This window comes from Clarias gariepinus, chromosome 12, assembly GCF_024256425.1.
Source record: "Clarias gariepinus isolate MV-2021 ecotype Netherlands chromosome 12, CGAR_prim_01v2, whole genome shotgun sequence".
In the NCBI taxonomy this organism is placed as follows: domain Eukaryota; kingdom Metazoa; phylum Chordata; class Actinopteri; order Siluriformes; family Clariidae; genus Clarias; species Clarias gariepinus.
The window spans coordinates 21442946-21587124 of NC_071111.1; the positions used below are offsets into that span (position 1 = coordinate 21442946).

General features: G+C 39.4%; 2 protein-coding genes across 3 annotated transcripts; both read right to left on the reverse strand.

Moving 5' to 3' along the window:
- Positions 1-4945: 4945 nt before the first annotated feature.
- plxnb2a.1 (plexin b2a, tandem duplicate 1) lies at positions 4946-111181 on the reverse strand. Of its 2 annotated transcripts, XM_053508674.1 has the most exons (37): positions 110567-111181; positions 58698-58761; positions 29802-30913; positions 28479-28667; positions 28233-28358; positions 28040-28140; positions 27461-27587; positions 26791-26944; positions 26211-26322; positions 26008-26116; positions 25483-25584; positions 25299-25388; positions 24007-24094; positions 23396-23556; positions 23072-23220; positions 22815-22947; positions 21055-21191; positions 20379-20564; positions 19522-19633; positions 17872-18081; positions 16523-16702; positions 16288-16424; positions 16098-16198; positions 15684-15913; positions 14777-14958; positions 14622-14688; positions 14374-14520; positions 13436-13592; positions 13206-13306; positions 11547-11631; positions 10552-10703; positions 10127-10287; positions 7586-7733; positions 7389-7453; positions 7157-7232; positions 7003-7077; positions 4946-6868 (listed from the first exon to the last, which is right to left on the reverse strand). In XM_053508674.1, exons 3-37 carry the CDS (start codon positions 30909-30911, stop codon positions 6764-6766), a joined length of 5565 nt encoding a protein of 1854 aa, XP_053364649.1. In that variant the 5' UTR covers positions 30912-30913; positions 58698-58761; positions 110567-111181; the 3' UTR covers positions 4946-6763. The 2 variants fall into 2 exon arrangements, with proteins under 2 accessions (XP_053364649.1, XP_053364648.1); XM_053508673.1 differs by lacking the exon at positions 58698-58761 and having other exon boundaries at positions 110567-111171.
- Positions 111182-132720: 21539 nt separating this feature from the next.
- On the reverse strand, positions 132721-144021 carry LOC128534296 (plexin-B2-like). The gene is made up of 6 exons (XM_053508675.1): positions 143485-144021; positions 138626-139737; positions 136558-136746; positions 136312-136437; positions 136119-136219; positions 132721-134188 (listed from the first exon to the last, which is right to left on the reverse strand). Exons 2-6 carry the CDS (start codon positions 139733-139735, stop codon positions 134122-134124), a joined length of 1593 nt encoding a protein of 530 aa, XP_053364650.1. The 5' UTR covers positions 139736-139737; positions 143485-144021; the 3' UTR covers positions 132721-134121.
- Between the last annotated feature and the right edge of the window lie 158 nt (positions 144022-144179).

Sequence of the window (144179 nt, forward strand, 5' to 3'; positions counted from 1 at the left end):
TCCAGGTAGCCTCAGGACCAACTAAGCTGCTCAAATGGCTTTCTAGCGTGCTCTACTCTAAATTATTTCAGACGGAGAGATTTTTAATGCTGAGAGTGGTGAATGTCAGGAGTGCAAAAATGTTTTTTAAATAAACCCTGGCTCCAGTCTGGAACCATTTCGAGGTTTAGCGTATACTTACTCGCATTTGGCGGCTTCGGGTTGACCTGTGGAGAGAAACAAACACACTTTTATTCTTTTTTTCCTTTTTTTCTTTTGATCAGACCTAAAATCGATAAAGTTAAAAAAGGTGTCATGAAAGATTTAGCCAGACTAACGCATCATCTAGACCATGGACTCTCAACCCTGAACCTGATGTACCCCCTGGTTTCTCAGCTCTATCACACACACCTTATTTCGGAAAAGGCTGTTAATCATGTGTGTGCTGCGAGCTGAGAAACACCTTGATGCCTGGCAGGACCGATGCTCTAGAAACTAGTTCCGAAAAGCCTTAGAGGAGAACCTGATTGCAGATATTTTTGTATGGAAACAGCATGATGTAGTGTGCCATCATCACAGGAAGTACTCTGAGGAAGTACTCTGAGTACCATAAAGACAGTGCATACACTCCACCAGTATGTAGATGCTCAGCATGGGAGGTTGTGTGTGACTCTGCCTTCAGGGTGTGAAACCTTTATAATAATTTTAGAAATAAATCTTGCACATCAGGAATATACAGTATTTAAGTGCTTGTAGATCAGTGAAGTAGGTAGATAATAACGTTAGTAAACATAGTGACAAACCAGGGCAAAGTTTGAGTTTATAATAAGCCATACATATAAGGGGTGTTCAAGTCAAACCGGGACTTTTAATTATGCAGTATAATAGAACACAATTATGAGACTAAAAACACCCTCTATTTCTCTATATCTATAACCTCCTTCTACACTAATGCACTTATCTCAGCCTTTCACTAGTGCTTCGATACCATCAAGGTAGAAAATTCTCTCAGAAGCCAGAGCCATGATTCTGATTCAGTCATGATCTGAAACACTGGCCTCCCAGGAATTCCTTTAATGTCCTAAACATGTGGAAATGGCTTGGATCGAGGTCAAGGCTGTATGAGGGATGAAAAAACTCCCACCCGAGATCCTGTAATGCGTCTCTTCCGCAAGTTGGCGTCACGTTATCCATCGATTTTCAAGAAGCAGGTGTTCCACTTCCTAATCGTTCACTGGAATGACCGCAGTGGCGTCCGAGCCACCTGAGCCAGGATCGTCATTCACGGATGTGCGGCCTTCTTTAAAATGTCTGCACCATTCAAATGTTTTACTGAAGTTTTCTGTAACTGTCAATCGGTTTTATGCCTTTATTCACAAGAAACTTTATCACAAGTCCCAGTTTGACTTGAACACCCTTCGCGCAAATGATCAGATGAGTTTTTTTGGTGAGTTTTCGAAGAGTCAAAAGTCATGACCTTGGTATGATAAGGTTCTATCTGGGTTCAGATTAAACAGTAGAGAGAATTTTGTAATAAGATTGTTACATGAATAATAATAACAGAGCAAACATATTGTTCCTGAGCACAATGTACTGTATAATGCAGTCTGGATAACAGAGCTAGAGCATGCAGATTCAGGCTCATTCATACTTATAATGTTTAATGTTGTGTGCGTGTGTGCACGAGGTGGGATGAGTCATAGAACTAAATCTCTGCTCAAATTGCTGTCAAACTCTTCCTGTGTTACTCATGAGCAAGAAGTTAGGATTCACATACTGTACCTGTCTCCAATTCTTGAGCATATACAGTACTGTACACATGCGGACATGCAGTACACAAAGACAAATAAATGTTGCATCTCATTCAGTCTCCAAGCAATGACTTCTCTAGCCTCTTACAGACAAAGCTAAGTCTGGTGAAAATTAATCAGTTTAATGTAGCGTTCAGGTTTCATGCTTGGAATTTTTTTTTTTTTTTACCATGCACACCAACAGTCACATGCATGATATATATCCTCTAACACAGTGATGAGAGCTGCATGGGAATCCTCATTCATAAAAACACTCCCCCCTCTCTTTCACACACACAAACACAGTTAGAGAAACTTGTAGTCACTGACGTATGCTTACCTCCAGCTGTGCTGGCTGCTGAAGAATTTCCACATCCCATCTGTGCACGATCAAGTATGAATATTAAAGAGTGAAACAGGACCAAACCAAGAGGCTGTGAGAGCATAAAAGAAGAAGATCTGCTGGTAATGGTGGAAGGATGTGTGTGTGGATGTGAAGAGAGAAAATGAGGAAGGAGGAGGAGAGGAGAGAGAAAAGAGCCGAGAATGTCTCTGAGCTGCTGTGACCGTTATATTTCCCTCCAGTCTCAAATAGAGAGAGAAAGAGAGAGAGAGAGAGAGATGGGAAATGGAGATGTAAGTGGAAAAGGGGTATTTCTCCACCTTGTCTGCGTTGCCAGGTAACGGTACAAAATTCAGATTTGTTGCATGTGTCTTTGATTGTAGATCTTAATAAGCTAGAATTTTATTTTTAAAGTGTTACTGCATTAAAAAAGACTTACAGACAGCACATCATTATTACAAGATTTGAAAAAGTTCTCGACTACCATTAATGACAATGAAGTCAACAGCCTGACAAAAAAAAAAAAAAATTATGTTTTATACAAAAAAATAGGCTATGCTGATCTAATTCCCTGAAAGCCATCTACAATTTCCTAGTAAATCTTAAGAATAATATGTGTGTGACAAAAGACAGCTTGAAGTCAAATAACGACTCATTACACGTCTGCACAAGCTGTTATTCTGAACTCATTTACCTTCAAATTTTGAAATATATCCCAGGATTCAAATTTTAAAAGAGTGGTTCTGGGAGCATTATAAATAATTTTTACACATTGTTGTAATTAAAGCTGAAATTAAAGCTGAAGATGAATGAATAAAACCTTAGAATATGCAACATTATCACACACTTAAATACCATTTACAATATATTGACAAAAGTATTTAGACAAACCTACAATGACATTGTATGCAAATACATATAATATGGAGCTGATCCCCCCCTTTGCAGCTTCCACTCCTCTTGGAAGGCTGTCTGTAAGATTTTTAAGTGTTTCCATGGCAATTCGTGTCCATTCATTCTGTAGAGCCTTTATGAGGTCAGGCACTGATGTTGGACGAGAAGGTCTGGCTCGCAATCTCTGTTCCAGTTCATCCCAAAGTTGATGGGGTCGGTCGAGTTCTTCTACATTGAACTCATCAAACCATGACTTTACAATCTTTGCTTTGTTCACTGGGACACAGTCATGTTGGAATAGAAAAGGACCTTCCCCAAACTGTTGCCACAAAGTATGGTAGAGTGGCCAGAGAGTCTAATCAGACAGAGAATTTTGTTTCTCATGGTCTGAGAGTTTTCAGGTGCCTTTTGGCAAACTCCAGACAGGCTGCCATGTGTCTTTTACTAAGGAGTGGCTTCCGTCTGGCCACTCTACCATATGAGCCTGTTTGGTGGATTGCTGAAGAGATGGTTGTCCTTCTGGAAGGTTCTCCTCTCTCCACAGAGGACCTCTGGAGCTCTGACAGAGTGACCATCAGGTTCTTAGTCACCTCCCTGACTAAGGCCCTTCTCCTCCGATCGCTCAATTTAGATGGCCGGCCAACTCTAGAAAGAGTCCTGGTGGTTTCGAACCTTTTTCACTTACGGATGATAGAGGCCACTGTGCTCATTGGGACCTTCAAAGCAGCAGAAACTTTTCTGTAACCTTCCCCAGATTTGTGCCTCGAGACAATCCTGACTCGGAGGTCTACAGACAATTCCTTTAACTTCCTGCTTGGTTTGTGCTCTGACATGAACTGTCAACTGTGGGACCTTATATAGACAGGTCTGTGGCTTTTCAAATCATGTCCAATCAACTGAATTTACGACAGGTGGACTCCAATCAAGCTGCAGAAACATCTCAAGGATAATCAGGGGAAACAGGATGCGCCTGAGCGCAATTTTGAGCTTCATGGCAAACGCTGTGAATACTTATATACATGTGCTTTCTCAATTTTTTTTTTCATAAATTTGCAAAAATCTCAAGTAAACTTTTTTCATGTTGTCATTATGGGGTGTTGTGTGTAGGATTCTGAAGAAAAAAAATAATTTAATCCATTTTCGAATAAGGCTGTGACACAACAAAATGTGGAAAAAGTGATGCGGTGTGAATACTTTCTAGATGCACTGTAGGATGTCCATATAGGATATCTAGGTTTCCATGTGGCGCACCTGGACTCTAACCCATGTTATGCAAAGCACTTATGTCCATATATTATATGTCTTTTCTACATTTATTATTGGACAAGAGAGAAGAGCTATTTTATGTTGGTTACTGATCTGGTCAGGCCAACCTCCACTGAGTGAACATCGGTGGATGCTGCATCATGTGATTGGTTGTGATTGGATCTGTTCTGGATAATACATGTGCATGGGAGTTTCTATTGAAGTGACATGAGTACAAATCAATTACTTTTAATCAAACCTATAAAATGAGCTTTGACTCTAGTAGGAAGAGCTTGGCTTTAGTTTAAACTGAAGTCCTCTTCACAAAATGATCACCTTTTTGCACTTACAAAAGACAAGTTAAAAATGTGACTTCTTAAACACTTACTGTAGTGAAGCTGTGCTGAACACTGAATCCAACAAGAACAAAGTGGGCAAATGTGTTCATATGTGAGCGCAGAACTACAATGACTACAATTTTTCTTTTTTTCTTAATAACAGCATGCAAAAGGACGAACAAGAAATTTAAAATTATTGTTAGAGTTAAGGTCAGTGTTGGTTTAAATTTTAAAAGTGCACGTAGCCTATTTTTGGCCTTTTGCATATTTTCCCATGCGTCTTCCAACATTCTTTCCAAACCCCTAAAGGGATACGAATCTGTTCTGGATAATCCATTAAAAAAAAAAAAGACAAATTTAAGACCAAAAACATACTTTTAATACATTTTTTCTTCACCATCATAAACACATTTACCAGCATTAAGTAAACCATAGTGGCACATACAGTATGTTGTCAGAAATGACACCGAACATAAACGGGCTATTGAAAAAAAAAAATCATAAATAGTCACTATTGCAGTTTTGATTTCAGCTCGAATCACCACATGTATGATTATTATTATTACTCAGTTCTCATTAAGGCACATTCTGGTCTAAAAAAGGCAGAAAAGAAGCTTGACAACATGGCAACATACTCTAATTAGGAATGTAACAGGAACTGGGATGGGATGAAGCGAAATAGATTTATGGTGAAAAGCATGTCATCCTGTACTAAAAATACATTTACATTATCGACATGATTTGATATGTGTAGTGCTTGGCATGTTTTTTTTGTTTTTTTTAGTAAGGGCACATAATCACAAGAATATATAGTACCATATAGTACAAGAAAAAATAAAGCTCATTTATAATGAGTTTAATAAATCAACTACCTTTACTTAGTCCTTAAGAACCAAACACGAGTCCTGGCTTTCTTGAGTCCGGTGCATAAAATCACTTTAAAAGAAACTTCAAGAGAGTAAAGAGCACAAGACAGTTTTAAACTTTGGTCAATCTCTATTAAAAAAAAAAAATCCACCCTAATAAGCCACAATTACAGTTCTGAGAATTGCACAGTTTTCATGACGGTCAAAAAGGCCTTATTTAACTAAATTATTTATTTTATCTGTGAATCAATCATTCTTTACAAAAAAAAAAAGATATATGCAAGACAAACTGTATAACATTCAAATGTCTAGTCACAATGTTCAAAATGCATTCTTTAAATTTTAAAATGATTCATGTATCGAAAACAAACAGTGAGGGAAGCCATGTGGTGCATGACAGGAATAAAAAGTAAAGCTGATATAAAACAAATATTTTAAAAAATGGTTACTGAAAATTGGCACTTCAGACACTTAAACATAGGTGAGCAGCTGTAACAATAAAACTAAAAAACAGAATACTCTTTGAATGATTATGAAACATGAAACAAGTGAAAACTTGAGTCATCCCTCAATTCAGAAGAGACCATCATGTGCTAGCCATTTGCTCTACACGGGTAACGTGCGTTATAGCAAAAAACATAAAAAGACAACTAAGAGCTCCTCTTGGCGTATGAAACAACCCTCGTCTATGGTTTCTTAGCAACTGTACTAGTCTAACCCTGCATTCCCAAAAGCGAACATGATGGTGGAGAATCAACAACATGAAAAAAAAAACATGTAAGCAAGGCTTTACACTCTGAGCACACAGAAATGCTAAACCGTAAGACACTAGCGATGCGAATTCCACAGGAAGTGACCTTGATGACCTTAGCACAAGCTGGAAACGTAGTGGCTATGGAACCGAAATGACAATAATAAATCCATTTTGTGTAAAAATATATACATATAATACTATTACTTTACTTTTTATCTGCACATAATCTGATTATTATCGAAACTGCAAGAAAAAAAAACAAAAAACGGACACTAATTATCATAGTGGTCAGGGAAGAGCTGTGACGCATCCGTACCGTAAAGAGGCAGCCATACTCAGTCTTTTTTATTATTATTTTTTTAACAGCATCTCCCAGCTCACTCAGTGGACTGATCCTGACGCGTACAGAAGAAAAGAAACAAGCTAGTGAGGATAATGTGAAAGGCTGCCCAAGTCCTCTGTATCCTTTCTTTCAAACAGGTTCTTTTCATCCTGCAGACCCGGTGAGGTTTGTTGGCGAGGGTCTACTTTAGCCTGGCAGCAGAGACTCGCCACTAAAGATCAGTGACTTTGTTCTCCAGCGCGGCTGCAATCTGCTGAAGTCTAAGGGTCAGCTGCTTGCTCTGAGCTGCGGGGTCGTCCTCTAGTGATGAGATAATCTGGGGAACACAAAAACGTGTCAGGAATATCATGTGCTTTTTCTGGATTTTTGGTTGATATTCTGTCTCAATCATTCTTTAATCATTCTATAAAATAAATAAGCTGTTTTAAAGAGAACTGGAGTTGAACTTACTCCGTCGTAGTACTTGCTGGCGTACTGATACAGCTGGTGCAGGGCAACCTGGGTGTTCAGTTTGTCTGTGTGGGACTGGGCAAACAGATAAATGAGTAAATGACAACGTGCTTGCTTGAATGTCTGCATGCAAACTTACAGTACACACACTCACCCGTGAGATCTCAGCCAGGTGTGTGTTCATGTCTTGGTCGCTTACTGGCACCATCTGACGGATGCCTCGGTAATATCTACATATGCAAAGACAGAAAAACAGATGCATATTCATATGTTTGTAAACATAAACAGTTAGAGGTTTATAAAACATCAGATTTACTGTATTAGCAAGTTATTGTTATATTCTATAACATGTTTAAGAATAAAAACAGGATAATAATAAAACTCACTCTTCGACCATCTTCTTATATGTAGGAATCTCTTTTGCATAGAGAAGTTTATTGCTTGGAGATTCCTTTAAAAAAAAAAAAAAACAGTAAGACAAATAAATAAAAGCTCACACGAAATATATTGAAATATCCATGATGATAAGTTTGCACAGCAATGCTATTGTTCAGCTGGACATTTTCACGATGCCGACACTCACGGGGGTCAGCTTGTGCTCGGTCTTAGTGCAGGCATCCATGAAGGTCTGGGCGATAACGGACAGCGAGGCATCCACTACCTCGGTTACGTGCACGTCAAAGGTGAAGTGAGGGTTTTTCAGGATGTTAACCCAGAATCTCAGAGGCAAACTGCACACACACACACACACACACACACACACACACACACACACACACACAAACCATTACATACTGTACAGTGCATAACTTTTGTGCAGTGGCAGGACGTGGCTGTCCCGGAGTATCTTCGGTTTGCTTGTTATGGATTTTAATTTACAGCACATCTGGATTAGTGTAAAGCTGCTTTGTCACATACACACAAACTACATACTGGACTACCACAAGCATAAATAACAGCACTTCTTTTTTTTGGTCTCCATCAAAACTAAAGATAAGCCCCAAAACATAAAACTAAATCTGTCAATCTGTCTAACGCCATCTGTTGACGGAGAAACACTACTCCTTTGCCATGATTATCATGACTACTCCACAAATCTGCTCTACTTGACAAATCAGATCAAACACACCACAAGATAGTAAGACAGTACAGCACTAATAATAGTAATAGCACTGATATCAGTATGGTAAGAAATTTCACCCAGATAATTCATGAACCAAGAGTTGATACTTTGCTTTTAAGGTCAAAATGGATGTGTAAGATGGCAACAATCCATAGATCAAATTTAAAAAGTCAGAAAATCTTTCAAAAGGAAGGGCAAGGACTAGAGCAGCTGGGAATGAAAAGAACAGCGGAGAACAGGTAAGTAAGTGATTGCTTACACCTGTGTGTGGTTAAAACTAGAGTGTATTTATACAAGCATCTCTGGCATGCACAGTACGGTTATGAGACTCTTAGCCGCAGTAAAACATTTCAATAGTGCAAAGGTTTTAAAGAAGGATGTACTGTACATCTGTGAGTTAAATGGCTATGAGCCCACTATAGTCGTTCCCATGAACATTCAGCAAGTGATACACCTGATCCTTATAAATGGACAGATAACTTTACCAACGCCACTTGCACATTACAGGAACTCAGCTAGGAGTTATTTGTCACATCTTCTGTACAGTCCTGACCTCACGCCAAGCCACTTGCACATGTTTGGGCCATTTAAGGAGTTCCTGGTAGGCCGGCGTTTCATACATGAAGCAGGCAGTCCGATCATGGCTCTGGCGTACTGTGAAAACTTTCTACTCTGATGGTATCCAAGCACTAGTCAAACACTGGGATAAGTGCATAAGGGTGACAGGAGATATAAAGGGTGTTTATACTCTCATAATCAAAAGTCCCAGTTTAACGACCTTCCCTCGTGTTTTGGAAAATCTTGAGCAAAACCAATGTTTTTTTGCACAACCAGAGTATATTTTTTGCATGCTCAAACTGTCACATGCACATACTTGCTCTGTAGGTTGCCAGGTCACAATGTAAAAAAAAAAGAAAAGACTAGGTAGTGAAAACCTGCCCACTACGATTACGAAACAACCACCAGCCAAACAATATCAAAATAAATAATTAATCTTTCTTTAATTAACCTTCTTTTACAAAAATTAGAACACATTTTTTTCCCCAGGGAATGATTATAAAAAAGTATCTCAGGCATTGGAAAACTGCCCAATCTGGCAACACTCTTTACTCAAACTTTTCTGACAAGTTAATTCTGATTGGTTTGGCTTCTTTTCTAGAACCTTCCTCAATACCTTCTTCCTTTCGAACACAGAACTGCAACAGTGCCCTCTTGTGGAGCAGGAATTAATGGATTTGTGTGCTATGGAGAATTATTATCCAAAACAAACCATACTGGTTAATCATTTTTTAACAATTAAACGATTAAAATTGAGAGCAATTGATTTCATTGATTTAATAATAATAAAAATAATAATAATAGAAACCTGTCTGTGAACCCTTTTCTCATTCTTCATCACTGCATAACAGGATTTTCCAGTCATATCTAGGCATTTCTACAAAATGGAAATGTGAAAACCTTAAAACCTTTACATTGTCTTTCTTTCTGATTTAAATTTCCCCGTACCAATAGAATTCATACCTTTTAAACTAGTTTAATAAACTCATCCTACCACTTTCTACTCTATTTCACAGAAACTGCAATTAACTCATTTTGTTCCGACTCACGACTGAAGCAATCACCCACCCCTGCTTCCCCGTAAAGGCAGGAAAAATGAACATGAGAATGAGTTTGACACCAGTCTTCTGATGTCCATCTTAACGGGCTCACTGGCACAAACATATTTCGTCCTCGCACCATAAAGCCTGATGATTAATCTGAGCCTGGGTTCAGGCCAGGAATCTTCCAGAAATATTAGACTCAGAGAGACTGCATGAGGAGCAGATAATAATAAAAAAAAAAGTCACGAAATAAATGAGTTCTGGCTCTGCTAAGAAGCTTAAAGAGTGTGGGTAGGAGGGTGATGTTTTGAACAGCACTTGTTTCTTTAGAAGGAAGGAAAGCCAGATGTGTGAAGATGATTTAGGGTTGGTGTGACATGGTGAGTGCTTTTCTATGGACCTGTTGGTCTTCCATATGTGGATGGTTTCCTCGTCAACGTTGTCATGTTTGTGTGCTTGCTCATCTAGGAAGTCGAAGAAGTACTTGACAGCTGGAGGGACAGCGGCTCCTGAACACAACACGCTGCGGAAGAAATCATCGACAAACTGCTGCAACGTGCCCTGTAACACACACAAACAAAGACAAGCATACTTAAATGTTTAATCTTTGCATGCTTTGAGTGGTTTGATTCACCGCTGCACTTAATTTTTTTTTTTATTACTGTTTCTGCAAAAACAGAACACAAGAAAGGAAGATGCTGTTATTTCACCTCTAGGACCCTGCTCATTTACACTACTGTGTTAAATTTAAACAATTAAACATGTAGAATAGCTGTAAAGTATTTGCATGCATTAACCAACTAGTTGATCTCATTTGGTTTTTACCTTCATGGACAGCAGTCTGGTCAGGTAGATTTCAGTGATGGTTTTAATGGGGGCCTTGTCCTTCATGCTGCCTCTCTTGGACTTCACTTCATCCAGCTCATCTGCAGGCCGCACCAGGTGGAACACTTTGTCGTCTTCCAGGAGAGCACTTCCTAAAAGCCGAGCAGCACAAGCGTATTTTTGGTTTACAATTGTCGAATATCTACACTGTGTTGGCCTACACAATCTACGACATGCACTGAAATGCAAACGGAAAAAAAGCTGCCTGGACATCCGTATACACCTACACGGGTCTGCATCTCTTTTGCAGGAGTTCATAGTGTGTTACTGCTGTTTTTAACCTTTTAAAGGGATTCGATAATTCTTGAGCCTCAGCTCAGGTTACATTCTGATTTAAGAGTAAAGTTTCACGTTTCCTCCATGTTCTGTGGTTTCCTCTCATATTGCAAAAAACACATACTATAATAGGTTGTCTCGGCTTTTGTTGGGTGTGAAAGAGCATCTTATCTAAAACGTATTCTCACCTTGTGACTATGTCCTGGGGATAGATTCTGGTTCTGACACAACCCTGACCAGCAGTGTTTACAGAAGGTGGATAAATAAATGTTAGATCTGCTTTAGTGATTGAAGTCCGCTGTTCAATCATGTTTGTTGACAAAGTAAAAAAAAAAAAAAAAATGTTGCCCCTTTCACCATACAGTTATCATACTGGAATGTGGGAGTGTTAGTAATGTGTTATGCTTGGACATGAAACACAAACTCTGTTGAGTCTGCTCAACAACAGATGATCTGGTTTTGTTCCAAGTCGCATACGCCCAGGAGTGACTCTGTACAATAAATCCTTGTTTTCTTGGAACTCATGGTTTTCTTCCAACTCATTTTAGTGTGTGGAGTTTAATATTACACTTATTAACAGAGGTTTAGATTTAAACATTAGATTTAGAGCATTTACATGCTCATGACTGATAATGTTCTACCAAATAAGGAAAACCTACTTTCTTCATGGCTGTCCTGGTTCTGCTCGAAAGACTGCTGGGTGTGAAGAACTCTTGACAGGACGAGAGTGGCGTTGTCTCGCACCTAATGGAAAAAAAACACTCTTCTTTATCAACACTAAAGCTAAATTCCAATAATAATGAAAGCACTAAAATGATAATTTTTTCCTAAAATGTTCCATTTTTTAGATGTGACCTTATAAGCAGCAGATTATTTAAATATATATATTGCAGGTGCATATGAATTTTTATTTCATAGTACTAAGCAATTAGCTGCTGAAGAATTTGGGTATTTGAAGATACAGTGGAGCCTTGGATTATAAGCATAATTTGTTAAGAATCTTTAACCTCTCCAATCAGTGGCGGCCGGCCCATAGGGGGCGCTGGGGCACCGCCCTCCCTGATAAGAGGGGCTAAAAATGTAGAATATATTTTTTACAAATTAAGTTTTTAAATTCGGTTTACCCACCAGTATGTGCCTACATGCGATATGAATAACATATACAACATTTCCCACCTAGTGACATTCATTCACCAGTGAATTTCCACAGACAGACTTGTATCGTTTCTGTCATGGGGCGCTGAGAAAAAGCGCCCCTAAATGCAGCCAAATAGCCAGTCATGTAGCTGTTGCTAGGGTAAATTAATAAATATGCGGCCAATCGGGTTCTCAGAATTTTATGGTCTTGGGGCGCTGGAAATTCTGCCCCAAGCCGCAGAAAATACCGCGAGATTTAAGTTTTTTTTTTCTTTTGAGGCGCGGCCAATCAGAGAGAGGCGCGGTCAATCAGAGTAATGATGGCAAACTTAACGAGCGAAGAGCAGTTTCCACCAAATTCGGTGAGATCCTTATTAATATACCCGTTTTAGACTGTTGTGTTAAATTGCATTTTTAAAACGGTTTTTCTTTGTGTGAACCACTTTGAGATGCAACTTTGCTTAAAGGTGATCCAGCTGATCATACCCTTTGATGTTGATTATTGTATTTGATACTCTCTTAAGAATACATGGCGTATTATACAATGGAAATTTGTTCATTTACTTTATCTGTGAAACTGGTGATTTTGAGGAGGAGATTAAATCATTACTGTTAATTGTAATCATCGTCTGACTGTTGATTTTAATTCTTATATTGGACTAAGCAAAGAAATATTTTGTCACATCAGCCCCACCAGGAAAAATTTTCACCAGCCGCCACTGTCTCCAATGATACATTCTTTTACTTTACACGCGCATACACACGTGTGTTATAATAAACAGTACACGCGCGCTGTACACACACGCATACAAACACAAAATAAAATTTGTTTTATGTGCACACACATGGTCACAGTGTTATAGTAAACAGTCCACGGATGTTGATTATACCAGTGAGAGACGAGTACCCACAGCTCCGCAACTCAAAAGAGAAGAAACCGTTGGTTCAGTTGTGATCACGTGACGCTCGGCATCAAAACAAGAAGCGGATGCATGATACATGATACTCGGTACTCGTAAACCAAGACTTAATCTTTTTCCAAGTCAAAATTTATTAAAAATCTTTGCTCGTCTTGTGGAACACTCGCAAACCGCTCTACTCGCAATCCAAGGTTCCACTGTACATAATTCTAGTTGAACTAGTAGTTTGTGACTAAGTAGTAGTAGTAGTTTAGAGCTCACGTTGTAGTGTGCCAGAGTGTTGAGACGTTTCCACCTGCCCTCCTTCTGAGATGTTAAATCCATATCAGACAAAATCTGCCCTGTTGAGCCGGGACGCCATTCTGCAGAAAAGCAGCAATATAGATACATCACATCACACTTTCACATCCAAGTCTATACAGCTAATTTAACATACTTTTATTTTGAGTTTTATGTTGAACTGACTAAGTGTTAGCTGTGTGCAAACATACCCAGGGCAACACTCTCTACAGTCGGTCTCTGGGAATAGGGAAGGTTCCTGTAAACCTGCTCAATGATTTTTTCTTTCACCTGGGAGATCGTGTCACAGTTAAGCACTTTGACAGGGGTTACATCAGGACCCTCGCCGTGGACCAACACTTGCAGAGTCTGAAAAGATTGAACACAAGTCAAGACCTAATCAGACCTAAAAAAAAAAAAAAAAAAGAAACCCTGAAGACTTCCACGTGGCAAAAAAAAATATTAAGGAAAAGCTTCAACCTGTTACAAAGTACTGATAATGGAGACTCCTTCCATCAATGTTGAATAAACATCCTTACAGATAGCTTTACAATTTACCAAAGACGTCCATTAATATATATAAAAAATATTAATAATTATTTGTGTTAGATTAACACAAGTCTCTGTGAACAATAGAGCTGAGGGTCATGAGGGTAGACTCTTGCATTATTCGATCAGATTTTAGGAATTGCAATTTTCAAATTGATTTGATTCATTTGAACAGAACTTTTACATATTAAAATTTACCTAAATAGTCATTGACATTGAAAGGCTGTGTAACTTGTGTTGTGATTGTTTAAATGTTGTCTTATACAAAGCAGGGGGAAAAAAAAATCCTGCCAACCCTGGAGGTGGCAGTTTTGAACCAAAACCATCCATAAATTTGATGAGAGAGACACGATAAGCTTGCTAAACAGAAAATGCAACAATCAAATTACAACATCAATTACAGACCATTTAACATTTGTCAGTTTACATAAATAATAATTTACGTTCGATTCCGAATCAAATACTGACCCACCGACTCACGATTCCCTGAATCTACTTACAAAGATTGATTTGCAAAATGTCACCGCTGTTCATTTTTACTTGATTCATTCGCGTATATAGTTTAAGCATACACTGTCTAATGGGAATTCACTCAACTCACCAGGCCACAGTACTCCACGTCATCTCCCAGCAGCCCCGTGTCATTCAGAGTGTACTTGGCTCTCTTCAGCTTAGCGTCCACCGGCCCTTTTTCTACCTGGTGCTTTATAGCTTTAAAAAGCTTGTAGAGTGGCTCCCCAGCTGAGTCCTAACACCACAAACACAGAAGTGCACATAAGTAAGCTATTCTGGACTAAGCCTAATGACCAAGCCTTGAGAGACTAAGCTGGCCACCTAATTGCAGCTTACCTTAAGGAACTGGTAGAGACAAATGGACATCCAGTTAGCCAGCATCCTCTCAACTACAGTCTCTGATCTATAAACGGGATACAGAAAACATGGGTAAATTACATGAAGTGCTCCACGTCCCAACTCGGTCCTTGGTGAAGGAGGTGGCGTCTCACCTGCGGAGCATCAGTTTGGGGTTTTTGCTGTGCACGTGCTCCTCCATCAGCTCCAGCAGGAGGGTCCTCATGATGTCTGTGTAGTACTCCAGCTTCCCGTGCAGCGCCACAGTCAGCAACGAGGCGAAGTAGACCTTGTTTCTGGCGTTGAACTCTTGCCGCTTCTCCAGAGTACGGATGAACTGTCAGAGGAAGTAAAATCGTTACTGAAGTAAGAAAAAAAAAAAGTCTCTATTTTATTGAAATGCTATAAATAAATCACACGTACTGTAGAACAAGATTTTATATGACAGTTGAAGAATTTTTTTTTTCCCACACACAAAAAGTCAAATTATAGTTTCCCTCTTTGACATGTTCCATTCAGGAAGGTTTAAAACAAACTGTAGCCAAAATTAACCTGCATGAAGGTGCTAAAGAAGGCTAAGTTAGCTTTTAGCAGCTAGCCACTAGCATAACTTTGCTTAGTGTAACTCTTCAAGATGATGCTCTGAAAACAGCAGAGTTCAACCTGAGGAGGGTCTCTTGATATGTGAGGTCACAGTTAGAGGTCATCTGGTTTGCTTGTTAAAGCCCTGACCAACACGTAAAAGGAACAAGAAAAAAACAAAAGGGGATATTTTTTTTTCTCATGTTTCGTGTGTATTCCTGCTGAGTGGACACGCATCTCAAACTATAAACGTCAATTTTGCATAATCGGTCCGCTTTGATTTAACCTCTTCAGAGACTTCAAAATGCCTCTTTGTGTGTGTGGGAGTTCTATGTAATTAAGTCACTTATACTCCGGATGCTAAAAGGCTTTACATTACTTCTGTGGTCGTCATGGTTACGGTCGACAACCTAAAAAAAAAAAAAACTGGATTTGATCAGGAAACATGAGTGTACTTCATTCGATTACTCAAAGACATACGTTAATGAGGAAGGTCTTGCTGTTGAGCAGATTGGAGAACTGGTTGAGCGCCTGGTCCACGGTGGGCCTGCGGTTTTCCGGGATGTCCAGTTTGCCGGTGATCATGACATCGTTAGCGCCATCTTTAGAGGGAAGGAAAAAGACCCGGTCTGTGTAGTTCTTGTAGTCCAGGAAAGGAATTCGGGCCTCGCTTAGATCACTGGTGTGGTCTTCCATCTCAATCATCAGATCTGAAACAGTCAGAGAGAGAGAGAGAGAGGGAGAGAGAGAGAGAGAGAGAGAGAGAGAGAGAGAGAGAGAGAGAGAGAGAGAGGTTGTAATCAACTACTGCTTATCCATTTGGGGAAAAGTATGAGCTTAAGATCCATAGGTTCCTAATTACAGGTGCTACGAAAAACTGCTCTGAATACAGACCTGTAAACTCTTTTTTACATCGATCCCGCACGCTCTCCTCCAGACTCTCTAGCTGGTGCTTCACCTTTTCATACTCTCTCTCGGCTTGCTGGCTCTTTCTCCTACAAAATAAAACACACACGTCCACTGTAAGAAAACAAGAAAACTTTTTTTTTTTTTCTGACTGAACGGGACATGTAGTCTTGTTCACCTATAGCAGTACACTGAGATGGCAATGAACAGCAGCATGGGGAGAATCACTGCCGGGATTATGATGTATAGAGGAACCTCACTCTTCTTCTCATAGCGCACAGTGCCGACGTTCCACTCTCCATGGCCAAACTTAATCTGAGAAAAAAGCGAAGGGAGACGAGGAGCTGAGACCAAGAACGAATAATGAACAGATGTGTGAAGCCACCAACACCTGGATGAAATCCAGAGCTCACCACTAAGTCCATGGTCTCTGAACTGGTGTCCCTGCGCTGACGTCTGGACCGTGCTTTAGGAGGCGTGGACGGGGCCTCCAGGAAGAGCTTATCATCGTGCAGGACAGTCACTGCGCACTGAATGTCTCCAACGAATGCCTGCGCCTCTTGAGCGGTCATGGCCTTGGAGAGACCTTGACCCTATGTTACACACACACACAAAGTATTAACTCACTACCACAAGATTAATGGAAGTATTCTCTGAGTCAAAAGTCTTTAAAAATCTAAAATTAACAAAATATTGTGAAACAGAGAGGAGCACTTGCACACACTAACACTATTACTGCGATGGAGAAACATGCAAAAGCGAAAAATGGTAAAAGACTTCATCTTAGCAAGTAAAAGTTGTGTTTACTTCTATAAGATGAAAATTACAGAAATATAAGAGACCTGACAAGGCTGTTTTAAAACTTAAAATGTATCATATTTTGCTTATTGCAGTCTCATAATAGAATATAAATCAATTTGTCCCTTTCTGAAACCGGCAGTTCCACTTTGTAAAGTACTTTTTTTTTTTTTTTGCATTAACTCCATGAACTATAAAAAAACAAAAAAAAAAACAAGATATTGGTTGCTTTCTTAGTACTCCCTCTTCTTCTTTCAGTTGCTCTGTTAGGGGTCGCCACAGCGAACCATTTATCGCCATCCAACACTGTCTACCACATCTCCCCTTGTCAATCCAACTTTCTGCATGTCCTCCCTCACCATATACTCTTGGGCCTTCCACCCATTCCACCCAGTCTGCACTCTCTTCCCCACTTCTTTACCACACTCCTTATTGCTTTGGACATTTGACCCTAAATATTTAATCTCCTATACCTCTTCTTTACCTTTCCTGTCTTGCTGCTACTGATCTTTATGCCTCTTCTTCATTCCAGTGCATTTCTCCACCTCTATAGACTCTATAGACATCTCAACCTGCTCCATACTCTCACTGCTGATCGCGGTTGGTTTCTTTGTAATATAAATTAATAAAAGGTATTAAAAACTAAAAAGCTGGTGCACATTTATTCATCCATGGTTTAGGAGGTAATGCAAATAGCAAAATGGATCCTGTAAGCAAAAATCTGATATCAAAATCATTGATATGATGTAAATCATTTCCATTTTCTATTAAACTGTGACGCTGTGAAGAGACAGACAGGGAAAAAAGTCACCCCCCCCCCCCCCCCCCCCGCCGCAAAAAGTGCAAAATGCTGCGTATTTGAGACTTCTTATGGTTTACTGAAAGACAATACTAATAAGGCTCTTATTCCCATCATGGATTCTCGGTCAGCTTGTGCAGAGTCGTGTCGTGACGCGATGCTTACATTGACGATAATGATGCTTCCTGCACTGATGGGTTTGTCCGTCAGCTCTTCGAACGTGGGATTGGAGTGGTACTCGAAATCCGTCAGGTTCACCTGGATGTTGTCGAGCTCGAGGACTGTCCTGAAGGACATATCCTCGATGGAGCTGTTGACGGCTGGAGAGAAGAACTCCAGGACGGTGTCATTCTTACTAAAAACCTCCTGCACAAACTGTGATATATGGGGAACAAAAGAGAGCAAATTCTTAGCTACTGGTTAGGTTTTAGAAATACAGGCAATTCCAATGATTTGTTAAAATGCTTAAATGCATTAAATTTTAATATTACAATAAAATTAGGACGTGTCGACTGCCAACTAAAATTATGTAGATATATAGATAGATTTGATTAAAGTGCCCCTAATATGCCATTTTAAAGGTTGCTAATATTGCTTCATGAGTCTCTAAAAACAGGTTTACATGCATGCAAGGTCAAAAAAACACTTTAGTTTTCTCCAAAAATAGATCTAATTTCATCCCATTTCTAAATGATTCGTAAACGACTCGTGTGAACCAGTTTGAAGATTTAGTCTGTCCAACCCCTCCTTTTCATGAGCCCTCACTGCTGTGATTGGTCAGATGGCGCGGTCCTTTATGATTGGTCTACTGCTACAGCGTGTGTCGGAAAACGAAACGCCCATTACCATCACTGAATGACGGCTCTGGAGACCCGTCAATACATAGAAAAGATGGTGTCGGTTTTACTCTATCGATTGAAGTGCCACATCGACAAGAAACTGTTTCGCAAGCACGACTGGAGCAGGACGTTTCTCAGTGGTGTCATACAGTATGTTAACAAGAGTGTGGTAATGTTAATTGTAAGATGTGATAGCATTGTGATTGTAATATTTAGGTGCACATGTTTAGGTGCACATGTGGGAACTGCGTCAGAATACCAAGCGAATGTGAAAGCCTGTGCTGCTGCGAAGTAGGACAGGTAGTATAATACGTTTCTGCTATAGTTTAGATTTTAACGCCTCATATAGAGAAATGTGACCCACAATGAAATTGTACCGCTTGTGGGCGGGCAAGTTGTTCACGACGTAGAACGTGGGCGGACATTATGCAAATACGTTACGTAGTGACGTGAATCTGTAATAGAAAAAGATTTGAATTGCTAATGACTCGTTTAGGCGATTGTGAGCCGACTCTTTTTTTTTTTTGTAATGGACAAAAACTTCATTTATCGTCACTGTCAGCGTCACAACTTTGCAGACAGTTTATGTTCACATACAGCTACGTGACGCACTGCATGAAAGATCATATTCAAAAACGCATAATAGGGGCACTTTAAATCAAATCATGTATTAAATATAAATAAATAAAAGGTATTAAAAACTAAATAGCTGGTGCACATTTATGCATCCATGGTTTAGGAGAAGTTGCGAATAGCAGAATGGATCCTGCATATCATTGCATCCTAACAAAGTCTCTGTAAAGGTTCGCTTAAATTCCCACTGAGGATAGAAAGAAAGAGCGACACTGATACTGTAGATAGTGATCCTATGGTTCCATATACTTTGCAGACAGGAGACACAAATAACATTCAATATTATCAACAGCAATTAGATAAAGGAAAAAGTTTTTCAAAATTTTTGAGAAACGTAATTCACCTCAGCGTTGCTGGGGTGCAGGTTGAACTCGTCAGCAGAGGGCAGCACTCTCATAACAGCTCTCTGAACCAAATCGAATCTGGTTCCCACCACTGCGATTCTGCGGCCTCCGCTGAAATCAACACATGAACAATATCACAGCCAGACCAGCTATTCACTCCTCTGCATGTGTGTGTGTGTGTGTGTTTTTGTGTGCACGTGTATTTATTCATTGTGCTGCACTTGTCTTTCTACTGAACTGCCTCATCTTGTGAGTCCTGTCCTGCACAGCTGCTCTAGTCACAAATCCTATAGTTCTGCATACACAGGCCTGTATTGTCACACTTGTTTTTTTTTTTATTAAAAATTTATTTAGCACAATAACATTTAGTTTTAACTTACATGTGCAATCTTATGCAGTGTTGCATAAGGAGTTTTAAAAACAGTCACTCTAACTCTCTCTTTATAACAAACTGTATCTAATTTTGTACCACTTATGCTTACAAGAACATTTTTTCTAAAATAATCCTTTTAGAAAAATAAAGAATTACAGATTGAATTTATTATTCATTCTTGGAATTACTGTGTTGCATCAAATGTATTTAAACGAAATCAATAGTACTTTTAATTAAAAATACCCTAAGTATTAGGTACAAAATTAGATACCTTATTAACGACATGTTTCTGTAAGTATCGGTGACTCAGAGCGTTGATAATTAACAGCGATTGTATTCTTGTGCACAGTAAAGCCCTAGTGTTCATTTCCAGCTGCTCGCTTAATTACTTCTGATCATGGAAGGTATTCTTCAAGGACCAACAAACTCTATGAATAAACCCACTTTTAAATCGTTCTGCACGCTAGAGAGAGTCAGACTAACCATACGAAGCTTGCTTGAGGGGAGTAGCTGATGATCTTGGGGTTGGTGTCGTAGGTGAATCTGCTGTCGGTCACGGTGACTGAGGTGCTCTCTCCGTACTTCACTGTGACGCTGAGTGGCCCTGAAGGAACCTGAAGGCTTTTATATGGACCTGTCTTACATGTGATTTGGTCCCCGAAGTCGATGCTGTGGTGCATTCAAAGAGAAAGTGGAAAAAATGCATGTATTTATAGACTGTCCAGATTACCATACAACAGAGACATACATAAAGAGAACTACTGTACATTCCAGGACAGTAAGGCTACGTTCACATTACCAGCATGAAGTGACTCAAATCTAAATTTTTACCATCAGATTTTTTTTAGTGCTGCACAAAATGTTTTTCAAACTGGATCCGAGTTACTTTTGTACTTGTGCAGTCCTAAGATTGGATACATATCCAAGTATGGTCAGATCGGAATTCAGAGCAGTGGTAATATAATTAAAGTAACTGGCTTTCTTTGACTTGGAAGTGTCCAATCTGACTAAAAGAAGGAACTGAACGACGAGGCTTCTAATGTAAACATAGCCTTTTACTAATACACGTATTAAAAAGCGGGTGGAAACCATTTCTTAACCCAAACCACAAGTAAGTTGATAAGTTGCTGGTAAGCCCTTGAGTCAGTCGGTTACTCACACTTCACATGGCACACTTCCAATAGTCACGCTTATGTCGTCTTTAGTAGCTGTGAACAGGTGTTGACCTGAGATGGTAATAACTGTTCCACCGTCTTGTGGACCTTTTATGGGGTTCACCGTCTGAGGCACGGGGTCCTGAAAGAGAGAAGACGGGCAAGTTGTCTCAGTCAAAACATGGTATTGGTGCTAAAAAGTGTCTCAGATTGGTGAAAAAGTTAATTTTTAGATAGGATCATAAAACAATTTTTTTTTATAATACTTAACCATGCTTAACCTCTTAGTTATTTTGTAAATATGCATACACATTTATATTTTTATCAGATAAAAAGCAACATATTTGCTAAATACAATTTCATGCCCTTTTATATAGTGTCCATCACTTTTTTAAATTTCTAATTTTTAATGATCTTAACCGTCATTCAGATTTGACATAAAAAGACAAACGCGAACAAATGTATTTTTCAAGTTATTGTGAAGAAACTGTAACATGAATTTGACACGGTTACGGACACTACATATTTTAGTTGGGGAAAAAAATCCATAATTTTGCAGGTATTGCTTTAAATTAAGCAACACTTTTTACATTCAATATGCTGCTAGTAGTTTACACCAATTTTAGTATCAATACTCGAAGAAATATGAATACTTTTCAATTATTATTGTTTGAGTGAGACAGTATAATGCTGAAAAATTGCCAGTTTTAGGGCACGTGAAAAAATCATCCCTCCAAAACGGCTGAAGTTAGCAACTTAAAAATTTTAGGGAAGCAAAACTGGTCACTTCCAAATAAACCGAATACACTTCAGAATTAGTTTTTTTTACTATATACTGTGTTTTGGCAGTCTAAATTATGAGATGTTAACTGAGACAGATTCAGCAAAGTACTTCAGTTTACACTTAGCATGAACTAGTGCAGCTACTCTGTATTCAATCACATGCATTCATGAAACTTTTTTAGCTAAAGGCAGCTCACTGGACCAGAGACTAGCTACCGGGCTAAGGGCATTTGATCAGTAAGAGACAATTGTTAAAAGTGCTATATAAATAAAGTTGAATTGAATTGAATTAAATAAGAGAGAAGTTTTCACATAATTCATGACATAGCATGACAGTCAATCCACACTAATGACAAAGGGTTGCTGCTGTCACAACTCAGTCATGCGATTTTTCTTAGGAAGGACTTTTTGTGTAGCTGTACCTTTAAAACTTGTAGCTGATAAGTCTAAACCACCTCCTAATGAAACAGGCCAACATCTGGCAAGCCACCACACCATACAGATCTCTCCTAACACAATGGGCTTTACACCAAGAAAGTGGTCAAAAATCTATGATTAGTGTCTCACTTGTACCTTCCATGAATTCACTATTGATTCCAATCTAAATAAAGTTATTCTTTGTTTTTTTTTTGTGTGTTTTTTAATTGAGAGAAATCTGATTCTCTGTTAGACCTGTTTCCTACGGGCGGTTTTGCTTGGGTGGGAATGTACAGTATTTAAACAAGGTGAAGTTAGGAATGTGCCTAGGTCAGCAATTTCCTCCAACCCCACATAAAAAGTGAAACCTTTTTTCATGCGTGTGCATCATTTAATCTTTTTGAAAGATCTTAACAAAACTAAACATAAGAAAAAACTGTGCTCGACCTACAATTAAATATTCATGATTATTACCCGAGTGTTTAGGTGATAGAACGAGTGATCATGAGAAAGAGAATTCAAAATAAGTGTGTGCGTGTGTGAAAAAGAGAAAGCTGATTAGTACCCTGTATGTGAAGTGAACTGCGGATACACTGATGGCCTTTCCTTCTACCTCCACCTTTACTGGTCCATCTGGGCTCTTGGGGTTCGGCACATCCACTGGAGGTTCAGGCAGTGGTCCGATCTTACACACAATACTGACACACACACACATGGAAAGATGCAGAAATACATTCAGAAAAAGGAGTTTTTTTTTTCTTAGGAGCAGCTGCATCCAGTCATACTGATCGTGACTGCACATATTTTTATTCCCATCAGTACCTAGTGGAGACGGTGTATCTGTCTGCCTGGTGCTCACATGGCACTTCGGCCACAGTGATTCTCTTGATGTCTTCTTTTTTAATCCCCAGATTGGATCCCCTTATAGTAACTGAGATCTTCCCCTTCCTGGGTCCGAACCGTGGTGTGATCTGTAGAGAAAGAAATAGATAAATACATTTAATAGATGTGCTGTTAAAAAACTTTCTTTTTTTTTTTTTTTGCAATCATATGCTTCAATTCTAAATATTATATTGAAAAGTACGAAGAATGAGTGAGTAAGTGTGTGTGTGTGTGTGTGTGTGTGTGTGTGTGTGTGTATCTTACATCGTTGATGGTGGGAGCAGGGCACTCCTGGAGCTCGTTTCTACAAAGCTTAGAATAAATGCAGGAGTTTGTGGTGCCGCACCATACACACTCATATTTCGGGTCTGCGTTTTTACACAGACTGCAGTCCTCACGGCCCACTGAACAATTGTACAGCACCACTGAGAGAGAGAGAGAGAGAGAGAGAGAGAGAGAGAGAGGGTGTGAGAGATGAGTGAATGGAGAGCTCAGGGGAGTAGTACTCTTGGTATTCTGAGTAAATATGTGATTGGGGAGGAAAGTAAAAGCCAAGGTTACACATATTTCCAGGCTACAATAATTCCATGTTAGGACCAGAAATTGACTATTTACATGCTCAGGATCAGGGTTTTAATATACATCTATAGTTTGCAATACATACAGTACTTTTATTTAAAATGTAATAAAATACAGCAAACTACTTAGGGTTTAATTTAAAGTAATGTTCTTTAAAAAATAATAATGACGGCCCAGGCATCGGCTAAAACACATGGATGCTAGAAAGAGAGGTGTAGTTTTACAAACCTTCAAGATAATAGAGCCAATGACCATACTGATTAAGAGATTGGACATCACCGTCAGACCATACTTACCCTGAAGTGTGCTGTCAATCCTCTTCTCGGTCTCTTTATCCTTCACGTAGAATGACACGTTCACTTCCGGCGTTTTATCATAAGCAAACTGGACAAAGGAAAATATTCACATCAATTATTTCTTCCAAATAAACCTAAATATTTCAACAGCCTTTAACATCACTCATCCACACATCGTCTATACTGCTTTATGCTGTATACAGGGTCAGAGAGAGATCGAGTCTATCCCAGGAGACGTTTTATACAGCGTACAATGCTTTGTGTTAACTGAATAAATGTAAGTATTCTGAGCGGTTCAATATAGTCTAGGCTAAACCAGACGTTAGTTACGTACATCATTAAACACATTTTCAACTTACAAAAAAAATTGGGGGGGAATTTTTAGTATACTCAATAAACAAAATCTACTTTTCTGCTTTTAACATAACCTTTTAAAAAAGAATTAAAATAGATATGAACTTTCTTACAATTTTGTAAGTTCTTTGTAGAAAATAACAATAAGTCCTTATTTCAATTTTTTTTTAAATCCTTGCATCATCACAGGTTAAAACTTTGTATTAAAACAAAGTAATGACAAAGATTTCAGACATCAGGTATGTAAAGGGAGAAAGAGCACAGATGCTATTAATCAAGCAATCTTTTCTGTAAATATCCTTAAAGATTTGTTCCCAGTCCCACTCATCACTATGCTTTTTAAGGGTACTTTTACACATGCAGAGTGTTTCTATTCGAGAGCATCTGAGCACGTTGAACTGTTAAAGTGATTTGACTCTAAAATCGACTCAACTGCAGGAAGTAAACATAACGTCATACATAATGGGTTGTGTGCAGCTAAAGTCACCCGAGAGGCACGACCTGAGCGCACAGCTGTGGCACTGCAGAAATGCGGGTCATTCTCGAAAGATGGACAAATGACAAAAAACGATAAAACACGAAATGTTTAAATGTTTTTATAATTTAACTATTTACTACGTACCTGCTCCGTTTTTCTCTACTTTGTACGAATGCTAAAAGTTTTGTTAACCCTCAAACACACACACCCAAAATAAAATATTTGGCAATTTAATGACCCGTAAACATTTCTATAATTTTCAATATCTATCATTATATGCATATATAATAGTGCAATCCTAATGGTTTAAACATGTACAAAGTAACAAACGCTGCATGATCCTGTCCTAAAAATTTACTGCAGTTCTGTAACACTCATGCACATTTATCATTCCTTTCTGGGAGAAAGGATGACAAAAGCCTCAACATACAGTTCGAGGATATCTAATGCACATACTGACCTCATAACCATCAAAGCTGTACTTTGACTCTGTAGTAGTCACTTCACCCATGTTCTTCATGAGCTCGGTACCGATCTGGAACGTTTTCCCCTGGAGAAAGCACAAGACAAGAAACATTGATTAAATCCCTACCCGATGATGCTTACATTACAAATGAGTAACTACAATCGCTAAATATCTTTACCGTGTATTTCTCCAAATTTTTGCCTTCGAACGTGACTTGCTTTTTGTGGCCCACGGGAATGAGTTTGGGCTCCAGGTTCTCAAACTGAGGACACTTGTCACTCTGTAAGAATCAGGGAACAAGATCAAAATGTCAAATGTTAACTGCTGTCATATGTGTGTGTAAAAATGAACAATCTAGAGCCTTAGTCGCCTGAGCCACCACTCCGACAGCTTACACTTAATGTATTTTTGTAAAAATAGTTTCTAGCTCGAGCACACAACTTTGGTTTTATCCAAACTTGTATCTAGAAGCTTTTTATAATAAAACTTCTAATGACTTCACTTACTATGTAAAGACTTGTATATACAGATACTATGTAAGCCACTGGTTCTGTCATTTATGATGATAATATAAGGACGTGGTTGAGGCACAATGGTTAAAATTTCCGCACAGCAACAATTTTTGTGCTATGCCCTTAACTTCCGAGTCGCATCCTTTCTCAACAGTAAGTCGCTTGGGATAAACCTGTTTGTCTCATCATACCTGGTTTTGCTTAATGATGTTGTTCTCCTCAGAATTGTCCTTGTCACTGCACGTGTGATCCTGTGTGTTCCACTGGCAGCCCCACTGACTCGTCACACACGCTATGCAACTGCAATTCGACACGGTAGATGTATACTTGTACATGTTTTTTTTAGTTAATAGATTTAAGGAGTGAGGAGGGAAAATGCCCATTTATCACTTACGGTGTATTTACTGCGTTCTTCACAACAGCTGCACAGTTGTAGAACTGGTATTCACCGTGTGTAAGCTCAATGTTTTTATTTAATAGTATCTTCACAGGTACTGCGACGAAATCTATAAAGGCAGAAAAAAAAAACAGGCAGATGATACACAGCCTGAAATAAACGAGACACATTTTAATTGCTTTTTTTTCACATTTCATTGCCATTACTGAGAGCAGTGGCTTGTCCTGCATATATTCTTTAGCTTAACCAATGCTATGATATGTACTGTGACAGACTACAGTACAGTAGTGTTATTGCCTCTGATGCCTGGTCTTCCAGGAAGCAGCTGTTAAGACAGCATTTTAGGATATCACTTTTATGCTCCAGAGATGAACGATGTCTAATTAGGAAGACAGCATTAGGAAAGCACCGACCCCTCTCTGGGAAAACAATTCCAAACACAGGGTGCCTGGAGATGTGCTTAAATTAAACTAGATAACTGCCTCTCCGAAATCAGCTTTCTCATTAACGTAAGAATGTTAAACCTTCCTATAGTGGCATGGCGATGAGAGGTCTTGTCTGAAGAATAAAGTCTCACCTTGTGTCTCAGGTGTCTGTGGAATGATCTCCGGGTTCGGTAAAGCGCAGATAATCTGACGGTTGTTCATTTCAGCATTGCTTACAAAATTACCAAATTCACAGGTCAGCTGACCGTTTAAACTGCTGGGGAGCGGGGACGCATTAATCTTCACCTGTAAAGCCAGACAAAGATTTAATGACCGTCTCAACTTCTTAAGTGTCACAAAGGCAATTACAGTGGAATCACAGGCTCTTAAGAGGGAAAAATACAATACTATTCATGTTTATTAAAACCCCAAAAAAGGCAAAGTCAAATAATAAGTTCAATAGAGGTGTGAATAAAGTGTACCTCATATGTAAAAGCTCATGCATTAAGTTTATTCAAGGACATGGGCAGCTCTACCAAGACTAAACCAAACAAAATATAAACACTAAATACATGTTACGTTGTGCACGAAAGAAATTAAATCAAAAGTTCAGATGCCTTAAAAGACACTAAATTCAATTAATACACAAATTGACTTTTTTTCATTTGTAGAGATTCAGGACTAAAGTATAACAAAGCCCTGTAATGAGCTCAACAGAACTAACAATGGAATCAACATTAGCACTGTACCAGGAGAGGTTTGAGCTTCCCAGAAGTGCCTCATGAATACAAATTATTTAAAGATAGATTAATCGTATCTGACCTGGTTGGTCTTCTTGCAGCTGAGGTTGGGAGGATCGAAACTCTGAATGGCTACACACTTCTGGTTGGGGCTCCACAGCCATGCGTCCTTCTCCTCTCCTTGGCGGCATTCCTTTTTTCTGGTGCATCTGCAAGACAAAAAAATAATAATAATTGTGACCATCTCCTAGGGCAGACACAAGGCGGGGTAACACCTTGGACGGAGTGGCAGTGGATTGCTGGGCACAAACATACAGTACACGCTACCGGAAAAATGGCCTGATCTGCAGGTCTTTGGACTGTGGGAAGAACATCCATAATCACTCACTAAGTAGCTAACCCAAAGCAAACCTTTAATTTGGGATTTAAAGGCATCAGAGGCTTTTCTTCACTGCTTTATTCCGAGCACTTTATTTAACAGGAACTAAACCTGACAATTTCCATTTGAATCAAAACAACTTAATTTATCGCTTTCATAAACTTGTCATCAAGTAAAAAAAAATTAAGTGTACATGATGGGTTTCATTTTTCATCATCAATATGCAAAACTCATTGAACTTTATTGACATCAAGTGGTTCTGTGTTTAAGGTGCTCACTTACCGGCCCTCGAGGACACACCAGCCACAATATGGATCTCTCTGACTCACACACGAGTGACAGTCTTTCTTCTGTTCACACGCCTGCACGGGAACTTTCGTGATCTAAAAGTAAAACAGAAGTATGATGTATTCAAACAGTTCAAAATACACACATACTGAGAAATGATTTTACTCTGTAGGTATTGCTTAACCACCTTCTTCATAGTGGTGATGTACAGATGATCCATGGTGGAATCAAAGAACATGGATTTGTTTACGGGACCATCGCTACTATCTCCTGGAAATTTGCCGTACACGTCAGCATGATCGGTCAGATGAATCTGCAAAGCGAGGACAAAAATTAAATAACATTGGGCTTGACAGATCCACCGGAATTCACAACAGCCTGCAAGCTGTATAGTAATATTGTAATCTGTTTTACAAGAGGAATAAAACATCACCTTAAGCACTTCTCCTGTGTTGGTGCCCACGAAAGCCACAGTGTTGTTGTTTACCACAGACACAGCCACAGATGTCAGCAGGCTTTTCCTGTTGTAGATGGCGCTGGCACTCAAAGCGAATTCGGGTGTAGTGGCCAATGGAGACGGCAGGAACTCGGCTCCACACGTGTATTTGTTTAACAAGGACTCCTGGTGAACACACACATTCACACAATGTTTGGAGAATGGACCTTTTTCTTTTTTCTACTTTTACCAAATTTCCAACAAGCGGTGTTTTCCATTTCTTCATACATCTGAGACTCAGGACACCAGACAAAAGTATAAAACGTAAAAATATTGAGTTCTGGCCAATGTACAGTCAAAACCTCTCTTATATAGATATAATGTATATAGAAATTCTATACAACTATATAAATAAAAAGGGTTTTGACTGTACACTGGTCAGAACTCGCTCCTTCAAGGATAACTTTATGTTTCATACATTGGAGGACCAGAAACCAGTCTCTGTAAAACTGACTGGACAGGATTTAATGAAACTTTGCCAGTCCTTCGGTATTTGCCTGAAGTTAATATTAACCTGTGCCATAAATGAAATCAAAATGTTAAGTAGAAGGGTCATTATGGGCAGTTATGTGCCATCTTTTTTTCCTAATTTAACTCTTTTGCCCTTAAAGTAGGCGTGGCTACACGAGTCACTCAACAGAGCCATTCAACGCTATAGTTTACCGTGTTTACAGAGTATGCGGAAGACAAAGAAACGTCCGTAATGCACCCTCAAGGCCCACATATACCCTCAAAATATAAACGAAAGACACATTTAATACATTCCTCAGGTACTGAACATTTTTAAAAGCCATTCCATATCACCAATCCGCCATAAAAAAAATAAAACCACAAAATGGTCAAGTGAATAATACTGATTATCTCGTTGCAATGGCACCCGTCAAGAAGGGAGATATATTATGGGGGCAAGTCAGTAGTCAGTTCCCACAGCTGATGTGTGGAAGCAGGAAAAATGGACGTCTAAGAACCTGGGTGACTTTGACAAGGGCCAATTTTTGATGGCAGGACAACTGAGTCAGAGCATCTCCAAAACTGGTCTTGTGGGTGTTCCTTACCAAACGTGGTCCATAGAAAGAGGCATGAGACCTTGAGAATACATTTATCACACATCCGCATTTACATATTGATTTCCTTATTCTTGTGAACGGGTTAAACTGATTTTTACTATTAGACTATACAGTAGATAAATTTCAATCACAAATGTACATGCATTCTGTAAAATAATAAAAAAAAAAAAAAACGACATGGTCACACACTCACCTCTACCCTGGTCGAACAAAGCTCCTCCTTTTTGGTGGTGTAAGGAGACATGACAACTCTTGGCATATTTTCTCCTCTATAACATGACTCCATAGCCTCCTGCAGTCTGCGGTTGATGCTGCTCATAGGATACATGCAGAGTGCAGAGTCCTGGCCATCCGGTTTGCTGAACAGAGCAAACAGCACTTTATCATCTACTGGCAAGCCATTCAAGCTAAGATTTTGGGCGAGAATCGACCCTGGAGAGGTCAAGTATGCTGCTTGCACCTTGTTGTAGACATTGTCTTTGCCTTTGCTGCAGCTGAGCTGAAGCTCTATGTAGGAATAGTAATTCTGGTCGTTATCGCAGAGGCGAGCCAAAAAGCTGACCTTACGGTTATCGTTGGCGTCCATTGCTCGCGAGAACAGAAAGAAGACATGGGATTTGTGCTTGAAAGCGTAGCGAAAGTCATGCTGGTAGCGCTGCATGTATGGGCCTGCCTGCACAGTGGAGGTCTCCACGATGTTCTCAAATATGTCCATGTCATTGTACACTTGCAACAGACGGGTGCTGACCAGCTTCACACTATCTGCACTGCCATAGCCTTGACCTACTAGGAAAACACTCGAATTTATCAGTGGAGGTTTGTCCTTGATAAAGGTTGAGATCACTCCCACCACTGAGACTGACTTGTCTGGAGTGACCACATACGTCTTCTCTCCCTTGGTGTCACTGTAGTACACTTGCTGCTCAACGTTACTCAGATTGAGCAGGGAGCAGATGCCGCGAAAGACACTGCCACACGAAACCAGCGTGCCCTGAGCCGGATTCACCAGCAGAAGCTTGTTGACGTTGTGCGTTTCCACAGCCTCTACACACTGGGCAGTGATGGGGGGAGTGCAGTTCGGGCTGTCTTTTTTGGGTCCCGTCTGAGCTGTACTCTCCTTCTGTAGATTAGCGTCCAGCTGATGGATGGCGTCGATGGCGCCCAGGTAGATCCGGCCTGTCCGGGGGTCCTGGACTACTGTGCTGATCGTGGTTAGGGAGGAAAACTGGGCATGGGGCTGATCGCAGTCAGAGCGGCCAACACACAGCAGCACCAGGAGCGCTGCCACACGCCACCACTCCATTTCTAAAGGAAGGAGACAAGAAAGAGGAAAAATGTCTAAAAACATGAGACACACAGGGGTACAGAACTGAACACAAAACTGGGACTAAACAGCTGTGTAGCCATAAAAAAAAAAAAAAAAACACTTGTTAGTGAGACTAATAAAAAAAAATGGCTAGGGAGTTGGGTGTAAAGCGTTACTGTAATTGAATTGCTTTTCCTAATAACGCAGTAATGTAACACGTTACATTTTAAATGCATGTATTTCATTACAGTTGTCAATGTTACTAGCATTAAAAATGTGGTGTTTAAAATGTAATCAAAATAGATTTAAAAATCACGTTTTTGCGCGACAGCATCAGTTAACGCGCATGCGCTTTAATCAATCGTCGGAGAGCTTTGTAGTTTCACATTTGATGTTGTAACGGATTCACTCTTTTTGCACGGATGGCACCACAGACACACGGACATGAGGCGAGGTCTTGTGAGGGGTGATTTCATTTTTTTTTAAACAGAGAAAAAGAGGGTTAAATAAGGGAGAGGTGAAAAAAGGGAGGATTTTTTACGCAGAGTAAGCCCGAGATCCATTAACAAAAATTTTGGGGGGCGCCTACATAGGAAACCTATGAGGGAGCCTACGGAGGGAGCGAGGAGCAACAACAGGTTGAACAGCATCACAGGCGCACACTGTTTTTATTTTTAAAGTAGCTTGAAAGTAATGTAATTAGTAATCTGATTACTTTTGACATGTAATAACCAGTAATGTAGTCAAATTACAATTTTAAAGTAGTAATTAATAATTTGTAGTAGATTACTTGTTCTGAGTAACTTCCCCAACAATGTGAATGACCAGGTTATCACATCTAAGGAGTTTCTCTTCCCTGATGGCACAGGGATTTACCAGGACTCAAATTGTGAAAGAGTGGTTCTTGAAGCACGAGGAAACATTTTCACACATGAACTGGACACCACAGTGTGTGCTGTAACCAAAGCTGAATTAAATCATAACATTTTCCACCAACAGACAGTGTGGTATATATAATGGTAGAAGCGATGTGAGGAGAAGACCATAGAAAGAAACAAACCTCATGACTGGAGCAAAGTACGAGGAAATCATATCACAATTTTTTAATCAAATACTTGATGTTCAGAGACACACAATATAAGGATCCTTTATTTGAAACTGTGCCTTTAATGAAGGTGTGTCAGATGGTGCAAAGTACACCGGGTAAGATTAGAAGTTTTGTTTTTTCTCTCCGGCAGCGAGCAAAGCGCAAGGACACGTTCGTCATAATTAAAGATGTCATCAATGTCGCTTTTGTGGGTGTAACCAGGATACGGAAACTACGTTGACTATAGAGACTGGATAACGCAAACACCAATCATTTCTCATTATCACACACGCACTTTCTATTGATGATGAAGACAGGATCAAGACATCCCCTTAGTGAAGATTTTAAAAGCATGATCGCCCCCCTGCTAGGAGGAATTCTGCGAGTCGGTGTGAGGCTGATTGCCGCGCTGGAAGTGTTGATTACTTTCTGTCCCGTCGCTTGTTCTGGATTTATAATAATCACAGACGGGTTGCGGCAGCTCCTGTGTTTATTTGCGTTCTCATCCTTCATATTCAACCTCTAAACGATGAATAAAAAAGAAACGAAAACAAAGTCCCGGTGTTGCAAGTTATTCTTGGAAGCCTCTGTTAAAGGAAATGCTACGGTTATTCTTTTTAGGCATTTGGCAGATGCTCTTATCCAGAGCGACTTTATCTGATTATACATCTGAGCAGTTGTGGGTTAAGGGCCTCGATCAGGGGCCCAACAGAGACAACTTGGTGGTCGTGGGATTTAACCTGAGACCTTTTGAGCTGTAGTCCAATGCCTCAACCACTGAGCTACCCCTGTTATTCGTGCTGTCCAAAATGACCCAATGCTCCCAACGTCCCATTCACATCAGGACTGATGGTGGACGGTTTTGTTGTTGTGCTCCAGCCTTAAAAAGACAACATCAGGACCCTGGATATAATCTCGAGTTCAGGTCAACACACCCCAGACTACATGTGCAGACATTTGATCCATTCTTTCTCCTTTTTTTTGAATAGTTGAGGATTTGCTGCAGGTCTGGTTACAAACAGGTGATTGTGAGTGTCTTAAAGGAGTGTCCAGGTGAAGCGTTCTCCACACAGACGGTTTAAAAGGAACGCCCTCGATGCTCCTGGCCCGTTTTTGTGTGCGTGTATGGGCATGTTTTATGTTGCACCAGACGGCCTTTGAGAAAGAATGTGGTGGGTTTTTGTATGACAGCCAGTCACACCCTGCATGCCAAGGCCGGGTCAGCCAATACAATGACATGTGACAAATAATAATAATAATAATAATAATGATAATGCGTGTGGGTGTGTGGGATTCACTATTCCTCAGATTGTAGCAGGTTGACGTGTACGGCTACATTGTCCTGTTAATATACAGACATTTATTTGTTCAGCAGTCTGTTTCTCTCTCTCTCTCTCTGTCCATCTGTGTCCCCTCAATGTCTACGTCCATCTGTCTCACTTTTTGACTTTGTCTGTTTCTCTTCATCCATCATTCTCTCTGTCTCTATCTGACTGTCTCTCGATTTCGCTCACACACACATGTATATACACACAGATCACATGTACATACCTTACGTTCATACAAGCATACAAACTCACACACACATACACACACTCCCACATGGGATTTACACTGTACTGTAAGAAACTCTTGGTGCTGCAAAGAGACAGTGCTCATATTTCTGTCCTCTAATAATGTGCTTCCGTGGCCAGGAAAGTTAAAATGGAATCAGAGCGGCGAAAGCTTCGAACTCACCTAAACAAAAAGCACACACACACACACACACACACACTCCACCAGAAAGAGAGTGATAGAGAGTGAACTGAGAAGATCCAAACTAGACTTCCTGGCAGAGGCTAATGGCTCTAGTGCCTCTGCCCTCTGTGTGTGTACGTGCATGTGTCTATGTGTGTGTGTGTGTGTGTGTGTGTGTGTGTACATTCCAGCTGGCTGCAGTCACAGGGCGGTGAGGACAAAGGTTAAAGTAATTATTCTTTGCATACACAGGAAGTGCTCGTGAGAATCGACAAAGAAAACATTCTTAAAAAACACACACGTACATCTAAGGCGGTATAAATCGCCATGACGACGAGAGTCAGAGACGGGTCGTGAAGTTGGAGGGAAAATGTAGCTACGCAGAGATGCTAAACACACCGCGGTACTGTGCTAATACACCAAGCGTGTTTCTGTACCCTTAACGTTTTTTTTTTAAGTCATAAAAGCTGAAAATCTGCATCTATACAAAAGGCGCTCTTGTGTAACGCTAACACAATGCGTCCGTAACACAACATCTAGCACACACGCGCATTCAACGTTTTGAGATCATTACAAACGGAACGGCCCGCACTGGTTTAAAAGCTTCGTCATTACAACATGTTCTGCTTTTTTCCCCTCATTAAGGCAAGTTCATTAAGAGCCGAGTGTAATGCCTGCAGGCTGAGCATTCGTTTAGTCACCTCTCTCTCTCACACACACACACACACACACACACACACACACACACACAACTATTCAGGCAGTTTTTTCTGTACTGTGTTACGAAGTTTAATAATGAAATGTTAAACCCTAAGCTTTACCTAAATACATAACACACACATGTTCGCTCACTCACACATTAACACACAAGTTATATCTTTTAATCTCCAAGATACACTTCCCCAAACTTTTATACAGCAATAAACAAATATCGCTGCAGTTACACTGAACTCCAGGCTTTAAGAGTAAATATTGAGCTCCAGAATTTATTTGAAATAAAACACTTTTTTAGGGATAGAAAAGCAGCTTTTAAAATGCCACCACAATCTCCAATTATCATTACAGGCACATTTGGTTCTTACAAAGGGCAACACACACACACACACACACACACACACACACACACACACACACACACCTCTCAGTGGGATGTGGAACAGCAGGAATGCTTATTGAATCTGACCCGTATTGTGCTGAGCTCATAATTTGCTCACTGCTTCACTGCTTCACACAGAGCTGCTGGAATACACAGAACTTCTCCAGGTCCACTGACTGGAACACACACTAGGGCTGCACGATATTAGGAAAATATGCGATATGCAATATTGTTGTTGAATATTGCGATATTATTTCTTGCGATAAAACATTTCCCGAGAGAAATGCATTTTTTATTATTAGTATGGCCTATTTTTTTTTAATTATTTAAATGTAGATGTTTTGGAGATAAAGTCAGAGAGGCCAGATTGAGGTGGTTTGGACATGTTCAGAGGAGAGATGGTGAATATATCGGTAGGAGGATGCTGAGGTTGGAACTGCCAGGCAGGAGATCTAGAGGAAGACCAAAGAGGAGATTTATGGATGCAGTGAGAGAGGACGTGAAGTTAGTTGGTGTGAGAGAAGAGGATGCAGAGGATAGGGTTAGATGGAGGCAAATGATTCGACAAAGAAGATTTAAATGTAATGATCATACTAAAATAAACAGGTAATAGATATTCGTCTGATGTAATTAAATCTAATTCAGGCTAAAAAGAAATTATATGTCAAGGAAGTTGCAAATATTTAGACTTCAAAACACTATGAATGACTTAAAACCCTTAGCAGATATTCTGATTTCTGGTTTGCTGTTACCAAAGACCTGCCAACACAATATGAATTACTTTCAAAAATTACTTTTTATTTACGTGTAACCATACACTCAGAAAGAGTGTCTTAAAACAAGAGCATCTTTTAAACAAAATATTTCCTTTGGCTTGCCTGTTTTTTTTATTTTTTATTTTAAATAAAAATAAATATTATGAAACAAAAATTAAATATAAAAATATTATTAAGTATAAAGATATAAGTATAAAGATATAAGCGGGTATAAAGATAGTAAGTGCCCATCTGATTTAGTGCTCATCTGATCTGATTTCTGATTAAATTTGGACACAAATGCTTGGAAATTTCATTTATCGCAACTTATATACCAATATCGCGATAACGATAATTTATCGATATATCGTGCAGTCCTAACACACACACACAATCAATAAAGAACACACACACACACACAAACACACACCCAAACAAACACTCGCTCGCACACAAACACCCAAACAAACACTCGCGCGCACCCAAACACGCGCCCGCTCGCACCCAAACACCCAAACACGCGCCCGCTCGCACCCAAACACCCAAACAAACACTCGCTCGCACCCAAGCACCCAAACAAACACACGCTCGCACCCAAGCACCCAAACAAACACTCGCTCGCACCCAAACACTCGCTCGCACCCAAACACCCAAACAAACACTCGCTCGCACCCAAACACCCAAACAAACACTCGCTCGCACCCAAACACCCAAACAAACACTCGCTCGCACCCAAACACCCAAACAAACACTCGCTCCCACCCAAACACCCAAACAAACACTCGCTCCCACCCAAACACGCGCCCGCTCGCTCCCACCCAAACACGCGGCCGCTCGCTCCCACCCAAACACGCGGCCGCTCGCTCCCACCCAAACTCGCGGCCGCTCGCTTGCACCCAAATATGCGCTCGCTCTCTGTCTCTTTTTTACACACACAATTCCCTAATTACAGTCAGTCACAATAGTCTTAAATATACACAGAGAGAGATGGTGTGTTTGCGTGTGTGCGTGAGAGAGTAAGTGAGTGAGTATATATTTGCAATACTTGGAAGTTATTTATTGAGTAAGCACTTTCATACACCACCACACGCACTCTCACTCAGCAGTATTTGACGTTGTGGCGTCTGAGCTGTGGTCTCCAGACTTTGAGAGCTCACGTCCGACTGTAGCGCGGTTTAGCTCGCACCTTCAGCACTGAGCATCGACCAGGTTTCACTCAGAGAGAGTCCGCTGTTTCACACTTTGCTGTTAAATGAACATCCCGGATCAGCGCCAGTGTGTGAGCGATAAATCCTCAAGTCAGGACAGGTTTATAAGCGCAAAGACAAACACCGTTTCTCTGCCGTCACTTCCAGGGTGGAAATCCTAACGGGAGCAGTAAATCAGGAAGATCTCGTTTCTGAGAACAACAACCCGGGACAAGTAAAAACCTCACTGAAGCACCTCAGGGCTGAACCCTTGGACCATTTAAGAGCTGCAATACTGATGTCTAGTCAGATCAGGATCGAGTCAGGATTTTTGCCAGTTAAGTCTGACAAGTAAGTTGCTTAAACTTGCTTTGAACTTCCGTTTAGTGCCTCTCACATTCAGCCAAGAAATGATTGGGACATTTTGATTGAAAATAAAGCTGGAGGGTAAATAAGGAGGCCCCACGCACACGGGTATAATCCACAAGCTTAGTGCTCTGCTTAGACCAGAAGATCACAACCACCTTAGAGCACTACATGTGAAGATCAGTGCAGATCGATGCCACAAAGACTTCGCTTTAGTTACAGTAATGGCTGCACATTAACAGGTTGAAAGAAAAAAACTGAAAAAAAGGTCTCAATGGGACAGTATTGAACTATGGATCAGAAGGTTGCAGGTTTGAGCAAGACCCTTAACCCTCAACTGCTCAGATGTACAGTTTAATGAGATAAAGATGCAAGTCGCTCTGGATAAGGGCGTCTGCCAAATGTAGTAAATGTAAAAATAACGAAATAAATAAATGCTTTTGTTTTAGAATCAAATTACTAAATCGGATATCAGATTCGAAATTGCTTTTGTGAATGTCCTTCTTAAATCAAACAAATCAGTGCTCATGTGAAAACAAATTAAAGCATATCTGTTGTAGGAGAGAAAAAGGACATCTTCAAAGTAGAGTAATTAGTTTGCAAATATACTGCCTGGGTCAAAAAACAAAAACAAACAAAAAAGTCTTAAGAAGGGTCAAATTTTGGTAATGAGTTTTTACATTCCTAGAAAGAACTGTCCAGCACGGTATTAACACCTATTAGAATACTCCTGAGAGTTCAACTTCACTAAAGGAAATGTGTTCGGGAAAAAAATATCATGAATGCAGATCACTCAAACGCTTAGGAACGATGCATGATGATAAAAACTGACAGTAGAAATCACTGCTATGTTTAAAAGTGAAAGTTAGATAATTTCCTCATGATGAGGCTAAACTGGTCTGTGTCCGTGAGAGAAATCCACTTGTTAGCGAAACACACTTAAATACGCTGGGGAGTGTAAAGATTGGACTTTGGTGCAATGGAAAAAGGTCCTGTGGTCTAATGAGCTCAAATTGACTTTATTCCAGAGAGATGGGTGCATCAGGGTAGGAGGGGAAACGTGTAAAGCGATGCACACATCATGCATAATACAGGTCTCTGGAGACAGTGTTATGATCTGGGGTTGCTTCAGTTGCTCAGGTCCAGGCTCAGCAATGTTATGCGGCAACAATATGAAGTCAGCTGACGACCTGAATAACCGGATTATCACATCTGTGGAGTTTTTCTTCCCTGATGGCACGGGGTATATGCCAGGACTCATCTGGGAGCATGAGAAAACATTTTCACACATGAACTGGACACCACAGAGGCAGTAAACCCATAAGGAGAGGGGGGGGGGGATGCTAACTACTCGAATTTTCACATTCAGTGAGTCCAAAGAGAGTCGCTCAGGCAGCATGATGATTAAGCAAAAGACTAAATGAGCGAGTGGGCGTGTAAACCCAGAGTTAGTGGCAGAGAAGGACGGAAAAGAGAGAAAGAGGAAACGAATAATGAAGAAAGGGAGCCTGGTACGGCGCGGGAGAGCGCGGACAAGGCATCCTTTGTGCACGTGTAGTGAAGTGATTGTGCTCGGCGGCGAGGGCGAAGGACAACAAGCCCACTACTACAAGCCCACTTCCCTTTGTACAGTACTCAGTGAGCTGTTTTGTGGCAGAACAAGAACGCAGAGCATCGATGCAGCTCCGTGGTATTTTAGTCAGGGTGAAGCAAAAATCTGAAGTGAAGAATGAGAAGGTTCACATCTCAGGATGCTGCTGACGGAGCTACAGTAGTAGTAGTATATAAACCTCAGAGATGGGAGAAACATGTTACAGCTTATCTAATGTTTTTTTTTCTTTATTCATTCATTGATCCACTACAGCTACAGTAACTTGGATCAACAACCGAAAAAATCCATTTATTCACTGATGAGGATTGTTTCGCATGTACCGGTAACCTCGACAACCCAGGTGTAATGTCATGTTAGCTTAGTTGCCCTTACTAGCCAAGCTGCTAACATGCATGCTAATGGCATCTGCAAAATCGGGTCCGTCTGTGCGATTCCTTCCGTCATCGAGTGCTTTATGGCCACTTGCTCTTTCTCTATTTTTATTTGCTGTGTGCAAATGCTGTGTGTACTGCGTTACTGTGGTTAAGTACACGTTTCACGCATCCGCATTTTACTTGAGTAGTTTCATTAGAGGATACTTTTTATTTTTATTCTGCTCAAAAGTACAAAATTTTTCTGTACTTTTACTTAACTAGATTTTTGCATGCTGACCATTATAGTGTGTTTAGTTATCATTAAAAATAATTTATAAATTATTAATTGTTAACATGATCAACAGTCAGTTAAGGGAAAAAAAATGCAACAATGTTTCACCTTTGTGATGTAACTATAGGCTAAGTTATGCGTTTCGAAGTTGTCAGTAGACTGCGTTATTTCCTACAATGCAGATCAACCATCAAAATACTGGTGAATGTGATTCAGATTTAAGTACTACAAAAGTTGTCACCTTGTAGTTAAACATATCAGTATAAAATGAAGAAACTAGCCATATGATTCAAAGTGTCATGCTTTCTGAGATGATTTTTTTGGTCACCACGCTGTCACAAAGGTACTACTTATGTCTTCGCAGCCTTCCTGTCAGCTTGAACCCGTCTCACCATTCTTTTCTTACATCACCTAGGTGTTTCTGTCTAGAGAAATGCCACTCAGTGCAAGGCTTGTCTTTTTTTGCACCCTTTTGCATAAACCCTAGACACTATTGTGTGTGAAAATGTCAGGATATCAGCAGTTTCTGAAATATGCAAACTGACAAGTCAATACGTTCACATTTCCACTTTTTTTTTTTTCTGAGGTGTGTAGAATAACTGAAGCTCTTGACTTGACAGCATGATTTTACGCCACTGTTCTGCTTCCACATGACTGGCTGGCCACATAGCAGCATGCATGAGTAGGTAAAAGCGAGGTCCTTATAATTTACAAATAGCTATACTATAACTTTACTGTCCTCTTTATTACACCTCGAATACATTAAACGATAGAAGTCGATATCACCAGCACTCCTGAGACCTGAGACTGTAATACTGGCTTATGACATGAATCTTTTATATGCTTGCAGAACTATTTGACAACTTTTGGAAATCCTGGAGAGACTGAGCTTCGTTTAAAAAAAAAAATAAAAAAAAAAACACACACCACCACCACCAGTTCTCTGCATTATTCATTGCGAACATTGACGACTATAGATGTTGATCAAGACCTTGCGCGCACACACACACACACACACACACACACACACACACACACACACACACCTCAAAGCATGGCGATTTTACAGAAGATAAGAGAGAGAAACAACATTGGAAAGCTGTAAGCGAATTTTAAAATGACCCAAATGCACCCTTTTAGTGAGAAACAACATATGATCCATAATGTGCAGCATTATCTGCCAAATATTACATTTCCACTTAAGGAACAATGATGACTAAATGTGTTCGATGAATAAATCATGGATGGAAATCAGCACATGAATGAGAAGTTGGAAAATGATGGATTAAGAAGGTTAAACAAACACTTCCAGGATTAATTCTTACGCTACAACCTTACACCTGGATTTAATGAAAAGGAAATTAAACAGATGGATAAAATGCACTATTTGCTATTTTTAGGCATCAACTTAGAATAAATCTGCTATGGCCAGTGTGATCTAGTTAATTAGGAAAAGGCTTGAGGAAATAAATCCCCCTAATGTGCTACTGTTCACCTTCTCCCCGTCTCTGTAAGTGTGTGTGCTCTGTGCTCCTGCTAAGCCTGGATTACTGTAACCCACAACTGAACCCACAATCTGGAGTGAACAGACCACTCTTTAAGACGGAGCAGACAGACGGATCTCATGCGAAGGAACATTCTATGGCGGGGTGTTCGAGTCAACAGAACATGGTAACGAGAGCAAAACCTACCATTATTTTCGATATGATCCCCTGCTACAATAAGTATTCCTAAAAGACTATGCTCTTCACTTACTGAAGACAAAACAAAGTAAAAAGACTAACAAACAAGCAGCAGCTGAATGCAGTTACTGTAAAGACCTGGCGAAGCATCTCAAGAAAGGAAACTCAGCATTTGGTCACGTCCAAAAGTTCAAGACTCCAGGCAGGCGTTGACTGCAAGGGATTTTCATCCCAGTATTAAAAGCAATCCTTATATTTGTAATTATGTTGGTTCCATTATTTATAAACCCCTTCAAACAGGCTTGGGTATGAAAACGGCTGTAATGCTTGATGGCATGCTCCTCGAATTATAGCTGAAAGTTTCGACTTTGCATTATGAGTGGAGATCAAATGCCGAAAAACGTTTGCTCCAAAATTTATGGACCTGACAGTACATTTTACTTACATCTTTATATTATATATTTTTAGTGCCTAGTGTACATCTCAATTGCTTTTACAGTATACACTATATATTGCATTGATTAAGGGAAAGCTGCACATTGAATCACTGTAACTGAATTGAATAAAATTCTTTTAGTGCTATTGAACAATAGAGTTCAGTTTTATTTGATTTAGTAGGTTCTCATCTGACAAGACATTTATACAATATCAATAATTCTGTGAATAGCACAGATGTCACACTACTCTTCTTTTATAAAATGTAATTTTCTGACCCTGAATTGTGTTCGTTATCAAGGTTGCTGATATGCAGCGCTTTATTAGAAGCAGCTGTACACCTACTCATAGCAGAAGTGCAACGCATGAAACACTAGATACCGGCCGGCAGCTTCAGATAATGTTCATATCAACCATCAGAACGATGAGCCGTTGCTCTCCTGGGATGTTCACACAATATTCTCTAGTGTTTACTGCAATAAAAAAACATCTAGTGAACATGTGCAGTTGAGAGAGGTTAATAAAGAACAGACAAAGAGAGCTAAACCTGCACTTGGCACGGACTCGTCAAAAAGATTGAATGAGTGTAACCTGGTCTGACGAATCTTAGTTTCGGCTAAGGCACACAGATGGTAGGGTCAGAATCTGGCACCAGCAACATGAAACCATGGACCCAACCAGCCTTGCATGAACAGTCCTGGTGGAGGTGGTGTAATAGTGTGGGGAAGGTTTTCTTAGTTTTGTGGCTGTTAATATCGAGAAATCATTGCTTGAATGCCACAATCTACTCGAGTACCTTCTAATGGCTATATCCAGAATGATAATGAACCATGTCACAAATCAAAAAGTCATCTCAAACCGGTGTTAACAACATGAAGTTCAGTCACCTTTCCTGGCCTTCTCGCTCACAGGATCTGTATCCAGTAGAACGTGCTTGGGATGTGTTCGAACAGGAGATCTGAAGCCTGCAAGTGCGCCTGAAACTACGCAGGAACTGCATGACGCAATCGTGTCAAAACGAACCTGAATCTCAAAGGAATGTTTCCAGCATATTGTTGTATCCATGCCATGAGGAACGAGGTTGTTTCAAACGGCAATGGCAGTATTATCTAGTAGTGGTGGGGAGAAAATGATACAAGGAAAACTCTTGTAGTTGAAGTTAGTTTGTATTGCTTAAATGCTGCTTTTGGTTTGTAAGTGAGAAAAATACTGTCATAAGGAATAGGCTTCGTTTTAGTCCTCATGTTTAATTCAGTTGTGAAGCTGTTGAATACAGCCTAGGTATAAACCTTTGAGTTATAACAACGTTCATAAAAGTTTGAAAATTGTAACAAAAGCAGGAAAATAAAGAAATATTACATCAGGATATTTATTAAATTGTGTTACTTACAGAATCAGCGCCTACGCATCATGGTACAATATGTTTTTGGGTGAAGACCGGTGATTCCTATCCTATTGGTATGGTGTTCAGAAAGAAGCACTTTGTGAATGTGCTATTATAAGGTCATATATATGCTATTTCCTTTTTCTGTTAATTCTAGGTAGAACACCACCTGACATCTTGTTGAGTTTGAATATGAAGACACAGGAACAGAATATGACCAGACTTATAATTTAATACATAATTTATACAATTTTTCATGACTCCACTAGCGAAACATCAGCTGTAGCTGTTACAATAATGGCTTAATTTCCTTAGCCTTCAGGATCACACACTTTCCGTTTTTTTCTTAGGACACTCCTAGCAATCCAGGACACAGTGTAGGTGATTGAGAACATGGCAACTAAAATAAACATGAAGCATCGATCATGACGCGAGTGCTAGAATTGTGAATTTAAACAGTAGTCAAAGTGATAAACTTCAGTACATAAATCACTTGGGGTTTAATACAGATGAGCAAAAACTCTGAGACAGCTCTTTTTCACTTTCTTTATAAAACTGTCACACTGCCTGGTTGGGTCCGAGCACACAAATATGCTTGTTTTGAGCTTTATCAAACCTTAAATAATAATTTACAATCCTAATTATATCATTTTGTTATGTTAATATGATAAATAAATATATATATACATATATAATGAATAGGTGCGTTCAAGTGAATCTTGTGAAATTTCTTGTAAATGGCATAAAACCGATTAACATTTACAGAAGATTTCAAGCACAGGACGGCGATTAGCCGCAGAAAAACATTTGAATGGTGCAAACATTTTAAAGAAGGTCATACATCAGTGAATGCCTGATTCTTGAAAATAAACTGATAACTTGCATAAGTGACTAATCTGTCTGTGGGAACTGTACACACAAGCATGACCATTACAACACCACTTGACCATTACAGGGACTCGGTTGGGAAGTTATTGCCACATCCACCATACAGTCGTGACCTCGCTCCAAGACATTTCCACTTGTTGGAGCTATTAAAGGAGTTCCTAGGAGGCCAGTGTTTCAGAACTGAAGCAGGCAGCTTGACAATGGTTCCGGGCGTACTGAGAAAAACGTCTACCTAGATGGTATCCAAGCACTAGAATAAGTGCATTAGTGTGATTATACAAAGAAATAAAGGGAGCTTTTACTGTTCAGTTATTCTGCAAAACCAAAAGTTTGACTTGAATGTCCCTCATATAAGGGGTTATGAAGTTAAATGTGTTACACACTATCTACAGCAATGCTGTACAATAGAACAATATTATTGCTATTCATTTTGTCCTAATTAAAAAATGTGTGCGCGCACGAATCGAGTTCAACATCTTGAAAAATGAGTGTGTTCACCTCCGTCAGAATTATGGTAATTATCCACTCGGAGCCGCTGATTTGCTCGGACTTGGAGCTTTTGGTGGTTTCCATGGCGACGCTGTGACAGCTAGGCTTAAATTGTAGTCTATTTAAACCTTTCACGTTCTCACTCACATTTCACAGTGACAAATTATACCACTTGAGTGTGATTAACAGCGTGATGGAGTTTTAAACTTAAAACTTACTTCTAGATTTGATCCATTTGCATCGGAGAGGCTTGTTAAAAAACATAAAAAAATTTATCTCCTACTAAGGTTAGAAGCCACGTCTGTATAATGAAATGGTGTGTGCGTGTGGGGTCCGGTAGATAATCTCGGTATTATCTCCTTAGTGTACCTATTCCCAACTGCATGTAGGTTTTGTTTTTCCATCCTATAGCAGAATGACTCTAAGAGTCCTGTGTCTCACATACACACAACAACAACCAAAAAAAAAAGAAAAAAAGATACACACAGGATGACATGCTCATTTCATCATCCTGAGAGGAGTTACAGCCTCTTGCTCTTTCCCCTCTCGTCATTTGCTGTTTTTTTCCCCCATCTTATCTCTTAAATGCATTCCACAATCGCTTTTTCCCCTTCAAACATCCAAGCCATGAGACGGTGCGTGTGTGCGCGCACATCACATATTTACATTTTAGAGTGCAAGAACAGATTTTTATATGTTTGCATGATAAAATATGATATTCTTTTTTTTCTTTATGACTATGTATTACAGCCATTACTAACATGTAGTAACGCTTAGGGATACATTAGTGTCTGTACATCACAATTACACATACACTACAAAAAAGCCCAGAAAGCAACATCATTTGACAGGATGTGACCTGATGCAAATCTAGCGTACGCTGTAATGTTCCTGTGAATATATTTCAGGAATAATAAAATCAATCAAAGCAAAGCAGACTGCAAACTGAAGAAGAAACAATCTTCTTACAAGCTGAGTCTAACCTAATAAAACTTCTTCAGCATGGGCATCAGGACGTATTTGGTAACCTGAGCGCCTAAAGATGAATGTATGCATTTCATGGGCGCTGTGTAAACCAGGAAAACAAACAGAGCGAAACCAAATCATCTGTGATTGATCGTCCCTGACTGATCATTACCAAGTAGGCTGCTACTTCCGCACATATCTGTTTTGCCTAGCTTTATCTTATTCATAAAAATAAAAAATAGGACCATTAGATATTCAAGTGGTCAAGTACCAGCTTAATCATCAAGCCCTTCATACTTCTTACTCTAGTTTAGTCTGAAAGCTAAATTACTAACAGATTCACCTCTCCGTACTCCGGCTGCAGTATTTCCATCCTGTTTCTAGCGCTAAGGAGGCAGAGTAACACCATGCGACACTGTGCTTGCAATTGACTAGTCATCTTTCAAACTGCATACTTATGGACTCGCTGAGAACCAACACTAACCGGTTTTCTTTTTATGTTTGAGACGTGAGTCTTTAAAAAACCATCCAACCCTTTCTGCTGAATGTTTTTACTTATTTTTCCTTAAGCTAGTATGGAATTTACGATCTTAGACTCGGCTCAAGGCGACGGTCATGAAAACCGCTAGGAAGAGCCTGCGCATGAAATTGCTAAACATTTCATAGGACATTTACCATGAATGTTTTGGCTTTGATGTGCTATCCAGTGAGGATGCGAATCACGATGAACCGCTCGATCCGATATCAAGATACCCAGGTGCAATTCTATAAGTATCACGATTTTATATTTTTTTTCAGATTTTGTTATCATTCTACACAAACTTAGCAAATAATACACTCCTACACTAGAGGACGCTGGAGGCCTGCTCATGTGTGAACAGTTTGGAGTGCGCCACCTGTAGGATTATAGAGAAACGACAATGTTTTACCACCTCAAATACCACGTATATAAATTAATTTTTTTAAACAAATATTAGTCGGTAATACATGAATTGCCGCACAAAAATTGTGATATGTAACTAAAATCGATTTCCACGCCTGTCTCCATTATCTAGTAAAGGTTACTTAAAAAGATCCAGACGTACACGAGAAAAGCATGTGAACAATGCCGTTTACATCGCCGTTGCTTCTGCACACACACACACACGCAACGTTGTGCAGCTAGGAGTCAGACACACACCCCAGGCCCCACATATCAAGGCGCTATTTTTTTTTAAATCCCAAAGACTGCATCATCTCTTTTCTGTGTAGTTCGTTGTGGCAACATATGTTTAAAAAAATAAATAAGAAAGAAAGAAAAAATTATATACAATACCAAAGAAATGCACTGCCACTCCCTGTTTGTGTGTGAAAAAAAAAAACGAGACTGCAGGTGTGGATGAGGCTGCATTATTACTACCTTCATCATCATCATCATTATTATTATCATCACTATTATTGCTTCCTGTTTTTGAGCCACAAACTCCTATAACCTGATGCCTGCTCTGACACGGGCCACAGTGACAATGGCGTGACATTTTTGACATGCAGATTTTCAAAGAAAGAAATCTAATGTATGACTAAGGGCTAATCTCATGGTGGCACAAGTTTCATAGAAAACAAGATTCCAGGAGATTACACTCCCTTGAATAAGATTAGACAAGATTTCCTGTTAACATGCGCTATTGTAGCCTCGTTTTTTTTTTCTGTATTAGCTTCCGGCATACTTCATTCATGCGTGCTCTGGCTTACTGATCCATAGCCTTGGATTTAACTACATACTTCGAAGGAAAAAACAATTCTTACTCATCAACCCCACCTGTTATTATGTTGTTGGACATGTGATACAGAAGGCACACTTGAAACAGTGAAATAATGCACTGCCAAGTTGTGTACTGTGGCTATACAGAAGCATGTAATGTGTGTAAGGTCATAATATCCTACACACTTCCTCCAGGTTTACTGTACTTCTGGAAATTCAATGCAGCATGACGAATAATACACTCCGTCTTCAGTTCTATATCATATTCAAAGATAAACACTAAGACTGCTCAAGGACTATCATTTCCACCGGTCCACTTCTTCCTAACCTTTTACACACTCGTCACAAAACAACAGCTTGATCCGGTTTCCTGCAGTCACATGCGCTTGAGTCAACACCATGCGACTCCTGACACCAGTGTTTTCTATATAAATCCAAACCAGAAAAAGAAAACAGAACTAAATGGATGCAGTTCTCCCCCAAACAAGCAAGCCTTCTTCCAAAGTAGAAATGAGGAGTCATCATTTTTCTGTGTTTTCGTGCTGCTTAAGTCTGTTGTACCCAGTTAGAGTGTTGTATTGTTATATGAAAAAAATCTCCACCGATCATTGCGAAATGGAGGAAGAATAAAAAGAAAGACAATGACTTATGGAAAAACAAAAAAATAAATAAACCAGAGGCATTATTCATTCTCTCTCTCTCTCATTTTTTTTTTAAATAAAAAGATACTCACTCACTCACTCACTCATCCTCTATACTGGGTCACAGGAGGCCTGGAGCCTATTCCATGGCACAAGGAGGGGTACGCCCTGGATGAGATGCCAATCTATCGCAGGGCACACAAACACACAACTACACACACTATAAGCAATATGGAAAATACCAATGGGCTGCTCTGCATGTCTTTGGACTAAGGGAGGAAAAAGCATGGGGAGAACATGAAAATGCCACACACAGAAACAAGGCATGACTCAAACTCCCTAGAGGTGCCGCCATAACGATACTCAATATGCGTTAACTGTAGGTCAATTACTCAGTTGCAATACAGCACAGTTCCTTAAACTGCAACAGCCTCATTGCAAAACTGGTCAAAGGTCTTCACTGCCTATCAACTGTACAGGGCATTCCAAAATTCTACAAGGAAGTGATTGACATTAAAAAAAATGGTTATACTATATTTTGAACACAAATATTAACTCTCATTCAAACTATGCAAAAAAAAAAAAAAAAACAGATTTTTTTTTGCATTTTGTATGCAGGCTTGATGATAAGCTCCCCGGGCTTCCTGGAGGACCTTTTTTGGCAATTTTGGCAGCTTATTGTCTCTTATTTCCAGTCAAGTTCCTGTACCAGACAGCTTTCAGAGGAAAGTTAGTTTTTTTCTTTTTTGTTTAAGCTACACAGTGACCTATGAATCATTTAAGCTTAAAAAAAACATATAACTTAAGGCATGAACCAGTGAGAAACCATTGCAGACGATGACAGATGAACAGGTATATTAGTATATTACTATACTGTAGATTAGTATACTGGTGGTGCTAAATGCTGAGTGGTTCGACGAGAGGGGAAATGAGGTTGCTGCTGAGGTTGGTACATAAACAATAACTTGTAATAAATTTTATCTTTAGGCACTCTGCAGCTTTACCACCCCATTTCTTTACTTTAATCTACAACATTTCATTTAATAATAAGAAAAAAAATCAAGGTGGCAAAGCAAATACTTTTACTGCATACTGTATAAATCCTTGTTCAACTTAGACAGATAATTAATCTCCCTTAAGTATGGAGAAGTTTGAACCATGATGTAAATTAAGTCCTAAGCAGCTTCTTTACCGCATTAAACATCTTTAAATGTGCATTTTGTTTAAATGCAATTACCAGAAAAGCTGCAAGTGAGTAAATGATCAAATTAAAAATAAATCAGTTCACTGGTCACTGTTAATGCAGCTAAAAGAAAAATACTTGAACAATTGTTCTGTATTTTGTGACTTAAGTAATACTTTGCAAGACGCGCTATTCATCAGTATTACTGAAACTGAAACACTTGTACTCATCCTCAAGCAAATTTTCACACATCTTCCACCTTAGATTTGATTTTGACCTTCAAATTAGTGCCTGTGAATGTCAAAAGCCATCAGATTGTCCTTTTCGTTCCTTTTCTCTCTTGCCCAGTGCTGTTCCCTGGTTTCAGCCTTTCTTTCTTTTTCCTGTTCTAATTAGTTTTTTCGAGCAGCAATCAGCACCACCCATCAGCTGACGCAGCACACCCCACCTGCACCACCACATACAGTACTTTTACCTACATCTGGCACAGCCTGGAGTCACGCTCCAATCCAAGATGAGTGCTCTTGGATGTACCTTATTATAATGCTGTATTATGAGAGTCCTGTGACATTTTGCAGACATGAAACTGAAATGTGAGCAATCACAGGCAGCTCTAAAGAAACATGATGGTCTGATAGCTAGTTAAGTTTGGACTCATTACATAATTACTTTTACTAACCAGACAGCTAAATTCTAGATGTATTTTCTTAACGATGAAAACATGTTTAAGTGAGAATCATGATCATGCCTACATTTCCATATTAAATGCTGACGATCTCTACCAGGATATGTTCTGTTATTCCGGTTACTAAAACATGGAATGACCTTTAGACACCACAATTAATCATCACCCTCTGCAATATGTGCTAATTCACTTTCACTCTCACTCTAGAAGAATCCACCAGTTGTTTCTGTATGAGAAATGTGGAAGCAACTGACTCCAACCTGCTGAGCAGACTGAACAAAAAAAAAAAAAGGAAGTGCTCTTTTAGAGCATTTATAGGCATTTTCATTTCCTTAAAATATATATAAATTAATACAAATAAAGAATAATGCTTAAAACAATAAGTTGAGTAATTGAAACTCCTACTCAACATATGAGAATCATGGCTAAACTCCCGAATCAATTAATCTAGACTTTTGATCGAGTCTTCCGATTCGATTTAATAGCAGTTAATGTTTGGAATCAGATTTGAAACTAAAAGTATCTACTAAGCAATAACTGAAATGCTGTGTTTTGAAAGTTTTGTTATATTAATTAGTTTTAAAGTCAATTCCCATACAAAGCGTTAAGATTTCTTTCCCCCCTTACAATAGTCTGCTCCATACTCCAGTCCAGTAGGTGGGGGTATTGCACGAACCAACCATATACCCTAAACTTAAAAAAAAATATATGGATGATGTTGTGGAACATGGAAGTGACATTGCGATTTTCTGCAAAAGCTTCGTTATATTGTTGAGAAATTCATACATTTTTGTTAATTTAACATTTGTGGGTTTTAATTTTTTCGCAAAAAAGATTATTAATCAATTCAGTTCACTGACAAAATATGAATTAAATTGCATTAATCGATAAAAAAAAACACCCAGCTCCTACCCAAGTCCTACAATATCATAAATGCTCTTTTAGATTTAAAATAAATGTTTATTATTTGTGCATGTATTCCGCAGTATATTTTGTACGTATACTGTGAATAGATACACCACATTTATCACACTAAAATGACTAAAATCCCAGAAAAATATGAAGCCTGTATTTTGCTTAATAAAAAAATGTATAGCAAATAAGTCACATGACATATAACCCTAGAACAATTGACAGTTGTGCGCGTACTGGCGGTAACGCATCTTATTGTGATAAGAATATTTTAAAGTTAATAGCGAAACAGTATATTGAAATCTGTTGAGTTTAACTTGAGCTTTGGAAGCTCAAATGGTCACACCTCCTCAAAAATCCTGAGCACAGCTGAACGTTACCATGGCGATTACAGCTGGTTAAACCTCCTAGGTTCACACCAGTCAGTGTTCCCTTTCAGTCTAGCAATCATCATTATTATCAAAACGCCCGTGCTGCCTCGGTCTGCTCTCACCCACTTACATACTCTAGGTCCTTCATAAATGCATACTGTAGAAAGTTGCATTAACCTTATTTCGAAAGTGCACAGCATCCCTGATCCTGACCTTCTGTAACTTTTTAATTTAATATTACTGAAATAACATCTTGCATTTTAAATACCACAGGCAACAAATCTGGGGGAAATTAACCATGCTAAGCAGGGCCCGAGAGAAAAGAGCACATTTTCACAAAAATGTGTCACATGCCCAGACAACAGAGGCTGGATGGAAATAATGCCCAACAACCCCTTGGGTTTACTTTCTATTTTTAAATTTCAATTTAGTAAACTAGGACCAACCGTGTGGCTTTTATATCCACTGCTACCAATTTGCAGCTTTACTAGTTGAATGAGCGCATTTGCTGAAGCGTTATGTGTGTCCACACATGGACACACAATCATACACTCGCATGTTGATAGAACATCTGGAGAACTCTGATAAAAATAAAAAAATAAAAACATAAAAAAGGCATTTGTTTTCTCAGTTCATTTGAGTAAGATCCATCTCGATAACTAAACACAAAGCAAATCAAATTGTCAGATAGTCCAACTATGATATATCTTTATATTCTATATAAATCTATCGATATAACATCTATCTATTATTGATGACACGAACATTTTAATCAATGATCAATGATCAGTTGATTTCCTCTGCATAATAAATTGTTTCATCGTTACAAATTCCTAAAACACTATGTTCCTGGGCAACTGCTGTGAAGCAGAAACGTGCATGCTTTTATTGCAGATAACTGCGCATGCTCACAACACGCTGGTGTGCAGTTAACCAGACCTAGCCAGAGGGCTAACAGGAAAAGTACAAAATTAAATCTGTACTAAATACACCGTAGGTTTAAAAGACAGAAATGCGATTTAGCTCAGTGGGACAGCAGAAGCTTTATACAAGTCGAACATGGACTGCATTTTTGTATGGAACGAGGGTTGTGGAATTCGGCTAATATGAAAACGTATTTGATTTTAAAACAGCTTAAACTGCCAGAAAGCAAATATATATATGCAAATATGCAGATACACATATACACAGCTCAAGAAAGGAAAATTATTTTCATATTCTGTACATCATGTTTACATTTTACGTTTCATTTATACATTTCCTTTTTTTCCACTTTAATAATCGTTCTTTTAATTTCTTTCAGTGCAACTTTTACTTGTAGTAAAATTCATCTTTCTGTCTATTTACTTATCCCAACCTTTGTTTTTTATATTATGAACAGTCATAATATTTCACTTCATATCATATCATATCACTGTGTATGGTCACAAATGTGACAAAATTTTGCTTTATTGAGGTCTATGCAGCAGGATTCATTAATTCAGTAGTTATCACATATAAGACAAATATCTAAACCTAGTATTATTTAATTGTTAATAATAATAATAATAACAATAATAATAATTAACTTGACCTGTGAGGTGACTGAGGTTAGAACAGGAGAGTCCTGTGATTGACTTTATTTACAAATACCTCAGCTTGTGACAATAGAGATTTTGGTGAGGCATGTTTAACTTCAGCTACAGGCTACTGTCTTGTGGAATTTTTTTCTTTTTTTCGCATAACCTCATAACACGCTGTTGAGATTAAACAACATACCACAATCCAGAAAAAATGTATGGAGTTTAATTTATCTGCTTCATTTGCCCCTATGGGCGAGCCACCATTGACTGTGTTCCTGTTTCTGAAAAGGTTATCTATCCTCCACGCATGCTAATTAGAACACTTAATAATAATTATACAACAGACAGAAACCTCGTACCTCACTTGATACTGCTTGTGGAAAGCTAATAAGGTTTTTTGTAGTGTGAAAGCCAATACTTTTTTAATTATGGGTTCAAATCTATTTGTCTGCCAGGCAACAACAAAAAAAAAAAAAAAACAGCACAGACACCCTAACAAACTGGGAACAAAATATACTTTCCTGGTATGCAAGCTACTAATTGTCCACGCCTGACTTTAGAACTGACATAATAACATATGACAAGCAAAATTTAAAAAGGTAGATGCCAATGCAGAATGAGAAAACCCCTTGTCTTTGTACACATACAGTGTTTCTTAAGAGCCTTTCCATGAACGTGCGTGTGAAATTAATGGATATGGGTGACAAGAGGAGGAAGGCATGTGGAAAAAATCAATGGCCTGTCAGAGTCCAAATACATCTGCCTGCAGTCGCTGTGCCACAGGCTGACAGCTAATTGTTTCTCGAGCCCTTGGCAGAGACTGTCACAGTGTCGTATTATCAAAATGGCGAGTGACACGCCGAAAGGTCAGTGGAATTGTTGCGTCTCATACCTGTCCGTATCTGGAAAGGGTGTGACAAATAGTGAGTTTGTGGTGGAGGCAGAAATGTGACAAGGAGAAGATCCGGGAGAGAAAGAAAGAGAGAGAGAGAAGTAGAGGCAGAGAAGTGCATGTTAGAACACCGAGGCTTGAGGTGGCCAGAAAAATGGCTGTGAACAAGCGGTGGAGGAAGTTTACGAGTCAATTAAAGGCTGGTAGTAAGCGTGCTCTCTTTGTGCAAGTGCACCTCTAAAACTGAAACACATTCTCACAGAGGCCCACCCGCTGACCTCAGAGTAATTCTGAAAGAGGGGGACTTGCATTGCTGTGACCCCAGAAACTTGCAAATAGACTTCTTTACACTGGCAATTAACTCCTAACTGGTGTACCCAATTCAACAGATGTAGGAAGACTTCAAGGCACTTGTTCTAATGTTAGGATATGCTTTAAATGGTTAAAAGTAATGCAGGAAATTTTACCTGATTTGAATGTTTTAATGCGATGTACATGAACAATCACATAACCGACCTGACTGAAAATGCTACCTTCCACCTTTGGAAATTATACCAAGCACATTACTTTAAGAGTTTTATTAGTGAATAATTTGTACTTTGTACATTCTATAACCAATATCTGTACTTTCTATACCACTACATTACTGCACGGTGTTGCGTAACCAAAGTAACATAGCACTTGAAACGGAATTATCGACACCTGCTGACTTATATGTAACAGCTTGATTTGCCTTCCCTCTGTAAAACGACTAATCACGTAACAGGTGTATAAAATCAGACAGTGACGAAAGAGCATGCTCACAGTCTGGTAGCAGAAGAGAGAGAGAGAGACTCTTACTAGGACTTAAAGGCTACAGGGAGCTAATACAAGCTCAGTACTGTTGATACTCAAGGACATGTAATGGTTAGTACTTTTATACTTTTACTCGTATATAAATGTATACTTCGCCCACCACTGAATTTTATTAGATGCAAATAAAGAAGTCTACAGATTGATAGCTGTCCTATCTAGAGTGGATTCCCTCTGTAACCACTACAACCGTAATGGGGATAAAAAAAAAAAAAAGGAATAAAATCCTTAATGATTTAATCTCAGCTAGCTCGAAATGTACTGGGGCCAATATTAACCATCCTGACTAATGACTTCATGAAAAGTGACCGCAGATATAAGTCGAAGCTCGCTTAAACCTCTGGATGCTCAGAGAAGTAACCATGGAAACCAAAGTTAATAAGCAACAACTCTACCACCATGAAAGAACACACTGTTGCTTAATAATGAGGCTTTTTTTTCCCCTCCCAAATGTTTACGTGCACTACAAATGATTTTCCTTTTTAATCAATGCAAACACTGATCCTGGCCTCTAGTTACATCCTCTCTCATTATTAAAACCACACAACAGTGCTCGCAGTATCTTTTTATTCCCTACTGAGGCGACTGCAACACAGACTCAGGTTCATTCCGTTTCATTGTGCTTTGTTTTCCCTGTCACCTTTGTGTCTTTCTTCCTTCCAGATGTTCTCTGTCAGATGTTGATCTTGTACCGATTTGGGTTCATTTTGTCTCTAGCCTTTCTGCCCACTAGAGACAACGATCCCCAATCCAGCGCCCGAAACAGGAAACAGAACCAATAAATCATCTTGATAATGATGTGCAACACAGGATGCTATATTAAACCGGGGAACAGATTACAGCAGCGGGACAGCCATTACAGCCGAGAGAGCACACACATCCCTCACCCACCCACGGAGCAACAAGGGGAGCGGGACATGTCTCTTTTCTGACACTGGCCATTTCTTCTGGCTCTCCCACAGGCTTTGCAATTAGATTTGAAGCACCAAGGCTATCCTAAAGCAAAGCAGTTTCTCTATTCAGTCCCTCTACATGTTGCAAATTCTGGCTTGAATGGACAGGCAAAATGGCCCAATATTTCTGCCTTGGCGTTTTTTAAACTAAGTCTGATCTGGTTCTGTAACAGAAAGAGGTCATGCCGTAGAGGACAGCACAAATTACAGACAGCAGAACACCATTATCAACTTGAAGGACACACTGGAACACAAAGGTATTACACTTACATGCATGTGTTGTATGTGTGCATCTGTCCAGGGAGCAAGGGAGAGGCAGTCTCCTAAGCAGTGGGTTTAATTTCATGTAAATTGATCATTACTTGCCTCCAGGGTGCCACACACTCCAGAAACAGCGGGACATTATTTAAATGAGCTTCTCTATAGCTGTAAAGTGTCGAAAGCTGCTGCCTTCCTCTTCTTCCTCCCTTTACCCCTTCGTTAAATCCAAGTCAGCAGCCAGTCTGGACACCAGAATTCTTGGAGAATATAAGCACGGAGTTGCTTCCCAAATCACAAATCATATGCATGTCTGTTAAATCAACCAGGCAAACCTGTCCACATCCTTCCTGAAAGATGACCTATTGTAAGGTTTAAATCTGCCTTGAAAAAGAACTAGGATCTTGTAGACAATAAGAACAACAATTCAGTCTGCTGAAATATAATATCTAATATTTCTCATTATGAGATAAATACAAGACTATTAAACCCAAAAAATAAAACCATTTTATGCTCAAAGTAAGAAATGTCCTCTAAAATTATATTTTTGTAGCATGTAGGTACATGAGATGTTCTACTTCCTTACTTTTTCACATATATAATTACTTAACAGCACCTTAAGCCTGGTAAACTGTCACCTAAACCCTTTTACCTGAAAACATTTGACAATCATCACCTTCCGCAGAGACGTTAAACAAGCCAACATTCAGTGAATCATAAGCCGCAGCTTTTATTGCTGTTTTAACCTATACAACTGTGCCTTGTTTGGTTTTTATAGCCTGCTTTTCATGTTTAATCACTTTTTTTTTTTTTTTACACAAAAGGTACGAACAGCACACACATGGGAAACAGTCTGTTCTTGTCCTCGTGTCTGAACATAAATGCAAATGTCATAAGATGGGCGTTCAAGTCAAAACTGGGACTTTTGACCGCGCAGAATAATCGAGAACAGTTAGGGGAGTAAAAACTCCCTATATCTCTATATAACAGAATGCTACACTAATGCACTTATCTCAGCATTTCACTAGTGCTTGGATACCATCAAGGTAGAAAGTTTTCTTAGTACACCGGGGCAATTCTGTCACTACTGTAGTCTGTCACTAAGCTTGGACAGTTCCTAACCCAATTCCGGTCATTTAAAACCTGCTTAATTGTTTTCTTTGCTTGATGCAGACCAGTAATTTGACCCATCTGAAGTGGTGACTTTTAAAACTTTTTGGCCCGGCGGTGTGTATTTAGTTAGCTAATTTAGGTTTCCCTCTCTCTGCAGTGCTGACTCAAACCCCTGGTTGGGAAACCCCGCTCCACAGTCTACATATGAAGCATAAAAAATATGACGTGGCAGCTTTTTTTGTTTGTTTGTTTTAATGCATCAGATATCTAAAGCACATTATCATTAAATATTCATCAGGCTCTATCGAAGACGGGGTTTAAAATATACTTTAACAAACAGCTTTTCTTTTTATATATAGAAATTTAGATGCTTTTTTTGTGCTATGCTAATAGTTTTTTATGTATCCATTATTTTCGGACAACTTGTTTTATTACTTCACACTGTACAATATAAAATATATAAAATGTATATACAGTACTGTGCAAAAGCCTTAGGCACCGTATTATATGCTGTACCAATTTAGTTATATATGTTCATCTTCTCTGCATAATTATGTACAAAATCATTCAGTATTTCCATAAATAACAGAAATTAATTAATTAATTAATAACATAACAGGAGAATATATGCATGGCTGTAAGGAAAAAATATATAGTACAAGACAGACCAGTTTTCAGATGGAAACAAAAAACCCAATGTACGCTTTGCATAAAAATAGAAAGGAGCGAGTGTGACAAAGTTATCAGAAGAACTCCTATTCTCCAGCAAGCTCAGTAAAACCTAACAGCTGTTTTACTTATAGTACTGTGCAAAAGTCTCGGGCACATACACAAATATGGCATGAGCAAAAGATGCTTTTAAAAACATTTCTGCATAAAAGAAACTTCTATTAAGAGCAATAAAAAGTATTAAACAGTCAATATTTGGGGCGAAAACTCATTGCTTAAAATCAGGAATTTTAGACACAGATTTGTGCAGTTTTATAAGAAAACAGCCAATAGGTTTTACTGAGCATGCTAAGCATTATAAATTTTTAGGTTATATATGAAAATACTGAATGATTTCGCACATAATTATGCAGACATGATAAACATATATAACAAAATGGTACCACATATAATATGGTGCCTAAGACTTTTGCACAGTACTTGTACATATAAAATTGTTACAGACTAAAGATTTTTTAACCCTGTACCTTAATCTCTAATGTGTCTTTGTACAAATGGAAAAATATTCTCTTATTTTTATTAGAGAGAGAGAGAGAGAGACTGACAGACAGAGACTGATATTCTCATGACACAATCCAGGCCAGTATGAAGTGTCTTCCCTTATGTGGTGGTTATTTTGGCAGTTCGAGTACTCTGCCCTTACAGTTTAATAAATCCCGGAGTGGAAAGCAGCTGGGAAATGCACATCTGTGATTCACATAACCCTCAAAGGTCCACTGGAGCACTTTTTTCCAATATACCACACACACACACACACACACACACACACACACACACACACACTGCATGTTTTCTGACAGACAATCTCTACATGACAGTTAAAAGGAGGATGCGACTATTTGAAAAACAGTTTGATAATGCAAAATATTATTACTGCTCCAAGGTCTTTATCTCATTCCGTCAGCTCTGAAAGGAGAAGAAAAGTAAACATTTAAAATGTCACTCAGCTGTCAACTTCTGCTGCCGCCGAAATATAAAACAGAAAGTGCAAGTTTTGATCGCGGAGCAAAATTAGATCAGTCACCGAAACCCTGGGTGTTTTTTTTTTAACCTGCCTTTCAATCATGGTTTCCTTAACAGCTCACCTCCGCTGCTTTATGAAAAGCGATGTGGCAATGGCAGGCCGCCAACGTAAACACAGCACTGAGATAATGAAGGGAGGACGAGAAGGGGATGAGACAGAGACTGATTGTTGGTTTGTGCAAGAAAAGATTATGCATTTTTATGATTATTATTTTTTTACCCGAGAGGCACGGATCATATTTCATTGATGCGAAAGAAACAAAAGCATTCCTGCGACCCTGTTCGTGTGTGTGTGTGTGTGTGTGTGTGTGTGTGCAGACAACAGAAGCCCTGGCAGCCAACTGAGCACTTAATGAAAAGCACAAAAGCAAGGAGTGCTGGGAAAATAAAGAAAACCATTTAAGGGAATCCTGCGAGTAAATGCCTCCCTCGCCGCCTTTACCGGCCTTCCTTTCTCTCCAAACAGAAATCCATCTTTATTTACTTAGAGGATCTCAGAATAACCTTCCAAATCACCCCGAGCCATATTCTTCACTTACTTGTGCTCCTCCTCTTCCTCACTCCCTCCCTTTGATGGTGCTCTTCAACAGGACAGCAGAAGCACTGAGTAAAAGGAAAAGAAAGAGAAAGTCATGAATAAAAAAAAAAAAAGTTATTTGGAAAAGTATGCCATCTACATTTAGTGAATTTAATCATACTGTAACACTTTCTATAAATTATTCCTTCGACAAAGTGTAATAACCTCAGTCTTCCAGTGACTAGGTTTCAGGTTTGGACCATAAAAATTCTCTCTCTTGTTCATGAGGATTATTTGGGCCAAGACCTTCCCTTCTAGTGCAGTTCTTACAATCTTTCTAGACTCCCATGTTGAAGATTCTTGGAAAGTCAGCTTTCCAAACTTTGGAGCACGGGCTACGGCAGGAACATGGCACTTGACATGCACAACTAATCACATTCCTCTCTGTGAAATGTTTGACTGGATTAAAAATAATAATAAAATATGTTCCTTAGATAAACCTACTTTGGGGTCATTGCACAACGGAATAACAAAAGTCATGACTGAACATGTTTTCTGTAAAAGAAGGCATTCACGACTACAAGAAGTATGCAGCAGTTAGCGATTTAAATGAAACAAGATCATGCTAAATTAACTTTTTTGGTCATTTTTTAGACGTTCATATGGTGACAAATAAATACACAGTACCAGTTAAGTGTGGACTTAACTTCTAAATCAATGTTTTTTGTTAAGCAATTAATTCTAGAACAATACTGATGATTTCAAAACTATGAGATAACACATATGGCATTATGTAATTTAGCAAAAACAACAATAAACAGTTATTACAAAGGTCAGCTATTCTGGAATAGTTCTTGCAAGAACAGTATTGTCAAGTGTATTTGCAAAACCTGCTCTCATACAGACCATCCCAGGAAAGCAAGACTAAAGAAGAAGTTCATTTAGAGTTACCAGCCTTAGAAATCACCATCTAACAAATAGCACCTCAGATTAGAGCTATTATAAGGGCTTTACAGAGCATAAGTAGCGTACACATCTCAATATCAACTGTTCAAAAGAGATTATTGCACTTTTTGGATGCCTCATGTCTGCATTAATGAATCCAAGTCTTTCCACCGATATATCTATCTCCCACCCCTCCAAATGTACTGTATTAGGAGAAACTTTCCAAGAATCCATCCAAGTAGGGTTTCAATCTGGGCTGCATCTCTACACTTGACTGGAGCCCTGATTACGGCCTACTTCGGAAACTGACACGGATAAAAACAGTGAGAAGAGGAAACACAGCGTGCAGATGGAAGCCTGGCTGTGGGGTTCCTAATGAAGCCCAGGATGATCATGATTAGAAGTAGAAAATCATGATCATTTCAGGGACACCCCTCCACTCAGACGAAGCCGTGCTCACTGAAACGTATCTGGTGGTTCTACACATGGGAGGCTGAATAAGAGAATGCACATGTCACTTATAAGAGGATGGCCAGTTTCCTTTTACAGCATCTCTGACATGAATGGGTGTGTTTCAACATGTAGGATTTGTTTTTTGCTCACATACCCCTCCCTACTATGCAGGAAATCAGTGTCTCACCAGCATGTGTTATGTTTTACTGCATGAGTCTGTAGCTATAGTTGTCTCCGTATGCGATTTAATTGCACCGTGCCAGCATTCCAGGCTCAGTGTGTAGACATGATGCAAGCACGCGTCTAGTGTGATGTGTAATAGATGCATCAGAAATATAGCAGATGCACGGGATAACCGAGTGTGGAGGTGCTTTTGCTAGCATTTACATCACTCAACAAACACAGCGTCTCTCCACATAAGTGCTGTTTCCCACGAATATTATCTAAAACCCGGCTCCTGCTCTAACGCTGGCTCTTGCATTACAGCTTGTCAGACTCCAACTAATCATAGACGGATTTGACTGCGAAAAATCCATATATAATTGACATTAGAATAAGTCCAGTTCAGTCAATTTTACATTAAAACACTTAAATCAAACTGTTTAATTTTTTTTATTCTGTTTATTTTTAATCCAATAATCTTCCTTTCATACAGAAGACCCATCTCGCTCGTCAATACCTCTGCTTCTGGCTTAAGGCTGAGACCACCAACAACCCCGAGACTGCCTCCCTGCTTTTCACACAAGCTGCCAATGTGCAGTATTCCCTGCCTTGAATCGGCTGCGTGAAAACATCTTATAATGTGTTGCCAGATCCCAAAGCTTGGCCCCATTTTTCCTCGCCAATGATATCCAGATGTTTATAGCCATGTCCTGAATTTTGATCCTTCGCTTTTCCATTTTCTGCCATCTTCTCTAGTTTAATCATACGTCTTATGCATGCATTTCTATTTTCCCAACCCTGTATACCCTGTATATACAAGATTACACATTAGACTTGGGATAAGCACAAAGTCTTTTTTTTTTTTTACATGATATCCAGTGATGATTATCTTAGTTTATATTAAATTAGCAAACTTGCCAACTCTTAAATGTTTTGTGTAAGATCATCTTTTTTGGGGGGAAAATAAAGTAATGCATCACTGGCGATGAAATGTTTTACAAAAGAAAGCACATGGCTTCATTAAAGTGACTGAAACTGACATCGAGTACGGTTTGGCATCAGGAAAACTGGCAGGGACATCAAAACTAGGATTGCTACCCATGAACCACCCATATTACATATTACACATGACAGACTTTACTACTGTCTGCCAACTGAAAATGGATGCAGCTTGCGATACAGGACGTGTTCGGCATTTACAAAGCAAGACTTCTCCTCAATCACCAGCTTCCACCATCATCTTTTCAACCAACTGAAAGACCAAAATGGATTGTAGCTGCACCGCAAAAAAAGAAAAACCCAGTTGTGGGTGATGTGGTTGAGAGGGGATCCAAAATCTCCTCCCTAAGCCCTCAGCGTAATAGACTGGGAGACCACTGTGCTCTCCTGGAAACAGTGATCTCTCACTCACACGCACAGGAAGCCATCATAGAGCTACCACATGGTTTATGTCTTTCCCACACATGCACTAAGGGTCATGCGAGGTTAGCATGGGGGGCAAAGTGTAATGGGCTCATATTTCTGCTTACACCTCCAACATGATAGCTTTGAAACTCGACTATCAGTGAACTTCTAAAATCAAAATCCAGAAAATCTGGTAGCAAGTCAAGGGTAGACCCCCATGGTTGTCTTTCTGACCTTTTTTATTTCTTGTGTATGAGGTCCATATCAGAATGCCTTCTGCCTTCTCTGTGTGAAACCGTCATCCAGAGATCGATCCCTTTCTTTCTCCCTCTTTCGCTTGCTCTCTCTCCCTCCGAACAGAAGCTTTCATAATTGCATCCCCTCCGATCCTTCTATCTCGTGTGACCCCAGCTTCCTGCTCTCCCTTTCAGCTTAGCTGCAGGGCTTCCAGCTGGTCAAAGACAGCAACCCAGAGACAGCTTGAGACATTCACACCAAACAAAGTGTCCAACAGCATCAAGACCTTACGAAGCATGAAAGTCCTACACACCCTCGGACTATTGTTTTTACAGGTGGGTAGAGAAATACATGCAGAGGTGCCCCAAACACAGGAAAAAAGAAAAGGAGAGGGTGAGAGAGAGACAGAGAAAGAGAGAGAGAGGTGATTAATAAGATAAAAAGGAATTGTTTTATTCTGCTGTTTTCCTTTAATAAACATCACGTTTCCCCTGACTGGGCAAAATGGCTTAAGATAAGATTTCCTGCTTTCCAGTGCAGTGATCCATAATATTGCCAGAATTTTGTAACTTTTTGAACTTTTAAACTTTTAAAGAGCATAGCTAGTCATAAATCGTTGTCAGTTACAGCAAGCAAAGCAAGCAAGGACAAAAGAAAAAAAAATAGAAAGTCTCCAAGAAAGGTAACAAGAGGAAGAACTGTATACACACACATACATACATATATACAAACACACATTTTATATGTGTGTGTGTGTGTGTGTAAGAGAGAGAGAGAGGCAGTAGCCTACATGAGAGAGAGAGTCAAAGGCAGTTGCCTATATATGAGAGAGAGAGAGAGAGGGAGGGAGGGAGCGAGTAAGAGGCAGTAGTCTGTATGAGGGAGAGAGAGGGAGAGGCAGTAGTCTGTATGAGGGAGAGAAAGTAAGAGGCAGTTGCCTATATATATATATGAGAGAGAGAGAGGGAGAGGCAGTAGTCTGTATGAAGGAGAGAGAAGGAGAGGCAGTAATCTGTGTGAGGGAGAGAGAGTAAGAGGCAGTAGTCTGTATGAGGGAGAGCGAGTAAGAGGCAGTAGTCTGTATCAGGGAGAGCGAGTAAGAGGCAGTAGTCTGTATGAGGGAGAGAGAGTAAGAGGCAGTAGTCTGTATGAGGGAGAGAGAGTAAGAGGCAGTAGTCTGTATGAGGGAGAGCGAGTAAGAGGCAGTAGTCTGTATGAGGGAGAGCGAGTAAGAGGCAGTAGTCTGTATTAGGGAGAGCGAGTAAGAGGCAGTAGTCTGTATGAGGGAGAGAGACTAAGAGGCAGTAGTCTGTATTAGGGAGAGCGAGTAAGAGGCAGTAGTCTGTATGGAAGTGAGAGAGAGTGAGAGGCAGTAGTCTGTATGAGGGAGAGAGAGTAAGAGGCAGTAGTCTGTATGAGGGAGAGAGAGTAAGAGGCAGTAGTCTGTATGAGGGAGAGAGAGTAAGAGGCAGTAGTCTGTATGAGGGAGAGAGACTAAGAGGCAGTAGTCTGTATTAGGGAGAGCAAGTAAGAGGCAGTAGTCTGTATGGAAGTGAGAGAGAGTGAGAGGCAGTAGTCTGTATGTAGAGATAGTAGGAGGTAGTAAGAGGCAGAAGAAGGAACAGAAGAAGCCCTCAGCGACTAATCAGAAGTGGCGGTCAGCTACACTACCAATCACTGAAGGGTCCGGCGAGACAGTGAAGGAGCGAGTGTGTTTCTGAAACCTGTATAAAGAAGTTAAGTGGGATGAAAGAAATGCTTCAGAGAGAAAGCAATTTCACTTCTCATCATGAGCTGCTAGGGTTAGAGAGCGAGAAATGGGACAAGGCCTATAAGAGTGCAGACTCATAAAACCATTTCACTGCTCATTTCTCATAAAACACTCACACACACACACACAAAATGACAAGGGCCAAGAGACGTGCTGAAATGTCTGAGGTCTGTTTAACTCGCACATACTCAGCTTCGCTTCATTCTACACACCAACCCTTTGACGCAATACACACACACTGACTCTTGCACACAGACACACCTATTTTCACATGCGAAAACTGACAAAGACAAATGAGACACACATTTCTGGACTTTTTATAACAGATAAATATACCCGACATATATATAGTGTACATTTGGAGGCGTACTGGGCTGCAGGACATTTCAGCTTTTCCGAGTTTCAATAATGCAGAAAAATCACAATGCAGACACAATGTCAGGTGTTGTGATGGATTACTGGTCGCGCTCATTTTTCCCCCTCATTTTTGTCATGGCCCTATTTATAACAGGAGGTCTGGACCTACGCTGCACCTCCATTAGCAGCCTGGCTAAAGAGAGAGAAAACTGAACTTGTGTTGCATTTTTGGCTCGGATTTTGGATAGATGAGTAGAACTGCTTGTCTGTAAAGAGCAGGGTTATGTCAGGAGCGGTACTTTGGCCTAGTTGTGAATAGATCTGAAATAAAAATGTCTTTGTTTCTGAAATGGCCTGTGGCGTCTGATCCATGTTTCAAAAATCCCTACACCAGCAACAATCAACGACTTCTGGTACTATTATCTGAGTCACAAACACAGTTTAAAAGATACTCCAAACGGCCGCTACTGAAGAAAAATGATTAAAATATTTTGACCTTGCTGTGACCTTGACCCTGTTTGGATCAATTCCAAAAAAAACCCTAAAAATCCTACAAACAAATGTGCTAAAAGGAACTAATATTATATTAGTATTAAATATAACTTTAATATATAGTGTAGAGTGTATATACAGTAGATATAACTAATATTATGTTATATATAATAATAAATATTTAGTATTCAGGACACACACACAGACAGAGCTCCAAAAAAATTAATGGAACACTTTTTTTTTTAATCAGCGTATCGCATCAAGTCAATTAAACTTCTGGGATATTGATCTGGTCAGTTAGGTAGCTAAGAGGTTGTTAATCAGTTTCAGCTGCTTTAATGTTAATGAAATTAAGAACAGGTGCACTAGAGGGTCAACGACAAGACGACCTCCAAAAACGGAGGACGCCACTGACATTTTTTTTTCCTTCTCATCTTTTCTTACTGTCTTTCACTCGTTTTGCATTTGGCCAGGATCAGTGTCAGTACCAGTAGCATGAGGTGATACCTGGACCTTAAAGAGGTTCGGTACATGCTATTGCCAGAAGATGTGCTGATGTGAGCTGGTATGGAAATAGAAGTTCCTAAAGCCATCCACAGGACTGATATCTGCTCTTTTTCGCAAGGAGGAAGAGCAGTCCTACAAAATGACCTCCAGCAAGCCATCGGTGTGAACGTCTCTCACACCCCCCCCCCCACACACAACCCCTCCCCCCCAAAAAAAGGAAAATTTACGAGGGTGGAAAAACAGATGAGGATATTACCAATTTCCAACACTATAAACATATAATCATTTTACATAAACAAACAAACATTTAGAAAACAGTTATTTATAAAATAAATTATAAAATAAATAGACATTAAACCTCAGTTAACCTTAATTTAAAAAACGAAACTGAAAGCGGCTCCCTTATCTTCTTGCTAACATTCTTGGGACCCATGGTGCTACGTCTTCACTTCACTTATATATATATATATACACTGGACATTTTACAAAGTAGAATAAAATTTAAATCAAGAAAGACCATGGAATAATAAGGTGTGTCCAAACCTTTAACTGGTAGTGTACATTTCTCAGGAAAACGTATTACAAATTTTTTGCTGAATCATCCTGTACTAATTAATTGCTCTCAAGAACATAAAAGGTTTTTACCAACAGGGGGCGTTTAGCAGCAAACTTGGTTTAGCTGTGTACTTCCTTCACACTTCACTTTTCTAACGATCCCTTAGTAAAGAAAACAACTGATTATTGTTTATCCTTCACAGAACTTTTTTTCCCCCTCCAGATCTAACCAGTTTGCTAAGCTACTGTTAAGTTAATGCCAAAAACGTAGTAATAGAGAAACCACAATGCTTACTGAAACTGCGGGTCAGAAACAGTTTGGCGGTGTGTTTGTGTACTATATTGTGCACAGCTTTCTCACAGAAAGCAGCACAAATAAATAAAGTCTGGCACGTCTCTGGCAACCGAGATAGAGATTATATTGTTGTAGTGCAGCTACTCTGCTTTTCTTTGAATATACATATACACTACACGGTTTTAATTAGGATTCTGCTTACTTGTGAGAAGTTGAGAAAAAAAAAAAAAAAAAAAAAAAAACATAGCTTATGCAACATACAGTATTGATAATCAGTCTTTTGCATTTTAATAATACAAGGCTAATCATATAGATAATACAAGGATGCCCATGCAGGCCACAGAACATTTTAAATCATTAATAAAAATAAATCATAATTATTTATGGGTTTATCCATCAGCATTTGCAGCGAGTCTATATTCTACTAGTTGCATGTGGGCACTCTGGAGGAGAGACATCTTCACTTTCATTGCTGAGTGTACGTGTGTGGCAACTCCAGCTGAAGCACTTAATGTGCTCAATACCCTCCTGTAAGTACTGCTGCGGTTTTATTTACCAGAAATATCCCCAGCATTTCATAGTTTTATTGTATGGTGAGGATTAATCAGACACACACTCAGACACACAAAGGCTTGATGCGAGTGAGAGTGCTGTACCAGTCATCAGCTGGATATGAGAATTTCACACAAAGCAGAAATAAATGAAATCATTGCATATTGCGTATTTTATATATATTCAGTTTTTTTTTAGTTTTTTTTACTTTCTTACAGAAGAAAGTAAGAAGCAGTTTGGGCTTAAACCCTGACACAGAAATGGACATCATTAAGGGTAAAAAGAGAAGCCAGTAGACTTCGGCTTAGTATGATGGACTGATCCACTGCACATGTGTGTGTTTGTACACACACACACACACCACCTATTTTTTATAATCCAAAAGCCTCGAGCAGCCCTTACAGCAATCTCCTGAATCACCACACACACACACACACACGCATGCACACGATTCCTGCTTACAAAAGGTAGGCAGAAATGCTAATTAGTGCTCTGTGGGCAAGAAAGGCACAAAAAGAGACAGGTGAGCAAAAATAGCCATGGAGGATAGAAGCAGCTATGCCACTCGAATCATCAGCTTCACACGTGCAAGAATAATTAAGCTCACTGAGTGGAAAGAAGGAAAAAGGTGGAAAAGAAAGTGCGAACCAGCTTTTACCTCCAGTTACCTTGTTCTAGTCAACTTATGGGATTGAGGAAAGAGAAAGGCCAGTGGCACTGAAGCAGACATTAATGCTCACATCGCACTCGCTGGATATATAATGGATAAACTAAACTCTTGCGCACACAGTGTCTATACCCAATCTGATTAAAGATGAAAGGGTGTCATGGCCTTGTAGAACACACACGGCTGGCTTTGCTGTTTAAGCCAGCCCACATAATCTCCGTCCTACTTTTCTGTTCCAGACATGAAAGAACTTCAGAGCACCAGAGAAAAAAAAAAAAAAAAAAAGGAGTTAGACGCAGCGCACACAATTTATGTCTGGCCAACAATCTTTAACTTGTGTTCAACTTCACAACAGACAGCTACCTCCAAGCATCGCACAAGGAAATGAAAATAAACTTTATACCGAACTATTAAAAAAAAAGAGAGAGAAAAAGGAAGGAAAAAATAGACTGTTGACATTTAAGCACCATCATCTCAACTGACAGCTACTTCTAACATTACATGGTGGAGACATAACTATGGAAATATGCAACCTGTTTGAAAAGCCCATGTCCAAAAGAAAACTTTCCATAGTAATTGAGTAGCGCTGAAGTCTGGTTTTACTGCCTGCGCGAGCTACCTCCCGTGCCCCCTACCTCGAGAGCAAGATGGAGAATGTCTGATGGAAAAAGCCGACAGCACCTGCTCAGAGCCCAGGAGGCTTGGCGCAGACCGACTGATGCCACCATCGTATTCATCACATGGCTCTGATGAAGCCTGCACCACCTGGCCAGCTAAGCTCCCGCTGTTCCTGAAGGCTTACCTGTTCACTCATGAGCATAATATATTTATTGAACTTTTAAGCAAGAAATAAAGGAGTGCTGTTCTGTGTAGTAATTATTGCTATGATGGATTTAGTTTTTAAAATCTAGCACGTACATTCATTTATACAGTTTGACAACAATTTTACGATTACGATAGACAACGTGTTGACCAACTGACGTAAAATAACGGTTCTGGAGCATGAAGCTCAATTTGAATCCTAAAATACGGCGGTGCAACCAGGGAAGAAAAACTCCAATGATGTGATAATGTCAGTTCTTAACCCAGTTCTAGTTATTTCAAATCTCCTTAGTTTTTTTCTTTGCTTGATGCAGGACAATAATTTAACCCACCTAAAATGGTGATTTATTAAATGCTGCAACATTACAATTTGCCTCTATTGGAACAACCTGTTCCAGCATGATGATGCCCCTGTGCACAAAGCCAGTTCCATTAAGTGGCAGCTTAAAGATGCATCGGGGAAAAAGGTCCTTAAAGGTCCTGCAAAGAGCCCTCAACACTTTTGGGATGAACTGGAATTCCTATTGCACCCCAGACCTCGTCCATCCGTTCCTCTGCTCAATAATGCTACTGTAGCTGAATGATTTAAAAAAAAATCCCAAAACCCACACTCCAAAATCTAGAGGAAAACCTTGTGCCTGCAGTAGGATTTTGGGTAGATCACTTGTGGATTTAATGCATCTGATACAGTTGGCCATGTGGTACATTTTTTCCCCTTCATAGATGTGCATGCATGACGAATCATATAGTCTGAAGCTTTTCTCAGCTTGCTGAAAAGATCTTTGTGAGCATTCTTTCATATCTTATGCGCATCATTGACGTTAATCTTCGGGAGCTCTCGCGGACAAAATCTTAAACGCTATTGCGAATGTAGTAAATGAAGCAGAAATGCAGGCGCAACACTTAAAAGAGACGCCGACAAGTGTTTGTGCAATGAGCCCATTACAGCTCTTTCTACCACTCGGTCTGACAGCTTTTGTAAGACATGAGGTCATGGTTACCATCAAGGCTGAATAACTTTATTCCTCTGGGATATTAAAATCAACAAAAGCCTGAGTTCAATTTAAAATACCCTGCTTTTCCCAAAATTCTGTTCCTACTACAGCCCGGACCAATGGGAGAGCTTGAGACACAAACGCACACACATAGACACAAATAAAGTGCTTTATTTATAGTAATCATAATGTCAGAAGGGTTCACAGTGCGCTGGGATCAGGAGCTAACAAGAGGAAGCTTTTTACTTTCATTTGTGCATAAACGAGTGGTCAGATAAATGTGCGTGTATATATGCATGTGTATCTATACCTGCACATATATATGCATGTATGTATGAATGCGTGCGTGTGTCTGGGCGTCACAATCAAGCATTTGCGATAACTGGCAAATGAGAAAAATGAGTCTTTCCCATTGCTGTGTAGGAATTCTTTGCCGAACTGTTAAAATCAGCCACACTGGAGAGTTTAACCAGTCATGCCACAGAATGCCACAGATTTAAGTGCAGATTTTGACTAGGCATTCACTTCAATAACAAAACCGTAATTTTGGGGGGGTGGGTGGGTTTTGAGCCATTCAGAGGGGGACTTGCTGGTGTGTTTTGTATCATTGCCCTGCTGCATAACTCAAGTCACAAACTGATTACCGGACATTCTCCTTTAGGGTTTTCTGGTAGCGTGCAAAATTCATGATTTGATCGATTACGGCAAGATGATGTGACCTCAATCTCAAAGCAGCTCCAGGCCATCACACCACCACGTTGCACTGTTCTTTTTATCAGACGCCTTTTAAAGGAGTTTAACTTCTGTCCCATAAGTCCACAGAATATTTGCCTAAAATTCTTGGGGATAATCTAGATTTATTTTGGCAAATATGAGACAACCCTTTGTGTTCTTTTCTCTCTTTTTTTTTGGTCTGCAGCAGCTTTTCCCTCTGAACTCCTCCATGGATGCCATTTTCACCCAGTCTCATTCGTATTGTTGATTCATAAACACTGACCTTAACTGGGGCAAGTAAGGCCCGAAGTTCTTTAGATGATGTTATGGGCTCTCGTATGAGCTCGATGAGTCGTTGTTGTGCTCTTGGAGTAATTGTGGTACATGAATTCATAACAAAGTAAATAAATGCCTGGTCATGGTCATGATTATTTAAATAGCTTACTAGTTTATTAATTGGGCTGGAAAATGGAATTAGCATGTTCTCCCCGTGCTTGGTGGGTTTCCTCCGGGTTCTCCGGTTTCCTCCCACAGTCCAAAGACATGTAGGTAAGGTTGATTGGTGTTCCCAAATTGCCCATAGTGTGTAAATGAGTGTGTAAGTAAGTGTATGTGTGTGTGCCCTGCTATGGATTGGCACCCTGTCCATTGGCACCCCGCCTCGTGCACTATGTCTCCTGGAATAGGCTCCAGGTCCCCGCGACCCTGAATACAGGATAAAGCGGTATAGAAGATGAGTGAGTGAATGAGTTTGACAATACTGCAGGCAGATTAAATAAAAACACAATAATAATTGTGCAAACAAGATTAAAATCTCTAGCGGAGATGAATTATAAATTCGGATGATGTAGTTGAGCTGAAAAAAAAATTGGTGTACCTTTCTACAAGAGACAAATATGGAGCACAAATTGATATATATAAATGCACACATGCACAGACCGCTAGCCAGACATATACACACATCCAGAATTAGCTTTTTCAAGCGCTCACAGCTCATTAGTGTTAGGACTCCATCAAGGATGTTGACAAAGCAGCAGGTCGAGCGTCTGGTCATCTGTACGGTTTCAGCAGTAAGTGAAAACAAGGAACGTGCAGCCAGGCTTGGCTTGAAGAGAAGCTGTCACCAGGACACTTGGCCCGACTCCTTCAGCGTTTCTGTGATTAATGGTACACAGTGAGAGGAAAGAATCTGGCTAAACAAATGCCTGAATGTATGCCAGCATACAGATCACAGGAGGCAACTCTCAAAAGATATAAAGGCAAACATTCATCACATCTCATGTACTGAGCAGAAAGATAGAGTTAAGCCCAAGCGCAACTTCGATTTATAATACTTAGTCATTTTCTTGGAATAGCGCATGTAGTTAAAACAATGCTATGATTTAATTGTTTTATTTAAATCTAGCGGCATTGTGTCGCCGTGTTTGCGCATCTGTTTTTTATCTTTAATAGAGATAAAGCAGGCGATGATATTTCAAGGGAAATCATTATAAAAAGTTGACCTCAAGTTAGTGGTTAGGAATTAGGATTTTTTTTTCTTTCATATAACCAACAGTTTCCTAACATGGCCTATAGAATAAGTGGTGAAATCGTCTAACGTGAATGACTGATATTAAGCGGTATTCCTGCCGTGTTTACTTCCTCAACAGCTTCTGCCAGATAGAATTATACTGGGAGTGCATGACATCTGGAAATGTGTATGAATGCTAATTAAAAATTATGCTTACAAGAGCTACCCTATTCAAATCCACCCACTGAAACAGAAGATACTTATTTCCTGCTCACTCAGCCTGCTTGTGTCTTAAACAAGACTCGTACGTTGTGCACAATTTAAATGGCAAGCGGGAATTCACAGATCAGAACAGCATGATTTTTGATCATGGCGCATCTGACATACAGTAGCTCGTCAAGTTTTTGTGATGAGTGATGCGCCTTTTCTTCGACAAACAACAATCTGTATGGATAGTGTTAAAGGTATAGCGAGCAAATGTGTCTGTAGGTTGATCAATTTCAAGCAAATACTTGTATATACATAATACCTGTAGATAAATGATAAATGCTACTGATTCGACGTCACATTAAACCAACTACCCCAATGTTTACAAGTAAGAATTTAGACTTGAGGCACAGTTCTTTGGCTTTATCTTGTTGGACATTGGAAATTACAAGATGAAACCAACACGCTGAAAGTCAAATCCTGCAATATTACACTTTGCATACATATCACACTTTGCATACATTATTATTTCCATTATGTGGCTATGACACATCTGGAATATTTCCATTCCATCAAGAAAGAAAAACTCCACAGATGTCATAACCTGGTCATTCAGTATATTCAGGTCACCAACTGACCTCATTTTATTGCCAAATAACATTGCTGGAGATTATTTGCTGACCAACTGAAGCCACACCGGATTATAACCCTGCCTCCAGAGGCTTGTACAATAAGCACTTTGCATGATGGGTGCTTCTCTTCATATGCTTTCCTTCTTACCCTGATTCTCCCATCGCTTTGGAGGAAATCGGCTGCTGCGCTACTGAATACCACTAACCTCTGACAATCAAACACCAAAGAAAAACAAACATTGGTCATATTTGGATGATTAGAGAAAAACAGAGCAGGGGAAAGAGGGACGGAGTTATGTGATGGAGAGGAAAAACAGAAGAAAACAGATGAATGGTCTTCATGAAAAGGGAAAAGGGAGCAGGAAAAGAGCCAGAGGGGGCAGCGCAAACATTCCTGACATGAGGCCTGAGAGAAAGAGAGTGGAGAGCGAGGGAGTGAGTATAAGAGAAAGTGGGGGAAGGGAGGGTAAGATTTGAAGACTGTGGGAAAAGATGAATTGAAAAGCTATGAAATTCACAAAGCAGAACATTATATATAATTTGCACAATAAAACTAACAAACAGCTCTCATCTTTTTCGCATAAGCCGTCGAACAAATGATGTTGCATCGAAACAAGAAATAAAAGTTAACCACTTCCACAATAACGTCCCTAAACCCGACTACTTTTCTTTCACAACTGTTGGACCAGCAGTCAAGTTGCGTAATTTTACACAGAATCATTTAAATAAATGGTGACTCAAGAAGCGGCACTTAATACCACAAGCCAGGAAAGCTCTGGATTACCCAGAGAATGAAGAGTGAGACCACATTAGAGGACATATGGAGGAGGAGGAGACGGAGCGAGAGATGGAGGGGGTGGAGCACACACACAGGCCTCTAAGGCTGCACATCTGGTTGCGTTCAGGATGTTTGGGATTCCTCGTTTGGCTGTTCGGGGTCTTTGTGCCATGGCAAACAGAGCTGAATGTTCTGCGAGAGTGCGTATCACCTCATAAGCTAAGCAGTAGGAAAAATTTTAAACTCCACAAGTCTGAGTAAATTAGTTTCTTTTTATACGGAGTGCGTGTATTAGCAAGCCAACGACTTTTTCCCCAAAAAAAAGAAAACTCTGCAAAATTCTCTAAATGTCATCCGTGTTTAATAAAGAGGATAATTTCAGAAATGGATGGAAAGGTGGAAAAGCATAATTCAGATGCAATATAAATCGGATGCGCTAAACGGTAAAATGTCCATGCCACAAAACTGGGCTTTAATATTCTCATAGACCTCTTTCTGTACGGCTTTATGGACTCACTGATCATAAACTATGCAACTTCTAACTATTTTACGATCCCTAGCCATGTGCCCGGTGTGTCTAAAGTTCAGGTCTAACCACAGAGTCTAAACCGCAGGAGTCTAAACCGAATTTCAAGACCGAAGAGCAGAGGGGTCAACCTACTGAGTTCTCCTCCACAGGTGACCTCTGAACCCTTTAGAGACATAATAGTATACTTATAGGCTAATGGACCAACATGTATAAATCGACAGAAATGCATTGGGTCAAGGGGGGACTACTCCATATGAAAGAAATTATTAATGCAAACATTAGCCATTGGGCTACTAGCGCTTTCAGAGCCAATAACTCTGAAACAGGACAAGCCTCAAACTCAAATATTTCAGATGGTGCTTTAGACATTATTACTCAGTTGCAATTATTTCACGGCAACTCTTAGCATTTCTTTAGTGTAGGAACTTGTACATTAGTACCTTAAATAGTGATGTAAAATTACTTTCAGCATTAACGGGGTAAAAAAAAAAAAAAAAAAAAGTAGAGTAAATGCAATTCAGTCTGTGTAAATTCGGTTTAACACAATAAAAAAAATACAACTAATTCATTATCCTTTTCCAGTAAAATTAATATTTGGGCAACCGCAAGTTAAAAACCTTTTATTTTCAGAGACACAATGTTACAAGTAGAACTAAATGCGCAAATTTTTAATAAATATGAAAGAAGAGGTCTAAACACATGATCTGATCGCATCTCTCTTGTCAGGGTAAAGACAATCTTTTTGTGTACGTTTGCTTCCCATGGGGGTAACCTGAGGTGACCATTACAAGTTTCTGGGAAGAAAATCGAAGTTTCCATGAACTTCTAATGAACTCCATGAGTACTCTTTAGAACCAGATTTAAATCCACTGGGTCTCTGGATGAGGAAGGGGAAACTGATTATGTGTGAAAGCCAATTATAGAAGAGACTCCATTATTGTAACCAATCATAATGCAGAAGGCGGGATTCATGGGAAAAGATGGGAAGCCTGACCTAACCTTAAAGTTGTTGAAAAATACTTTGTGTTATATTTCCAATGGCTTAGACGTTTCACAGAAAAAACGCTTTAACGTCCGATAAAACTGATCAGAATTATTATAATCAGACTGAATAAATATGAACCAGGGAAAATGTAGCGACTGAGACTTTGGTTTATTCTTCCACACATTATTCAGCTACTTTACAGAACACTTCATGTCTGAGAGAAATGAGGTACAAAAGCTGGAGCTGGTTTACTGTACGAATTCCTGACTGGCAAGATATCGACAACTTACCAAGCAGCATGGAGTTAAATGCAAGACTCAGCGAATGCCTGTATAGCGGAGTCAGATTAATGAACCTGTCTGGGTTCTATCGACGGCGGACTAGACAGGTGTCAAACATCTTCCATAATGGAGGTTTTATTATGGCATAAATGAATACAAATAGCTTTATCTAATGCATCAACACTGGGAGATGGCTTACCTGTCAGCTAGGTGTATATGGAAACAGGGAACAATTTGTTCTTGTGTGTGTGTGTGCGCGCGCGTGTGTGTGTGTGGTCTAACCTAGTAGACCTTAAAGACAGTCACAGGAGGGAGTGGGAGAACCACATTAAGGTTGTCTGGTTTGTTGTTGCTTTGTTCCCAGCTTGCCTGGCTGTGTGTTTACACATGTGCGAGAGGCAGAGACGAGCAAACAGATTGTAGAAGCATGGAGAAGCGCTGTACTCATCTGGTGCCTCTTTTCTCCACGGATTTCCGACTGTGCTAGCTCACCGTTCAAGTGACCGGAGGTTTATTAGCTCGAGTCCAAGAGCTACCAGAAAGCTTTTAAGGAAAAAAGCCTGAACCCTGAACAGCTACTGGTCCAGATGATATAAATCCCTGCCACAAGATTTAATGTCTCTGCCATGGCATTATTCAAAGCACCCTAAAGTAAGGAGTGTGTGGAGTGGAAACAACATGCAGCAGCAAGACAAAATGTCTCCACCTGAGCCCGAGAGACTGACCGAGCCCCGCACTAGCAATTCATCCACAACCCCCTCCCACACACACACTATACCCATACAGACACAGACATATATGGTTCCTGGGAGAATGCTTTGCTATAACACACATGGCTACGACAAAACTAATTGGTCTTGCTGACTCCAAGTGCAACGTTACACCATAAAGCAAAGAAAAATTTATTGATTTCATTTAGCAGCACTACAGACATTTGAAACCTGAGCTAGATGAGGTCACACACTCGTGTGTGTGTGTGTGTGTATATACAAACACAAGTATGGAGTGCATAGCTGTTTAACATTCATCTTAATTATTTTCATTCAGCGCTAAATCACAAGACCCAGCTGATTTCTGTTTCAATAACAAACCACCGTCAAGCTATATACAAAAGTATTGGCACCTTTAAACAAAATTAAGCATGAAAATTGGTGATTCCTTTTTCATCTCAAACAGGCAGAGGATGTTTCACTTCAACGTCTAAGATTAGAATGTTTTCATTCATAAATGCATGGCACATCTATTGGACTGGATGACATGGACCAGCCTTTGCTCCCCATGTGCATCAGTGAGCCCTGGCCAGACATGACCCTGTTTCGGCTCTTGTTTGGCCCTTGTCAAAGTAGCTCAAATCCTTACGCTTGCCCATTTTTTCTGCTTCCAACACATCAAGTTCAGAAAAAAGGTTCACTTGCTAATATATCCCACCCACTTCCAGTTACGCCATTGTAACCTGATACTGAAAATGAAGCTCTTGTGAAATTGTAATGGCTGGAAAACTAATAGAATATTAAAAGTATAAAAATTCAATAAGTCTTGGCTCTTAAACCCAACAGCACACAAGCTTTATTCCCACATGTAGTTCTATTGTAACTGTCACGAAATGATCTAGCTAGACATGTTTGTAAAAGAAATACTCAAATATCAAATTGCAAACTCGTTAAAAATTATGAGGGCTGTTCGAGTCAAACAAGGACTTTTAATTGTGCAGAATATCAGAAAAGTTTTTTCTCTACATAAACCCTTACATACACTAATGCACTTATCCCAATGTTTTAATAGTGCTTGGATACCATTTAAAAGCGGAATGTTTTCGCAGTACGCCGAAGCCGTGATCAGACTGCCTGATTCACGTCTGAAACGCTGGCCTCCCGGGAACTTCTTTAATGCCCCAAACATGTGGAAATGGCTTGGAGGTCAGGACTGTATGAGAGATGTGGCAATAACCCGCAGCGGCGTTCCTTTAATGTGCAAGTGGTGTTTCTAAATGATTGCGTGTACAGTTCCCACAGACAGATGAATCTCTTCTGAAAGTTGGAGCCAAGTTATCTGTCGATTTCAAGGACAAGGATCAGATGTTAGACTCGCTGAATGTTCATGAGAATGACTTAAGTGGCCTGGGAGCCACTTCAGCCGGGATTGTTATTCACGGACGGACAGCTTGCTTTAAAACGTTTTTACACCATTCATATGTTTTACTACGGCTTGGAGTCTCATCACAGTACAGTGCTTGAAGTCTTCTGTAAATGGTATTCAGTCTTACCCCTTCATTCATGAGAAATTTCAGGAAAAGTCCTGGCTTGGCTTGAAAGGCAATACAAAAAAAAAAAAAGCAGAGGTCCAACTTTACAATGACTTAGACTTTTAAGCAGGGAAAGTTTATTTTCTTAAAATATGCCACTTGTGACCAAAGCAAATACAGCAGCATTCCTAGAACAATTGAAAGACCTTTATTAATTATGTGATGCCCCAGGAAAAGCTTCACATTGCTAGATTTGGACATTTTCCACTACATACTATAAAAAATATGTAGCTTTTGAAGTTCTCACCCCCATGGCCCAGAATTCATTCCCAGTCAAAGCCATTAGGGGTTTGTACAAGGCAAGCCAGTGCACTCTAGCAGCGGTCCCAAGCGCTGATAAGCAGGGAGGATTGCTTCAAGTTGAACATCCGGTGCTAAAACCTGTGCCAAATCAAACATGCAGCCCTGATGATCCAGTGCAGTGACCCCTAACAGGACGCAGTATATACTCTATAGGTTTTAACATCGACTAACTTGCGTAATATTTTAAACACTGGTTTGCAAAAGAGTAGAGAAAGTATTCCATTTCAAATGTTGTGCAGAAACATCACAGCCGGGATCTGAACACAAACAATAGATTTATCTCATCTCCATTTTGCTATGAAGCACAGCTGTTCGAAACTTAATAGAAGCCCAATATACACTGTGTGAAACAAAGGACAATTGGGAGTACTTCTCTCACCCCTTACTCCCCCACTGGTTCGCGAGTCTGCTAATAAACAAAGACAACAAGTCGACCTTCGCACCATGCCTACGTTGCCTGCTATATCAGAGGAGACGGGTGCTAGTGGTGACGGTGAATTCGGGAAAGCATTCCTCTTTTCGTGTTTTTGACACAGATCTGATTCAAACCGCAGTACACTGTACAGAGTGTTCACTTTTGCTGGCAAGCACCCTTAGGCTTTTCTCAGATTGAACTAAGGTGACAAATTATTTTACAAGGACAAAAAAAAAAACCCAATGACACCTAATGGTGTTTCACGGAACAATACACGTATTTCTTTGTACAAAGTCAACTGGATCAGGAGCAAACTTCTTATTTCTTCTCATGAATTCCATTCAAACTCTAACCAGGCCTAACTTGCTCCATTAGTTGCTCAACTCCTTTCGCAAATAACCTTCAAACATCATCAGGAGTTGCAGGTTTAATTACCTACCCAGGTATAATTACTGTGCATTTGCGAATTGAGTTTGGGGGGGGGGGGCAACAGAATAGCACTAAACAGTTGATTTTCATAAGTGCCCCCTTTTCCTTCGCACACTTCAGTCACATTTGCAATTAATACTGTCGCACTGCAGAAACCCTGCTGAGTTTCCATTATTATATCTACTCCCGTAAATGCTAGAGGCCTCACCTTTCAGTTCAGCTCCAGCCTGGTGATTAACTAGCGCTGTACTGAGAAGTGCTGGCGGCGTCAGATGTGTACCCTGTGTGTGTTTCCCAAAAACTGGTTCGGCTTCTTGTCAGTCAATCCTCTGCTTGTATGAGGAAAGTCCCGGCCGTCATCCAAGTACCTGCAACATGCATTCAAAAACGACTAATGGTTTTAAACACCGCAGTCGTATCCAAACATGCATTAAAAAAACCCATCTGGACTGGTCAGGGCAGTGACCCAGAACCAACACATTTATCTAATTACCAAAACACTGCCAGTCAGGTCCCTAAAACACCTGTCATGGTCTCCATACCACAGCAACACACCTGAATCAAAGCAATCAGTGCCTCTGTTCGCCCCCTGCCAGCGTTCACTTCACATTTCTCTGTGATTAATCATCCAAGCAGAGACAAAGAGGAACCAGGGAGGACCTTTACAGAGAGATATAGGGGTAAAAAAAAAAAAAAAAAAAAAGAGAGGAAAAAAAAAGAATGAGAGGCAGCGACATGATGAAATCAAATGAAAGGGGCTGCAATCACTCTGAAGGGTTTATCTGCATGGACGCCTAATCAAACCCTGGCACCAACGCCTGCGCGCGAGCACGCACTCACGCACACGCGAAGGGTAATCAAAGGCTCCATCATGGAGTTAAATAAGGAAATAAAACACACTTCAAACCACTTTCTATCTTGTTAGCTACTGAGTACCACCACAATTTTCCACATCTTCATTCTTTCCTCTTCAATGCAAGTGCTTTATTCTGGTCAGGAACACAAAGTGTCTGGAACACTAGTTGAAAGGCAGGAACGCATCCTGCGGTGATTGGCTGCGGCGGAAAAGCATCACCATCTAAAGATGCAACCGTGCTTTAATTTTGTAGTCTGTCCGGCTTTTCACTGTTGAGAAAAGAAGCTCTTGTTCTTTTGTTTTTTTACAAGCAAACTGTCTGTTATCGCTTACGGTATGTTTGGAATTTTTGACATTTCGTCTCATATGAAATGCCGTAGTAACCGCGCTAGCCGTGCCTCTGTGTGACTGCAACATGGCTGACAAAATTCTCAGAGTTGAGAATGGAGATGCACGAGGTCTCTCTGGTCTTGGGTGTCAATCAAATGCACAGTATTAGCTTTCTGTCTGACCAAAAGTACTCAGGAGGAATTTCGCCTGGGCTCCTCCATCATCACATGTATATCTCGCTCTGCCGCTCACGCACACACCTACACACCCTTTCCCTACTCTACCTTGCAGTCTTTTCCATTTTTCCTTTAATCCTCCATCCTCTCTTTCTCCTCTGCTGTCATGTGATGAGCTCCCAAATCCCAGGGGTCCAGTGATGAACTTTGAAATATGTTCCTGCTCAAAGGTCTGTCACTCAATCTCCTCTAAGGCTCCACTTGCTTCTAGGCAATTAGACTGGATGTGGCTTACGAGTAGCAATTATATCGGCGTTCGGGGTATAGCTGGTGGGGTGGAGGCACATGGAGGTTGAGAGAACATAATCCACTGGACTGGAACAAAAAGAAAGGTAGGTGGGAGTGTGTATGGACTATATTTAAAGAGGGGATTTTATTTTACTTTTTTTAAAATATTTTTTTAAAGACAGCACTTCTGAGTGCATTTCATACAGCTCACCAGCCACTTTATTAGGAACGTGTACTCATCCATGCAATTATCGTTAGAAATAGTTCTCCTGGCTTCCTCAAGAAATTTTCAGTCTAGTCGCTGTACCTGATCAGTTTCAGAGGAATGCTTTTGGCTTAAGCCACATAGTGACCTATGAATCATTCAAGCATAAAAAAGCAATTAACCAGCATAAACCAGTGAGAAACAGGTGCACATGCCGACAGATGTATATATAGTGACGAGACTGACTCCACCAGAGTACAGTGCATTTAGATAGATAGATAGATAGATAGATAGATAGATAGATAGATAGAGCATTATACATCAATGCTGAAGATTCAATAATCTCATTTGAACAGTTGATATTGCCTTCATAATGGCTCTAATCTAAGTTGCTGTTAATTGGTGATTTTTGAGGCTGGTGACTCTAAATGAACGACTTCTTTGCAGCAGAGCTAAGCTTTGGTCAATGATGTGCGGACAAGTTAATCAAATACAAAATGCAATAAAGACAATAAATTTCCTGTCCTTATAATCTATAAACTTTTTTTTAATTATAAAAATTAATAAGCACCCCTACACACTGTCCCACATTTTTCCCCTCGTCTATCTGCTTGCCAAAAGAAATAGTGCATCATCTGCAATTAAAAACCACACACACACACACACACACACACACACACACACACTCTATACAAGGGAAAATCTATGGTTCCCGGTCTTTCGCCTAATTTTCCATCTGACCGTGACTCCTCCTCGAGGGTGTTCCATAACCACCTGGTTTCAATTATTTAAAGGTCAAACTGAAATATTCTCTGCGCCATATTATAAATTCGAACCCCCAGACCCGAGTGCGACCTGGAACAAGATCCAATACGAACAGAAATAACGCAACAAAAACTCTCATTTAAATCCAAAACACACTCAAAACAGAAACCAAAAGCAATAAACCTTGACTGCCCCACCGGCTACGTGCGGGACTTCTTTCCCACATGCCGTATCAAATGACACGGACCTGGAATGACAGTGAGAGCTGGATTTACACTGCAGCCATCAGGAAAGTGCCATTTTTATCATCATTTATAGTGTAAAAGCAATCTGCCTGCTCACCACCACAAAGCTGGAACTTTTAGGGAATATGAGCAGGAGGGTTGTTTTTTTTTATTTTCCCTAGACATAAACATGTAGGAATGTTTACTGTACATGCAGTTTACTGTTGTCTGATAGTAGCTAAGAGATTAGATATAAAAAGAAACAAGCACTGGTACTAACAGCCCACACGAGCCTGGCATGATCAGTGTGGAATGAAGTCAGTCTCACATGCCTAAGGAATTGTAATGGGGGGGTGGGGGGGTGGGGAAATCTCACACTGATCTCACACGAGCTACTTCAAAACCTCCAAAACCAAGTCAGCCTGAGTTTTTGAACATGCCGTCCATAAGTTTCTCGTTTAATTCACCGTCAAAGTGAATTTGAGACGAGAGTTTTTCATTACGAGTGTAACGTGTGATTGCCAATCCTAGCTTCAGGAGATTTTTAAGTGTAATTGATGAACGCAGACGCTGCGATTATACCATCGCTGACCTTTTCCAGCTCCTTGATTGTGTATGAGCAGATATCTCGGTGTGCCTCAGTATTCAATAACCCATTGAGAGGTAAATGGAAAGAAAAAAAAAAAACGTCTGGGTGGAAAGTCTGTGCCGAGGACCTGATATGAGGAAAGCTTAAAGTCTGGCAGTGCTACAGCATACCAGGGATTTAGGTTTAGCAGCGAAAGACGGAGAGAAAAAGGCGAGAAAGAAGAATGCTAACGGGTTTCAGTTGGTTGTATGCCGAAATTATTCATTCATGTATGAATAGATCAGATTGTCTCACACGTACACACACGCGTGCGCTATATAAAGCTGAGTGGAATTGATGTTAGAATGCCTCGCGATACTGGAACCATAAGTGAGATTTTTCTTTATACTGCATATAAACTTTGCTTATTCACTATCAAATCCCAACAGAATTTGATCTCAGACTTCACTTACATAATTGTGTTGAATAAGCAGACACACACACACACGAGCAGGAGCGTTTCTAGCGTTCGCTTCTGAAATGCTATGCTTGAGTGCTTCTGCGTGCATACGCACACTTTCGCATGCAAATACACCCGCGAGCACAAAAACACATGAAAGTGCACAAAAACACGCATGCAAAAAACGAACGAGTGCAAAAACACGCATGCACATGTGAAAACAAACAAGCACGCAAAAACACACAAACAAAACCTCACACACCCAGACAAACACAGACCAACACTGAAAACTCCATGTAGATACAACTTACAGAAACATATCTCGTTTTTCCAGCTTTGAACCTGGACAGTTATTGCTCTTACTTCTTTTACATTTCTTTAACACACTGTGACGCTGCGTATAATAAACCTGCAACAAAAACCATTCCTGATAACCTGCCGATTTCATTTCGTTTGAGACATCATTATTAACGTTGTTCTGTCCCAATAAATATTTAATGTTGTGTACACAATTTTTCTACTCCAGTTCATACTTCTCAGAATTGTTCAATTGTACTTCGGCATCAACACACACACACACCAATAAAGAAAAAGAGGGTCATGCTGGTCAGCACTGGTCAGATCTGCTCTTACAACAGCTCATCACAGGGTCAGGGGCAGGTGAGGCAAGTTCAGATCGATTCCATTCGACACCGAGGGTCATTTGCACTTATTGCTTGTGACAGAAGTTAACATTTCTATACTGCTCTTTCGTGGGATATAAACACATGACCTACAACCTGCCACTTTGAGAGCTCGACTGGGATTTTTTCTTTTTAAATAAACACTTCTGCTGCTGATCAGAAGAGCTCAGAGTGTACGGGGCATGCAATTACAATGTTAAATGGTTATTAAGGCACTGTGAGCTGTTAAAGATTTTAAAGACTTTGAAGCATGTGTGTTTTTTTTTTTTTTTAAGAAAAGTGAGTGTGTGTGCGCATGAATGACAGTTTTGCCTCCCTCAGTAACAGCTTCACGATGGTGCATCAGCAATACAATGAACTCCCAGTGCCCTTGCAGCGATGGCCACGATGAAATTTGTGCAAAAGTGGTACTTTTAGCTCTGCCAATCCACGTCTGACATTAACCGTGCATGAGCCGGACATTTTACGAGAAATAAAAAACACAAGACAACCTCGTATACCAAACCCAGTACTTTATGCTCTGCTGGAGGCAAAGCGAACGCCGTGTTTGTGTGTGCGCTTCTAAATTCAAAACTGCTGAGCAAAAGGAGACCTTTGGGACATCTCGTATTCTATTCAGAAGTCCATACAACCATATAAGTTAGAAGAAAACATCAAATGTCTCATTAGCCACTGTTGCTAGCAACAGCAACTCCCTGGTCACATGATCAGGGATGCAATTTGCTGGTAAGTCGGTGCATCTCTATGGAGAGATTCACATCCTAGGGGAAAAGTGATGTACTGTGTTATGTGACACATATTAGAGTGTCTGAGCTATTGCTATTTCATTAAGGTAATCTAATACAGTACAAACATTTATTAAAAATTACAATGGTAATATCCTGATCAGGGACAGACAGCTAAGGATGTTATGATGACCATAATAACGAAACAAAACAAAGCCAGAGGCGATCATAAAAGTCTTCACAAATCTAAACACATTGAACAGTGAACTCACCAACCTGATTTTGGTTTCCTGTACATTTACATTAAGGCATTTGGCAGACACTCTTATACAGAGCAACTTACATTTTTATGTCATTATACATTTGAGCAGTTGAGGATTAAAAGCCTTAATCAAGGGCCAAAAAGGGACAACCTGGTGGTCGTGGGATTTGAACCTGGGACCTTCTGAACCATAGACCGATGCCTACCCCTGACCCCCTGACCCCCTGAAAGCAAAGAAGTTTGGGTGCATAATTAAGCAAGATCACATGAGCGCAAGCGCTGTTGTGTTTTAATATCAGCACGGCTAAAATACGGTCGTAGGCACGGGGATGCAGCCCGAGCACGCAAGAAATCACAACCGTGCTGATATTCAAACACAACAGCACTCAATCGTATGTGATTTAGCTTTCTGCAATCAACAGATTCTGATTTGTTTGATTATTTAACAAGGGATTGTGATCTGCCAACTCGTATCCTTCTGCGACTGGCAAAGCTGGTGACCTTAATTAAGTCTAAGAGTAATTAACAGAGCTTAGAGTCGTTTCATATTCTTACTGGTACTATGTAGCCACAAGGTGAGGAGAATAAACCATGAATAGTCCTATATGATATTTACTCAATACCAGCACGATATCAGCTAACTTCTGGGTTTCTGGGGTCGCATCCTAAATAGCTTTAAATAGAAAGCTAGTGCACTATGTAAAGTGTACAATCCTTCGATCCATACACCAAGTAGTGCCCTTGATCAGGGGTTCGAGACTGATTTGGAATTCAGTCTTGCATTATAAGATAGTTAAACAAAAATAGACAAACCAACATGGATGGTTCAGCGGCAATTTCAGAAAGACTAAGAAGCAATTATCAAGTAGACAAAGTGTTTAAGATGAAATAACATTATCACATGTATTTGCTGAAAGTACTACTGTGACTGGTTTGAATATGGATCTCGGCAGGAAGTACTGCGGACCATACAGACCTACTTTTATCCATGCGGCTGCCAACACAAGAACACCTGTGTCATGGAGCGATGCATATAGTTTAATATCCCAGTGATGTTACCGTGTATTATCACCACTCTTGGGAACCCTCTCACCCATTCAGATTACTAAATGTCCTATAATACTTTTTAATCTATATCACTATGAACTATGTAAAAAGTGCTTTTTTCCAATATTAGGCTTCATTCATGGTATTTAATTGGTTCGCTGTCTACTTCAGACTAAGACGATACAAATCATGTTCCTTTTGAACAACATTTGAAGTGACGATATAAAACAAGCTTTACTACGCTTTAAATCAGCCGTGCTGTAGTGTTTAAATTTATGACAAAAATAGCTTCACTTCAAGACACCTCTCTCTCGCTACCACTGCTTCCCTGCAACTCGTATTATAATGTCAGACAGTTCCCTCCAACCCATACATCTCTCTCTCACTCTCTTTCACACACACACACACACACACGTCACTGCTGTCAGCATTATGTTTAAAAAGGCAGATACCTATTAGCTAGATCAAAGAGGCATCGCACAGTGAAAGCATCAATTATTTCAATGTGCTGGGATGGTACCATTTTTCAAAACTCTATGCAGCATCTAAAAATTACCAAAGTAATTTCTTTAGTATATCGTGCAACACTAATAGAAAGCTGTCTATCGAAGTGCGAGATTTTGCCCGATGTGGTATCTCTTTAATTTACTTTAATTACAGGCAATTCAATACTTTGAACTTACTGATTCAGACTAATTTAGATGATCTGCCCTGTCCTTCTCCAGATAAATATTTGCAGATAAACTGTTGGCGGTTCTTCGGTAATTTATTTGAGCTTTAACAGCCAGTTACTATGGAAGCCATAATAATCACAGTGATGCATTCAAATCAAAACTCCACACTTCTGCACCCCTTTCAGTACCTAAAAAAAATGATCCTTGCTTTTTCCATGCATCAGGATCCAGACAATTGCATGTGTTTAATGAGCGTCAGATTTATATAGTTTGTGCTCCTTTGGTTAAAAATAACATGAACTTTAAAGCAATGCCTATGTGCTGAGTAATGGCTTCCAATCATGGCCCTATTTAAACCGCGCACACAGACCGTAGTTTAAAATGACTCACAAAACCATGTTTGAATGCATCAATCAAACATAATTATATGTATATCAGAGCACAGTGTAGCCTCTCACGCCACTCATGCGCTTTTAGAACTACGTGCTTTGCGCTGTGTCATTCACCCGGTCTGATGACGTAGATGTCGCCTTAAATACAGGCCGCAGGGTGCAGGACACATCAAATGTCATTTTAAACTATTTTATCGATGCTCGACTTTTCGCAGCCTTGAAACCACAGGAACATCAAAAAGATGGCGTGATGCATGACGTGTTCTGGAGTAAGCCGTATAAAGTCAAAATACTCATTTGTACTAATGTCCAAAAAATAAAACCTTTTCTGCTTTTTACCGATTTTTCTTCCGCAGAGACACTTTCTTACTTTGGATTATAACCTAAAAGATTGAACCAGAAACCATGAATCTAGTCACACCTTTGTTGTTTTTGCACATTAGGAGAAGATGGTTAGGTTTTTAAAGGTCCCCTATGTTACTTTTTTTTTAACAAGTTAACACGGGTGGCATGCATTTTTTTAACCTTAATGTCCCTTTAATTCTCTCCACCTTCAAATGCGCTGTTTCGGTGTCTCTACTGCTGAGCCATACCTTACCTCAGCAGAGGTGAGTAACAAGCCAGGGGAGGGGTTATTCTCCTTATATGAGGTCACAAAAGGGAGGACATCTCATTTGTTTTGTTAAGCCACAGACAAATAGCAGTGAACAGCTTTTGTTTCTACACAGAACATGTGGACCCTGAATGTCAAAAAATGACTCAAAGGTGATTTTTTAAAATAATAGAGCCACTTTAATTATGCTTAATGGGTTTATTTACCTGAATTTATCCTTTTTTAGAGAATAAGATTATTGTGAATCTTATGGTGTTTTATGGAACAATAGCTTAATTCTTGAGACTTTCCAATTATGAGGTACGCTGTAATGAGAACACGGACTAGAAATTAAACACAAAAAAAGTAAATTAGAGAAAATGAACCATTTCTATTACTCCCTGAATAATTTACTGAATCATTTATCCTTATAAACCCAAAGGGTTTTGCTCCAAATTAACTTTTTTTTAGGTGAAAAGGACATGTCTGTCACTGGTAGCATTTAAAACACCCAAAAAACAAACAAACAAAAAAAAAATCACTACTGTGATAAAAATCTATGGACTCTGGTACCGCAGTCTACTCGAATATCCTGACAGAACAGCACTTCTAACTCCAGGCATTAGACCAGAATTCCTACTATGCAGACAGTGGAAATTCCGAAAAAGCTCTGGAAAGTTCTCGCAGCCAAATGAACACCTTCACACAGCTCCACTTTGTGCATGTTACACGCCATCAGCGTCTCCAGTTATTCTTTCTTCGCTGCCTCTTTCCCCCTCGTTCTCTCTCCGAGCTTTTAGGGGCCCTGCAATTACAGGCAGAAGCGGCAGCCAAAGCTGTGAAGGTGATGGGGAGCACATGTGAGGGCAAATGTCAGCCCGCTAAGTGAATGGGGTGGAACCAGACCCATTCAGGGAGCTGGAAAATGGATATCCGTCATACGGACATCCACGGCAGTTGCATTCAAAGTAGTCACTCTCAGTTGCGGATTGCACAATTTTTTCACATTTTATTAACATACAGTCAAAAAAAAGCCAGAATCAAATTACAGAAGATGCCAGCTCGAAAAAATGCACGAGCATGCTTTATCGCTTTATTCACTCTTTGAAAATTTCTATTATGTTGATATAAAACTACTGTGGCATCTAATTACCCTGGTTGATTATGTTTTAATTAAGCTTTATGGGTTTACTCACATGAAATTAGACTTTACTAATGATTAGGATTCTTTTACCACAAGGATCTTATGGTGTTACTGAGGTTTGAGGAGGAAAAAAATTCTTAGGCCGGTCGTTGATAAAAAAAAAAAAAAAAAAAAAAAAAAAAAGGTTTCCCAATATACCCTATGCTGCCATGGTAACAAGGTTAACATTACAGCATTACGATTTTCCCTTCTCCGGAACCAAGAGGCTTAAACCTGTGTCTGCCTAACAGTGCTCCGATCCTCTGGGATGCCCTGGAACACTGACCGCACCTCTGACCTCCTCAGTACCTCATCTCACTAACTCTACAGCCATGCTCCAAAATCTAGCAGAAAGCCTTCCTGGGAAGTTAAACAACCACACATGCAGTACTGCGCCATAGTCTCGAGCCAGCTCTCGTTCCTTATTTCATATTTTGCCTCCAAAGGGCCAGACTTTCCCGTATTTTTATGTACTTTTGAATAATAGTTCCCCAGGCTTCCTGAAGGTCTTTTTATAGCTCTTATTTTTCAGTCCGGTTCCTGTACCCGAGCAGTTTCTCAGGAATGTTGTTTGTTTGTTAAGCCAGATTGTGACCTATGAATCATTCAAGCATGAAAAGTACCTTACTCAACAGGTGCAGATGATGAATGACGATCAGGCCGGTGAATAGTTTACTGGTGGCGCTGAATGCTGAGAGGTTGGAACAGACGAGAGGGGAAATGAGGTTGCTGCTGAGGATGTAACGAACAACCAATATTTAAATTATATCTTTAGTCACAGTAAAACATTTGTTCCCATTTCTTTTATTTAATGAAATGTGGGGTGACTCGAGACTTTTGGATAGTACTGTATATGTGGGGTCCACAAACTTTTGTTCTTTCAAGCTAGATTGTTAAGAGCTAGATATAAACTGTATTGCAAATATAGGAATACTGACTATGAAATGCAGCTGGGCAATTAATTGAAAATGTATTGAAACTGACATTCAGAACCTCTAATCGACATCATAATAATAATAATAATAATAATAATATTAGACATGGTCAACATTATGGTTATTCTTTTAAATAGTTAATACTTTCTGCTGCGTGTGTGTTTTATGTACCGCGCCCTTAAAAACATACTACAGAGTGTGTAGTCACATGACTCTGCCACACCCAGTCTGCAAAACTGAAGGGAACCTTTCATTTGAAAAACATATCCCAGGTTTAATAGTTCAGCATATTTACAGTATAAACCTCATTAGTGAACTATAGAGAAAAAAAAAATTCATTAATCGTAATCAAGTCAAAATGTTCAATTAACCGCACTACTGATTTGATGTTGTATCTTCCTGCACTACTATGAAAGGTTTTCAATTAAACCTGGTGTAAATCTTCATACAGTATTCGCTTTACTAATAAGACATCGCAGTCCTCCACATTTGTTTTTCTTGCCTGTTCATTTAATATCTAAAAAAACCTGAACAATATGAAGGGCGGCTCGGTGTCGCCTTGCACCTCCAGGGTCCGGGTTCGATTCCCGTCTCAGTGTGCATGGAGTTTGCATGTTCTCCCCGTGCTTTGTGGGTTTCTTCCGGGTACTCCAGTTTTCTCCCACAGTCCAAAGCTTTGCAGGTTAGGTTAATTCGCGTTCCCAAAATTGCCCGTAGTGCGCGAATGAGTGTGTGTGTGAGTGTCTGTATATGTGTGTGCCCTGCGATGAATTGGCACCCTGGGCGAAGCTCCAGGTCCCTGCAACCCTGAATACAGGGTAAAGCGGTATATAAGATGAGAGAGTGAGTGAGTGAACATTTCAAGCATCAGCCAATACGTTCTACTACTTTATCAGGCCCAGAAAAGCTACATTGGTCTTGTCTCAATTCTCTCGTTTCACTAATCAGCGTGAACAGCACTAAAAGTGTACATAGAGTCACACTGTGCTGTCCATCACGCCCTGAATAAGCTAAACCTCCAACACACATTATTCATGCTGGGTGATAAATCATGTCCTTGAGAAATGTAAGGGATTTTCCAAGGGGTGTGTATGTGTATGTGTGTGTATACGCGTGTCCATGACAGCATCAGCAACTTTATAATTCAAAAGCTGCGACTATCAACACATCCCCGAATCCTCACACACCGTTCCTTCGGCTCACCTGCTAATGATATTCTGCCATACACAAGGGATCTTTCTCTCTCTGTCCTCTCTCCCGCTCTTGCTCCCTCACACTCTCTCACACACACACACACACACACACACACACAAAACCTTGTTAGTCGAGGCAGAAGCAGGTGAGATTGGATACAGACTCTGTACTTGCTCGCACAGAATTACATTATTGATCAGAGCACAGATAGGGTTATGAAGGATTCATGGGGTGTCAGTATTGCCAAATTTATCTGCCAGGATGTGCGTGTGTGTGTGTGGGTGTGTGTGGGATGAGTGACAGAGATGAAAAGAGACCGAAAGTGTGTTTACATGAGCACTAATAATACTAGTAATTATCTGGAACAGGTCGTATCATACAGGTTTTCATGTAAACATTTAAAAACCTGACAAAGATATCCGGCTGTACTCGTTAACCTGTTACTGGGGGAAAAAAAAAAAGGATTATATAAAATTATGAAGCAAATGAAATAATGACGATATTTAATATGACTAAAAATAAAAGTGGATAGAGCAAAGCCCAAGGGTTTAAGACTTAGTAGGGTGAAAGGTTTATAGTGGTGTCCAAGTCTCTGAGTGAAAGAGCAAAATCTTTGGACTGCAATGGGACCGCTAGTGAAAGCAAGACTGTTAACAAAGTTAACCTCCTCTGATCAAATCGCAATTATTAGATCACTATTACTGAACGTGAGAGAGACGTGTCTGTGTGAAAGACTGAGACAGAGAGAGACTGATTTTTCTGACTCGAATCTGATGCTTTAATTTGAGCATGTGGCCGCGGGAGAGTCACAGTGTGTGCCGAGTGTGTGTAACAAAGTCCACTGCTAAGCCGGGCCGTGTAACGAACTGATTTACACGCACACACACACACGCAGATACGACCTACTCAACACAGAGGAATGTGGAATAGCTGATAAGCCTGAGTAGAGCAGAAGTGTAGACACGAGACTCTAAAATAAACTGAGTGAAAGAAACCTATTATGCAGAACTTACCCTGTTAAACATTTGTAGACATTTCGATAGGTCTTTAGTGTGTGTATGGGCGTACAAAACAATAGATATAATGAAAGTAAGGGTTAGGAACCTTTTGCTCCATGTTTGTATTGGCTGGGGCTTAAACAAGCCAATTTAGATTCTCCTCGTAAAGTGAGCTCTTATAAGAAGATACCCTACACCAGGTTGTTTCTTGGCACCGCCTAGCTCCGTTCTGCTTTTACCCTGGGTGGGGCGTGGCTCAGCAGTAGCTCATGCACATATCCACTGTATTTCAGCTGGAGCATTAACAGAGCTCGTAGACCTGCGAGAGCTTATTCAAGAAATCGCGAAATGTGGACCTTTAAATCCCAGGAGTTGGTCACGACAGTGTGTACATTTCTGACAGATACCACGTCCACCACTCCATCACAGATCTTCTAGCAATTAGTCCTTAAGCTTGGAAACAGTCATTCCAATGCTTTAATGTAATACACAAACACAATGTGTCTAAAATAATAATACTAAAATAAATAAATCTTATTCTTTTTTTTATCTTTTATCTCTTGGCTTAAATAATTTGACATGTTCACCTTAAGATCAATACATCCAATATACACCATATAATGTAATGTATTCTGTATGATTGTGTTTAGTACTGGGCCTTGAAAATTCTGCGCGGGAGTTTTTGCCGTAGTTATCTAGCATGTCTTATCGATCAGCCCTTTCTGAGTCAGATATGAGGTGTTAGAAGAGAGACATTACTAATTTAAAACTATAGATGCAGTTCTGAAATAAACTGTGAAGTGTGATTGCTCCGCAGAAGCAGAGGACGCTGAACAGCTGGCAGAGCGAGTAATGGTGCGATTGCTGAACAACCGATCATTCCCTTCAACAGGGATGAAAAAAAAAAACACAATAGCAAAAGATCGATAGGAAAAACAGCATGAAATAACTGTTGTTATAAAGATCATTTAATAAACAAATCTGGCGGGATTGCGAGGGTGAAACAGTTAACAATATAGTCCTATAAGTAAGACTTGGCACGTGTTAGTGGTTTCCTTTAGTGGTGCCTTAGCTTTTAATCATAGGAAGAAAACTGAGGAAACTACATTTATACATTAAATAAAAGATAAATAAATGATAAAGTAAGAATCTTTTAAGTGCTGCGCGCACAAACGGAAACACTTAACTGTCGGGGATTATTTTTACTTTTTTCAAAAGGTAAAGTGCAGGTTAATTTGTTTTATTTTTACTTTATATTTTGTGTTAATTCTTTTTATGTATTTATTTTTTGGTTTGAAATGAAATTTTTTTAATTCATAATAATTTGTATTCCATTATTTCTTATGGGAAAATTCGATTTGGTTTACGAGTGTTTTGAAATACGACTCTGCTTCCGGAACAAATTATGCTCGTAATCCAAGGTTCCACTGTATCCTAATCCGATTTTCATTACCTTTTTTTAACAAACTTAAATAATTTGCTTCTGCTACGTCAATAGTTTAGAGGGCACCACCTGCAGGATTACAAAGGAATTGCAACTTTAAATGCAAACAATTACATTAAAAAATGTCATAAAATTATGGGTTTTAAAGCAATACATAAATTGCTATACATGATGCATCACAATTTTATCTGAGCAGAGAAGCATCTAGCTAGAGACGAGGAACGGACGCTTTTTATTACCCTGAGGGGTTGGGAAAGTGAAGGAAACACCACGCTGGGTCAACAATGAGGAGAAATATCACTGCTACATGACAGCCGTCTGGATGAGATTGTGGGGGAAGAATAACAAAAATATCCTCATATATTACACGAGTGTAGGAAATCAGGAATGTTAACAGTATTTGCACAGGCGCGGGCATTTCCACCCAGGGTCAGCCAACTGATTTAAATCCTTGACCCAAACTCTTAAAAAAGGTAATAACCAGGGTGTGTCTCTTGTCTCTTGTATTTGGAGACTGGTTCCCAGAAGGAGGATCTGCTGTTGAACGGGCTGCAATCAGCAATGCCTGAGCGCCATCAGATCAGGTAACACTCTTTCCACAGACAAGTCTGAAACTGAAAATAGCACGCCGCTTCTGTTACAATCCGTGTGTTGGTTCCATTGCCTGAACGTTTCTGGACGGACCTGTGGTTTCACGACGGGCTTCGTTTACACCCCTTGATTGATGGGTCTGTTGTGATTTGTCCTAATGGAATCAGCTTTTCTTAGACAGACTTGTAAAAACTGTAAATTAACATCACTCAATCTGGACAGCAGTCAAATATCCCAGAGAGATCAAGTACATTTCTCCAGCTATTTATATATTGCACACTGTAAGTGTGTGTGTGTGTTTTGTATCTGTAGTTTCTTTCTCTAGCTAGGTTTACACAGACAATCTAACTGAAACTATTCTGATTAACAATTCTTAACTTAATTACATTTAACTTTATTCACATGCACAAAGCGGTTCTGCCCGCTGTGAAGAGTTTAATCTGACAGAAATAAAAGAAGAATAAGAAGAACAACTTTGATGTTAGCAAGAATTTAATCCTGTTTATGATTGGTTAAATGCTTTACTCAAAATTTAAAAATGTGAAAAAGAAATGACCAGATCAAGTGTGTACATGTCAAACTAAATATTTACCGATAAATAGATCAAAGATTTACACCCCCTTCCCATTCCGACGGAGGTGTTTGCATGAGCAATCTTGTTCCGAGGGGTCGTTTTGATTATTAGAATGATAAATGCACCGTGTGTCTCTCTGTCTCTTTACATCTCTCCATCTATCTCGCTCTTCTCAATCTCTGTCTTCGTCTCCCTGTCGTGCTGTCTCTCTCACCCCATGTTTCATTTCCTCTCTCTCCATCTCTATCTCTCGCTGTCAGTCTCATGCTGTCTCTCATGTCCGCCTGTCACTCTGTCTCTTGTCATCTCTCCCTGTGTCGTTCTCTCTCTCTCTTTCTCGTCATCTTCAGGCCTCTGCTCACTTTTGATCAGCTCTCGGAGTAGGCCTAGCAAAAGAAATAAATGTTTCACAACTAAAATGGAAATTATGAAAATAAAGATGAGGAAACCCATTTCCATTAGCATCAGCAAGGCCTGCTGCAAGTATGTTTTTTTTTTTTTTTCAAGAGACTGATGGTTTCTGGTTTTCTAAATCTTGGGTGCATTAGTGTGCCGCACCTAAAACGCAATTGCTGACAACCCTCTATTTCCATATGCTTTTGTTTAAAATCAATGGCGTTTTAAATCCCAGGATCAGAGAGACAACGACATGGAACAAGACACAGGAAGAAAGACAGAGAGAGATGTATTAGTGTCAGGAGAAGCAAGCAGGAAATTAAATCCAGAACTTGAGCCAAGTATGCAGTCTTGTATTCAGACAAGCAATGTCTGGGACAAAAAAAAAAATATATACAATCCTCATGTTATTTCTAATCTGCAGCACTAACCACAGTCATCTCTCTTATCTTTTTCACACACAGGCACATGTACACACACACATACAGCAAGTAGCTGAGAGTAACCAAACGTGTTCTTCCAGACATCGCCCAATCAAAACGGCAAACACGCAGGGCTGAAAATCCCAAAAATACTTCTGAGGGAACAAAAAAAGAAAAAGAAAAAAGAAAAAAAAAAAATGCACACACACATTTGTATACTCCCACTCGCTCTGTTTTTGTTTCCTCTCCAATCCTTTTAACTTGATCCCAGAAATAAAACTCTGCTTGGGTATGAGCAAGAGCAAAATGAAGAAGCGAATCAAAAACAACACGCAAGCAAAATGCGTCATCATACACACACTCATTTTTCATCAGGCCTTTCTAACAAAGTGCCATCTTTTAAACCAGTGAAGCCATATTGTGAAAAGATATCCGTAATTAGCTGTACGTGTTCTTAATTCAATATTTACAAACAGCCTAGGGATAAAACTGATACCTGACAGGGTCACATTAATCTAGCTCATGATTAATACAGCTTACAGAGGAACTCCAGACTGATAATCTGCCCGGCAATCAGTTCTGTCCATCAGGCATTTGGTCCTAATCTCAGAGTGCGTCCTTAAATTCAGTAACCAGTAAAATACCTAAACATGGTATTTAGTCATCAAGATCAAGATCAAACCCTGAGTCGTAACTCACACACACAACCAGTCAAAACTTTGGACACCCATTATAATTCGATGTTTTTTATTTAGTGATTTATTTTTTACATTCTAAAACAGTACTGGAGATTTCACTCCCTCACTCATCTTTTATACCATTTTATCTTTTGATAAGGATAAAGGGGGGGGGGGGCTGGGGGTGCTGGGGCCTATCCTAGAAGACTTAGTGCACAAGATGGGGTACACCCTGGATGGGGCGCCAATCACACACACTGTGCACTCTGGTGGTGTGAGGTCACAGTGCTAACCCTTAAGCCACCGTGCCGCCAACTGGAGATTTCAAAACTATGAAATAATATATATATGGAATTATGTAATTACACGACAACAACAATAATCAGTTATTTTAAGACATAAAGGATATTCTGGAAAGGTTTTTGAAATAATAGTATTGTTGTGTGTATTTGCAAAACCCATCAAGCACGTGATGAAACTGGCTCTCATTTGGTCTTGACCTTTCCAGGAAAGCAAGACCAAATCAAAGTTCATTTAGAGTCATCAGCCTCAGAAATCAACAATTAACAAACAGCACATTAGATTAGAGCCGTTATGAGGGCTTTACAGAGCAAAAGTAGCAGAAACATTCAAAATATCAACAGTTCAAAGGAGATTATTGCATATTTTGGATGCCTTCAGCATTGTTCAACAAGGTAGAAAGAAATAAAAATCAGGAAAAACTGGTAGTGTGTTTACCTCCAACTGTGAAGTTTAACCAGGATGGAAATCACTATAAACCACACAACACAGCTGTACTGCAAAACCATAAGTTTAGCTAAAATTTCATTTATAAAATCTGGAACTAGCTCGTCCATATAACATGGCAACATTAGTGGAGCTCGAGATTAAAAATAAAACACTGTACAGATGGAGCACTAGTTTCCTTTGTGAATTTTTTAAAAAGTCAAACATCAAAGTGGAATTTGTATATACATGCAGAGTTGCCCACATTACACGAGTTGTCTAAGCATTAACCATGCAAACTCAGAATTAGTGTTTCAGAGATCTGCATAGCTGTCGCTTACCATTATAAAAATATCCGGGTTTCTGGAGGCAGGACTGGAGGCACAACTTCATAATCAATGCTCGATAGAATCGGAAATGTCTCGCCCCTGGAGACGGGGCTTGTTTTGTCTAAGTAGGGTTTTTTGAGCATCTTCCCACACAATATTTACTTGATTTGGGAAAAAAAAATTCTATTTATTTATGCCAAATTTGTATGAGCTCACAGTTGTTACCAGCTTTTCAGTGCCGTCACACAGGATGTCACTTCCTCATTCAGAGTGAGAATGTGATTCCTGCACATCCGGATGTCATTAACAGATTGCAAAAGGCTATCATTATGTCTTCGCAAGCTCCTCAAGCTACTGTCGCATTGCTTAGATTTGGCTGTACAGATGGAGCACTGGTGTGACATCTCAAAACCCCTTGCCCGTTAGAACGTCTCTAAAATCAGAGGCAGACTGTTGGTTTGATTCGATTTTTGGCCATTGTGATTTCATTTTAGTACCAGTCATGTTTATTGTCCAATTCATCTCATGCAGCGTGGACACTGGAGTGGACATTAACCAAAATATTTGTAATAGTTTTTAATTCTTCACAACATGTAAGAACGATAGCAGCTAAAGACAAATCAGACAATAAACAGAACCGAAAACTGCAAAATCCCTAAATAAAACGGAATTTAAAATCTCTCATTTATAACAAGTATTTAAACTACTTTTAGTAGTTTTCAAAACTACTTATACAAATCTTTTCTCCGGCCAGTCTTCTGTTTCCCATTCCAGGTGGTGAGGTGACAGTATTGCTCCAAACACTTTAAACACAACAACAACAACAACAACAAAAAAAGCAATAATCTTGCAAAACAAGAGTATGTTCCAAGTACTTTGTGGAAGATAAAGGCTGTTTCTATTTTCGCAAAAAGCTGTGGTATGTTTTGAAGGAATTTTAGTGTTTTTGTGTGAACTAATTCCGAATCAAAAACTGACCCATCGATTCAATTAATCAAATAAACTGACAAAAGATCAATTAAACTGAATAAACGATTTAAATCACAGATCTCTACTGGCTGTTGTGCAAGTTACCAACAAGCATGTTAACACGTCTTTCAGAAACAGGAAATCAGACTGACAACGTGTGTGAAGGTATGAGATGAAATCACTGTTAAGCTTTTTCCATTTCCCTCCAACAGCATACCCCGTTGCAATTAAAAGTTAAAAGGTAAAACCTGCATTATTTAGGAAAAACAAAAGGATTTAGGATAATAATATTAATAATAATAATAATAATAATATGAAATGCATAGCAAATAAGTGGAAATGTTGTTCCTTAAGGATTAACTGCACTACTATACTCCAACGAAACATCTTTTAAAAGCTTAATCAAGTGATGAGTCGTACACATCCCAAACGAACACTTTAAGGAGCTTTTGATAATGCTGCATAGTCAAAAAAGTATTAGGAAAAAAAAAAAGTCATGTCACTGATCCATGCAGCCATCTGTTAATGTATTTGTGACAGACTGTTTTGAAAGAACAGACCATGTGTTCATACAGAAGATGACTATCCCCCATATGTAACGCTAAACACTGCCAGGAATACAAATGGAAAGAAGTTACTCTGGGAAATTCTGATGTCCTTCGTGTTCAGTTTTACAAAATGAGTTCAGCATCAGGATTCTTAACATCGGCAAACTCTTCTCACTGATGCCTCGCTGAAACGACTCTGTGACTCACACAGACCGCTCTCTGGAGGATTCCGACCCTTTTTGTTGTGTAGAACGCATGCAGCACTTTGTCTTAACAAGCTACCTTTCTAAATCTGGTATCAATTAATTCCCAGCTCACCAAACATCCGAGCCTACAAATCGTGTTCCAAACACTGCTTAACGAGAGGGGTCGGGGAATTGTGCACAAACGATGTTATATGTCTGCACAAACCTAAACCACATCATGGTGTAGGCTATTACCTAAACCAACAAGTCAGGACATTCCAAAACATGACAGCAAACATATGAATATCTCGTTTACCTTCTTTTAAACAAATCCCACAAACTTATTCTAAACAAAACTGCTCAACTGTGTCCCTGTTTTTTTATTTTTTATTTATTTGCTTAAAACCAAACCGCAACAAACCAGTACACAAATGTGTGGAGAGGCAAATAGATTGCAGTCCAGATACGTTTACAAAAGATATTAAATGTGGGTGGAGCCTATAAACCTGAGGCTTCCTAAGATTACTAGGTTACTAGACTCCCCTGCTCTCTATTTGTTTAATAAAATTGTTTCTGGATAATATTCAAGAAATGCTTAATCTTAAAATGGGTTATATTTTTAGAACGTTAGATCGTGTTCAATTCCTTCCCGTCACTAGGGGGCTCCACATTAAGGCTACTACTACCACTCAGTCGGGAAGGCCGCAGACTATCGCGTGTTTCCTCCGAACCACGTCACGTCACCGACCGCATCTTTTTGAACTGCTCTCCTACGCAGCGTTGGGGGTGGCGTAACACACTCGGAGGACAGCGCTATCCGCTCCTTTTCGTTTGCGTGAGCTCACAGACGCTCCTGATCAGCTGTAGAGCCGTGATTAATGTCACGCGGTGATCGAACTTGTGATCTCCGGATGATAGGGCGAGCACTTTAAAGCAACAAATATCCTTCCACAAACTAAATAACCGCGACTGGCAGAGCTGGCGGCGGACAATTAGTGTAATTAACAGGGGTAGTAACAGTAGTTCTTAATTTTTACAGGTACTATGTTGTTAAAAGGTGAGGAGAGGGAAAAAAAAAAAAAAAAAAAAAAACATGGACAGTCTTGTAAATCACATGAAGTCCTCTAGTTAGTTAGCTTTATAGTCATAAATAAAAGAACACAATGGCTTAAATATGATTCGAAACGACTTTGAAGCAGGTATTAAAGTGTTTTTTTTTGTTGGTGGTTTTTTTTTTTAGATGACAATGTTATCAGATTTGTTTTCTTCCTGAAAGTGCTTATGTGACTGTTTCTGCATGTGGTTTTGGCAGGCGTTCCATACACTCGTGGAATTACCTCTCGTCCTATCATATTACTCGACTGGAACCAACTGTGTGAACAGAAAAACTGACTTTGGAAACATGGGACCATTGGAACATAGGCACACTCACAAACATACATCTTGTTTTTTAACCAATTAGATCATTTACACACCTCGACATAGTAATAATCGAGTTGAAACGCAGTAAAATGATCAAAATGCCTTGTTCAGTCTTTGCTAGTATATTCACCTAGACGGAACCACAGGCTAGCGCATTAGGTTATAAGCAGCTGCACCATGGTTAGCGGGTTTAATATTACTGCAGACCGCAGCGATGTGCTACAATAGCAGCACGCCAGCGGCGAAGTAGGTCCTGAAGTCTCCGCAAAAACCACCAAGCACTAAATAATCAATGCTTTCCTTTGCTTAAGACTATTAAAAAGGCACCTTTGTGGTAGAGAAATCTGTGGGCCTCATTAAAAAAAACATTGCACAATGAGAGGTATTATGTGCTGTCCCAGAGCTATGTATACAAGATAAAAAATGAAAAAAATGGCTGATGTGAAGACGACTCCAATCAAAGCAATTCTCAGACCGAGTACAACCGCAACGTGTAGGACATTGCTCTTTCTAAAGTGCTGCAAAACCAGAAGAACTTGACTGACTTCAGGTTAGAGTGTTTAACCTCCTCCAGCTTCCGGTAATCTGTGTAGGCTCGGAACGAAGTCTGTGTAGAGACAAACATGTGATTACGCTGTTGTCCAAATCAACCCGCTGAAAATTAGGTGCCTTTAAAAGTAGTGTGGGACGTATTATTTTCAGTAAAGTCAATTACCTAGCTCTGGTCTCTTTAGAAGTGTGTAGGCGTGCGTGTTGGGGGGTGGAATGGAACAGTTTTTCCGAACTCTATCTGAGGCTCTGCACAGGAGCAAGGTTTTAATGAAATTCCCTGATTTATGCCACATCGGTGCGCTGCGATTTGTAACAGACCTGTCCTGACTGTTGCAGCAGCTCTTTGTGCCAGTGAGTGGTGAGGGTTCTTAAACAACACGGGCACAGCCTGTCAAAAAGACATATCGCACTCATAGTGCTTCTTGTGCCGAGACACACCGATATGGTCGCTGCTTCCGTGAACAAGTAGAATGAATGTTCATGGAGACAAACGACAAAATGAGCATACGCGGCACTAAATTTGAAGATTATGGATTATGTCTCAGGCGCATATAAAAAATATAAAAAAAAAGACTATTGGAAAAACCTGTAGACCTGAGGATTTATCCAATCAGCCAATCATGAGACGGCAGCATAATGCAGAAGATCATATACGTATAGGTTAAGAGCTTCGGTTCATATTTGTCATATATCAGAATAGAAACTCATCAGTCTCGATGACTTTAACCGTGGTATTGTTGCTGCTGCCAGATGGATCGGTTTGAGTTTTTCTGCTGATCTGCTGGGATTTTCACACATTGATGCAAAAACGACGGGAAAAAAAAACTCAGAGTAGCAATTCTGTAGTTGGAAACAAATTGTTGATGAGCAAGGTCAGAAGATAATAGACTGGTTCAGACTGAAATGAGGTCTATGATAACGCAAATAAGCACTGCAACAACCTTGACGTGAAACAGACTACAGAAAGATAATGTCAGGTTTTACTCCAGTAGGCTTAAGAGGAAGAAAAACTTGTTAAAAAAAATGTTTTAAATGTTCAGGTGTCCTTTTCATGATTTGACGTATTTTGCAAATTGCCCCTATGAACAGGGATAATGAATGAACAGGGATAATAAAGTGGGCAGTGAGTGCAGCTGAGGTATAATTTATATTATCGTAGCTTTAAGTCATAAGTAGTGGTTCATGGGTTGAAGCCCGGAACCGATGTTTAGCGCTTAATTCCCAACACTGTCCAGCACCGCTTTCCTAAGTATCACCTTTTAATGCACCATTTATCATGCCCGACCCTGCACTCAGCTTCCCTCCAATTCCAAACAAGTTATTACTTATTAACATCTACTGTATAATTTAATTTCAGTGTATTCAAATGAATACTCCTTAGGTACGCATAGTCACCCAGCTAGAAAGTTAGTAAAATTGTATCGAAACAAAGCAGAGAGGAATTCCAGCAGTCACTCATGCACAGGAGAGTGAGCGTAAGCTTCAACATGACCGAGTGATAAAACTCTTCCTGCCAACACCATGCACATGCTTATGTCCCTGTCTCTCTCTCAAACACACCCCCACACATACACACAAGCCGACCCCCCGTCGGCCTGGACTCCTTTATCACATTCCAGCTCTAGTCACACTCTTTAGCGACAGCGCGCTGATCGAGTCAGCAGTCAGCTGAAAACTCCTCACACACACACACACACACACACTGAACAGGTCACTGAGGATATTCCCTTTAATCTCTGTGCATGATAACATTTATCTACCCACGAGGTTACTGATTAACTGGATGAGCTGGACTTGTTCGTGTGACGTGATCAGGCATGCCGTGTAGAGGTCACTAACGACTTTATAACTCCTATATTCTAGATTCATTACATATATAGAGAATTATTTCAAGCCTTTTTGCTTGCATTTCCATGGATTACAGCAGATTACAAATTCAGTATCTTAAAATATTAGGATATTTCACTTTAAGTTTGAGTACATTACTATTAATAGAACTACAAACCAACAGAAGAGTGTAAAATTCTGAAACGGTATTTGGAAATCAAGGTCCCAGACTCTGAAGTTCAAGAAAGTTGCATTAGTTTCCACTCAACTCTTCCAATGTGCAGTCTTCTGAGTCAGAGACGATGTGGTGCAACCAACCAGTTTCAGAAGAAATGTTTTTCGTTTTTTAAGCCACACGGTGATCTATGAATCATCCAAGCATTAAAAAAGGAGATGACCTAAGGCGTAAACCAGTGAGAACCAGATTAGATGATCAGAATGCTGAGTGGCTGGAACAGACAAAAGGGGAAATGAGGTGGCTGCTGAGATTGTTACATAAACAACCAATTTTTAAATTGTATCTTAAAATTATTTGCAGATTTCTTTAATTTAATCTACATCGTTTATATCAACATGAAAAAATGAGGGGTGGCACAAGTCTTTTGCACAGTACTGTACATCATGTCCAGCTCCACAATCCTGAGTAAGGTAAAGCAGTTGATGAAATTAATGAATAAAAACACGTATGCCCACCATCACCACAAACGATTATGTTTCATTAATTGAGGCATACACGATCGCAATTCCGTTAACTCCTCAGGTCAAACCCATATCCTAAACAGCTCAAGCATGGAGACTGCCAGGTGTGTCATTTCTGGGCATTAGTAATGATTCACTATTTCCACTCAATGTCCTAAGAACACAAACAAAACAGCTGACCACAACACGAACAATACCTATTTAATGACGTGTTTAATCACAGTGCCGATACGCTGTCCAGCAAAACACAAGGCGCAGATCAAACAATGGAAGTGAGTATATACACACCAGACCCCAGTAGATAATGATGCAACTTTAGGAATATTTTTAGTCTACGGAACCACGTGTCACATGGATGAAAGGGCGGATGAATCACATTTCCAGTCATTTAAATTTTATCGTTGTGAAACTGAAAGTAAAAATATGGTGGTCTGGTGAATTCCCTGAAATGTTTAACAGGTTTAAAATCCACACTAAGACACACTTTACTCGGATTAGCTGCACCACAAAGGAAAAAAAAAAGAAAATGATTATTATACGAGTTTTTAAACTGCTGCCGAAACAAAGGGAGGATCAAACCGACGACAAAAGACGACCTCAGATTTTGCCAAGCTGTTCTTCACACTTGCATGTGTCACTGCTCCTCACACACTTCTCCCGGGTGTGTTTCTTCTTCTCAGCAAACTGCTGATCTTCAGTGCAATGTATCTGATACAGCTTTTTCTACGTTTAGGCTCACATTCTATTACAATCCTCAATTCTTTGCTGGATTTTTGACAGACAAAAATGGTGGCCCAAAATGAGCAGGCCTTTAAAAAAAACCTGTAATTTTCCTACAAGGTTGACTATAGAAACAAACTTTGCATTTTCTCTAACAGACAACAGTTCATTTAAATCTCAGAGTGCTGCATTAAAGAACCAAACAGCTCCTATGTTGCAGGATTAAAGAAAGTCTCCCGACTGAAAATGTTAAAAAGGGTGTCTCTAGCGAAATATCTATAACGTCCTTAGGATGTTAATCTGTCATTTAGTTCCTGTGAGAAGTAACAAAAAGGCATTGCTAATGCACTTCCCATGAGAAAACAATGCTCAGTGACACTCCGCTGCTAGCTCTTTTCTCACTCTAGTTTTCAGTGTCATATTAATGAGAAATCTGACAGAAGGTCAGAAAATGTTGGCCTCATAGTCTCAGACTGGAATGCAGCAATTCAAGACATGATCACTGCGATGGAAGGATTTAAAACTTAAAGCACTCCTGCATCGGTTTCCTTAGGATAAGATGGATAAGACGTTATTTTCATTGTACTTCTACGATAAAACTTACCTTAAACAGAGATGAAGACCTTAACTGTGAGGACACAATCAGAATTCAGAAAACTGAAAAAACATCTGAAAAAACTTAGTTTCTTAATATCTTCTTCCTGGAGAGACGTCTTGCGAGAAGTGCGCTTGTGGATGAAACAGATGAGTTTTAAATAATGTGTGAATGAGGCCTAGGGTCATCTTGAAGTCCCAAATTTCCCAATCTCTGGCTCATATCACACCACCGCTACTTCTAATAGATTCAGACCAAAAGTTACTTTTGATCGATAAACAAATGTTAGTTTGTTAAATCTACACCACAATATTAATACATGCCAAACGTTTTTAGCTATAAAAGAAGATAAGATCTCATGAAGACATCCGTGTTTTTGTAAAACCTCCAACAGCATAATTTATAACTTCAAACTGTCATGTTAATTTGATGCTTCTTAATGGAAATCAGAATTGTCAGAGTTCCCAAGAGAGTTATGATCTTTACCTAAGCATACTGTATATGTAGCAAAAAACAAACAACCCTAATGTCAGCTCACTTAAGCAACACTCCTCAATGTTCTATAGTGGTGCAGTGATACCGTTACGGCCTTACAGGGTTCATGCCTCCATCATGAGCTTAAACCTTTGAAGGGTTTGTGGAAATGTTGCTTCGCACCACATGAAAACTCATTCACTCTCACTCATCGTCCATTCCGCTTTATCCTGTATACAGGGTCATGGAGTTTATCCCAGGAGACTTATTGTGCCAATCCATCACAGGGCACACACAATCTGGGCAATTTGGGAACGCCAATCAATGTGGAAGCAAACCCACCAAGCATGGCAGGAACATGCAAACTCGGACCCTGGAGGTGCGAGGCGACAGCGCTAACTGCTAAGCCTGTCATGAGATCATATTTCCTTGAACAGAACTTAAACCAGAGTCTCATTACAAAATTCATCTCAAACACCAGTAAAAATCACATTATTACAAAAGTTTAATATGCTCGGCGCAGATTTTTCAATTTAACCAAGCTGTGCAGAAATGTCATCGCCGCTCACCTTTGGCACTGGAAGGCATTTAGTGTCAGTTAGGGATCAGATTAGCTTTAAATACATACGCGCGTTTCACCAGTGCGGCGCATGTCCGGACATGCCCGCTTTCTCCCACACCTCGAACGAGCAGCTCGTCCTCAGCAATTAAAAGCAATAATGAGAAACCATGTGCTGGAGGAAATGAACTTAATTTGAGGAGAAAATTGCATGTCGCTCCCATTGTGCCGTGGCGCCGTCTCCTCGGCAAACACCATCCTTCGTTCGCTTTCCCCATTGTGCCTGCACGACCCTGCAATGACTATCCATTTGCTTGACACAGGCTGGAATTAGGGCTCGCAGACAGCTCGATGCCAGAACTCGAATACTTTTCACACTGACTTTTTTCTCCCTACGATATTATCTAGCAAAGAAAAACCATCATGCATAAAATATCCCACACACACATATACATATACATACATACATACATATAAATATAAAAATATGAGACACAGAGAAGGTAGATTTCTCATGGATTTTTTTTTTTGGATAAAAAAAAAAAAAACATGAAATCCTTCAGCAAACGATTAAATGCCTCCAACACGCTAATCCACATCAGCCCTGCTCCAGATTGTAAACAAACACAAATAAAAGACTAAAAAAATAAAAAATAAAAATCAGAGAAAGGCCATTTTGATGAGCTCTTAGATATGAGGGCCGCTCAGGAAATGGGGATGATTGAGGAAGTGTCCACTGCCTATAACGTAGGAGGCCGAAGGGCCAGAGGCTCAAGCACAGATGTGCGCAGTCATAATATAAACTGTACTACTCCATCTGTTTTTTGGGGGAAAACTTTATTAAAATCAGGACAGCCAAACGTCAGGCATATAAGTGATCCATGTACAAGCAGAGAGAGAGAGAGAACAGGACACACAATCATGCTCTATCCACAGGAAGTGCAAGAAAAGGGTTGGCTGTGTGTTCATGGTCATGTTTCTTGACTTGAAAGACAAACAAACATAACCATTACTCATGATCGCTCCCACAGATAAAGAGAAATATATAAAAAAAAAAAGAAAAGAACAGACAGACAGGCAAGAAAAAAACCCGAGAGAAAACAGCTCGTTTCCGCTCTACATTCGACCCCTAATTAGCCAAAGGCATTTCCTCTTCTAACAAATACAGTCATTTTCAGCTTTATCCTGGTGGATCGTGTTGTGGAGCTGATCCCAAGGTGTGAGACAGGATTCTGACCATGCAGCAACAACAGAAAATCAACAAGTGCTATATAAGAACAGGACTGGCCATGCTTTCCATGTAGAAAGGGAGTGGTGTTATTCTTTCACTCCCTTATTAAACACAGTCATGCTAGTCAATCATAAACCTCTGTCAAATATGCAGAAGTAGATGGATAGCCTCCCTGTGAGCATACTCCCTCCTGGGAGCTAGCTGGTGCGTGGGACTTAACCAAGAGCAAACATCTGCAGAGGGGAAAGGGAGAATTCCACACATCTAATTTAATCCTTTTTGTCGCTACCGGTTTCGATCTATCAGCACTATTGCAACACTTGCACACTGTTAAATTTGCAATCTCTGACTCAGCGTTAATTCGTCTTTCTGCGTTGTTTTTTTTCCACCCTTCACTTCATAGCTTGAATTACTGTTTATTGTTGAGCTGACCTGTAACGCTCCAACTTACCACCGACACATATTTGTGGCAGCGAAAGGATCTCGAGATCTTTAGACAAGCCCTATTGAAAATGTCAAGATCCATTAAATCATGCTCACTTCAAAGCCCATGATGAAGCTTTACCCTTCTAACCCCTGTATCTGGGGATTGACACAATCTGGCCAGACATGAGGTTTAGCTCAAACGCACATTACTAGGGAAGAAAAATGAAAGTGAAAATGTGTACAGCAGGAACTTAACTGGAAACTTTGAGATTTGACCTTGATGCAATCTGTGCAACATTCAGCCAAGTCAAAACTCTGCTCTAAAGGTACACTGCCTTACACCCATCAGCCATAACATTATGGCCACCCACCCAAATAATCAGTGGGTCACTCATTTTTTACCACCAAATCACTAATGCATTGTGTTTTCTGGCACTATTTTTTTTATAACCAGCATTAACTGTTTCAGCAATGAAAGCTACTGTAGCTCCTCTACTGGATCTGACTACATGAACCAGCCTTCGCTCTCTACCTGCATCAGCAAGCTTTGGCCCGCCCATGACCCTGTTACAAGTTCACCAGTTTTCACTCTTTGGAGCACTTTTGGTAGTTCCTGACCAGAAAAGCTGCAGTTCAGTCTAGTCAGTAGTCGTCTAGCCATAACAATTCGGCAACCAGTTACAATATCTTGTTACAATGACACCTGGAACCCAATGAAATACAGGCCTGAAGTTGAAAAATAAATGGACAAGTTTAAGGTCAAAGTGACTTTGACAAAGGTCAACTGGATCAGAGCAGCTCCAGATCCCATAGAAATATGTCAGAACATACAGTTTTGGTGGCAAAAGGAGGAACCTACTCAATATTAAGCAGGCTGCCAGAATGTCTGTATCGCTGTATTTTAACTATAGTCTTAATTGCTAAACATTAACGATTTACTCAAGGTGAAACAGAAAATTGTACTTTCCCGCCTACGAAAAAAAAACAAAAAAAAAAAAACACTAATTTACATTTGCACATTTTCAACTTGTTATAGTCTTTTCAATTACTAGTTCCTTCCCTGTTCATGGAGTGACATCAAATCAACACGACCACTCGCACTACAAACTCTCTCTCTCCTATCTACTTTCAAATGAGTTTATAGCAATCTCAGCTTTAGATATGTTCACATACAGACAAGTCTATAACATTGGCTATACTTATCGCTGTTTTGTGATATTAGATGCACCACCAATGTTAGCTACTAACATTACTTGTCCAATGAAGTTGCTGTTCATTTTCATTTCATTTCAAAAGGTAATGCAAAAATGTATGAACTTCACTAAAACAACACTGTAAAAAGCACCTAAAATAACTTAATACTTGGAACAACACTGTAAAGGACTGTACAGTGGATTTTATGAGGGTCATGTTCTCTGAGAAAGCAAACACAGGACATACGGTGACTGAGACTAATAATGAGAGTTGGTAACTCTTCCATAATCCATCATCAGTTTGAGGAATCTGATCAATTATTAATCAGCTTAACTGCACAGTGCAATGCTTCTTTGATAATTTAGGTTTTTTAACTCGTCTACCAAAAACAAACCAAAACTGATATAAGATATAAATACATTACAATAGATCTTGGTGGTTATAAAATTTTCCTGTTCTGAACAATGACTGCGAAGTTCGTCGCCCAAAAGGTGAGTACAAGGCAAGCAATCAAGGCTGTTCTTTCCCAGTCAGCCATACAGCTATATGACTAGTATGTAGTTACCCATACAGCTAGTGCCTGGTTAGCAATATGGCTAGTTCCAGGAAGACATACACAAGCATGCTTTGAGCATGAGCAGGGTTGGCAGGATATGCAGGCGAGTTTCTGCAGTCATAAAGGTGTGCACAAAAAACATGCAGCATCCCTGTCTTTGGACGTTTTAACGATTACAAGCGATTGACATTCTTCATAACCAATCTTATTTTCTTCCTGTACCTTTCAAAACTTGAAATGTACAAGAAATCAACTGACCATAGTATAATTGATGATCATCCCATCAATAACATAGACCAGAGTCCATATGCCCCCCTACACACACTTTGCATCTCGAACATCCCCAGGTGACAAATGGCATTATTAAGATTTGCAATAATTTGCAACTTCCCACTTATCCCATGAATGCAGAACACCACATTGGCATTCAATCATTACTTCAAACGCTGAAAGAATGAAGGTAAGCGTGTGCTTTAGCTCTGAAAAGACATGACACGCAAATATTACCCATCTCCATCTATACTGTATAGCTAAAAAAAAAAAATCCAATAACTGTACAAGACAGTGTTAAAGAAAATCACAGATAGCCATCTTTCCATACTGGCAGGAACTATGCAGGAGAGAAAAACCTGTTAGAAATAAGATAAGATGCCAAACATAGATAAATATTTTCCCTGGCTTTCGGTCTTGTGCGATCTTCGGTCTTGAATTTTCTTTCCCTTAACTCACTCACAATATGTGAGATTTTGAGATTTGCACAAAGTGACTGCTGTAAACACAAGGTTGTAGCTGTGTGCTGTTCATTAACACATTCAGTCCAAACATCATGATGACGATGGTGACGATGTTTGGAACAGTCTCAGAAGCCGGATGTTTTTCTCAGGTCATCATCTTTATTGATTACTATGATCCAATTTACAGAGAGCCAGTGAAATTTAATCAGCCTTTAAAGCTTTCAATCCCACCAATGTTTACTCATTATTTCGGCCATATATAAAAATTACACATTACATTAAGTATACATTACGACTCAATTCTCATGCTCAATTCTTATGTTCTGTAAGCAGAGTTACAAGAAACAGTACTATCTGCCTTTTTTGTACCTCAGTCGGTTGAATGTAAAAAAGGTAGATCTTATTACCAAAACACTCCAGGCAGTGTTCATGAAGCATGTTTACAAATCCAGCAAAATACTGGCTTATCCAGTATTTTCTGAGACGCCAGCAACTTTCGTTTGGTTTAACAAACTCATGCCACAGTTTTTAGTCAATAAACTTGAAATGTGAAAAAGAAAGAAATCCATTTGATGTGCATTTGCAACTGAGAACTACATTGTGATCTTGATTATATTTGTTGGGAATTTCACAAGAAAACAGAAACTTGTTACTCAGGGCCTGGCACGCAATGTGATTAGAAACACATTAGGCGTTTTTTATTACTTTGTAAAGGCCACGGTATACGAGGGCAAGACACGATGCATATAAAACTGAACACGAAAAGACAACTGATAAAATCACGCTAATACAGCTTATGGGAGTAATGGGGGTGTTGTGGAGTGTTTATAACCTACATTTACTCCTTGTGCTAATGGATGTATGTTTGTGTGTGCATGTGTTTTTTAGATCACCTTCTTCATTGATTGAGTGAAAATTAGTTTACTTAATTTACATTCACTCTATGCCACTTATCCTGGACAGAGTCCCCAGGAGGATATCTCAGGCTATACACCCTGGACGGGTTGCCAATCAATCACAGGAGACACAAACAACCACACACAGACACTACGGGTTTATCTGAATTCCTTCGGACTGTTGGAGGAAACCGAAGTACCCGGAGAAAACCCACCAATTACATGGAGGACATGCAAATTTTATAGAAACAGACCCACGTCCCTAGAGGTGCTAAAGATTACAACACTGGGCGACTAAACCTAGCTTTCTGTAGAACCTTCCTTCAGGAAGTTACCCGAACATCAATTGCACAGCGGCACGGTCATGTAGTGTTTAGCACTGTCGCCTTGTTTCTCCAGGGTCCAGGTTCAATTCCCGCCTCTGTGTGCATGGAGTTTGTATGTTCTCCCCAAGCTTGGTGGGTTTCCTCGGATACTCTGGTTTCCTCCAACAGCCCAAAGACATGCAGATTAGACGAAGTGGAGTTCCCAAATTGCCCACAGTGTATGAGTGTGTGCCCTGCGATGGATTGGCACCCTGTTCAGGGTGTACCCCGCCTCATGCCCTAAATCTCCTGGGACACACTCCGCGACCCTGAATACAGGATAAGGCGGTATGGATGATAATGGGTGAGTGATCCATTGCACAGACATTTCTGTTGCACAACACTTTTTGCTTTAGATGTACAATGACAAAAACATGTTGAGCAGTGTTTTTTTTTCTTCACTATTTAAAAGCCAATCCTACTGAAGCTAAGAAACAATGCCACTGTTGCCTTAAACCAGCTTCGTCCAGTTAGTAAAACTCCAACCACTGTAGCTTGTAAAACAGGCTTAATGGCATTGAAAGGAAATGGCTCTATTATTATTGTTATTATTATAAAACATTTATACTAAACCTGAAGCACTGCGTTGAGTTAAACAGTCTACAAAGTATATAGAATAACTACAACAACAACAAAAAAAATCGTTTTGGGATAGCGTCGCTGGTTTAAAATAACATCAAATCTCAATCAAGTCTTATCAATATGTGAATTAAACTTTTTATTTTATAAACGAACGTCATGAAACCTAAACAAGGGTGTTTTTTATTTGCATTGAGTAAACAAGAGTGTCAGAACAGTCGCATAAATGTGCTGAGGCGGATAGAAAACACCTTTCCGCGGGTTAAATGTCTCGCGTTTTGTAAGGAAAACGCTACAGTAAACAAACAAGCGGCAAACAAGCAAACAAGTAACGCGCGTGCTCACCTTTGAAGTTGGGTCGGTGTTGAGGAACACTGTAGCGCGAGCCTGGGCTCAAAGCAACTTCTTCATTGTATCCTTTGAATTCCTTTTGATCAGGAAACAAAAATGTCCTTTTTTTGCGCCAAGAAAAGAGAGACAAGAGAGACGCTACACCACTCCGGAGCTGTAAATCCGAGGACTCACTCAGTCTCTCTCTCTCTCTCTCTCGAACTGCCGAAGTGCAAAGGGTTTTTTTTTCCTCCCACCCTCTTTTTCCTCGAGATCACGTGACCTCTTGTTTTTACAGGTAAGCAGAAATGACGCGGATGTGCAACGCACCTGAGAAGCCAGCAGCTTACAAACCGCTCTCTCTCTCTCTCTCTCTCTCTCCACAAACTGGTTTTCGTGTAGCTGCAGCTTCGCCCCTGAGAGCCGCTCAGGAGAAACAGGAGGGCAGGAAAACTCGCCTCCCCCCCGAGCACCGCTGCTCTGATAGGCTGCCGAGGACCGAGAGGGTCGTTCGTGTGGCGGGTGACAAACACAAAACGCGGAATGCAAATAAACAAGGGAGAACCAGCGAGTCGTGTGAACACACACACACACAAATAAAAGTTATGAATGGTTCAGAGTGAGTGGGCGTGGCTACCGCGGCCACTTCATTAGGATATAATTAAACGGAAATGGCCGGCACTTGTTAGCATTCCTACAAGTTTTTCCCAAATGGAAACACACTTCCATACATACACACATACACACTCTCTCTATCGCTGTCTCTAATACTATGGCCGATCTTTTCACCGCCTACTGGAACAAAAGCAATCCCTTCCCTTCCCGCTTTAAGCTCATGATCGCTGTTTTTGCGTCGGTTTAATCCATGTTTGAAAACTCTGAGAGGGTTTCTCACATCTTCCTCAAGTGGGCGTCGTGTGTTTGAGAAAGCTTTAAATACTGAGGCATTAATCTGTAAAGAGAGTTGTTAAATTGCTGGTGGTCTAGGTGTGTGTGAGAGAGAGAGACAGAGAGAGTTCTTTTATAGGACTAAACGTTCCCACAAATACCTGATTGTGTGTGTGTGTATGTGTGTAAGAGAGAGAGAGAGAGATCTCTAGTGTCCCCACAAAGATACTAATACTGGACATGTTTGACTTCCTGGTGGCCATGCTTTGATATCTTGGTGTCTACAAAATGTCCTCACAAGAATACCAATAGCTGACAGGCTTGACTTTGTGGGGACATCTGGTTTGTCCCGACATGGAAAAAGGTGTTTAAAGGAATAGGTATGTGTGTCGGTGTGGGTGTGCTTATATAGCTAGAGTTCTTGTTGGGGAGGACCAAGAAAAAATATACCTGACCTTGTTTGATTTTGTGGGACATTTAGTTTGTTGGGCTTTTTTTTCTTCTTTTCTTCAGTGTATGGGTGTGTGTGTGAGAGAGAGACATGCAGGCCAAATGTCCCCACAAAAATACCAGGATACACCTGGACACATTTGGACATTTGATTTGTGTGTGAGTGGGTAAGTGTGTGAGTGAGTGTCAATCCCTGGCATGCTTTGATAACTTGGTGTCTGCCAAATGTTCCCACAAGGACAGTGCAACAGCCAATAGCTGACAAGTTTGACTTTGTGGGCCCGTATGGTTTGTCTCAATATGGGAAAATTGCATTAAAAAGGGGTCAAGGAATAGGTGTGTGTGTGTGTCAGATTTCTTTTTGGGGACCAAAATGTCCCCATAAATACCAGACCAGGTTCATTGTGTGTGTGTGTGTGTGTGTGTGTGTGTGTGTGTGTTGGCATGCATTTGTAGCTTAATTGCCTAGTTTGGACCAAATGTCCCGATACTTGACAGGTTGGACTGTGTGTGTGTGTCAGTGAAAGTGTGTGAGTGTCGGTCCCCGTGGGCATGCTTTGAGATCTTGGTGGAGACCAATATATGATAAGTTTGACTTTGCAGGGACATCTGGTTGCCCTCAACATGGCTTGGAAAAGAGGCTCTTTAAAGATTATTTGGACTGTATGTGTTAGTATAATATTAATTATCTGCGGTAATGAAAGGGGTGTTTGTGTGTGTGTGTGTTCCAACTAAAGGATTTGAATGATTTATGATTATGCTAACATGTCTGAGGGGTGAAAGTGTTGTCCTTGCCCTGTGGACTTGAACAGATGCGCTTTTTTTCTCTTCCCTCATTTGTTTCTCTCCAGCTGCCAGCATCTCCATCACACGACACACACACCCATGCATACACTGTTCGTTCTCAGAGCCCTACATACAGAGCCTTCTCATTTTCTATAAAGACATGAGCAAAGGGTGGGGGGGAGCAAAAGAATAATGACGGCTGTCATGAAAAGTGAGACAGGTCTTTACATGCTGAGTATTCTATAATTGGAGCCCTTTGTTCGGGTAGAAAAGCAATAATCTGGCACTTTTGTCCCTCTCAATGGAGCTGTCACACTCCTTTTCACCAAATCTTGGAAAATGGCTGAATGAAAGGAGACAGCATCATAACAGTTCTGTCTTATATTACAGTAGACAATATGCAGATGAAATCAAAATATTTTTAAATATTCAAAGTGGTTTTACAAAATATTGTTAATCTGTTAATCAGGGATATACTTAAAAACTTAATAAAAAAAAAGTAATAAATAATTAAATAAAATGAAAACATAGATGCCATAAAATAATTGAAAGGGCCAGATTAAAATTGTGTAAATTTGTTGCCCTCTACTGGCTGGAAGTGTAATAACAATTAAAATGATCAATATAAAGTATTATCCATACGTTTTTTCATCTTGTATTTACAGGTATATAAAATTTTTTTTTTAATTATTATTATTTGTATTAATTGTTGTGTCAAGAGTTGGTCCACAATGCTTCCTGTGAGACGCGAGATTACCCGATGGACAGTCCAACATCAGAATGAGACTAGCCTACAGTATATCTTGTGAGGCAGCAGATAGAAGGAAAAGAGGGAGGAGAAGTCTGTGTGAGAGGAAAAATAATGTGACTATTTTTAGACATGCATAATGATCTGATTTTCTTTCCCTTCTTTCAGTGGTGAGCTAAATGAATGCTGTCAATATGATATATTGTGGAACATGTTTTGTTTTCCAGTGTGTAAAATCATTATAGCCATGCTTTATAAGTCTACAGATGCAAAACTGAACTTATACAGCCAAACACTTTAAAAAGTAAATACATGAATAAACAGACCGAGGACACAGGAGTTTTTTGGGGTGGTGTTATTTTAGGGTGCAAGTCCATGGTTCCCCTATTCCGCAGGTCTCTATAGAAAAGTCTATTGTGGATACAAAACTAGCAATTAAGTTGTAAGTGTAGCTTTTCTTTTTTCTGATCCAAGTGTTTTTGGTTAGTGTGCCAACAAAATTCCCGGTTTATTGTGAATAGTACGTTTGCTGTTTAGAATTGTAAAAGCAGAGGCTTTGCTGTTTGCAGTGAAAAGAGTCTTTGTCTGATAAAGCATCGCTGTTTACAAGTATTGGGTCAAAAAGGCCAAGGCTTGTATTTTTTTGTATAATCTACAGACGGCCATATTGCTTATGAACATATATGTTGGCCTTTAAACAAATCTGATAATCAGATACGTAGGGAGACCCTGAATAGCTATACCACAAGATCACAGCATGCTTTCTCTCTCCTTCACTCTGACACATTGCACATATCCATGCCTCATCAGTGTGCTGATTTCAAGAGCTAGATAATGAGAGATGACTGATTAACAAGCTAATTAAAAAAAAAAGAATCAAATGATTTGAGAACACACAAGAACACACATAAGGTTTGACTGTATAAAGAACAGTATTTTTAAAACTTCCTCTCGTAATCTACTAAATCACATTTCGATTATGTTTTCGAGTCATTCTGCTGAGTGGCTGAGTTTTTATAGCTGGTTGCGACCAAATAATAGACTCTGCGAAGCAGGAAAAATCCAATAAAAGCATTATGAATCTTTCATCAGAGTTAATATTGTCTTTTAGCTCACCTTTAGGGGCAGAACGATGCATTTCTTTATACTGAGGCAATATCAAAATTTTTATATGAGCTTTTTCTTTAAACACAATAAAATATTTATATTATTAAGAATTAAACTCAAAGTGGTGAAAAAAAGATTATAAACACTCTGGCCACTATGGTAATGGGTAGTGCCACCTTTGCTCCTAGAACAGTCTCAGCTTATGGCTTGCTGTATTCCACAAGATATTGGACACATTCCGTTGAGCTTCTGGTGCATGTTTACATGACTGGGTTAAACAATTTGGCCATACCTGTACATCTAACCTGCAAATCTCACGCTCTTTCACATGGATGCATGATACATCATGCTGGAAGGAGCCATTATGAGATGGTATACTGTGACCATGAAAGAAAACATGGCTAGCAAACAGTACGCAAATGCTAATTTTGGTAATACGGGACCAGTCAAAAGTTTGGACACACCTTCTAATCCAATATTTTTTACATTCTAGAACAATAATAGAAAATTTAAAACCCTAATGAAATGAAATAACACAGAACGAGGCAATTAAGTAAAAACTTCTTGCAAGACCAGAATTGTTAAGTGCATTTGCAAAACTTGCAAATGTTTGGACATACGTTTGGATTTATTACACTCTAGAACAATACGCATATGGAATTCGATAATTCCATAATTAGGTAATTCCATATATAACAACACCAAAAACAATAGTCAGTTGTTATTTTAAGACACAAAGGTCAGCTGTTCTAAACCAGGTTTTGTAAGAACAGTATTGTCAAGTGCATTTTCAAAACGCATCACCAGGAAAACAAGACCAAAACTTTCCTCTGTTGCAGAGGTTCATTTAGAGTTAGTAGCCTCAAAAATCACCAATTAATAGCACCTCAGATTAGAGCCGTTATGAAGGATTTACAGGGGAGATCGCTGTAAACTTTGGATGCTTTTAGCATTGTTTAACAATGGTGAAAGAAATAAAAATCAGGAAAGGCCATTTTAGAAGGTGTGTTCAAACTTTTGACTGGTACTGCATGTAGAGAGGCGGCACGGTGGTGTGGTGGCTAGCACTGTCGCCCTGAACGCCTCCAGGGTCCCGGTTTGATTCTTGGCCAGGCTCGATTTCTGTCTCTGTGTGCATGGAGTTTGCATGTTCTCCCTGTGCTTGGTGGATTTCCTTCGGGTACTCCGGTTTCCTTCCACAGTCCAAAGACCTGCAGAGTAGGCTAATTGGCATTATAATTTATATGTATTATGCAGATAGCAGGGTGCATTCTGACTCATAATGTACATAAACCTTATACTGCAAGTAAATTAAGATCAGATGATGTTTTTTCCAATCCTCAAACTGTCCAGATTCAGTGATTTTGTGCCTGCTTCTGTGAAAGTTTCCTGAAGCTCTTGACCTATAGCTGCATTCAATTAATCAATTTAGTTTATTTATCCTTGCACTACTGCAAGTGGGTGCCTCATACCCTCATATAAAATAATAGTAAATAAATAAATAATCATTTCCAGCACACCTCCTCTTTCAGCTCTTAAAGGCTCAGTGGCTAGCACCGGACCATCCAATGCTTTCATATTAACTTTATATTTTACTGCTATTGCCAGCTGTACGGAAGATACTTCCTACAGGCCTGACTCTATATTGTAGGAGGATTTAGGAGTGTTACATCAACATCCTTAGATATCTACACAAGCATTCCCTATTATGCCAAAGTAGGCAATGACTTACTCCCTCTAAACTTAGCCATTTTTTTGAGGGTAGAATGGTATAGTGGCACAGTATGTAGATTCAGGATTACATGTTCAATCATGATCTTGGGTTAGCATCTCTTTGGGGTTTCCTATGTTTTCCTTATGTCTGTCTGTATGGGGTTTCTCTGGGTTTGTGGGTTTCCTCCTGCTTTCCAAAAACAGGTAGGTAAGTCATCTACTCTAGATATGAGAGAGAGAGAGAGAGAGAGAGAGAGAGAGAGAGAGTGTGTGTGTGTGTGTGTGTGTGTGTGTGTGTGTGTATGTGTGGACAGTATCCAATCCAAAGTGAGTTTCTGGGATATGCTGCATCTCTGTGATGTCGCTAGTTACTGAAAGTTAATAAACTAATTAAATATATTGATTTATAGTGTATCCGGTTTCTTTCCATGGTCTAAAGATATGCAGGTTAGGCTAATTGGCATTCTCAAAAAAATTGCCCATAGTATGTGTGTGTGCCCTGTGATGGATTGGCACCCTGTCCAGGGTGTACCCCGCCTCCTGGGATAGGCTCCAGGTCCCTGCGACCCTGAATACAGGATAAAGCAGTATAGATGATGAGTGAGTGAGTGAGTGATATAATAGTACAATAGTATTAGCATAGCATATAATTTTGGTACTAGCGCTATTTCAAAGTTTTTTAAAGCGATATTGGCATGTACTGATTAAAATGCATTATATGAATATAGATTATAGACAAGATCTAAAGCTATTAACAAGTAAAAAGAAAATTATACAGATCCAATAATGTAACTTAGCAACATAGGGTTATAGGTTCTTGTCCAGGAGATCAAAAGTGGCAATTTGGCAGATCAGGGATTTCTGCTATTTCAGTTTCTTAGGATCGCTCTCAAATATTTGCATAACCTTGAGACAAAATGCAACGAAACATTTGCATAACCTTCAGACAAAATGAAAAGAAAAAACTAAATGACGTTCATACTGACAAGACATTTAGCATGTTAAGTTTTGTTTCTTATTAAATAAAAATGATCTCTAGTGTATTTTAGGATTTTGGAAAATTAATAGTGAAACTCAACCTTCTGAACCCTCTTAGCTGTAGTATTTATGATATTTATAACAAACTCCAAGCTCACAAAGACAGAAATCGAGTCTGGCCGAGAGTCGAACCCAGACCCTGGAGGTGCAAGGTGACAGTGCAAACCACTACACCACCGTGCCACCTACTATCCCTTTAATTAACAAATTGCTCAGAGTGACATAAGAGCCTTTGCAAAGAGTAGATCAAGCAAGTGTCGTCACTTAAATAATAAAATAACATTAGGGCCATAACAAAATTACACAAATTTTACTTATGACATGCATTTAAATTTAAAGACAAATTTAAAATTGCCTTTTGACACATATTTTAATTTGAAGGCACTAACTTTTTGATTTTAATTAAGTAAGTTAAGTGAGTTAAGCCTTTATTAATCACATACATTACTGCACAGTGAAATTCTTTATTCTTCGCATATTCTAACTTTTTTTTGTTTCATTTTAAATAGGCTAGGGTCAGAGCGCAGGGTCAGCCATTACAGTATATAGCACTGCTGGAGCAGACAAGGTCAAGGGCTAAACAGCTTGAACCGCCGACCTTCCAATCAGTAGCTCAGAGCTTTAACGCACTAAGCTACCACCACCCCATTTTTAGTCGAATGCAAATGGAAATAAAAGAATTTTTTTTCTGGACTAATATTCTACCAAGTGGTTTTCTACTTTTATCCAAGTACATGGTCTTTGTACTTCATCCACCACTGTCCAAGACTGGATTCAGACAGCCGTTTTTCCTTTTCATATGCCATCATTTTCACTAACCTCTAGATGTCACTACAGATAAGCATTTCATTTTTCCAAGGTCCTCACAAGTCAGAGTCGGCCATTTTTTTCCTGGTGTAACCAGCCTGACCTGACTCATAAAGGACTTCCTAATGAATTAAGGAGAAATACAGTGTGTTTAGGCTGCAAACTTGGATTTTTCCAGACCAGGCCTGAGAACTGTTGCTACCTGATCCAGTGGTGCAGTGATTTAAAGCTGTTAGTGCGACTTCATATCTAACTTTGACATTTGTGCTATAACTCTGTTTCATAAAACTGTTCATCAAATGACAGCAGTAAGTGTGTGTGCACACTAAAACCGTGCAGTCTGTGTTTATATGGATCTGTGATGCCGAACGTTGCCACATATGGTACTGATAGTGCATTCCTCGCTGGTTAATGAACTCTCATTCCGTCCTGTTTGACAAGAAGTCCAAACATTTTCCTCTCTTTTTTTTCCACCTCGTCTTCCTTCCATCACTCTCATTAGCTGTCTCATGTTTGTTTTTGACTCAAATGGTAGCACTTAAACAGACATATTTAAAAAGACAGGCAGAGTGTATATTTATATTTGAGGGATTGTACATAAGGAGATATCTTAGTTATGGTTAAGTCTGAAATAAATTAAAGGAAGAAGAATTATTGCTTGATGCTTCCGCTTCACCTCCATACGTCTACTGGCCGGCCCCTGAACTGCGAGAGAGGGAAGTTCTCTGTTTATTATCAGCAAAGAGAGCATATTATAGCCTTTTGGCTGGGTGCCTTATGTCATGTAAATCCCGTACATCAAAAGAACAAAAGTCATTAATATGTAAGTCCTACGAAGACGCAGAGAGAGACAGACAATAGGAAGCACATAAGCATTTTCCGATGAGACAAAAGGGTTCCAGTTAGACATTTACATGAATATTTATTATGACACGGGTAGCATATAGGTAATAAGGAAGCAGAATGAGGGGGATGTTTTATGGACATTTATCATTAAATCAATATTCATTAGTTAAAGTCATTAATACATTACCATTATGTATCATCATCTATCCCTCTTTTCATCTCTTAGTCAAATTTGAGGCCTCTTCTATACAAGGCTAGTTTGAGGTATTTTTAGGATTAAGGATTTACAGTTTAACATCTTTTGTTGCCAGGGTTTAAGGCAGTTAATGATTAGACTCTTAATGCCAGAGTTTGGTGTAACGTGTTACAAGGTAACTTGTAAGAGTGCTCGGATTACTTTTCTGATGTAACGAGTAATCTAACGCATTAGGTCCACCATTTAAGCACAAAAATGTCTTAATCCGTGAGCCAGACAGCAGTCATTCCAATCCGTTAGTGTGTTTGTGTGTGTGTATGTGTGAAAGTCGTCTACAGGCCCCGCCCCCGATAACCCCCCCACCCACTCGTTATTCCTGCTGTTATACCCCTATCTCACCTCTACGGTTTGACTACGTGAGGACGGATGCGCGGAAAAATGGACACCTAATCACAGCACCAAAACTACTTACGGCTACCACACGAAACCGCGTAGGTGAAATAGGGGTATTAGTAGTTAACAGATTATGGGCCAAACTTCGCCGAGTGATGGCGGTAGAATAATTATAAAGGTCTTGTTTACAACAACATGCATGAGGAATCACAAAAGAGTTTTCATTTTCTGCAATGGAAAAGTACTGCTGTAATGTAACTGATTACTTTTTAATGAAAGTAATTTTGTAATGTAATTAGTTACTTTAAAAAGTAACGTCCAAACACTGCCTGTACATGCATGTTATTCACAAGTTTTGACGCTTGTCTTTTGTTACACAGTGTGCATTTACATGTAAAATCAAAAGCTTGTGTGCTCCACACCTTTCTGTATCCTTCCGTGTCTTAACAACAACTAACAACTAACGTGCGTGATAGACATGGAACTGCATAACTGTGGGATGATGTCACAGAACAACTCATGAAATGATGTCACAATACAAATTATGAGTAAGATACTTAATGCTTAATGCTTAACTAATAAACTGAAATAAGATAAACATAACAACAAATCACAAGAATGAAATATGCCCCTTACACTGCCTAATGCTTAAGTGGCACAGAGCTGTGCCGCAACACAATATAGGTCGATGATAAATAAAAACATCATATTTGTCATATGTAAATGTAATGCTCTCAAAAAGAGCATATTATTATTTTTTTGGTCATGAAAAAGACAGAAAACAACCACAAAATCACATGAACATGTGTATCTGTGCTATTTCTTTGCCTACATTATGTGACCCATTTTTACTTTTTTTATTTTTTGCTGAGTCAAGAGTAAAATGAAATTTAATTCGGTTCATCATATTGCCTATGAAAAAAAAGGATACATCACTCTATATTGCACCATCCTGAGCCCTTTATAGTATATATTTATTAAAAAAAACAGTAAAACAAAAAAATGGCTAAAATTCTCAGGATTTTAAGAGCCACGTCTCTGTATTTTATCTTCTCAGATTAAAATGATAGAAACTTCCTATTCATATACCTGTTTGTTGTATTCGCTGAACGCATTTCCTGTATCGTACTCAGTGGTGTTACAGAGAGGTCAGACTGTTCCAGATTCTCATGTTAAGTGATGAATGTGGCGCATGAGGGACAGAGTTAGTTTACGCAGAGACGGAAACGCACTGTCACGTACGCGGGCACTTCACCTTGTTCACAAAGCTTCACAGAGCCACATCAACTCATCAGACTGTTTTGAACGTTTGCTGCCTGGGACATAAATACTGCTACAAGCCATTAACTGAAGATGTGCTCATTTATTATACATTCAGAAAAAAAAAAGCCCAGTCATCGCCTACTGTACAACATCAGGGCTTGATTATTTCCCACTTCTACTGGGAAAAAAGCAAACGTTTTCCAGCACCCCTTTCGTAGCTCTTAGACAACACTTTTGATTTGTGATTTAAAAGTTTTCTTAAATGAATCATTAAACTTAGTCAGAGTAGTGTTACGCATTTTCCCAAAAACAGTAAGAAAAGGTGAGTGGATTTGTGTTATGTTTTAGCACTAAGTGTTTCCTGGACTATGATTTTTTTAAACAATGTGCAACAATTTTTTTAGTATTTCTTTTATATTAATGTTTAGAAATAACTCAGGTCTTCGGTGTTTCAGGCACATGGAACAGGGAAATTGTAATACTACGGTATGCAAAGGTATTCTGGGTAATTATGTGTTCTGTTCAGAGACGAATCATGTATGGTCGTGATGGCCAGATTTTAAAATCAGTATTGTTCTAGAATGTATAAAATAAATGCATGCTCACCATCATCAAACCCAACTTTCGAATTATTTTTCTAAATAATTTTGTCGCAGTCAATTGTCTCCTGCTGCATGGTTTGTCTTCAGTGCTAGTTTCCCTATTCTTTAAATTTCTTTATCCATCTGTGCACATTGGTTTGTCAACACGTATCATCAACTTCCACAAAGGAAATTTTTAAAGAGGATTCAACAGCTGGGTTCAACAAGGATGCAAATACCTGGCCTAAATAGTATGAACCATGTAATTAATAAAACATTAAACAATTTAGGTTAATAATAATAATAATAATATATTTTTTTAAATGCAATGTGTTACAATGCAAGTCCAGTCTTAACTTTTGAGTAGTACTCATTTAAAAAAAAAAAAAAGAAAGCTCAATCAAGATCAAGTAACAGATCTGATCTAATGCCAGTAATAATAGAATGCTTTAAGACATAATTCATAAATGTAACGAGTAAAAATGTCATAGTGAATCAAAGTGACATAACGGACTTAGATTATGCTGCTAAATCTATCCAGGCACGATATCTTTGTTTTGTCAGATAAGCCCCTTAACAGCTTATGTGAGTTTCATTTTTTTCTGAGCTGATGATGACGCATATTAAACATATTATCTGATGGGAATCTGGAGTCTTCTCAAAGTTAGTTGGTTTGAACCCTGAACCCTGAAAGCCAGTTTAGGCCTGCAATGGTATCACCACAAGCCCCTTTGATGGCTCACACATGGTCTGCTTCCTGTTTCACTGTCTGTGTCTTGGAAAGAGGAGTTCAATCTGGAGAAGGGATGTGAATGTCTGCACACTCACAAACCCATACGCAGTATCCGGGCTGACCCAGCGACCCTTTCCCTCCTCCGGCAAGCACTCTCACTTCCTTCAATCACACACACACACACACACACACACACAAACACTTGTATACACAGAGCTCTACCATATTTCATCTTTAGTGGGAGTCCCTAGGCAATCGGTGACCTTTGACCTTTGACCTTTAAGCTGTCCCTGTGGACCGATTGCCTTTGTGTGTCTCCCGTAATCAGTTTCCATTAGTTCATGGTTAGTTTCCGTGTGTGTTTGGGCACTGAGACACTAACACAGGAACAAAATGACTTAAACTTATCTTTCATACTGTACTCACATTTTGTCCTCATCATTTTACTGTGTTAATAGTTTTTGCTCTTAATTTCACAAGCAAACATAGCTATGATTTATACTGTAATTTTTCTTTTTATGATGCAACTCAAGTGTTTAAGTGTTCTCTAAACATGATTTAGGATTTTTGTTTTTCTTACCATAATTTTTTCACTGACAGTCCAGCTTTATCTTTTTAGGTTTTAATAATGTGTTGAACCTTTATCAAAAATTTCAATATTTTATCTGCAGATCAATAATTTGAACTTTAATAAAATTTTCAACTTTTTTTGCCATGCGGTGTGCAAAGGTCTGCCAATATCTAATGTTTAATAATGTAAGTGAACTTCTTCACATACTTTGAGAAGCTTATACGTTTATTATGAGTATGTACTATTACTATATATGATCAAAGAAAGGTGGCAGAGTGGCATAGTGGATATCACAGTGGTCTCGCGTTTCCAGGGTTGAAGGCTTGACTACCACTCCCGTGTGCGTGGAGATTGCATGTCCTCCCTGTGATTCCTCCAGGTACTCCAGTTTCCTCCCACAGTGCAGATGTGCAGATTAGGCTAATTGGTGTTTTCGAATTGCCCCTAGTGTGTGTATGTGTGTGTGTGTATGTGTGTGTGAGTGCGCCCTGTGATTGGTTGTCAAGGGTGTGCCCTGCCTAGTACCCAGAGTACCCTGGGATAGGCTTCAGACTTCTTGTGTCAAAGATAGCTCCAGGTAATCCAAGGAGAGTTGACTCCCATGCTCATTACCACATTCACAAAGTGTTTCATATAAAAATAAAAATAATACATGTGGCAAATAAAAAAGATAAAAAATAAAAAAGATTTAAAAAGATTGCTCCATGTACATTTTCTACATTTTGTTTTGTCTCCATTCTACAGATATCAGTATCATCTAGAGTGATACTGATACTTCATCCATATATGTTTACAGTATATATATATATATATATATATATATATATATATATATATATTTACAGTATACAGTACATATATTCGTCATATTTTTTATATTTTTCTATTTTGCTTTTAATTCTGTGTTATTCTATGATATATGTTCTTTTTTATACCTATATTTTATATTGTATTCTCCTTTATGTTTATTTTTACTTTTCAGTGGCAATCATTGGGGGGCAGCAAAAAAAGAATTTCATTATTATATATATAGTTTCTTTACTGTGCATATGAGAATAAAAACTTGAAACTCAAAACATCTTTGTCTCCACTTCTGTGCAGCCTTCTGTAGCCTACTAATGGGACAAAAGCTCCCCTGTGGAAACTCTTCCTACTTAATTTGTCAGTAAGTGGGTGAGTGCGTAAAAGAGTGTGTAAGTACATGACCATATGACTGAGTGAGTGTGTGAATGAGATGGTAACAAAACATGAATAAATGGATGGATTTAGAGAGTGGGTCGTGAAATGAGTGGGTATGTAGGTGGTTGAATGTGTGGGTGAATGAGTGAGTGAGTGAATGACTGAGTAGGTAATTAAATGTGTTAGTGAATAGGTGAGAAAGTAAGTAAGTGGGTGAGTGAGTTGATAATTAGATGTGTGGGTGAATGGGTGAGTTTGTGTCTGGGTAAATGAATGAGTGAGAGAATTAATTAGTGTGTGAATGGGTGAGCGATTGCATGGGTAAGGGAATCAATGGGTGATTGGGCCAGTGGGTGGGTAAATGAAAGAGTGAGTGAATGGAAGAGTGAACAGATGGCTAAAGGAGTGAATAGGGCAGTCGGTGGCTAAATGTATATATGGCTGAATGGGTGGTTTTCACACCAGCTCCGTGAGATGCTTCACATGAACAACTAGAAAAAAAATCAAGATCCTCAAGAAATTGTGTGTAAAATGAAACAGGAACTAAAATTCCCATGGCTCTGTTATTTGGCAGAGGTCATGGTGAGGGCATGGGAGCGCTGATTTCTCACAGTGGCAACATCTAATCAAGGCTGATATGTAAAAATCAGACTAACAGTTATTTACAGCATTTTCAAATAGTTAGACAAACTGTGTTTAATTTCTGTATAAATCTTAATTTGATGTATTTTAATTGTTAGTTCTTTTTTTTGTCATGATATATGTTTGTTTTAGGGACATACGCATTCAATGCATTGTTTTTAGGATCATTTAGGGACACTATTATTATTATTATTATTATTATTATTAATAAATTATATGTTTCAGTATAGATTTATAATCATACTATTTAAACCTTCACACACTTCTGCTATTGTATTGTGCTTGAAGATGCAAGCAGCAGCCATTGTGTACATTTGAAATGTAAACAGGAAAATAATGTGTATTTTTTTGCATTTATTCTTTATTTGACCAACATTTAACAAGACACACATGCTCCTTTCTTTTATAGTGTAGCCTTCATCTCTCCTGTCGCCATAACACAACTAAGGACCAGAGGAGGGGAGAGGGATGAAGGAGGGATGGAGGAGGAGGAGGAGGAAGACAAGGAGAAGGAGGAGGAGGAAGTGTCTTCTGTGGAAAGCCCTAAGGGCCAAAAACTCCCATGTCTCCATCCAGAATCAAACTTATTTTATTAAATGCAAAATAAATTTACATTTGCAGTTTCTTTCCATAACATACATTATAACATTTAAATTATGGAGCACACATCATCATACGTATAAAATACATGAAATTATCTAAAATAAATAAAGCGAATTTAGGTGAACAAGAAAAGATTTTATAACTGCATATTTAAAATTATTTATAGTACCAGTCAAAAGTTTGGACACAGGTTTTGATTTATTTTCTAGATTCTAGAACAATACCAGAGATTTCAAAACCATAAAATATCACATATAGAATTAGGTAATTAAGCAACAACAACAACCACCACGGTCGGTTGTTATTTTAAGACACGAAGGTCAGCTGTTCTGGAACAGTTCTTGCAAGAACAATATTATCAAGTGCATTTGCAAAACCCATCAAGCACCATGATGAAACTCTCATGAAGACCTTCACAGGAAACATGTCATGCATAGCCTCAAAAATCACCAATTAACAAACAGCACTACAGATTAGAGCCGTTATGAAGCTTTACAAAGCATAAGTAGCAGAAACATTTCAATATCAATAGTTCAAAGGATATTAGTGTGTATTTGATATGCTTTCAGCATTTTTTACAATGCTGAAAAAAAAAAATAATCCGGAAAGAACATGGGATTAGAAGGTGTGTCCAGATTTTTGACCAGTAGTGTATATACAGTTACAGACTTCTAATACTAAAATGGAAAACCAGCAAAGTGGCTGAGTAAGGCATTGGCCACCACACATGACCTAAACAGCTTTGAAATCTCTAAATTCTGTACAATAGGTATGCCACTTAGTGTCTGTGAGGATAAATGGTGTTGTTTTCACACTTCAACCATTCAGGAAACCCTCGTACCCTGTGGTACTTTAATCTGGATAGAAGTGATTTATTGTAGAATGAAGATGGTCGCTTAGAATAATTTTGTATTTATTTGCAGTAACCTTTCATTCGCAAAAAACAAATGTACTCAACCATACCATCAAAATACAGAACATAAAATATTTTTTAATTACTATTTACTATGGTGACCAGAAGAGATTGTGCATGGGTGGTCTTGCAATGGCTTGGTGTCCCAGTCCCAGTCTAGGTGTATTCCTGCATCATGCCCAGTGTTTATTCAGTTAAGTTCTGGATAAAGTTACTGATTCTCTTAGCAGTAACTAATCAATAAGTATAGGTATTGTTAGCTGTGGTTAAGTGCACAGTGAAAATAATTATAATCAATAAAACGGCACATAAATACCATATGTATACAAACAATATTTGAAATGCCTGATTAAATGCCTCCTGGGTGGCTTAGTGGTTAGCACCGTCACGTTGCACCTCCATGGTCTGGGTTCGATTCCCTCCTCAGGTCTGTGTGCATGGAGTTTGCTTGTTCTTCTTCAATGACATGCAAATTGAGCTGATTGGCATTCCCAAATTGCCTGTAGTGTATGTGTGTACCCTGTGATGGATTGGCACCCTGTCCGAGGTGTACCCCCACCTTGTGCCTTAAGTCTCCTGGAATAGGCTCCACGCCCCCCGTGACACTGTATACAGGATAATGCGGTATAGATGATGAGTGAGTGAGTGAATAGCTCGTTTGCACACTTTAGACTTAAAAATAATGAATTTCCCATATATCCTACTGTAAAATACAGTTATAAAATAGACGACTTATAACAATTGCGACCCGAATGGCCTTCTGTAGTGCATTACATTACAGAATGGTGCACACCATCTGTGGCGTTTTGATTTGAGAACCGCCACTGGGACAAGGTTGAGGTAAGTGTTAAGGTGTTGTGTGTGCACATGCATAAATTGGATTTAATTAAAATAGACCGGATGTGTACAGAAAGCATTCCTGCAGAGTGAGCCCGAGGGTCCTGGTGTGCGGATCAGCTATGCTTGCTTAAACAATGGTCTTTCCATTCATAAAGTGCACGAGAATGACAGGCGGTGTGATCGTGGAATAAAGGCCAGGGTGCGCGTGTATATATACACACTTACTTTCTGGTTCAAGCTTGATCCATGTCTGGTCATTCTGTGCGCTTGTTTAACTTTTATACCACACGCTCAGAGAGGAGACTGTAGTGGTACTGGCGTTTGTGAGTTTGTGTATTGCTCTGTCTTTGAGACAACTGATTTTCAGCTTTTTCAGCTTTATTTCAATTTGACAACAGGCTTCAGGCCATTAAAGGGAATCAATCACTTGTATGACCTAATGAGGGTTTTGTTTTGAAGAAACTAGTCGATTATCAGAAATAGTCTCTGTTTGAGATTAACCACTAAAGTAAAGAATTGTTACTCCTATTACAATGCCGATACAAAACACAACTCTACTGTATGTCTGATACGACCAACTACTGCTAGTGCTATTACAGTTACTACTAGTACTAACACTATTAATATTACTACAGTAATCACTATTACTACTACACTACTGCAATAATTACTATTATTTAAGTAATTATTATAACTTCTAATATCACCACAACTATGGCTATGATTTATTCTATTACTACTCCTATTACAAATAACAATAAAAATAACAACAAAAACAGCAGCAACAGCAACAAAGACTCGGATTAGAAGGACTAGTACAATTAATTGCAATAATTATTGTAATTAATTCTACTAGTCCTTCTATCAAAGCTACTATTATTACTACTATCACTACTACTATACTACTAATAGAATAGTAACCACTATTACTATTTATACTACTACTACTACTACTACTACTACTGTCACTATCACTACTACCACTACCACTGCTAGTACTACTACTACTACTAAAACTACTGGTTATACTAGTTATACTACAGCTACCACTATTACTACTATTACGCCTACTATTAGTACTAATAAAATATTAATATAATAAAATTCTAAGCAGAATAAACCCCATATTGTTTGATATCCAATGTGTATATACTGTATTACACCCACACACATATGTATATATTGCACATGTTATTTTTCAGGAGCACATCCCTCTTATGTAAGGCTGCTAAATAAACACACACACACATATATATATATAATATATAAATGTAAATAAATAAATAAATATATGTGATTCCAGATTGCCTCTATTGTTCCCACTATTTTATTTCTTTCTACATTGTAAAGCAATGCTAAAGGCGTCCAAAATATGCAATAATCTCCTCTGAACAGTTGATATTGAGATCTGTCCACCAGTTCATGCTCTGTAAAGTATTCATAACAGTTCTAATCTGAGGTGCTGTTTGTTAATTGGTGATTTCTAAGGCCAAGAAAACAGTTATTCAACCCTATCTAGTTGTGTTCGTCTTTTTACCATGCATCTTTAATAAGCGTTTAAATGATTTCTTCTGACCACATCCATAAAAAGTTGAAGGTTCAGCACAATCTTTACAGTTTTTAGTACATGCCTTACATAGTACAGTTCTTAACCCATTTCCAGTCAATCCAAAACAATCTAAATTGTTTTTGTTTCTTGATCTATGCCAGTAATGTAACCCTTCAGATTTTTTTATATATTACCAGTCAAAAGTTTGAAAATTGATTTATTTTCCACATTCTAGAGAAATGCTAGAGAATTCTAAACTATTAAATAACCTATATGCCATTAGCCAATTAACTAACAACAACAACAGTCAGTTGTTATTTTAAGACAAGAATGTCAGCTGATCTGTAACAAGTCTCAAATTCTAATTTAATTTGTCACATACACAGTCATACACAGTATAATATGCAGTGAAATGCTTGTACGACCGCCAGTAACCGTAAAAAGAAAATAAAAACTATATATAAGGAATAAATATTAATAAAAATAAATATAAAAGAAAATTTAACTAGTAAAATAAACTGTACAAGTAAGGGCATAAAAATATGCAAAATATAGGAATATAGGGTGAAAAAAAATATATATATATATAAATTTTAAAGTGACGCTAGTGTCTTAAGAAGAGTATTGCCAAGTGCATTTGCCAAACCCATCAAGCATCATCATGAAAGAAAGACGAAAACTTACCTCCCCTGCAAAGGAGATGTTCATTTAGAGTTTTTTCACTTTGTTAAAAAACAAAAGGACAAAAAAAAAAAACTGTTTGTAGCTGCTATAATGTAAGTGATAACTGGAAGTAATTTGTCTCCATGACATTAAACATAAGTATCAATTACTGAAAAGTGATTTGTTTTTCATTAATTAATTAACATTTTAAAAGTCATTATATTACTATGATATAAAGGAATAAAACACTTTGGGTCATGTTTTCATCAGAAAATTATTTACTACAGGATTAGTGGCATATTTCTGTTATATCTTCTTTAGCTGGTCCATTAACTGATATAACACTAGGTCATCACACCACCATGCCTGGAATTATTTTTCAGCCCATCATGTTACTTAATACGATAACATTGCGTTTTGTCTGTAATAACAGGGTTGTTGAATACTGTGATGGGAAAATATCAGATCCTACCTATTGATGAATCCACTTCTCTGTCTTTCCGATGCTTTCTTCCACAGTCATTTTCAAATTAAGATTTTCTTTTATTGTGAAATTCCAGTGACATGTCAAAGTCTGGCTAATGGCTGACACCTCTCTGTTCTCTTCTTTAGCAATCTTTGGTCCAATCAGGCAGCATGGCCTTGTCATTTTGCGGGAACGACCTCAACGACTCCTACAGCGTCACCAAAGGGGTCCTGAATAACGGCTGCTTCGTGGATGCCCTCAACCTTGTTCCACATGTCTTCTTACTCTTCATTACCTTCCCTATCCTCTTCATTGGTATGACAGAATTATACATTATTAATTAAATGATTGTTGCATGAAAAGACCAGGGTATTGTATTTTAGGAAGTACATGTCAGCATTTGTGCAGTTGAATATTTTAGAGGTGTACAGTAGAGTCGGTATAAAGTCAATCAGTTTGCTTTCATAAAAACGTGCAGCTGTGATGTTGTTGTGGAAACAATCATTATATGGATAGTGTTTAAAACCAAAAACATTCCTCTGTCTTTGGCTAACGTTGGATGAGCGTTGTAATATATCTGTAATGGAGCATTTATGCCGAATAACATCCATTCGCGCAACATCCGACCACAACCATGGTCCCTTTAGTTTAGAAATCCGATCGGAGATTGGGACTGGCACAACAGCTTCCCACACACAGAGTGGTGGTGTTCTGTAGTGTTGTAATGTTATATTAACTCTCTGTCTCATTTTCTCTTGGAAAAATTACAATAAGGTGCATCTTAGCTCTCTAACTCTCTTACAGTACTGTAATAGGGATCAGATTACACCACATCTGGTTTCACAGAACAGATTTCAGACCTTTACCCTTTGGGCTGCTTTCCAGTTTGATATTTTGGTAAATTGTTCTCTGGTATTTTTTTTTTGTTATGTAGAAGCATCATCAGCATGTCCCTTAGTAGTCCAGTGGTAAGCACACAGTGCTCTCACTTCAGGGATAAGAGTTAAAATCCTTCTCAAACTATTGATTTAGTAACAATATTTTATAAGTTGACGTATTGTATAGGACATTTTGAATAAGTCCTTTTTGCTATGTTGTGTTAGAGTCATTTGTAACATTGGCAAAAAAAAAAAAAAAAAACAGCATTTTTTTTTAATAACCAAATATTCCTAAAGATTTTTTTTTTTGTTTTGTTTTGTTCATTATTGCTTCTTACTAGCTCCTGGGATGAATTCACTGTCAAATACAAAGAAAGGAAAATATATATGTATTTATTTCAAATTCAAATATATATATTCCACTATATACTTTTATTATCTTTTATGCATTTTATTCAGGTAGGTTTAGACTTAAGCAGGACTACAATATATTCATTAGAGGGGACATATACAAAATATATATATCTATATACAAAATCTATCTCCTTACATCTGTCCTCTTTTCCCCTAAACCACAGAAACCCAAATCTTTTTGTGTCTAAGATGGAGCTTAAATCTATCTAAGAAAAACTTCTATCATTTTACATACACTGGACATATACATATTTTTAGCATTATAATCTGTAGTATAGGTAAGCAGTGATACATTTATATAGGAAACAAATTTTCCTAAGCACACTGTTTTTATTGGAGCACAACAGTGTTTACGCTTCTGATAGAATCTCATACATAGATAAGTAAATGGAAAAATCCAACAATCGGATCTCTCTAAGGATTTATAGGAAACCTCACATGGCCCTAAAAGGTTGGAAGGTCCATTTTAAAGCATATTATTAAAATTAGAGATGCGTTGTTCACACTGCTTCTCCATCCTGGACTGCTACGCTTTGTTGATCAGTGTTGGTTTTATACCAAAGGAAAGGGAGTGAACATATAGCGCAGTCGTACCCGATGTTGTCGTTATATGTCGTGGCTGAGCTGTTGGACGCACTACACAATAGGAATGGGAATCACCAGGGACCACCCAATATAATCACGTAATATCTTTACCGTGTATTTCTCCAAGTTTTTGCCCTCGAACTTGACTTGCTTTTTGTGGCCCACGGGAATGAGTTGGGGCTCCAATTTCTCAAACTGAGGACACTTTTTACTCTGTAAGAATCAGGGAACAAGATCAAAATGTCAAATGTTAACTGCTGTCATATGTGTGTGTAAAAATGAACAATCTAGAGCCTTATCTGCCTGAGCCACCACTCCCACAGCTTACACTTAAAGTATTTTTGTAAAAATAGTTTCCCTTGAAGGTAGCTCAAGCGCACAACTTTGGTTTTTATCCAAACTTGTATCTAGAAGTTTTTATAATGAAACTTGCACTAATGTTTCCTGAGTCATCTTATTATCAGCGTTAAATGTGCCATTATCTCACACAGACAAAAAGCAAGACACAGCAATTATTATACAGTAATATTGACTACTTAAAATTGGATTTTTTTTTTAAAGTTCTCTTTAAAATAACTTTTCTTGCCACTTCTAATGACTTCACTTACTACGTAAAGACTTGTATTTTATTGCCATTATTAAGAGCAGTGTCTTGTCCTACATACAGTATATTCTGTAGCCTAACTAATGCTATGATATGTACACTACTGTGACAGACTACACAGTGTTATCGCCTCTGATACTAAGAGCTCTTCCAGGAAGCAGCTGTTAAGACAGCATTTTAGGATATCACTTGTATGCGTCAGAGATGAACGATGTCTAATTAAATAGACAGCATTAGGAAAGCACCGACCCCTCTCTGGGAAAACAATTCTAAACACAGGGTGCCTGGAGATGTGCTTAAATTAAACTAGATAATTGCCTCTGGAACCATCTCTAAAATCTGAAATCAGTTTGCTCATTACCGTAAGAATGTTAAACCTTCCTATAGTGGCATGGCGCTGAGAGGTCTTGTCTGAAGAATAAAGTCTCACCTTGTGTCTCAGGTGTCTGTGGAATGATCTCCGGGTTCGGTAAAGCGCAGATAATCTGACGGTTGTTCATTTCAGCATTGCTTACAAAATCACCGAATTCACAGGTCAGCTGACCGTTTATTCTGCTGGGGAGCGGGGACGCATTAATCTTCACCTGTAAAGCCAGACAAAGATTTAATGACTGTCTTAACTTCCTGAGTGTCGCAAAGGCAATTACAGTGGAATCACAGGCTCTTAAGAGGGGAAAAAAAAATACAATACTATTTACGTTTATTAAAACCTCAAAAAAGGCAAAGTCAAATGATAAGTTCAATAGAGGTGTGAATAAAGTGGACCTGATATGTAAGAGCTCATGCATTAAGTTCATTCAAGGACATGGGCAGCTCTACCAAGACTAAACCAAACAAAATACAAACACTAAATACATGTTACGTTGTGCACGAAAGAGATTGAATAAAAAATCAATCTAAATTCAATTAATACACAATTGACTTTTTTTTTTATTTGTAGAGATTCAGGACTAAAGTCTAACAAAGCCCTGTAATAAGCTTAACAGAACTAACAATGGAATCAACATTTGCACTGTACCAGGAGAGGTTTGAGCTTCCCAGAAGTGCCTCATGAATACAAATTATTAAGAGATAGATTAATCGTATCTGACCTGGTTGGTCTTCTTGCAGCTGAGGTTGGGAGGATCGAAACTCTGAATGCCTGCACATTTCTGGTTGGGGCTCCACAGCAGGGCTTGATATTGGCACCCGCCCACCCGCCAAATGCGGGTAAAATTCGGCTGTGCCAGGTAATAACTTTAGTCTCAGTAGCCACTTTGGCGGGTAGTTTATTCTTTAGTATGACAATATATTTTGTTGTAGTTTTTCCTAAAGTCATCCGATATAATAAACGCATTGCAAGGTAATATTACGTGCATAAAACGTGCATGAATGTAATGAGGACATTTAATACCTCTCTCTACACATGTTCACACATGCATTGTGCGCGCGCATGCGCACACACACACACACACATTCATTTCCTTAAAGGGCTATTGCTTCTCAACAGGATGAGAATGTTTGCCCCTTTCGCATAGGTTATTTACTGATTATATATAAATAATAAGTGATTATACTTATATATACTGATTATATATAAAAAAGTAATCACTATTAAAATCTATTTAGATTTCATGTTGAATGATAGAAAATTTATCAATTGATTGAAACTCAGAATTCTGATATAATAATACATAATGAATAATAATACCTGATAATAGTACAGAACACACTAAAACGAAAATAAATGTTCTGAGTTGCTGTACTTTTAATATCAGAATGAGTTCAGTTGTACTGAATCTGTTATTTTTCAATTTCATGTCGTAAGAAGCTTGAATTTAAGGTTAATAAACAGAATACACTGTTCATGTGTGCATGTTTTTATATTGGGAGCTATCTCAACAGTACCGAATACTTGACTACTAGTAATATAGTGTTATATAGTGTACAATATAGTGAATATAGTGATTCAGTGCATGCTGTCATTTATAAGTAAATCTAGATATAACAAACATTAACGTTTCATGGTGAAGAAAAAAGTGCGATTTTCTGGTAACAAAATTGTGGCTAGCAAAAAGGCTAAATGGCTAGTGACTCCGGAAATCCGTGAGAAAAAAAAAAAAAAAAAAAGTTACTTATGCCCTGCTCCACAGCCATGCGTCCCTCTCCTCTCCTTGGCGGCATTCCTTTTTTCTGGTGCATCTGCAAGACAAAAAAAATAAATAAATAAAATTTTATTATATATATCTATATCTATATATATATATATATATATATATATATATATATATATATATATACACACATACACAATAAGTTAGGTATATTGTTTTTTAAATGAGTGCTTTTCCTATTTGCTCTGAATTTGAATGAAATAAGTAAAAGGTCCCTTTGATATTACTAAAAATGTATGAGAAGAAACACCATTTTTATTAGTTTAATATTTTTTACCCCAAAACTTTAGACAATAACAGGGATAGCCCCAAGGGGTTTCCACCATTTGCCACAATGACAGCTTGACAGCGACGTCTCATGCTCCTCACTAGCCTCATGATGTTGTTCTGAGGCAATGAGTTCCACTCTTCCACAAGTGCTACAGGTAGTTCTGCCAGGTCACGTCGAGGTGGGGTACGATCAACCAGTCTCTGCTTCAACTGGTTCCAGACATGCTCTATGGGGTTCAGGTCAGAGGACATTGATGGCCATACCATATGAGGCACTCCAACTTCCTGAAGTCGAGCTGTGACAATTCTGGTAGAGCATTATCGTCCATGAACAGAAAGTTGGGGGTGTGCTGGCGGAATTGGGGGATGATGATGGGTTCTATGATGTCTCTGAGGTAAGAACGTGCAAAGCAAACCCTGGGGAACATGTTGACCTCAGCGTATCGCTCACCTCGCCTTTTCCGGCAACGCTGATGACAATCATTTCTGTAAACAGGATGGTAGACCACTGCTGCATTGTCCAGGTCACATGGTCACATGGTCTTGTGCCCACGTTCACGGCGGTGTCTTGGTGTCAGTGGAGTCACCTGCAACGGTCATCTGGCATTTGAGCCAAAGCGGTGGAGTAGGTTGCGAATGGTTTGTATGGAAACCCTAGTACCCCTCGCATGTGTGGACATCATGTTGTCTGATGTCTGAGTGTATAGGTGGTTAGGTACTGGTCATTGTTGCGGTCTGTCACATGTGGGGCTCCACTCCTGGGTCTCTCATGAACTCTGCCAGTAGTTCTGTGTCTTGTTGCAAGTCTGCTAATGACACTCTAAAACACACCAAGGTCACGAGCAACATCTGACTGCCTGCCACCGAGCCAAAGGCGCGCCCTTGGCCAGGTGGTGCTGCTCGTCCGTTAAGTGATGTCGTGTGTTTATGCCTGTTTGATTGATGAACTTGGAATGACTTAGTGACAATACCAGCTTTTATATCCACAGAATGTTGAAATTTATGCCACATTGAAAAAGGTTGTCTTTTGGGATTGGCCCCAACATACTGTAGGGCACACCTGTACACAATGAACCATTACATGGAAAACACAAAATAAGGTGTGTCTATCACCCCAATAGAATTGCCTCCCTATCCCAAAAATGTCTGAAGTGAAACAAACACCGTATGTATGACATCCACTAAGTCTCTCACAATATCCCTAACTTATTGTGAGTAGTGCATATCCTGACCTTTTTAACCCATTCTGTACAGTGTCACAGGTGGCCCGGAGCGTCTCCTAGTGGACTTGGGGCAGACACAAGGCGGGGTAACACCATGGACGGAGTGACACTACCGGCAAATTAGCCTGATCTGCAGGTCTTCGGACTGTGGGAAGAAACTCTCCCATCTACAATCGACCACTAAGTAGCTAACCCAAAGCAAACTTTTGATTTGGGATTTAAAGGCATCAGAGGCTTTATCTTCTTTGATTTATTCTGAGCACTTTATTTAACAGGAACTAAACCCGACAATTTCCCTTCGAATCAAAACAACTTAATTTATTGTTTACATAAACTGGTCATAAAGTTAAGAAATTTAAGTGAACATGATGGGTTTCATTTTCATCATCAGTAACTGAGTTCATATGTAACAATCATTGAACTTTATTGACATCAAGTGGTTCTGTGTTTAAGGTGCTCACTTACCGGCCCTCGAGGACACACCAGCCACAATACGGATCTCTCTGACTCATACACGAGTGAAAGTCTTTTTTTTGTTCACACGCCTGCACGGGAACTTTCGTGATCTAAAAGTAAAACAGAAGTATGATGTATTCAAACAGTTTAGAATACACACATATTGAGAAATGATTTCACTCTGTAGGTATTGCTTAACCACCTTCTTCATAGTGGTGATGTACAGATGATCCATTGTGGAATCAAAGAACATAGATTTGCTAACTGGACCATCGCTACTATCTCCTGGAAATTTGCCGTACATGTCAGCGTGATCGGTCAGATAAATCTGCAAAGCGAGGGCAAAAAGTAAATAACATTGGGCTTGACAGATCCATCAGAATTCACAACGGCCTGCAAGCTGTATAGTAATATTCTAATCTGTTTTACAAGAGGAAAAAAACATTACCTTAAGCACTTCTCCTGTGTTGGTGCCCACGAAAGCCACAGTGTTGTTGTTTACCACAGACACAGCCACAGACGTCAGCAGGCTTTTCCTGGTGTAGATGGCGCTGGCACTCAAAGCAAATTCGGGTGTAGTGGCCAACGGAGACGGCAGGAACTCGGCTCCACAAGGGAAATTGTTTACCGTGAACTCCTGGTGAACACACACACACACATCCACACAATGTTTGGAGTATGTTTTTTTTTTTTTTCGATTGTACACTGGTCAGAACTCGGTCCTTCAATGATATCTTTATGTTTCATACATTGGAGGACCAGAAACCAGTCTCTGCAAAACTGACTGGACAGGATTTAATGAAACTTTGCCAGTCCTTCTGTATTTGCCTGAAGTTAATATTAACCTGCGCCATAAATGAAATCAAAATGCTGAGTAGAAGGATCATTATGGGCAATAATGTGCCAGCTTTTTTTCTTAATTTAACTCTTTTGCCCTTAAAGTGGGCATGGCTACACAAGTCACTCAACAGAGCCATTCAACGCTATAGTTTACCGTGTTTACAAAATTTGCAGAAGACCAAGAAAGCCCCATATATCCCCATAAAATACAAACGAAAGATAAAACACGGGATGTTAGAGCAAACAAATCTGCAGCAGTCTGAGGTGAGGGCCCAGTGTTATGCACTAAAATGACCCCAACCCCTGTACTGTGTGTTATTTAGACACATTTAAGACATTTCTCAGATATTGAACATTTTTGCAACCCATGCCATATCACGAATCCGGCATAAAAAAATAAAACCACAGAATGGTCAAGTGAATAATACAGTGGAACCTCGTATTACAAGCATAATTTGTTCCGGAAGCGGGCTCGTATTCCGAAACACTCATAAACCAAATTTAATTTTCCCATGAAAAATAATAAAAACGCTAATTATTCGTTCTACAGCCCAAAAAAAGAAATACATAAAATAATTAACACAAAATATAAAGTAAAAATAAAACAAATTAACCTGCACTTTACCTTAAAAAAAGTAAAACTAAATCCGACAGATAAGTGTTTTCATTTATGCGCACAGGTTCTGTGTGTGTGTGTTTTTTTCTCTCTCTTGCGCTGCCGATTGTGTGTGTATGCATCTCACCTGCTGGGTTTAATGCCCGACTCTTACTGGTATAATCAATATCCGTGTGTGTGTGTGTGTGTGTGTGTGTGTCTGTGTGTGTTTTTCTTTTTCTTGAGCTGCGGAGTGTGTGTTATGTGTGTCAAATTACGCATGCACATACAACACACACACTCAAACACTGACACACAATAAAGACGAGAGAGTGTGTGTGTGTGTGTGTGTGGGGCGTAATTTGACACACATAACACACACTCCGCAGCTCAAGAGAAAGAAAAAAAAAAACACCCACACACAGACACACATACACGGATGTTGATTATACCAGTAAGAGATGAGCACTAAGACCCAGCAGGGGAGATGATTACCCGCAGCGCAAGAGAGAGAAAAAACGTTGGCTCAGTTATGATCAAATCAAGAAGTGCATGCGTGATACATGATACTCGGTACTCATAAACCACGATAAGGCTTGTTTTTCAAGTCAAAATTAATTACAAATCTTTGCTCGCCTTGCGGAACACTCGTAAACCGCATTACTCGTAATCCGAGGTGTTACTGTACTGATTATCTCGTTGCAATGGCACCCGTCAAGGAGGGAGATATATTATGGGGAAAGTCAGTAGTCAGTTCCTACAGCTGATGTGTGGAAGCAGGAAAAATGGACAAGTCTAAGAACCTGGGTGACTTTGACAAGGGCCTATTTGTGATGGCAGTATTACTGAGTCAGAGCATCTTCAAAACTGGTCTTGTGGGTGTTCCTTACCAAACGTGGTAAAGAGGCATGAGACCTTGAGAATACATTCATCACACATCCGCATTCACATATTGATTTCCTTATTCTTGTGAACGGGTTAAACTGATTTTTATTATTAGACTATAGATACATTTCAAATCACAAGTGTACATGCATTCTGTAAAATAAGAAAAAAAACCCCGACATGGTCACACACTCACCTCTCTCTTGGGCAGACAAAGCTCCACGTTTTTGGTGGTGTAAGGAGACATGACAGCTCTTGGCTTTGTGTCAATGTTTTCTCCTCTATAACATGACTTCAGGGCCTCCTGCAGTCTGAGGTTGATGCTGCTCATAGGATACATGCAGAGGGCAGAGTCCTGGCCATCCGGTTTGCTGAACAGAGCAAACAGCACCTCATCATCTGCTGGCAAGCCATTCGAGCTAAGGTTTTGGGCGAGAATCGACCCTGGAGAGGTCAAGTATGCTGCTTGCACCTTGTTGTAGACGTTGTCTTTGCCTTTGCTGCAGCTGAGCTGAAGCTCTATGTAGGAATAGTATTCCTGGTCGTTATCGCAGAGGCGAGCCAAAAAGCTGACCTTACGGTTATCGTTGGCGCCCATTGCTCGCGAGAACAGAAAGAAGACATGGGATTTGTGCTTGAAAGCGTAGCGAAAGTCATGCTGGTAGCGCTGCATGTATGGGCCTGCCTGCACAGTGGAGGTCTCCACGATGTTCTCAAATATGTCCATGTCATTGTACACTTGCAACAGACGGGTGCTGACCAGCTTCACACTATCTGCACTGCCATAGCCTTGACCTACTAGGAAAACACTCAAATTTATCGGTTGCCAACTGTACTGGTTAAAGGTTGAGATCACTCCCACCACTGAGACTGACTTGTCTGGAGTGACCACATACGTCTTGCTGTCACTGTAGTACACTTGCTGCTCAACGTTACTCAGATTGAGCAGGGAGCAGATGCCGCGAAAGACACTGCCACACGAAACCAGCGTGCCCTGAGCCGGATTCACCAGCAGAAGCTTTTTGACGTTGTGCGTTTCCACAGCCTCTACACACTGGGCAGTGATGGGGGGAGTGCAGTTCGGGCTGTCTTTTTTGGGTCCCGTCTGAGCTGTACTCTCCTTCTGTAGATTAGCGTCCAGCTGATGGATGGCGTCGACGGCGCCCAGGTAGATCCGGCCTGTCCGGGGGTCCTGGACTACTGTGCTGATCGTGGTTAGGGAGGAAAACTGGGCACGGGGCTGATCGCAGTCAGAGCGGCAAACACACAGAAGCACCAGGAGCGCTGCCACACGCCACCACTCCATTTCTAAAGGAAAGAGACAAGAAAGAGGAAAAATGTCAAAAATAAAAACATGGGACACACAGAGTTACAGTGGGACTAAAGAGCTGTGTAGCCATAAAAAAAACACTTGTTAGTGAGACTAATCAAAAAAGCTAGGGAGCATAAAGATCGGACTTCTTTATTCATTCCAAGTAAAGGGAAGCGCATGCGCCCATCATGCATAATGACTACTTTACGAGTCTCTGGAGACAGTGTCATGATCTGGGTTTGCCTTAGTTGATCAGGTATAGACTCAGCAACGTTATGTGGCAATAAAATGAAGTCAGCTGACGACCTGAATGTACTGAATGACCAGAGCCAGAGTTGGGTGTAACGCGTTACTGTAATCGAATTGCTTTTCCGGATAGCGCAGTAATGTAATGCGTTACATTTTAAATGCATGTAATTTGATTACTGTTACCAATGTCAATAACATTATGTTACTTGCGTTACAAATGTAGTGTTTAAAATTGAATCAAAATACATTTAAAAATCACGTTTTGCACGGGAGCATCAATTAACGAGCATGCGCTTTAATCAATCATTGGGGAGCTTTGTAGTTTTACATTTGACGTTGTAACGGGTTCACTCTTTTTGCACCGGTGGCACCACAGTCACGAGGCAAGGTTTTACAGAAAAGAGATGATTTTATTCAGAAAAAAACTGAGAAGGAAGAGGGGAAAAAAGTGAGGATTTTATTAAATTTTTAATAAACGCAGAGTAAGCCCGAGATCGATTAACATAAATTACGGGGGAGGTCTACGTAGGAAGCCTACGGAGTGAGCGAGGAGCAAGAAGAGGCTCAACATCATCACAGGCGCACGCTGTGACAGATGTTTATAAAGTAACGTAATTTGATTACTTTTTACAAGTAATAATCAGTAATTTAATCAAGTTACAATTTTAAAGTAGTAATTAATAATTTGTAGTAGATTACTTTTCCTGAGTAACTTCCCCAACAATGGTTGGTGTGCACTGGTGTAACATCTCAAAACCCACTGCCGTTAGAACGTCTCTAAAATCAGTTGATTGTTGACAGTTGACTGTTGATCAGTTGACTGTTGATCAGTTGACTGTTGATCAGTTGACTGTTGATCAGTTGACTGTTGATCAGTTGACTGTTGATCAGTTGACTGTTGATCAGTTGACTGTTGATTTGATTCGATTTTTGGCCATTGTGATTTCATTTCAGTACCAGTCATGTTTATTGTCCGATACATCTTAAGCAGCTCTGGTTTTTAACACAAGGGTACGATGCAACTTGGTCAAACTCCTGTGGGTTGACTGAATCGATCGGCTGGATTTCGACTCGGGAACGATTTATACTTTGCATTAAGATTTACTTCATTTATTGAGTGGAATGGAACAGTTTTTCCGAACTCTATCTGAGGCTCTGCACAGTGAGTGGTGAGGGTTCTTAAACAACACGGGCACAGCCTGTCAAAAAGACATATCGCACTCATAGTGCTTCTTGTGCCGAGACACACCGATATGGTCGCTGCTTCCGTGAACAAGTAGAATGAATGTTCATGGAGACAAACGACAAAATGAGCATACGCGGCACTAAATTTGAAGATTATGGATTATGTCTCAGGCGCATATAAAAACAAAAAACAAACAAAAAAAGAGTATTGGAAAAACCTGTAGACCTGAGGATTTATCCAATCAGCCAATCATGAGACGGCAGCATAACGCAGAAGATCATATACGTATAGGTTAAGAGCTTCGGTTCATATTTGTCATATATCAGAATAGAAACTCATCAGTCTCGATGACTTTAACCGTGGTATTGTTGCTGCTGCCAGATGGATCGGTTTGAGTTTTTCTGCTGATCTGCTGGGATTTTCACACATTGATGCAAAAACTACGAAAAAACAAACAAACTCAGGAGCAATTCTGTAGTTGGAAACAAATTGTTGATGAGCAAGTTCAGAATATAATAGACTGCTTCAGACTGAAATGTGGTCTATGATAACGCAAATAAGCACTGCAACAACCTTGAGGTGAAACAGACTACAGAAAGATATAATGTCAGGTTTTACTCCAGTAGGCTTTAGAGGAAGGAAAACTTGTTAAAAAATTTTTTTTAATGTTCAGGTGTCCTTTTCATGATTTGATGTATTTTGCAAATTGACCCTATGAACAGGGATAATGAATGAACAGGGATAAAAAAAAGTGGGCAGTGAGCAGGGCATCTGAGAACTACATTGTGATCTCGATTATATTTGTTGGGAATTTCACAAGAAAAGAGAAAATTGTTACTCAGGGCCTGGCACGCAATGTGATTAGAAACACATTAGGCGTTTTTTATTACTTTGTAAAGGCTGCGGTATACGAGGGCAAAATACGATGCATATAAAAACTGAACACGAAAAGACAGCTGATAAAATCACGCTAATACAGCTTGGCCCGGTAATGGGGGTGGTGTGGAATGTTTATAACCTACATTTACTCCTTGTGCTAATGGATGTATGTTTGTGTGTGCATGTGTTTTTTAGATCACCTTCTTCACTGATTGAATGTAAATTAAGTAAACTAGTTCTCACTCACTCTATGCCACTTATCTTGGACAGAGTCCCCAAGAGGATATCTCAGGCTAATACACCCTGGACGGGATGCCAATCAATCACAGGACACACAAACAAGCACACACAGACACTACGAGCTGATCTGAATGCCTTTGGACTGTTGGAGGAAACCGAAGTACCCAGAGAAAACCCACCAATCACATGAAGGACATGCAAAGTTTATAGAAACAGACCCAGGACCCTAGAGGTGCTAAACATTACATCACTGGGCGACTAAACCTAGCTTTCTGTAGCACCTTCCTTCAGGAAGTTACCCGAACATCCATTGCACAGCGGCACGGTCATGTAGTGGTTAGCACTGTCGCCTTGTTTCTCCAGAGTCCAGGTTCAATTCCCGCCTCTGTGTGCATGGAGTTTGTATGTTCTCCCCAAGCTTGGTGGGTTTCCTCGGATACTCTGGTTTCCTCAGATTAGGCTAAGTGGAGTTCCCAAATTGCCCACAGTGTATGAGTGTGTGCCCTGCGATGGATTGGCACCCTGTTCAGGGTGTACCCCGCCTCGTGCCCTAAATCTCTAGGGACACATTCTGCGACCCTGAATACAGGATAAAGCGGTATGGATGATAATGGGTGGGTGATCCATTGCACAGACATTTCTGTTGCAGAACACTTTCTTGCTTTAGATGTACAATGACAAAAACATGTTGAGCAGTGTTTTTTTTTCTTCACTATTTAAAAGCCAATCCTACTGAAGCTAAGAAACAATGCCACTGTTGCCTTAAACCAGCTTCGTCTAGTTAGTAAAACTCCAACCACTGTAGCTTGTAAAACAGGCTTATTATTATAGAAAAATTTATACTAAACCTGAAGCACTGCGTTGGGTTAAACAGTCTACAAAGTATATACTGTAGAATAACTACAACTACGTCCAGCGTCGCTGGTTTAAAAAAAAAAACATCAAATCTCAATCAAGTCTTATCAATATGTGGATGAAACTTTTTATTTTATAAACGAACGTCATGAAACCTAAACAAGGGTGTTTTTTATTTGCATTGAGTAAACAAGAGTGTCAGAACAGTCGAATAAAAGTGCTGAGGCGGATAGAAAACACCTTTCCGCGGGTTAAATGTCTCGCGTTTTGTAAGGAAAACGCTACAGTAAACAAACAAGCGGCAAACAAGCAAACAAGTAACGCGCGTGCTCACCTTTGAAGTTGGGTCGGTGTTGAGGAACACTGTAGCGCGAGCCTGGGCTCAAAGCAACTTCTTCATTGTATCCTTTGAATTCCTTTTGATCAGGAAACAAAAATGTCCTTTTTTTGCGCCAGGAAAAAAGAGACAAGAGAGACGCTACACCACTCCGGAGCTGTAAATCCGAGGACTCACTCAGTCTCTGTCTCTCTCTCTCTCTCAATGCCGAAGTGCAAAGGTTTTTTTTTTCTCCCACCCATTTTTTCCTCGAGATCACGTGACCTCTTGTTTTTACAGGTAAGCAGAAATGACGCGGATGTGCAACGCACCTGAGAAGCCAGCAGCTAACAAACCGCTCTCTCTCTCTCTCTCTCTCTCTCTCTCCACAAACTGGTTTTCGTGTAGCTGCAGCTTCGCCCCTGAGAGCCGCTCAGGAGAAACAGGAGGGCAGGAAAACTCGCCTCCCCCCCGAGCACCGCTGCTCTGATAGGCTGCCGAGGACCGAGAGGGTCGTTCGTGTGGCGGGTGACAAACACAAAACGCGAAATGCAAATAAACAAGGGAGAACCAGCGAGTCGTGTGAACACACACACACACACACACAAATAAAAGTTATGAATGGTTCAAAGTGAGTGGGCGTGGCTACCGCGGCCACTTCATTAGGATATAATTAAACGGAAATGGCCGTCACTTGTTAGCATTCCTCTACA

Coding starts and splice junctions, on each gene's coding strand:
- plxnb2a.1 (XM_053508674.1), bottom strand. CDS start 30,911: ATGGAGTGGTGGCGTGTGGCAGCGCTCCTGGTGCTGCTGTGTGTTGGC. Junction 27,588..28,039: donor TGGTGTGTCCTCGAGGGCCG/GTAAGTGAGCAC, acceptor TTTGTCTTGCAG/ATGCACCAGAAAAAAGGAAT. Junction 16,425..16,522: donor CAGAGACCATGGACTTAGTG/GTGAGCTCTGGA, acceptor CTTTTTTCTCAG/ATTAAGTTTGGCCATGGAGA.
- LOC128534296 (XM_053508675.1), bottom strand. CDS start 139,735: ATGGAGTGGTGGCGTGTGGCAGCGCTCCTGGTGCTTCTGTGTGTTTGC. Junction 136,747..138,625: donor TTTGTCTGCCCAAGAGAGAG/GTGAGTGTGTGA, acceptor TGTGTTCACCAG/GAGTTCACGGTAAACAATTT. Junction 136,220..136,311: donor ACATCACCACTATGAAGAAG/GTGGTTAAGCAA, acceptor TTTTACTTTTAG/ATCACGAAAGTTCCCGTGCA.